At 42.8% G+C, this 144,179-nt stretch overlaps 1 protein-coding gene across 2 annotated transcripts; it reads left to right on the top strand.

The window, feature by feature from the left end:
* Positions 1 to 12,799: 12,799 nt before the first annotated feature.
* Positions 12,800 to 120,727, top strand: mmp24 (matrix metallopeptidase 24). Of its 2 annotated transcripts, none has more exons than XM_014131593.3 (9): positions 12,800 to 13,110; positions 45,870 to 46,018; positions 50,578 to 50,694; positions 82,488 to 82,792; positions 84,817 to 84,978; positions 92,351 to 92,553; positions 105,746 to 105,884; positions 112,117 to 112,383; positions 117,725 to 120,727. In XM_014131593.3, exons 1-9 carry the CDS (start codon positions 12,985 to 12,987, stop codon positions 118,060 to 118,062), a joined length of 1,806 nt encoding a protein of 601 aa, XP_013987068.1. In that variant the 5' UTR covers positions 12,800 to 12,984; the 3' UTR covers positions 118,063 to 120,727. The 2 variants fall into 2 exon arrangements, with proteins under 2 accessions (XP_013987068.1, XP_013987067.1); XM_014131592.3 differs by having other exon boundaries at positions 12,801 to 13,110; positions 92,339 to 92,553.
* The last annotated feature ends 23,452 nt before the right edge of the window (positions 120,728 to 144,179 follow it).

Genomic DNA, 144,179 nt, shown 5'->3' on the forward strand with positions numbered 1-144,179 from the left:
TTCTCAGGTTTTGGCCTGCCATATGAGTTCTGTTATACTCACAGACACCATTCAAACAGTTTTAGAAACTTTAGGGTGTTTTCTATCCAAAGCCAATACTTATATGCATATTCTAGTTACTGGGCAGGAGTAGTAACCAGATTAAATCGGGTACGTTTTTTTATCCGGCCGTGTCAATACTGCCCCTAGCCCTAACAGGTTAAAGCTAGTGAGGGAGATATGTGTCTCCAGCTTCAGTGATTTTTGCAGTTCGTTCCAGTCATTGGCAGCAGAGAACTGGAAGGAAAGGCGACCAAAGGAGGAATTGGCTTTGGGGGTGACCAGTGAGATATACCTGCTGGAGTGCGTGCTATGGGTGGGTGCTGCTATGGTGACCAGTGAGCTGAGATAAGGCGGGGCTTTACCTAGCAAAGACTTGTAGATGACCTGGAGCCAGTGGGTTTGGCAACGAGTATGAAGCGAGGACCAGCCAACGAGAGCGTACAGGTCACAGTGGTGGGTAGTATATGGGGCTTTGGTGACAAAATGGATGGCACTGTGATAGACTGCATCCAATTTGTTGAGTAGAGTGTTGGAGGCTATTTTGTAAATGACATTGCCGAAATCGAGTATCGGTAGGATGGCCAGTTTTACGAGGGTATGTTTGGCAGCATGAGTGAAGGATGCTTTGTTGCGAAATAGGAAGCTGATTCTAGGTTTAATTTTGGATTGGAGATGCTTAATGTGAGTCTGAAAGGAGAGTTTACAGTCTAACCAGACACCCAGTGATTGGTTGAAGAGCAAGCATTTAATTTTACTTGCATTTAAGAGCAGTTGGAGGCCACGGAAGGAGAGTTGTATGGCATTGAAGTTCGTCTGGAGGTTAGTTAACACAGTGTCCAAAGAAAGGCCAGAAGTATACAGAATGGTGTTGTCTGCGTAGAGGTGGATCAGACTATCACCAGCAGCAAGAGCGACATCATTGATGTATACAGAGAAGAGCATCGGCCAGAGAATTGAACCCTGTGGTACCCCCATAGAGACTGCCAGAGGTCCGGACAATAGGCCCTCCAATTTGACACACTGAACTCTATCAGAGAAGTAGTTGGTGAACCAGGCGAGGCAATCATTTGAGAAACCAAGGCTGTTGAGTCTGCCAATAAGAATGTGGTGATTGACAGAGTCGAAAGCCTTGGCCAGGTTAATGAATACGGCTGAACAGTATTGTCTCTTATCGATGGCGGTTATGATATCGTTTAGGACCTTGAGCGTGGCTGAAGGTCAGGTTCCTAAGCCAGGATTCAGACACAGCTAGGACATCTGGGTTGCCAGAGTGTGCTAAAGCAGTGAATAAAACAAACTTAGGGAGGACGCTTCTAATGTTAACATGCATGAAACCAAGGCTTTTATGGTTACAGAAGTCAACAAATGAGAGCACCTGGGGAATAGGAGTGGAGCTAGGTACTGCAGGGCCTGGATTAACCTCTACATCACCAGAGGAACAGAGGAGAAGTAGGATAAGGCTACTGCTAAAGGCTATAAGAACTGGTTGTCTATTACGTCCGGAACAGAGAGTAAAAGGAGCAGGTTTCTGGGCGCGATAGAATAGATTCATGGCATAATGTACAGACAAAGATATGGTAGGATGTGAATACAATGGAGGTAGGCCTAGGCATTGAGTGATGATGAGAGAGATATTGTCTCTACAAACATCATTTAAACCAGGTGATGTCATCACATGTGTGGGAGGTGGAACTGAAGGGTTAGCTACGGCATATTGAGCAGGGCTAGAGGCTCTACAGTGAAATAAGACAATAATCACTAACCAGAACAGCAATATTGACATTAAGGAGAGGCATGCGTAGCCAAGTGATCATAAGGGTCCAGTGAGTAGTGAGGCTGGTTGGAGACACGGCGATTCAGACAGCTAGCGGGCCGGGGCTAGCAAGCTATCAGAAGGGCCTCAGAGGGACGTGGCGACGGGGGAAGTATGTTTATACCCTCCTCATGCAGAGCCTCCTTGTGCGTTTATGTCGGTAGACCAGTCGTGATGGATTAGTAGGGTTCTGTTTGGTAAAGGGGACCAGTCCAATTGGCAGAATAAGTATTTTTTTGTCCGATGGACCTATTCAGCTAACAGCGGATATGCTCTAGGCAGCTAGCGGGCCGCGGCTAGCAGGATAGCAGATGGACATTCAGGGGACGTCTCGACGGAGGGGCCAGTTGAATAACCCCCTCGGGCAGATTACGTCGGTAGTCCAGTTGTGAAGGACTGGCGGGGCTCTGCACCGGCAGTAAAATGGGTCCAGGCCAATTGGCAAAATAGGTATAGTAGCCCAGGAGAGGCCGATGGAACTCTTCAGCTAGCCGGGAGATGGGCCTAGCATGGGCTATCTCCAGGCTAGTTGGTGCTTGCTTCGGGACAGAGACGTTAGCCAGGAGTAGACACTCGGATTGCAGCTAGCTAGCTGCGATGATCCAGGTGAAAAGGTTCAGTGCTTGCGTTGGTAATCCGAGGTGATGGAGAGAAAATAGGTCCGGTATGCTCTGGTTAGAATCGCGTTGTGCAAACTGGCGAGAGTTTTCCGAGCTAAAGGTTAGCTGATGACCGCTAGCAGTGGTTAGCTGACTACTAGCTAGTAGCTAGTCAGCTGGCTAGCTTCTGTTGGGGTTCCGATTCAGGAATAAAGTAAATACTTTAGAAAAAAGCAGATCCACACCACATTGGGTGAGGCGGGTTGCAGGAAAGTATTTTGAAGTTGAAGTTTAGAAAAAATATATAAAAAAATATGCGAAGAAAAAAGATATAAAAGATATATACATGGGACACGACAAAGATGAGGACAAAGACGTCTGACTGCTACACCATCTTGGAATGTGTTCATCAGCTGTCTGGGTGGCTGCGTCTCAGATGATACCGCAGGTGAAGAAGCCGGATGTGGAGGTCCTGGGCTGCCGTGGTTACATGTGGTCTGCGTTTGTGAGCCTGCAAAATTCTCTAAAACAACATTGGAGGCAGCTTATGATATGTAAATGTGACTTACCAGCTGGATTCGGTCTCATGTAGCAAAATTTGAAATTGGGTTTTTTATATTGGATAAAAGTAGAGACTCAAAGCTACCAAATGGTATATCATACACTACATTTGAGGAACAATGGGAAAGTAATTTGGCTTTGAAAGTTGATCAACTTGAGAAAATCGCCTTTGAATGTTTTGGTATTTAATAAAGAGCTCTTATTTGTCTACACTCATTCAGCATCGTTCACACCCTCTTAAGCTCCACCCATCTCGTTTCGCTCTCGGAGCGCAGACTTGATGCTCTGGCTGATGATTTGTTTACCTCTGGATAACATGAAAACAGCCTAACCAGCTCTGCTGGCAACAATTTCATTACACTTTTTTTGCAGACCTTTATTGACAATGGCCTTATTCAACGGGTGTTGTACACATGTCAAGTAATGAGCCAGCCAGCAAACGTTAGCTGGTTAAACAACAATGAACAAAGTGCCAACAATACCACAGTGCTGGGAGCTAACCAACCAGGTTCAATGTTAGCTAGCTAACATTAGGCTCTAACTAAAACAGCAAACAGCTCTGGGAAACGAATAATAACATCAGCTAGGGAGCAGGCCAGCTAACGTCAGCTAGCTAGCTAACAGCACACTTTAGCTTAAGACATATAGCTAGCTAACTAGGTAAACAATGAACCTAGCTAGGTAAACAAAGTGTACGTTAACGCATGTCACTTAATGCTAGCTAACGAGCCAGCCAGCTAACGCTAGCTAGTTAAACAACAATGATCAAAGTGCCAACAATGCCACATGTGCTGGGAACTAACCAAACAGGTTCAATGTTAGCTAGCTAACATTAGGCTCTAACTAGAAAAGCAAACAGGTCTGGGAAACAAATACTAACATCAGCTAGGGAGCCAGCAAGCAAACATTAGCTAGCTAGCTAACAGTACACTTTAGCTAAAGACATATAGCTAGTTAGCTAGCTAGGTAAACAAAGTTTAAGATCACACACGTAACGTAGCATAAGCTAACAAGCCAGCTAGCAAACGTTAGTTCTTTATGTATGTTTACTATTATATCTGGATTCAATCCTAACTTATTATTATTTTTAAGATCACACACGTCACGTAGCATAAGCTAACAAGCCAGCTAGCAAACGTTAGTTCTTTATGTATGTTTGCTATTATATCTGGATTCAATCCTAACTTTTTTATTATTTTATTTTATTTTTTAGCTTGAAATGAAACCACTTTCTGTCAGAATTAGACATGTTTAATATCTGAAAATGTAGCTAGCTAACTCTAGACTATCTTACCTGTATACATCATCATGCATGATGGACGCGTCTCCCTGTCAGGAATGCCATACCACGGTTGCCCTTAGTTGAAGATGTAATCTGGAGCTGTCATACTCTAATTCCACTGATTTCAAAACTTGATCCTCCAGAAACTTGAGAGCAACACTTATGCAGCTCCACTACACAATATTTTTTTTTAAAGCCGCGTTAGACAGAAGTCTTCTATATGGCAGACCAATGCGAACTCCTCTCTCGGCATGTCCAGCCCACTCATTATCTCAGTCAGTCATGGCTATCTTTTTCTGTGGCTTAACCAACAGGGCTCGTAATTTAACAATTGTATTTGCATTTACAGATGGCGTACAAGTTTGTTATTAAGGCACATGAAAGTTCACATGTTTGAGAAGGTATTTCTGACCAAAAAATGCATTTTGCTAAAAAACATTTTTATGTTCAAACAGCGCTCCTGTGAAGTCGTGACTTGCGACATAGGCCTAGCAACAGCTCTGGTGGACATTCCTGCAGTCAGCATGCCAATTGCACACTCCCTCAAAACTTGAGACATCTGTGACATTGTGTTGTGTGACAAAACTGCACATTTTAGAGAGGCCTTTTATTGTCCCCAGCACAAGGTGCACCTGTGTATTGATTATGCTGTTTAATCAGCTCCTTGATATGCCACACCTGTCAGGTGGATGGATTATCTTGGCAAAGATGAAATGCTCGCAAAAAAATGGATGTAAACAAATTTGTGCACAACATTTGAGTGAAATTCGCTTTTTGTGTGTATTGTAAATGTCTGGGATCTTTTATTTCAGCTCACGAAATATGGGGCCAACACTTTACATGTTGCGTGTATATATAATTTGGCTGTTCAGTGTTTATATAATTTGGCTGTATGTATTTTTAGACCAAAGCCTATTGTAAGTGTGCAATATATCTGTCCATTGATCAGCACACCAATTGATAAAACAGGACCATGTTTTAAACACAAGTGGTTCTGAGCTGGCAACGATCACTTGACAGGCAGGCTGCCCTCCAACGAGATGGTGCAGTGCATACAGAACATGCTTTCCATCCGATCCTGCAATCTCTACTACAAGTAGGCCCTATGGTTGTATGATTTAGCTTGCTCTGGACTCCAGGATGTGACGTGATGTATACCTACTTGATGTATACCTCCTTGCTAACATAAATTACTTTCAGCTCCAAATGCAGGTGTAAAACACAGTTTATTTCTGTAGCCTATCTTGCGTTTTGAAAATGCATCACCTTTATGGCTGTAATGATGGCAGCATTTGGAGTTGGGTTGGATATATAATAGTACAGTATTTCTGTACTAGTACAATGTTCTATTTTGACTGGAATTGTGTTTGTTGCAGAATTTATTCCATTTCAAAATAGTTTTGCAAAACACTTTACTCATCAGATTGTAAGATTGTGCTGATTTCCTCTTTAAAAAAAGTATAATTATGCCTCAACAAGCTCCTAACCACTAGGCTAGCTTCCCACCTGAAAAGATTCAGATATAGAGTCACCCCAGATTTGGACCATGGAGGGCATGGCAGCCATTTTCAAAATGCCCACCAACGGTACAATTTGGAGCAGAGGTAGGTTTATGGACCCTGAGAAGATGTAGATATGGAGCCACCCCATATTTGGCCCCTGGGGACCGTGTCAGACATTTTACTAAAAGGCTGCAGACTGTACCACTATTTTACAAACCTTTAATCTACACAAAGTATATTATATTTATTGCCTAAACTTCTGCCCTGGATCTCCTGAAAACCAAAAGGTTTGACAGTAACACAAAGGCTATTACAGTGAGAACAGAGGGAAACACAGCAGTCCTTTAGGGCAAATTTTAGAAAAACATTTCTAGGATAAGTGTAGCAGAGGTGAGTTAAAAAGCTCTAGTGGTGAACTAGCCCTGCCTGTGACTTAATACCACCCTTGGCAAAAATACATATTTTTTGGGTCTAATGGTTAAGATGTTTGTTTCTGGAGTGGGAGACTGGGGGCTCACATTCTACCACTAACATGGGCATGTAAACAAATGGCTGAAGTTACTTTGCAATGCCCAGGTAGCCTAGTGATTAGAGCTTTGGGCCAATAACTGAGGGGTTGCTAGATCAAATCCCTGAGCTGACAAGGTAAACATCTGTTGTTCTGCCCCTGAACAGGGCAGTTATCCCACTGTTCCTAGGCCGTCATTGAAAATAAGAATGTGTTCTTAACTGACTTGCTTAGTTAAAAAAAGGTTAAATAAAATAAAAATATCAGGAGCAAATTCAGACTAAATACACTAGTGTCCTATCCACTTGGAGAATAAAGCTGTCCACTACAGCAGTTAAGCTCCTACAAGTTGTTCCATCATGCTCATGCAAGGCTACTTACTTACACAGTTTAGTATGACTGTTGATCTGTGGCAGTATTGGGTTAAGGTGTACTTCCTGCACTTTAAGGGTCTTCCAACATCATCATTCAAAATAATAATTATTGGTTCAGTATAGCAACAGACAATATACACCCTTTGAGGAAGTGTGTTTTTATCATAAGAAAAAGTACAGCATTAAAAGCCCTGGAACTAACCAGCTAATTTACTAGTGGCTTGGATCTGACCTGACACCCTGTATTCAAGTGTATGGTGTAGATCAACCAATTGCAGGCATGTTAGGAAATGTACATAACATACAGTATATAATCTAGCCTAATTGGGGTCTTTTCGGAGTACATGAATCTACCTCTGTGCCACATTTATTGTGTTTATCTATAAAAAAAAAAAGACAACTGTAACATTATATTACCAACAGTGGCCATTGTGTAAAATGTCATGGCCCTCAGGGGCCTAATCTGTGGTGGCCCCAAATCTAAGTATTGTCAGGGTTCATAAATCTAGCTCTGTGCTGAATTTGGAGCCTTTCTCTTAAAATAGTCCTTCTGTAACAATAATCAGTGGCCATTTTGAAAAATATGAATTTATGTCACGGTTATCGTCGGTGAAGGAGGACCAAAATGCAGCAGGACTGTGTTTGTTCATTTTGAACCTTTATTAACTTCCCGAAATGAACGTACAAAAATAACAAAACAAGCGAACGAACGATATACCGACAGTCTGGCAAGGCACAAGGCTAAACACAGAACATAACCCAAAAACCCGGAAATACTAAATCAAACACCCTTTTTCCAAAACACCACCCCGAACCACATAAAACAAATACCCTCTGCCACGTCCTGACCAAACTACAATACCAATTAACCCTTATACTGGCCAGGACGTGACAGTACCCCCCCCCCCCCCCCCCCCCCCCCTTAAAGGTGCTAACCCCGGAAGCACCTTAACAAAAATAACCCCAAACAACACCAAAAGAAAAATTCCCCCCTACTAAAGGGAGGGAAGGGAGGGTGGCTGCCGTCAACGACGGCACTGTGCTACACCCCCCCCCTCCCCAACCCACCTATCTCTGGAGGTGGCTCCGGTTCTGGCCGTTCCAGGCTGTCGGGGCAGTCTGGGCAGTCTGGCAGCTCGGGGCAGTCTGGCAGCTCGGGACAGTCTGGGCAGTCTGGCAGCTCGGGACAGTCTGGGCAGTCTGGCAGCTCGGGACAGTCTGGGCAGTCTGGCAGCTCGGGACAGTCTGGGCAGTCTGGCAGCTCGGGGCAGTCTGGCAGCTCGGGGCAGTCTGGGCAGTCTGGCAGCTCGGGGCAGTCTGGGCAGTCTGGCCACTCCGGCAGTTCAGGGCGGTCTGGCCACTCCGGCAGTTCAGGGCGGTCTGGCCACTCCGGCAGTTCAGGGCGGTCTGGCCACTCCGGCAGTTCAGGGCGGTCTGGCCACTCCGGCAGTTCAGGGCGGTCTGGCCACTCCGGCAGTTCAGGGCGGTCTGGCCACTCCGGCAGTTCAGGGCGGTCTGGCCACTCCGGCAGTTCAGGGCGGTCTGGCCACCCCGGCAGTTCAGGGCGGTCTGGCCACTCCGGCAGTTCAGGGCAGTCTGGCCACTCCGGCGACTGTTGACTGGTGGGCAGCTCTGACGACTGTTGACTGGCGGGCAGCTCTGGCGACTGTTGACTGGCGGGCAGCTCTGGCGACTGTTGACTGGCGGGCAGCTCTGGCGACAGTTGACTGGCGGGCAGCTCTGGCGACTGTTGACTGGCGGGCAGCTCTGGCGACTGTTGACTGGCGGGCAGCTCTGGCGACTGTTGACTGGCGGGCAGCTCTGGCGACTGTTGACTGGCGGGCAGCTCTGGTGACTGTTGACTGGCGAGGCTGGGTTTACGCACTTGAAGCCTGGTGCGTGGTGCTGGTACTGGGCGTACCAGATTGAGAGAACACGCACCTCCAGGCTAGTGCGGGGAGCGGGAACAGGACGAGTCGGACTGGGTTGACGCACTTCCGGGTCCGCACGAGAGACAGGAGCTGGAAACCCAGGGCTATGGAGGCGCACAGTCGGTCTTGATCTTACCTCCTGCACAACCCGTCTTGGCTGGATGGAACTAGTAGCCCTGTACGAGCGGGGTGCTTGTACAGGGCAGACTGGGCTGTGCAGGGGCCTGATGGTAGCCGTGCGTAGAGCGGGAGTTGGGTAGCCTGGTCCTCGGAGGCGTACCGGCGACCAGATGCGCTGCGCAGGCATCCTCCTACCAGGCTGGATGCCCGCTCTAGCACGGCACCTGCGAGGGGCTGGAATAACGCGCACTGGACTGTGCGTGCGTATGGGTGTGAGAGTGCGCTCCTTAGCGAAACATGGTGCTCTCCACCTCATACGCTCCTCCATATAACCACGGGTAGCTGGCTTCCGGCTCTTCCTATGCCTAGCCAAACTACCCGTGTGCCCCCCCAAAAAAAATGTCTTGGGGGTGCCTCTCGTGCTTCAACGCCAGTCGTGTTCCTCGGAAACGTTCCCGGTCCATACCAGCCTTTCGCCTTTCCTCTCTCTCTCTTACCACCTGTCCCCATGGAAGGCGATCTTTTCCTGCTTGGATTTCCTCCCAAGTGTAGGAGCCTTCTCCCTTCAAGATCTCCTCCCAAGTCCATCTCTCACCATAGTGCAACTCAAAATCCCACTGCTCCTTCCTCTGCTGCTTGGTCCTGGTTTGGTGGGAGATTCTGTCACGGTTATCGTCGGTGAAGGAGGACCAAAATGCAGCAGGACTGTGTTTGTTCATTTTGAACCTTTATTAACTTCCCGAAATGAACGTACAAAAATAACAAAACAAGCGAACGAACGATATACCGACAGTCTGGCAAGGCACAAGGCTAAACACAGAACATAACCCAAAAACCCGGAAATACTTAATCAAACACCCTTTTTCCAAAACACCACCCCGAACCACATAAAACAAATACCCTCTGCCACGTCCTGACCAAACTACAATACCAATTAACCCTTATACTGGCCAGGACGTGACAATTTAAGGTTAATGTTAGGCATAAGGTTAGTGGTGTGGTTAAGGCAACGGTTCATTTTTAAATCACATTTTATGAAAATCATTGTAGAAATAGGCGGGGTTTATGACTGTGGCTGTGGTAACTAGTGATGACCGGAGAGAACGTAGTTAATTCTCCTGCCACCAGCACTTGAAGTGAAGTCCACCAGTGCACAAATGCTGTGTTACACAAGTTAACAAACTCCCATTTCAACAGACATTTTGGAAAATGTGTTTTGTCTGACTGCAAACTTAAGTAACAAATGTTACTAATTATACATGTTATGTAATTCAGGTTATGTCCTATCACAAATACATTTTTCTCAGTCAATGTCTTTTTTTCAGTTATATAGCTAACGTTAACTAGCTATCTAAGTTAGCTAGCTACCTCAAATCAACATCTTGCCTGCTAACGTTAGCTCGAGTGATAGCTAACAAATTATTTTCTTCTGTTGTGGTAGCTAGCTATGTTAGCTAGATAACGTTAGCCTCGCTAGCTTATTGGAGCTTACTGTTAACACTGATATTTTACGTGTCACAGAATATAGCTAGCTAAATGTAAGGTTTTTGTTGACGTCTGGTTAGCAAACGTTAACATCGTTAGCTAGCTAGGTAGCTATGTCAGTGCCTGTAGAAAGCTAGCTAAGTCTGACATTTGACTGGTATCGGACACTTTCACGTTGCTTCCATTCAGCCTCAAGAGCATTAGTGAGGTCGGGCACTGACGTTTGGCGATTAGGCCTGGCTTGCAGTCGGCGTTCCAATTCATCCCAAAGGTGTTTGGTGGGGTTGAGGTCAGGGCTCTGTGCAGGCCAGTGAAGTTCTTCCACACCGATCTCAACAAACCATTCTGTATGGATCTTGCTTTGTGCACAGGAAACAGGTAAGGGCCTTCCCACAAAGTTGGAATCACAGAATTGTATAGAATGTCATTCATTGTATGCTGTAGCATTAAGATTTCCCTTCACTGGAACTAAGGGGCCTAGGCTGAACCATGAAAAACAGCCCCAGACCTCATCCAACGAACTTTAGAGTTGGCACTATACATTCGGGCAGGTAGCGTTCTCCTGGCATCCGCCAAACCCAGATTCTTCTGTCGGACTGCCAGATGGTGAAGTGGGATTCATCACTCCAGAGAACGCATTTCCACTACTCCAGAGTCCAATGGCGGCAAACTTTACACCACACCAGCCGACACTTGGCATTGCACATGGTGGCCTTAGGCTTGTGTGCAGCTGCTTGGCCATGGGAACCCATTTCATGAAGCTCCCGACAAACAGTTATTCTGCTGACATTACTTCCACAGGCAGTTTGGAACTCGGTAGTGAATGTTGCAACCGAGGACAGACAATGTTTACGCGCTATAGGCTTCAGCACTCGTCCCTTTCTCTGAGCTTGTGTGGCCTACCACTTTGTGGCTGAGCCATTGTTGCGCCTAGATGTTTACACTTCACAATAACAGCACTTACAGTTGACTGGGGCAACTCTAGCAGGGCATACATTTGACAAACTGACTTGTTGGAAAGGTGGCATCCTATGACAGTGCCACGTTGAAAGTCACTGAGCTCTTCAGTAAGACAATTCTACTGCCAATGTTTGTTTATGGAGATTGCATGGCTGTGTGATCGACTTTGTACACCTTTTAGCAACGGGTGTAGATGAAATAGCTGAATCCACTCATTTGAAAGGGTGTCCACATACTTTTGTATATATAGTGTACTTTTTGCCCATAAGAGAGTCAGATTTGTCCCCTAAAGGAGACAGCCATCCAGAGGGCAACGTGGATACATGAAAACGGATCCAAGACCATGGAGGAAATCTCAATCACAGTTGCCGGATACTCCAGACATGGTGGGTCATACTTAGCACCTGAGCAACAGGGTTAAAGTCGAATTCGTTTCCATACATGATTTAAAGTAGGGTTTGGGTCAGTTCCGTTTCAGTTCCAGTCAATTCAGAAATGACACCTAATTCTATATTGTCCTCATTGAAAAGCATTAAAGAGAATTTGAATTTTAGTGTGCTCCAACCCTGAAACTCATACTTGTCAGTATGCAGAATTCAGTGCATGATTTCATTATTCTTGTGCCAGTTTCATTGATGTGCAAAATTATATGCATTACATCTTAGATTTCGCCATTGAAAGTGCTACCTTTCAATGTACCCTTCTAATTGAAATGATAAATTAATGAATAGATTTGTTTGTGTCTACCTGTTCTCCAGATTGCTCTAGATTTTGATTTACTCAACTTTGGATGTTCAACAAAGCTGACCGAAAATAGTTTTCACTGAGAAGATACTGCGTCAGGCCCGCAAGGATATTCATGCCGAGAACCTGCTGTCAGAGCTGGAGGCAGACGTGATTACTGCAGGTGCAAAGTGGCAGAGACTCAACACCATACATATTAACATCCTGCACAAAGCGATATACTTATATGAGTGTAAGTATATAGCATGTTCTGAGCAATAGGAAAGGTCTGTAATGGCGTGTACAATGTACTACTACTTTTGGGAAACAATTATTGCGCTTAAGATCATTTTTTAAATTGATATTTTTCAGGGGGTGCTGCAGCACCCCTGCTTCCTGCTGCAATGAGTGAGTCAGTGAAAGTGGAAAGCTTTTCTAGGACTATAATTTCCTCCTCACATTGTACAATATGTGTCTCCACACACGTAAGCCTAGGCTATTGTTGGATTCAAGACGAGGTCGTTTTTATTGATCTCGGATTCTCAGTTTGTCAGTGTCAATGTAGACTGTCATTTCGATCATTTGTGCGGTTTTAAAAAATATTCTGCTAAAGTCTCCAGTCATATAAAATGATGTAGAATTGTTTGAAATGTGTTTATAAAAGGCCAGATTCTTCCTGGACCCAAGTACAATTTTTTTCTCCCATTTGTGCAACTTCTGGAAGCACCTCTACTCCAATGCTCTATGCCACCAAGCAAATGTGATGATATGCATGCACTGCTTTATTAAAAATATATATGATATATATTATTATTACCTCAGAGTGCCTCTCTCGCGCTGACTTTTTGTTCTGGCACCTCCCGGTTTACAGTTTAAGCATTGGAGTGCAGGCTTAAATCCCTTCCGTTTTGTGTGACGCTTTAAGAACAGGGTCTGCGCAATGAGAGCCCGAGAATAGCGGTTGGTATGCGTTGAAATTCAACCAGAGAAATATAGGTAATCATTCTTCCTGGGAATGAAGCACGGACACAGGACATAAGACTGGAACTCAAACGCGGGCTGAGGGGGGAATTTGGGGACAGTCATGGCGGGGCTTGGAGTGAAGAGGAGGAAAGCGGGGCTCCCTGGTTTTTGCTGGAAAACCTGCTACTTTCATATTTTATTCTGGGTTGTCTCGGTCTGTGGTGAAGAGAAGACGTTCATCGTTGAGGTAGGTCAGATGCACGAACCGGGATGCAATTGATTTATTCTATACAGCATCCTTACCGAAACGGACTGGGCAAAATCGCACAGCACTGTATTGCGCTTCTTTATAGCGCAGGTGGAAATAAAATAAAATCGTGCGTTTGAATGTTTTTCTGCGTATCGTTTATGAATACCTTATCCGAACTGTTAGACTACAATAACAGTTCTATAACAATTAAATTATCAAAATAAGTATACCACATAAACAAGATGTCAGGCAGCTCTACCATTTTATTTATTGAGGTTTTAGTGGCATTAGCCTATGTATCACCTCACCTCAAAACATCTATAGATTGACCTAGATCTACATGTTCAACTCATCCACACATATTCACTTGAATGCATGTGAGAAAACATTGAACGCTGTTGTCCGTCGAATTTATTGTTGATGAACACAGCTGCCTTCACGATCATTAAGTTTCATTTCGCAATGAGAATTTTATATCCTTTCCAGTCGCATATTCATCCACTAGTGGTAGCCTAGTATATGGGTTGCAATGACAAATGACAATACAAAGAGACTGTTTGTATGTTTTGCTTGCATTGAAGAGGAGAATCATTGCGCCACAGCACATGTAGCAAATTCCAATTCGGTATCACTGTTTTATTTAATGTCCCCAAGCAAACATATGGTTTCCCATATTTGGAGCTGATTTAAACATGACTATTATTAAAATCAAGGTTACGTGGGTCAATGCTAAACACAACAGTCAAAATGCATATATGATATGCACAATGAGTTGAAGCACAAGCTACAAAAACATTAGACCTTTCATAGTGTTCCCAGTTTTCTAAAACACTGTTATTATCATAAGGTATTTTGTCAATAACAACATATCAACAATTTGCAAATAAAATAGGTCCTTCCACACAGAAAAAAAACCTCCTGTGCTTTGTTTTCATTTGGACAGAACAAAGAATGCAGAATTGTTACATGATTCCAAATATAGCTTCCTCCATAATTTATTGCAATAGCAGGGAGTTGTATGCTAGTAGGGAGGGCACTGGTGGCATATAGAGTTGTATATGAGTTTGTGCTGTGTTTTGAATAAGCTGTTTGCAGTGAAAGCCTTTCCAATTACTTGTAATGTAACGATCTCAGGATGATACGCACACACACAAAGATAGTTATTTTATAAGTGTTTGACAAAGAATGGCTGGTGAGTGTGGACAGTATGATGAGTACAACAAATAAAAAAATGGGAACATGAAAAACAGAGAGTAACTGAACAGATGGGCTTTTGATTATTTATGTCAGTCCCGCTGCCTTTAAATCAATTGAATGAAACGTCATTGACATTCTTTTTATGATGTATGAATGTCCATCATTTAGCATAATCCTCACCCGATCCTTTTCTGTGACATCACATGCGTACCTGAGATTATTGTGTCATGGCTGAACTTTAGCCTGGTGGTTAAATCTGTTTCTCCTTTGTTAGGCATGACAACGACAAAGGAGTTGGCTAAAGTAGAAACACATCTGGCTACCAGGCTAGAATAAGCTGCTGTTATAGCCTAGTGAATTTAGCAGACTGATAATCATGCAGGACCCTTTTAAAACAAACATTAAGCTCCCTTAGAAGGCTATAGAAATGTCACGATTTATTATAGAATTCATGACCATCAGCCAGACTATAGGTAATTAAATAAACAATTTAGAGATATGTTGTCAATCACCATTGATAGCCTACAATGGACTCTCTAGTATGCTTCCTCTCTCTCTCTGACCCCCCCCCCCCCCCCCCCCCCCCCACACACACACACACATCATTATTTCTATTGTATGCTCAGAGTATGCATGTATTCTTAATCATATTTATATATTTCAGTGTTTATCTTGAGGATACTGTACTGCTAACAATAAGCCTATTTGTTCAGCTGTATGCCTAGATGACACCGCCATCTCGTTCCAAGTAAATATAATTGATTGACCAGTGTTTGCTTAATTATCAATTGGCATTGGCTGTTTGATGAGAGATGACTTGACACTGTCAAGATTCAGAGGGGGCTTTTACTGACATTAACCTGAATCCTGCCACCTGGCCAAATCAAATCAAGAGGGAGACAAAACAGCTGAGGGAAAGGATAGGACTTGGATGGTTACTAAGTTCAGCAAGCTAAATTCACATCACTCACATTCACACTGAATTCACGCAATCTTGTACAGCTCCAGACGTGCAGATTTTTTGGTTCTCCCTGGTACTGTACTTGCAGTAATTGATCAGTGAACATCACTGATGCCCTGAGTGCACACATCGAATAAAAGACAAGAATAAAGTCGACCTGGGAGTTATGTAACCTGCATTAAGGGCATAGTGCTTGACTCGATCATTTCAGTCATGTGGTGTAATATCCACTGATGATGACAGAAGCTTTTATGCTTGCAATATCATTTTAACACTTTCTGGTCAGTAGAATTATGTGGTACTGTAGCTTGGTAGCTGCTCTGGATTGGATCTAATACGTTGACTTCTTGAATGCATGTCAGGCAGTTTGGAAATCAGCCAGTTAGGTTATGATATAGCAAGGGTTTCATGGTAGTTTGGTAAGATTAGACCGAAAACTGGGTTGTTGGGAATCCAGTGATACTGCAATGAGTTGTGTAATATTTAAACACTTGGCCTATATAGCCACAGTACAGTAACTGTAAGATGTTTATTTCCCGCTGTCTATTTGAGGATGATGTACCCACCAACCAAACTGGAAATCTCAAGAGCTGAATACTATAAAATACATTTCAGCTAGATATACAGTTTTTCCCCCTATATTAATACAGTCTAAAACTGCAGTATGTTACTAGTCTTTGTCTTCAAAGTAGTCTCTACCTCTGTTTTTTAGAGCGCAATGTTAGTATGTTTGATATTTTGTCTGCTTTGTGTTACACTTTGATCAAATCCTTTGCATGTGCACAAACCATAGGCTGCTGCCAGTTTTGGAAAGATGGCAAATCTTTGGAGAATGTTCCTCCCCAAATAGTATAAAGAAGGTTGTTTCAATATGTCAAATCCATGCGAATTCACTCAGCTAGCTCATTACCATGTATTGCTGTCATCTACAATGCAGTTTTGCACAGTTTATTGGAATCAAGATACCACCACAACCATTTGTCTGTTAATCATTCTCCCATAGTTTGTGCCAAAAGGCAATTTAAAAAATGCCACTGATCTTGCCAACAAATACAAGATTTTACAACTAGCCAAAATGCTGCTCTATCATGAACATCATAGTCAATCGCTACATTCAGTGGTAATAACTGTGTTAACAACATAGTAGTTGTATAGGTTTTACTATGGTAATAGGGTTGTTGCGGTATCAGTTATTACACAATTGGAACAAGGAATGTGTAATTACACATTCACTTGCTGAAATGTATTCCACATGTGTAACTACTGATGTTATTGCACATTTTCTTGTTCCACTATGTAACACATTTTTTATAAAAATATGTTTGGAAGTCACCTGTGAATTACAAATGTAATAACTCGAACCAAAATCGGACATTGTTAGTAACTACATGGTGCCACTACCATCAAATCCAAATGTAATACCAGGATTGATAAATCGGCTGGGATCTGATAACAACAATTGTAACAAGGCCCATCCTGTCATTAACTACAGTTCATTTTTAATTACTATGTTTCTATGTCATGACCTGGATGAAAGGCTATACCAAATCAAGTTTAATGTAAGAACAATGTAGTTAAATACGATATACTTGTAATTATTAACCACCTACCCAGGAGTAAGCAACTTAATGTAAAGTGAAGCCTAGTAGGGTGTAATCTATATAATTACTATTTAGTTACAATGTAACAACCTCTGCAGAGAATCGGCTAAACAGGAGAAATTAGGAGACATGAGAATGTTAGGTATAACCCTTTTAGTTACATTGTAACAATCTTTAACAACCAACTTTGTAATTACAATGTTGTTACAAGGGATATACATGTATGTCACGGCCGTCGTAGTGAGTAGACCAAAATGCAGCGGGTAGCTGACTGCTCATATTAACTTTTATTGAACACTACACAAAAACAAGAAAACGAATGAACGACAGCTAAACAGTTTTGCAGGCTATACACAGCAGTGCAAAAACAACTTCCCACAAAAGACAGGTGGAAAAAGGGCTACCTAAGTATGACTCCCAATCAGCAACAATGATGTATAGCTGTTCCTGATTGAGAGCCATACCAGGCCAACACAAAGAAATACACAACATAGAAAGAACATAGAAATACAAAACAAAGAACAATACCCCAAAACCCCCGACAACACAAAACAAACACACCCTGCCATGCCCTGACCAAACTACAATAACAAATAACCCCTTATACTGGTCAGGACGTGACAATGTATTTAAAATGTCCTTAACCAGGAGCAGGCAACGTATTACAAAATGAAGTGACATTTTAATTAATTACTTTGTAGTTACAATGTACAAACCTTTGCAGACACTAGGCTAATCAGGAGAAATAATGAGACAGGAGAACATTTTTCAGTTTGACTTTTCTTTCATGGATTTGACAATGATTCATATTCGAAATATTCAAATTCAATTCCCCATTTCAGACTCAAAGCAATAACTATTTTAGTTAGTAAAAACAGGATGGTAAAGCCAGTTAGCTAGCTATCATTTCCCCATCATTCACAAATGTAGCTAGCTAGATGCCTAGCTAGCCATTGATAGCCTAATGTCAACATGTTTTCCATGTTAATAAACAAAATCATCATAAAGCATTTAGTTTACAATATTATTTCACTATTTATGAGACTTACATTACACTTTTGCACATAACAAACCTTGAAGGGACAGAGTGAAAGTTACTGAGGGGGAAGAGCCAGTTCAACTCAAGGTGTCTTAAAAAAAATTGCGCCTCCCTCCCCAATGTTACAAATATTTTTGCATGACCCTCCCCTTGTACTGTAAAATAAATTGAACACCCTCCCCCCTCATAGAATTAACTCAAAATAATCTTTATGACCACAAATTAGAATAACTGTAGCGACCCTATGTTTATAAATGTGGATATTGACTTTGCCACTTCAGCATGCTTTTGTGGCACAGTCGATGCCACGCAGGGCTACGGGCCAGAAGGTTCACCGACCAGCACAGACGAGCTCACTCTCCCTGCCTGTTTCATTACACTACGATAAGAGTCAATGATCAGCAAGGGGGAAATCAGATTTTCAACATTTCAATGCCATATTTATAAAGATATAAAATATATGCAATGAATTTTCCACCAACAGATTTCTGTGCCAATGCACAGAACCAATAAACAAAGCATACCGACTTCAGGCATTTCAATATTATGGTTTGCGTTTTCAACACCACAATAATTAGACTATATCAATCTCGACAAACAAAAAAATACATCCTCCCTACCTTTTAGGCTTATCTAGTATACAAGGCTTGGCTTGACATTCTCTGAACTTTTTGGTGTTTTGTAACAGATCTCTCTTTCCATTCATCAATTGGCAGCTGCACAGTTTGAAATGATTGATTGATTTTATTTGTAAGTAAAAAATTACATATATACATAAAGATTTTAAAAAGTGACATAATGCACAGTAAAGTTAGGGACTTATTTCCATTGTGGTCCCTATTTTTTACACAAATACATACATTTGTCACCTCAATGTGAGAGCCCAGCGTTCCTCTGGCTTCTAAATTTATATATTTTCTTTTGAATGTGCAAACGTACAATTTCAATCACTAAATAGTAAACCTAAATGCAAACTAAATGTTTTGTGAGTTTTTTTAATGATTTTTATAAATGAGAGTTCAACAGGAAGAGTTGTCACACTAATCTCTTACACTCTCTGCAGACAAAACTTCAGGAAGCTTTGTTTCCCCATCACTATTATAAAGGTTTGTAATGTGCAAAAGTACAATGTAAATCTCAAAATAGTGAAATAGTATTGTTAACTAAATGTTTCACAAGTTTTATGATGATTTTGTAATGTTGGAAAACATGTTGACATGGTATAGGGCAGGGGTATTCAACTCCTACCCATACGAGGTCCAGAGCCTGCTGGTTTTCTGTTTCACCTGATAATTAATTACACCCACCTGGTATCCCACTGATATAAAGCAGTGGAACTGCTTTATACCTAGTTTAAATTTCAACAGTACTGCCACAGCAGCATACCATTTGATTAAAAGTTGATAACGCTTGATTTGCATCATCATCAATATTCGGTCTGGTTGGCTGATAGCCTACCTGCAAACTCTTTTCAGGCCACTTCGATACAGCTACTACCAGAAGTGATTTTCGTAGCAGGTTAGGAGTGCATTTTCGCTAACCCTTTCCCAACCTTAACCTAATTATCCTAACCTGCTACGTTCATTCTCCTAAACTCCTGCATAAGTTCTCCTAACCTGATACAAAAAGTCACTTCTGGTCGTAGCTGTTAAGAAGTGGCATGAAAAGAGTGTTTCTCTGCATGCAGCAGCACTTCATTTATTTCCTTGTATAACCATAGCCGCAGGAAGGTGCTAGAGTACCCCTGATACATTGAAATAAATGTACCAAAGTTATAGTTACTGCTGCCTGTTCAGAAAGAAATGTAATCATTTAGAATAGCCTACTACACCACGAGTTGGCCTATAATTTAGCCACAGAGGATCAATAGCTTCTTCTTTTTTTAAATAGCTTAGCTGTGGATTGTGCGTAGCCCAATAACAAGGCATAGACTACAGTCGGGAACACACAGCAAATCTGTCACTGAAGAGCATGAAGACAAAACCGGCCTTTCACAATATTGAACTTCCAAATAGGTTGTTTTATAAAGTAAAACAATAGAGAGAGAGGATTTTTATTCCAGAGAAACTGGAACGTTTTTTAAGGACTATAATTTCCTCCTCATTTTGAACCATATGTGTGTTTCCACACACCTAGGCCTAGGCTATTGATGGATTCAAGACAAGGTTGTTTTTATTGATCTCAGTTTGTCAATCAGCCTGTAATGTTGATCATTTGTGCAGTATTAAAAAGATTCAGCCAGTCTCCATTCAATGTAAAATGACAGAATTGTATGAAATATGTTTACAGTATAAAAGGCTACATTTTTACCAGACCCTAGGCTACAAAAAAAATTCCCCTTGTGTGCAACTTCTGTAAACGCCTCTAACGTTACTCTACTGCTTTATACCACTAAGCAAATGCGATGATTTGCATGTAATATTTTTTAATAAAGGTGGATTTTTTTTTCACGCGTTCTGGTACCACAGAGCTCCCCAGGTCACCCCCCTCTCGCATTTTGTTCGGGCACCTCCTGATTTACAAATTAAGCACTGAACACAGGTATAGACTCTAGCTAGCCACCATATACTAAAATATCCACACAAGCCACTAGCCAGCTAGCCATATATCATGAGTTAGAAGATTATGAAAATTAGGCTATATTAAAATAAATCACAATCATTAAAAAAAAATTGAGCTAGCTGATGAGTTGATAGCCTACCCTCTTTTCCCAATGACAATCATGTCTTTAGGAGGCACTTTAAAGCTGCAATATGTACACTGAAAAACTATATAAACACAACATGTAAAGTGTTGGTCCCATGTTTTATGAGCTGAAATAAAAGATCCCAGAAATGTTACATACGCACAAAAATCTTATTTCTCTCCAATTTTGTGCACACATTTGTTGACATCCCTGTTAGTGAGCATTTCTCCTTTGCCAAGATAATCCAGATAATCCAGATGTGGCATATCAAGGAGCTGATTGTCACGTGTGCTCCCTCTCCGGCCTCTAGGTCACCAGGCTGCTCGTTGTGACGCACACCTGTCACCATCATTACGCTCACCTGGACTCTATCACTTCCCTGATTACCTTCCCTATATATGTCACTCCCTTTGGTTCCTTCCCCAGGTGTCATTGTTTCGGTTTCTGTGCCATGTCTGTTTGTGTTTTCTTGTTTTGTATTATGTTACGTTTATTTATTAAAACACTCCCTCCCTGAACTTGCTTCCCAACTCTCAGGGCACATCGTTACACTGATTAAACAGCAAGATCATTACACAGGTGCACCTTGTGCTGGGGACAATAAAAGGCCAATCTAAAATGTGCAGTTTTGTCACACAAAAAAATACCACAGATGTCTCAAGTTTTGAGGGAGTGTGCAATTGGCATGCTGACTGCAAGAATGTCCGCCAGAGCTGTTGCTAGAGAATTTAATGTTAATTTCTCTACAATAAGCCGCCTCAATGTCGTTTTAGAAAATTTGGCAGTACGTCCAACCCAGTGGGGGCTCCTCAGAGGAGGACGGGAGAGAGAGAGAAAGTGAGAAAATATATTTCATTTTTTTTTTTCACTTTTACTTAGCTAGTGAATGCAGCTAGCCAGTTTAGCCTACTTAAACAGAGAGGGATGCTATGTTAGCTTGCTGGCTATGGCTATCCAACACTGGAACTCTTGTAAGTCAAGCTAAGCTTTTGGTTTTATTTGTTTATTGCCACCTGGGCCAGCTGGTGTAACTGCTAAACTGCTTGATGACTGTAATGCAGGATTGTAGCAGGTTTACTAATGCATAAGTTCTACTAGATATGTTGACTAAGTATGATGTTAGCTAATATGGTTACAATGATGTAGAAAGTGAACTGTGTTTGCGTGTGATCAGGAGTATATTCATTTCGCCGATTCTGTTGAAAAGCGTTTCTTAAACGGAAGCAAACAGAACGAAACAGGGATAAACCTACCTGAATTTGTCCAATAGAAACTCTCGTTTGCAACTGTTGGACTAATGATTACACCCTAGATCATCTAGATGCAGGCAAGAGTGTGCAAAGCGGTATTGAATCTGTCACCTTGATTACTCAAAATGTTCCTCTCGTCCTGTGCATGTGAACTTTCATTCATAAGCTAGATTGTAGCAACCTCATGATAGATATTTGAGTATCATGTAGTAGCCTAAACCTATCAATGTTACAGTGAGCTGGATGAATGGAAAATTAATGACAGTCATCCAATATGCTCTAACAGAAATAAGGCCATGCTCATAACAAAAAAAATGTCCTTCCTTATCTTAAACGTCACCGACCGCCACTGGTCCAACCGGCCTCGCAACCGCAGACCATGTAACCGTGTAACCACGTCAGCCCAGGACCTCCAAATCCGGCTTCTTCACCTGCGAGATTGTCTGAGACCAGCCACCCAGACAGCTGATGAAACTCAGTTTGCACAACCAAAGAATTTATGCAAAAACTGCCAAAAACCGTCTCAGGGAAGCTCATGTGCGTGCTTCTTGTCCTCACCAGGGTCTTGACCTGACTGCAGTTCGGCATTGTAACTGACTTCAGAGGGCAAATGCTCAACTCCGATGGCACAGGCACGCTGGAGAAGTGTGCTCTTCACAGATGAATCCCGTTTTCAACTGTACCGGGCAGATGGCAGACAGCGTGTATTGGCGTTGTGTGGGCGAGCGGTTTTCTGATGTCAATGTTGTGAACAGAGTGCCCCATGGTGGCAGTGGGGTTATGTTATGGGCAGGCATAAGCTACGGACAATGAACACAATTGTCATGTCATTAATCTGCTGCCATCACCTCATTTTTAGCATGATAATGCACGGCCCCATGTCGCAAGGATTTGTACAAAATTCCTGGAAGGTGAAAATGCCCCAGTTCTTCCATGGCCTGCATACTCACCAGACTTGTCACCCATTGAGCATGTTTGGGATGCTCTGGATCGACTTGTGCGACAAAGTGTTCCAGTTCCCGCCAATATCCAGCAACTTCGCACAGCCATTGATGTGTCACGCTGCACAAGGCAAAATGGTGGTCACACCAGATACTGACTGGTTTTCTGAAAAACCTGAAAGGTCTGTGCATGGCCCTGGTAGTTACTGTACACATGTGCAGTAACCTTCAGCAAGTGAATGTGTGGTTACACATTTCTTGTTCCAATTGTGTAATACCTGATTCCGCAACAACCCTATTACCATGTAAATGGCATAGTAAAACTTATGTAACTATTATGTTGTTAACACAGTTATTACTGGTGTTAGTTCCATAATAATAAGGGCAACTTAATATAAAGTGTTAACTTACTTCATAATCCCAAATTGAACCTCCACAGCACCACATGGGCTTCATAGATACTACTGTTACTACTTTATTGTATCATCAAATAAATCAAATCAAATGTATTTATATAGCCCTTCCTACATCAGCTGATATATCAAAGTGCTGTACAGAAACCCAGCCTAAAACCCCAAACAGCAAGCAATGCAGGTGTAGAAGCACGTTGCTAGGAAAAACTCCCTAGAAAGGCACAAACCTAGGAAGAAACCTAGAGAGGAACCAGGCTATGAGGAGTGGCCAGTCCTGGCTGTGCCAGGTGGAGATTATAATAGAACATTGCCAAGATGTTCAAATGTTCATAAATGACCAGCATGGTCAAATAATAATAATCACAGTAGTTGTTGAGGGTGCAACAAGTCAGCACCTCAGGAGTAAATGTCAGTTGGCTTTTCATAGCTGATCATTGAGAGTATCTCTACCACTCCTGCTGTCTCTAGAGAGTTGAAAACAGCAGGTCTGTGACAGGTAACACGTCCGGTGAACAGGTCAGGGTTCCATAGCCGCAGGCAGAACAGTTGAAACTGGAGCAGCAGCACGGTCAGGTGGACTGGGGACAGCAAGGAGTCATCATGCCAGGTAGTCCTGAGGCATGGTCCTAGGGCTCAGGTCCTCTGAGAGAGAGAAAGAAAGAAAGAGAGAAAGAGAGAATTAGAGAGAGCATAATTAAGTTCACACAGGACACTGGATAGAACAGGAGAAATACTCCAGATATAACAGACTGACCCTAGCCCCCCGACACATAAACTACTGCAGCATAAATACTGGAGGCTGAGACAGGAGGGGTCAGGAGACACTGTGGCCCCATCCGATGATACCCCCGGACAGGGCCAAACAGGAAGGATATAACCCCACCCACTTTGCCAAAGCACAGCCCCCACACCACTAAAGGGATATTTTCAATCACCAACTTATCCTGTTGGGGGTAGGGGGCAGTATTGACACGGCCGGATAAAAAACGTACCCGATTTAATCTGGTTACTACTCCTGCCCAGTAACTAGAATATGCATATAAGTATTGGCTTTGGATAGAAAATACCCTAAAGTTTCTAAAACTGTTTGAATGGTGTCTGTGAGTATAACAGAACTCATATGGCAGGCAAAAACCTGAGAAGATTCCATGCAGGAAGTGGCCTGTCTGACAAGTTGTTGTTCATCTTGGCTCTTTTTATTGAAGACTGAGGATCTTTGCTATAACGTGACACATCCTACGGCTCCCATAGGCTCTCAGAACCCGGGAAAAAGCTGAATGATATCGAGGCAGCCTCTGGCTGAAACACATTATCGCGTTTGGATAGTGGCTGGTCAGAGTACTCTGAGACTCACGCTCGTGCACGAGGGCACGAGATGTATTTATTTTCTCTCTCTTTGTACGTATACAGGCTTTCCCGGTCGGAATAGTATCGCTTTTTTACGAGAAAAATGGCATAAAAATTGATTTTAAACAGCGGTTGACATGCTTCGAAGTACGGTAATGGAATATTTAGAATTTTTTTGTCACGAAATGCGCCATGCTCGCCACCCTTATTTACCCTTTCGGATAGTGTCTTGAACACACGAACAAAACGCCGCTGTTTGGATATAACAATGGATTATTTGGGACCAAACCAACATTTGTTATTGAAGTAGCAGTCCTGGGAGTGCATTCTGATGAAGAACACCAATAGTAATCAAACTTTTCTAATAGTAAATCGGAGGTTGGTGAAGGCTAAACTTGCTGGGTGTCTAAATAGCTAGCCCTGTGATGCCGGGCTATCTACTGAGAATATTGCAAAATGTGCTTTCACCGAAAAGCTATTTTAAAATCGGACATATCGAGTGCATAGAGGAGTTCTGTATCTATAATTCTTAAAATAATTGTTATGTTTTTTGTGAACGTTTATCGTGAGTAATTTAGTAAATTCACCGGCAGTGTTCGGTGGGAATGCTAGTCACATGCTAGTCACATGCTAATGTAAAAAGCTGGTTTTTGATATAAATATGAACTTGATTGAACAAAACATGCATGTATTGTATAACATAATGTCGTAGGGTTGTCATCTGATGAAGATCATCAAAGGTTAGTGCTGCATTTAGCTGTCTTCTGGGTTTTTGTGACATTATATGCTAGCTTGAAAAATGGGTGTCTGATTATTTCTGGCTGGGTACTCTGCTGACATAATCTAATGTTTTGCTTTCGTTGTAAAGCCTTTTTGAAATCGGACAGTGTGGTTAGATTAACCTCTATGGGCTAGGCGGGACGAATTCGTCCCACCTACGTAACAGCCACTTGAAGCCTGTGGCGCGATTTTCAAAACCTTAAAAATCCTATTACTTCAATTTCTCAAACATATGACTATTTTACAGCTATTTAAAGACAAGACTCTCGTTAATCTAACCACACTGTCCGATTTCAAAAAGGCTTTACAACGAAAGCAAAACATTAGATTATGTCAGCAGAGTACCAAGCCAGAAATAATCAGACACCCATTTTTCAAGCTAGCATATTATGTCACAAAAACCCAGAAGACAGCTAAATGCAACACTAACCTTTGATGATCTTCATCAGATGACAACCCTAGGACATTATGTTATACAATACATGCATGTTTTGTTCAATCAAGTTCATATTTATATCAAAAACCAGCTTTTTACATTAGCATGTGACGTTCAGAACTAGCATAACCCCCGCAAACTTCCGGGGAATTCGCTAACATTTTACTAAATTACTCACGATAAACGTTCACAAAAATAATAAGAATGAAAATTTAAGAATTATAGATACAGACCTCCTCTATGCACTCGATATGTCCGATTTTAAAATAGCTTTTTGGTGAAAGCACATTTTGCAATATTCTAAGTACATAGCCCAGGCATCACGGGCTAGCTATTTAGACACCCGGCAAGTTTAGCACTCACCATAATCATATTTACTATTATAAAAGTTTGATTACCTTTTGTTGTCTTCGTCAGAATGCACTCCCAGGACTGCTACTTCAATAACAAATGTTGGTTTGTTCCAAAATAATCCATTGTTATATCCGAATAGCGGCGTTTTGTTCGTGCGTTCCAGACACTATCCGAAATGGTAAAGAAGGGTCGTGCGCATGGCGCAATTCGTGACAAAAAAATTCTAAATATTCCATTACCGTACTTCGAAGCATGTCAACCGCTGTTTAAAATCAATTTTAATGCCATTTTCCTCGTAGAAAAGCGATAATATTCCGACCGGGAATCTCCTTTTCGGCAAACAGAGGAAAAAAAATCACAAAGACGGGGGCGGTCAGGTCACGCGCCTAAGCCCAGAGTCCCTTGATCGGCCACTTGAGAAAGGCGATAATGTGTTTCAGCCTGGGGCTGGGATGACGACATTCAGGTTTTTCCCGGGCTCTGAGCGCCTATGGACGACGTAGGAAGTGTCACGTTAGAGCAGAGATCCTTAGTAAAAGATAGAGATGGCAAAGAAGTTCCAGAAATGGTCAGACAGGCCACTTCCTGTAAAGGAATCTCTCAGGTTTTGACCTGCCATTTGAGTTCTGTTATACTCACAGACACCATTCAAACAGTTTTAGAAACTTTAGGGTGTTTTCTATCCATATGTAATAAGTATATGCATATTCTAGTTACTGGGTAGGAGTGGTAACCAGATTAAATCGGGTACGTTTTTTATCCAGCCGTGTCAATACTGCCCCCTAGCCCTAACAGGTTAACGAGAGTCTTGTCTTTAAAATGGTGTAAAATAGTCATATGTTTGAGAAATTGAAGTAATAGCATTTCTAAGGTATTTCAATAACGCGCCACAGGATTCCACTGGCTGTTACGTAGGTGGGACGATTTCGTCCCGCCGGCCCTAGAGAAGTTAACATCCTGAGACAAGGCCGAGTATAGCCCACAAAGATCTCCGCCACGGCACAACCCAAGGGGGGGAGCCAACCCAGACAGGAAGACCACGTCAGCGACTCAACCCACTCAAGTGACGCACCCCTCCTAGGGATGGCATGGAACAGCACCAGTAAGCCAGTGACTCAGCCCCTGTAATAGGGTTAGAGGCAGAGAATCCCAGTGGAGAGAGGGGAACCGACCAGGCAGAGACAGCAAGGGCGGTTCATTGCTCCAAAGCCTTTCCGTTCACCTTCACACTCCTGGGCCAGACTACACAGGACCTACTGAAGAGATGAGTCTTCAATAAAGACTTAAAGGTTGAGACAGAGTCTGCATCTTTCACATGGGTAGGCAGACCATTCCATAAAAATGGAGCTCTATAGGAGAAAGCTCTGCCTCCAGCCGTTTGCTTAGAAATTGTAGGGACAATTAGGAGGCCTGCGTCTTGTGACCGTAGCGTACGTGTAGGTATGTACGGCAGGACCAAATCGGAAAGATAGGTAGGAGCAAGCCCATGTGATACATTGTAGGTTAGCAGTAAAACCTTGAAATCAGCCCTTGCCTTAACAGGAAGCCAGTGTAGGGAGTCTAGCACTGGAGTAATATGATCACATTTTTTGGTTCTAGTCAGGATTCTAGCAGCCGTATTTAGCACTACCTGAAGTTTATTTAGAGCTTTATCCGGGTAGCCGGAAAGTAGAGCATTGCAGTAGTCTAACCTAGAAGTGACAAAAGCATGGATTAATTTTTCTGCATCATTTTTGGACAGAAAGTTTCAGATTTTTGCAATGTTACGTAGATGGAAAAAAGCTGTCCTTGAAACAGTCTTGATATGTTCGTCAAAAGAGAGATCAGGGTCCAGAGTAAAGCTGAGGTCCTTCACAGTTTTTCTTGAGACGACTGTACAACCATCAAGATTAATTGTCAGATTCAACAGAAGATCTCTTTGTTTCTTGGGACCTAGAACAAGCATCGCTGTTTTGTCTGAGTTAAAAGTAGAAAGTTTGCAGCCATCCACTTCCTTATGTGTGAAACACAGGCTTCTGGCGAGGGCAATTTTGGGGCTTCACCATGTTTCATTGAAATGTACAGCTGTGTGTCATCCGCATAGCAGTGAAAGTTAACAGTATGTTTCGAATGACATCCCCAAGAGGTAAAATATATAGTGAAAACAATAGTGGTCCTAAAAAGGAACCTTGAGGAAAACCAACATTTACAGATGATTTGTCAGAGGACAAACCATTCACAGAGACAAATTGATATCTTTCCGACAGATAAGATCTAAACCTGGCCAGAACTTGTCCGTGTAGACCATTTTAGGTTTCCAATCTCTCCAAAAGAATGTGGTGATCGATGGTATCAAAAGCAGCACTAAGGTCTAGGAGCACGAGGACAGATGCAGAGCCTCGGTCTGACGCCATTAAAAGGTAATTTACCACCTTCACAAGTGCAGTCTCAGTGCTATAATGGGGTCTAAAACCAGACCGAAGCATTTCACATACATTGTTTGTCTTCAGGAAGGCAGTGAGTTGCTGCGCAACAGCTTTTTATTTTAAATTCTGAGAGGAATGGAAGATTCGATATAGGTTGATAGTTTTTTATATTTTCTGGGTCAAGGTTTGGCTTTTTCAAGAGAGGCTTTATTACTGCCACTTTTAGTGAGTTTGGTACACATCCGGTGGATAGAGAGCCGTTTATTATGTTCAACATAGGAGGGCCAAGCACAGGAAGCAGCTCTTTCAGTAGTTTAGTTGGAATAGGGTCCAGTATGCAGCTTGAAGGTTTAGAGACCATGATTATTTTCATCATTGTGTCAAGAGATATAGCACTAAAACACTTGAGTGTCTCCCTTGATCCTAGGTCCTGGCAGAGTTGTGCAAACTCAGGACAACTGAGCTTTGTAGGAATACGCAGATTTAGAGAGGAGTCCGTAATTTGCTTTCTAATGATCATGATCTTTTCCTCAAAGAAGTTCATGAATTTATTACTGCTGAAGTGAAAGCCATCCTCTCTTGGGGAATGCTGCTTTTTAGGTAGCTTTGCGACAGTATCAAAAATACATTTCGGATTGTTCTTATTTTCCTCAATTAAGTTGGAAAAATAGGATGATCGAGCAGCAGTGAGCGCTCTTCGATACTGCACGGTACTGTCTTTCCAAGCTAGTCGGAAGACTTCCAGTTTGGTGTGGCGCCATTTCTGTTCCAATTTTCTGGAAGCTTCCTTCAGAGCTCGTGTATTTTCTGTATACATTTACATTTTAGTCATTTAGCAGACGCTCTTATCCTCTTACATCTAGACGTTCCGCTAGCGGAACACCTGCTCCAATATCCAATGATGGGCGTGGCGCGAAATACAAACTCCTCTAAAATACAAAAACTTCAATTTTTCAAACATATGACTATTTCACAACATTTTAAAGATAAGACTCTCCTTTATCTAACCACACTGTCCGATTTCAAAAAGGCTTTACAACGAAAGCAAAACATTAGATTATGTCAGCAGAGTACCAAGCCAGAAATAATCAGACACCCATTTTTCAAGCTAGCATATAATGTCACAAAAACCCAGAAGACAGCTAAATGCAGCACTAACCTTTTATGATCTTCATCAGATGACAACCCTAGGACATTATGTTATACAATACATGCATGTTTTGTTCAATCAAGTTCATATTTATATCAAAAACCAGCTTTTTACATTAGCATGTGACGTTCAGAACTAGCATACCCCCCGCAAACTTCCGGGGAATTCGCTAACATTTTACTAAATTACTCACGATAAACGTTCGCAAAAAGCATAACAATTATTTTAAGAATTATAGATACAGACCTCCTCTATGCACTCGATATGTCCGATTTTAAAATAGCTTTTTGGTGAAAGCACATTTTGCAATATTCTAAGTACATAGCCCAGGCATCACGGGCTAGCTATTTAGACACCCGGCAAGTTTAGCACTCACCAATATCAGCTTTACTATTATAAAAGTTTCATTACCTTTTGTTGTCTTCGTCAGAATGCACTCCCAGGACTGCTACTTCAATAACAAATGTTGGTTTGGTCCAAAATAATCCATCGTTATATCCGAATAGCGGCGTTTTGTTCGTGCGTCCCAGACACTATCTGAAATGGTAAATCAGGGTCGTGCGCATAGCGCAATTCGTGACAAAAAAAATCTAAATATTCCATTACCGTACTTCGAAGCATGTCAACCGCTGTTTAAAATCAATTTTTATGCCATTTTTCTCGTAGAAAAGCGATAATATTCCGACCGGGAATCTCCTTTTAGCTAAACTGAGGAAAGTAAACAAAGCTTTCGGTCGACGCGGGCACGCGCCTGAGTCTCACAGTACTGTAACCAGCCACTACCCAAACGCGCTACTTTGTTTCAGCCAGAGCCTGCAAAGCCACGATTCAGCTTTTTACCGCCTTCTGAGACCCTATGGCAGCCGTAGGAAGTGTCACGGGACAGCTAAGATCCTCACTCTTCAATAAACAGAGACAAGAAGAACGACACCTTGTCAGACAGGCCACTTCCTGCCTGAAACCTTGTCAGGTTTTTGCCTGCCAAATGAGTTCTGTTATACTCACAGACATCATTCAAACAGTTTTAGAAACTTTAGGGTGTTTTCTATCCATATGTAATAAGTATATGCATATTCTAGTTACTGGGTAGGAGTGGTAACCAGATTAAATCGGGTATGTTTTTTATCCAGCCGTGAAAATACTGCCCCCTAGCCATAACAGGTTATCCAGAGCGACTTACAGTAGTGAATGCATACATTTCATTTCATCTCATTTCATACATTTAAAAAAAAAAATAATCCGTACTGGCCCCCCGTGGGAATAGAACCCACAACCCTGGCGTTGCAAACACCATGCTCTACCAACTGAGCCACAGGGAAGGCCAGGGAGCTAGTTTCTTATGATAAATGTTTTTAGTTTTTAGGGGTGCAACTGCATCTAGGGTATTGCGCAAGGTTAAATTGAGTTCCTCAGTTAGTTGGTTAACTGATTTTTGTCCTCTGATATCCTTGAGTAGGCAGAGGGAGTCTGGAAGGGCATCAAGGAATCTTTGGGTTGTCTGAGGATTTATAGCACGACTTTTGATGCTCTTGGTTGGGGTCTGAGCAGATTATTTGTTGTGATTGCAAACGTAATAAAATGGTGGTCCGATAGTCCAGGATTATGAGGAAAAACATTAAGATCCACAACATTTGTTCCATGGGACAAGACTAGGTTCAGAGTATGACTGTGGCAGTGAGTAGGTCCAGAGACATGTTGGACAAAACCCACTGAGTCGATGATGGCTCCGAAAGCCTTTTGGAGTGGGTCTGTGGACTTTTCCATGTGAGCATTAAAGTCACCAAAAATTAGAATATTATCTGCTATGACTACAAGATCCGATAGGAATTCAGGGAACTCAGTGAGGAAAGCTGTATATTGCCCAGGAGGCCTGTAAACAGTAGCTATAAAAAGCGATTGAGTAGGCTGCATAGATTTCATGACTAGAAGCTCAAAAGACGAAAACGTCTGGGTTTTTTTTGTAAATTGAAATTTGCTATCGTAAATGTTAGCAACACCTCCGCCTTTGCGGGATGCACAGGGGATATGGTCACTAGTGTAACCAGGAGGTGAGGCCTCATTTAACACAGTAAATTCATCAGGCTTAAGCCATGTTTCAGTCAAGCCAATAACATCAAGATTATGATCAGTGATTAGTTCATTGACTATAACTGCCTTTGAAGTGAGGGATCTAACATTAAGTAGCCCTATTTTGAGATGTGAGGTATCACGATCTCTTTCAATAATGGCAGGAATGGAGGAGGTCTTTATTCCAGTGAGATTGCTAAGGCGAACACCGCCATGTTTAGTTTTGCCCAACCTAGGTCGAGGCACAGACACGGTCTCAATGGGGATACTACACTGACTGTGCTAGTGGCAGACTCCACTAAGCTGGCAGGCTGGCTAACAGCCTGCTGCCTGGCCTGCACCCTATTTCATTGTATCAATTATTATTATTATTTTATCTATGACATAATGATAATGAAGAACAATTGAAGTTACTTTCATCACTTCATATGGTCAGGTCAGGTTTGGATAACGTTTCAGCTTATAATTGTGAGTGAGAGTCGTACCTATTTCTCATCTCTTCTAACCTTCCACCCACTAATGATGAGTTAGTGATGTTGTTATTGTTGCTGCTGTTGAGCATTGGTCTCGCCCCTTAACTGTAGCTGGCTTCCTTTGTTTGCTGTACCATGTGATTTTTCTCCTTCAGCTCTGGCAGACTCCCCTCCCCCATCATCTTCACTCTCCTTCCCTCTCATCTCATCTCTCTCTCACTCTTGCTCTCCCGCTCCCTCTTGGATGGTTTGCTCTTGTTTTCCATACCTCATCACTGCTCTGCTGCTCATGCCATTTTCAGGCTCCCTCCCCCACACACAAGCGTGTGTGTGTGTGTGTGTGTGTGTGTGTGTGTGTGTGTGTGTGTGTGTGTGTGTGTGTGTGTGTGTGTGTGTGTGTGTGTGTGTGTGTGTGTGTGTGTGTGTGTGTGTGTGTGTGTGTGTGTGTGTGTGTGTGCGCGTTAAAACAGGGAATAAAAATCAAATCAGATGTTATTGTTCACATACACGTGATTAGCAGATGTTATTGTGGGTGTAGCTAAATGCTTGTGCTTCCAGCTCCGTCAGTGCAGTAATATCTAACAAGTAATATCTAACAAATTACACAACATATACCCAATACACACAAATCTATGTAGGAATGAATTAAGACTATATGCACATGGACGAGCGATGTCAGAGCGGAACGGACTAAGATACAGTAGAATAGTATAGAATACAGTATATACATATGAGATGAGTAATGCAAGATATGTAAACATTATTAAGTGAATGAGATACCGTTTTCTATACTATACTACTCTACTGTATGTACATATGAGATGAGCAGTGCCAGATATGTAACCATTATTAAAGTGACTAGTGTTCCATTCCTTAAAGTGGCCAGTGTTTTCTAGTCTATGCCTATATGCAGCAGCCTTAAATGTGCTAGTGATGGCTGTTTAACAGTGTAATGGCGTCGAGATAGAAGCTGTTTTTCAGTCTCTCGGTCCCAGCTTTTATGCACCTGTACTGACCTCGCCTTCTGGAAGATAGCAGGGTGAACAGGCAGTGGCTCGGGTGGTTGATGTCCTTGATCTTTTTGGCCTTCCTGTGACATCGGGTGCTGTAGGTGTCCTGGAGGGCAGGTAGTTTTCCCCCGGTGATGCGCTGGGCTGACCACACCACCCTCTGGAGAGCCTTGCGGTTGCAGGCAGTGCAGTTGCCGTACAAGGCGTTGATATAGCCCGACTGAATGCATTCAATAATAAGAAACATTAAGCCAAACCAATACAGCCTGAAGACTGAGGCTACTGAGGGCTAAATAAAGTGGAAGTAATCAAGGTAATGATGAAGTCCACGTGTGGATTACGATGGGGAGCAGGTGTGTGCCCTGAGTCTGCACAACCCTGCCAGGACCTAGGATCAAGGGAGACACTCAAGTTATTTACAAGTCTTGACACATTGATGAAAATAGTCATGGTCTCTAAACCTTCAAGCTGCATACTGGATCCTATTCCAACTAAACTACTGACAGAGCTGCCTCCTGTGCTTGGCCCTCCTATGTTGAACATAATAAACGGCTCCCTATCCACCGTATGTGTATCCAAACATTTTGAAAAAGCTGTTGCACAGCAACTCACTGCCTTCCTGAAGACCAACAATGTATATGAAACTCTTCAGTCTGGTTTTAGATCCCATAATAGCTCTGAGACTGCACTCGTGAAGGTGGTAAATTACCTTTTAAATGCGTCAGTCCGATGCTCTGCATCTGTCCTCGTGATCCTAGACCTTAGTGCTACTTTTGATACCATCGATCACCACATTCTTTTGGAGAGATTAGAAACCCAAATTGGTCTACACGGACAAGTTCTGGCCAGGTTTAGATCTTATCTGTCAGAAATATATCAGTTTATCTCTGTGGAAGGTTTTTCCTCTGACAAATCAACTGCAAATTTTGGTGTTCCTCGAGGTTCCGTTTTAGGACCATATATTTTACCTCTTGGTGATGTCATTCGGAAACATAATGTTAACTTTCACTGCTATGCGGACGGTACACAGCTGTACATTTCGATGAAACATGGTGAAGCCCCAAAATTGCCCTAACTGGAAGCCTGTGTTTCAGACATAAGGAAGTGGATGGTGGAATATTTTTTACTTTTAACCTCTCTGGGATCGTTTGGGACGTGAGCGTCCCACCTCGCCAACAGCCAGTGAAATTGCAGGGCACCAAATTCAAACAACAGAAATCTCATAATTAAAATTCCTCAAACATACAAGTATTACACACCATTTTAAATATAAACTTCTTGTTCATCCAGCCACAGTGTCCGATTTGAAAAATACTTTACGGTGAAAGCACACCATGCAATTATGTTAGGTCAGCGCCTAGCCACAGAAAACCATACAGCCATTTTCCAAAGAAGTAGAGGCGTCACAAAAGTCAGAAATAACGTTAAAATTAATCACTAACCTGTGATGATCTTCACCGGATGGCACTCCCAGGACTCCATGTTAGACAATAAATGTGTGTTTTGTTCGATAAAATTAATCTTTATGTCCAAAAATATCATTTGAAATTGGCGCGTTATGTTTAGAAATGCATTTTCTCAAACAAACATCCGGTGAAATTGCAGAGAGCCACATCAAATTGCAGAAATACTCATCATAAATATTGATGAAAGATACAAGTGTTATACAAAGGATTAAAGATAAACTTCTTGTTAATCCAGCCGCTGTGTCCAATTTCAACAAGGCTTTACGGCAAAAGCACACCATGCGATTATGTTAGGTCAGCGCCTAGCCACAGAAAATCATACAGCCATTTTCCAACCAAGGAGAGGTGTCACAAAAGTCAGAAATAGCGTTAAAATTAATCACTTACCTTTGATGATCTTCATCTGATGGCACTCCCAGGTCTCCATGTTAGACAATAAATATTTGTTTTGTTCGATAAAGTTCATCTTTATGTCCAAATACCTCCTTTTTGTTTGTGCGTTTAGTCCAGTAATCCAAAAGCACAAAGCGGGGCACAAAGTCCAGACGAAAAGTCAAAAAAGTTCCATTAAAGTTCATAGAAACATGTCAAACGATGTATATAATCAATCTTTAGGATGTTTTTATCATAAATCTTCAATAATATTCCAACTGGACAATTCCGTTGTCATTAGAAAGGAAAGAGAATGAGCGTTGCGCTCACGGCCATGCGCGAGACTAAACTAATGTCTTTCAGCTTGACCACTAGTTGAAACAGCTCTTATTCGATCCCCTTTCACAATACAAGCCTGAAACAACTTCTAAAGACTGTTGACATCTACTGGAATCCTTAGGAAGTGCAATCTGACCCCACAGACACAGGATATTGGATAGGCAATCACTTAGAAAAACTACACTGGTTGGATTTTCTCAGGTTTTTGCCTGCCATATGAGTTCTGTTATACTCACAGACATTATTTTAACAGTTTTTGAAACTGTCATGTGTTTTCTATGCAAATCTACCAATTATATGCATATCCTAGCTTCTGGGCCTTCATCCAAAATTCCGAATGCTGCCCCCTATCCTAGTGAAGTTAAACTCGGACAGAACAGAGATGCTAGTTCTAGGTCCCAAGGAACAAAGAGAACTTCTGCTGGATCTGACAATTAATCTTGATGGTTGTACAGTTGTCTCAAATAAAACTGTGAAGGACCTCGGCGTTACTCTATGATCTCTCAATGACTGGAACGAACTACAAAAATCACTGAAACTGGAGACACTTACCTCCCTCACCAGCTTGCTCCCTCTAACTCTCTCTCTCTTTCTTTTTTTCTCCCTTTTCTCTCTTCTCTCGGAGGACCTGAGCCCTAGGACCATGCCTCAGGACAACCTGGCCTGATGATTTCTTGCTGTCCCCAGTCCACCTGGTCATGCTGCTGCTCCAGTTTCAACTGTTCTGCCTGCAGCTATGGAACCCTGACCTGTTCACCGGACGTGTTATCTTGTCCCGGACATGCTGTTTTCGACTCTCTCTTGCTCTTCAGCACCTGCTGTCTCTATCTCTGAATGATCGGCTATGAATAGCCAACTGATATTTACTCCTGAGGTGCTGACCTATTGCATCCTCTACGACCACTCTGATTATTATTATTTGACCCTGCTGGTCATCAATGAACGTTTGAACGTCTTGGCTATGTACTAATCTCAACCCGGCACAGCCAGAAGAGGACTGGCCACCCCTCAGTTTCTTCCTGGGTTCCTGCCTTTCTAGGGAGTTTTTCCTAGCCACCGTGCTTCTACATCTGCATTGCTTGCTGTTTGGGGTTTTAGGCTGTGTTTCTGTATAGCACTTTGTGACATCGGTTGATGTAAAAAGGGCTTTATAAATAAATGTGATTGATTGAGTGTGCGTAATGATGGTTGCCAGGTGTGTGTAATGTGGGTTGTTGCTGGATATTAGCGGGAACTCGAACACGCTGTTGTACACATTGATCCAGAGCATCCAAACATGCTCAATCAGTGACATCTATGGTGAGTATGCAGGCCATGGAAGAACCGGGCCATTTTCAGCTTCCAGGAATGTTGTACAGATCCTTGCGACATGGGGCTGTGCATTATCATGCTGAAACATGAGGTGATGGCGGTTGATGAATTGCACGACAATGGGCCTCAGGATCTCGTCTGTTTATTCAAATTGCCATTGATAAAATGCAATTGTGTTCGTAGCTTATGCCTGCCTGCCCATACCATAACCTCACCAGGATTATGGGGCACATGGGGTACTCTGTTAACAACGTTGACATCAGCAAACCACTCGCCATCTGCCCAGTACCGTTAAAAATGGGATTCATCCGTAAAGAGCACACGTCTCCAGTGAGTGGCTATCGAAGGTGAACATTTTCCCACTGAAGTCAGCCACGATGCTGAACTGCAGTCAGGTCAAGACCCTGCTGAGGACGACAAGCACACAGATGAGCTTCCCTGAGATGGTTTCTGACAGTTTTGCAGAAAATCTTTGGTTGTGCAAACGAATAGTTTCATCAGCTGTCCAGGTGGCTTGTCACAGACGATCCTGCAGTTGAAGAAGTCGGATGTGGAGGTCCTGGGCTGGCGTGGTTACACGTGGTCTGCTGTTGTGAGGCCGGTTGGACGTACTACCAAATTCCCTAAAATGACATTGAAGGTGGCTTATGGAAGAGAAATGAACATTAAATTCTCTGGCAACATCTCTGATGGACATCCCTGTAGTCAGCATGCCAATTGCACGCTCCCTCAACTTGAGGCATCTGTTGTGTGACAGAAATGCACAGTTTAGAGTGGCCTTTATTGGAGGAGGAGAAATGCTCACTAACAGGGTTGGAAATTAATTTGTGCACAACATTTAAGAGAAATAAGCTTTTTTGTGCTCATGGAACATTTCAGGAACTTTTATTTCAGCTCATGAAACATGGGACCAACACTTTTTCTTTCAGTGTGTATATTATTATTATTTTTTGTGGACGAACAGCTGACTGAAGACGGGACGGTCGGGCATTCATGCGGTTGAGTCCATTTCTGTGGTAACATTGACTTTTGCTGACGGTTGCCTTCGTTGCGCCCCCCCTCCCTGCAGCAGCAGCACTTTATTATAGACAGACTTCTCCCCATCTTAGCTACTACTGCATCAATATGCTTTGACCATGACAGTTTACAATCTAGTGTTACTCCAAGCAGTTTAGTCATCTCAATTTGCTCAATTTCCACATCATTTATTACAAGATTTAGTTGAGGTTTAGGGTTTAGTGAGTGTTTTGTTCCAAATACAATGCTTTTAGTTTTAGAAATATTTAGGGCTAACTTACTCCTTGCCACCCACTCTGAAACTAACTGCAGCTCTTTGTTAAGTGTTGCAGTCATCTCAGTCACTGTAGTAGCTGACGTGTATAGTGTTGAGTCATCCGCATACATAGAAACTCTGGCTTTACTCAAAGTCAGTGGCATGTGGCATGTCGCTAGTAAAAATTGAAAAAAGCAAGGGGCCTAAACAGCTACCCTGGGAATTCCTGATTCTAACTGGATTATATTTGATAGGCTTCCGTTAAAGGACACCCTCTGTGTTCTGTTAGACAAGTAACTCTTTATCCACATTATAGCAGGGGGTGTAAAGCCATAACACATACGTTTTTCCAGCAGCAGACTATTATTGATAATATCAAAAGCTGCACTGAAGTCTAAGACAGCCCCCACAATCATTTTATCAGCCAACCATCAGTCATGTGTGTAAGTGCCGTGCTTGTTGAATGTCCTTCCCTAGGAGCATGCTGAAAATCTGTTGTCAATTTATTTACTGTAAAATAGCATAGAAGTTACTTAGGGTTGGTAACAGGCTGATTGGTTGGCGATTTGAGCCATTAAAGAGGGCTTTACTATTCTTGGGTAGCGGAATTACTTTAGCTTCCCTCCAGGCCTGAGGGCACACGCTCTCTAGTAGGCTTAAATTGAGGAGGTGGCAAATAGGTGTCAATATCGTTTGCTATTATCCTCAGTAATTTTCCATCTAGATTGTTGATAGACAACAATAATTTTTTCACCTCTTCCACACTGACTTTATGGAATTCAAAAGTACAATTCTTGTCGTTCATAATTTGGTCCGATATACACTGCTCAAAAAAATAAAGGAAACACTTAAACAACACAATGTAACTCCAAGTCAATCACACTTCTGTGAAATCAAACTGTCCACTTAGGAAGCAACACTGATTGACAATAAATTTCACATGCTGTTGTGCAAATGGAATAGACAACAGGTGGAAATTATAGGCAATTAGCAAGACACCCCCAATAAAGGAGTGGTTCTGCAGGTGGGGACCACAGACCACTTCTCAGTTCCTATGCTTCCTGGCTGATGTTTTGGTCACTTTTGAATGCTGGCAGTGCTTTCACTCTAGTGGTAGCATGAGATGGAGTCTACAACCCACACAAGTGACTCAGGTAGCGCAGCTCATCCAGGATGGCACATCAATGCGAGCTATGGCAAGAAGGTTTTCTGTGTCTGTCAGCGTAGTGTCCAGAGCATGGAGGCGCTACCAGGAGACAGGCCAGTACATCAGGAGACGTGGAGGAGGCCGTAGGAGGGCAACAACCCAGCAGTAGGACCGCTACCTCCACCTTTGTGCAAGGAGGAGCAGGAGAAGCACTGCCAGAGCCCTGCAAAATGACCTCCAGCAGGCCACAAATGTGCATGTGTCTGCTCAGACGGTTAGAAACAGACTCCATGAGGGTGGTATGAGGGCCCGACGTCCACAGGTGGGGGTTGTGCTTACAGCCCAACACCGTGCAGGACGTTTGGCATTTGCCAGAGAACACCAAGATTGGCAAATTCGCCACTGGCGCCCTGTGCTCTTCACAGATGAAAGCAGGTTCACACTGAGCACGTGACAGACGTGACAGAGTCTTGAGACGCCGTGGAGAACGTTCTGCTGCCTGCAACATCCTCCAGCATGACCGGTTTGGCGGTGGGTCAGTCATGGTGTGGGGTGGCATTTCTTTGGGGGGCCGCACAGCCCTCCATGTGCTTGCCAGAAGTAGCCTGACTGCCATTAGGTACCGAGATGAGATCCTCAGACCCCTTGTGAGACCATATGCTGGTGCGGTTGGCCCTGGGTTCCTCCTAATGCAAGACAATGCTAGACCTCATGTGGCTGGAGTGTGTCAGCAGTTTCTGCAAGAGGAAGGCATTGATGCTATGGACTGGCCCGCCCATTCCCCAGACCTGAATCCAATTGAGCACATCTGGGACATCATGTCTCGCTCCATCCACCAACGCCACGTTGCACCACAGACTGTCCAGGAGTTGGCAGATGCTTTAGTCCAGGTCTGGGAGGAGATCCCTCAGGAGACCATCCGCCACCTCATCAGGAGCATGCCCAGGCGTTGTAGGGAGGTCATACAGGCACGTGGAGGCCACCCAGACTATTGAGCCTCATTTTGACTTGTTTTAAGGACATTACATCAAAGTTGGATCATGATTACTGCTTACAATAGCTGTAGGATAAACAGATGTATTCGGTGCAATTAAGGTTACATAAATTAAATTACTTACATTGTGTTTGCCAATGTCACGACTTCCACCGAAGTCGTTTCCTCTCCTTGTTCGGGCGGTGTTCGGCGGTCGGCGTCACCGGTCTTCTAGCCATCGTCGATCCACTTTTCATTTTCCATTTGTTTTGTCTTGTTTTCTTACACACCTGGTTTCCATTTCCATCGTTAATTGTTGTGTATTTAACCCTCTGTTCCCCCATGTCCTTGTGTGGAATTGTTTGTTTGTAAGTGCTTGTACGCTATGTTACTGGTGCGCGTCGGGTTTTGTACCCATTTAGGTTATTTTTGTATTGCCGTGGGTTTTGTAATTAAACTGCTCCGGCTATTACCTATCTCTGCTCTCCTGCGTCTGACTTCACTGCCACCAGTTCCGCAACCCTTACAGCCAATGCCCCTAAGATCATGTACATTTGATGAAGCATTATGCTGACTCATTGTCACAATGGTAGGGATTAACTGAGATTAACTTGGATCATTTTCCAGTCATTGTTTCAACGCAGCCTTGAAATGCATGGACAGAGTCTAGGAGCCAAGATGATTTGGATGGACTCTGTCATTCTTGTAGAGTATCTTTTGTTTCCAGAATTTGTCAAAGTTATCAATAAAAGTGACTCCAGCAGAGCTACAGTAGTCTTTTAGCCAGATGTGTAATGCCAGCAGTGTGCTGAATCTTTCACACCCGCGGCCCAACGATGATACTGGACCTGAAATTATTGGTCGTTTTTTTGTAGTCTTTTAATGCTAAAATCAGTTCTTTAAAATCAATTTTTAAATGTTCCAAGCTAGCCCTCCTGATATCATTTGACCCCACATGGACTACGACAGTGTCAGCTGTCGGCATCTGTGGTAGAACAGTCGTAAGCAGCCTTGTTATGTGCTGTACTCGTGCTCCTGGGTAGCACAGGGTTTTTGCCTTGAGGACCGAGATGTTTCTCACCATAGAACTGCCTATGATGACAGATGGTGATGTTGAATGGGCCGGTCTCTCAGGTGGGAGCTCCGAGGATCTGAACCCGAGGTAGAAGCCACCGTAGAGGGAGACAGAGCCGAGGATGAAGAAGCAGGTACCTCCGGATCCAATCTTGATTGGGAAGCCACCACGGACGAAGGCGCCGGAACCTCTGGTCTGTGTCAGTTCCGGGCTCAACATCTCCATGAAGACCCCCGACACCTTCTTCGACTTCCATGGCAAGTGATGTACCTCCATGGCTGGTTGGTTGGGTCGAGATCAGCTCCGTTCTCCAGGGAAGGGGGAGACCCCTTCAGGGATGGAACCCTGCCTAGCACCGGCCAGTCGGCTGTGGAGAGCCGACACGGCGGCGAAACTTCCACCAGACCAGAGCAGCGTCCGGCTACTGGGGTGGAAGAAAAATAAAAAGTAGGTGGTCGTGGGTTCCCCAATAGCTTATGTAGATTTGCTACTTGCTTGCTAAGAGTAGCTACTTTTCTCCTGTAGTCCTCCGCCAGCAAGCAGTTGCTACTTTGAAAGTCAACGCAGTCCACATTGTCCCAGAACAAAGCAAAGTAAACGCAGCTCCTGCAACATTGGAACTGTTCAATAGTGGCCTCCATTTGAGACCGCCGAGCCAGCTAGGCTAACTTGGCTTTCGTGTCTCTCCCCCTATACGGAATCTGTCATGGCCAATTACCTTCAGCCAAAATTCCATGACCATCACAGCCCTACTTACATCATCCATATCTTGGCACTTAACCTCTCTAGGGTATGTGGGACGAAATCGTCCCACCTACTCAACAGCCAGTGGAATCCCGTGGCGCGATATTCAAATACCTTAGAAATGCTATTACTTCAATTTCTCAAACATATGACTATTTTACACCATTTTAAAGACAAGACTCTCGTTAATCTAACCACACTGTCCGATTTCAAAAAGGCTTTACAACGAAAGCAAAACATTAGATTATGTCAGCAGAGTACCCAGCCAGAAATAATCAGACACCCATTTTTCAAGCTAGCATATAATGTCACATAAACCCAAACCACAGCTAAATGCAGCACTAACCTAGGATATTATGTTATACAATACATGCATGTTTTGTTCAATCAAGTTCATATTTATATCAAAAACAGCTTTTTACATTAGCATGTGATGTTCAGAACTAGCATACCCACCGCAAACTTCCGGTGAATTTACTAAGTTACTCACGATAAATGTTCACAAAAAACATAACAATTATTTTAAGAATTATAGACACAGAACTCCTTTATGCAATCGCTATGTCCGATTTTAAAATAGCTTTTCGGCAAAAGCACATTTTGCAATATTCTGAGTAGATAGCTCGCCATCACGGGCTAGCTATTTTGACACCCACCAAGTTTGGCACTCGCCAAACTCAGATTTACTATAAGAAAAATTGGATTACCTTTGCTGTTCTTCGTCAGAATGCACTCCCAGGACTTCTACTTCAATAACAAATGTTGGTTTGGTTCAAAATAATCCATAATTATGTTCAAATATCCTCTGTTTTGTTCGTGCGTTCAAGACACTATCCGAAGGGTAACGAAGGGTGACGCGCCGGCGCGTATCGTGACAAAACATTTCTAAATATTCCATTACCATACTTCGAAGCATGTCAAACGCTGTTTAAAATCAATTTTTATGCGATTTTTCTCGTAAAAAAGCGATCATATTCCGACCGGGAAACCCTGTTTTCGTTCAAAGACTAAAAATCTAAAATGGACTTTTCTCGTGCACGCGCGCGCCAGTCTCATTGTTCTCTGATCGACCACTTACCAAATGCGCTACTGTTTTTCAGCCATGGCCTGCAAAGTCATCATTCAACATTCTGCCGCCTTCTGAGAGCCTATGGGAGCCGTAGGAAGTGTCACGTTACAGCAGAGATCCTCAGTTTTCAATAAAGAGAGTGTAGAAGGCCAAGAAATGGTCAGAGAGGGCACTTTTTTTATCCAGCCGTGCAAATACTGCCCCCTACCCTAGAGAGGTTAATGATACCCTCTCTGCCCTGCACACGACTGTGCGTGTGCTCTCCCTTTTTGCTGTGAAGTAATAGACAGCAGACATGAAGTCATGGTGCTGTGGTCATCGATCGCCACATCCCTCCTCTCGCATGACATTCCATGCTCAGTGCTCATATCAGACCAATGACCACCCACCCTGAGTATTTGGCCCAATGATCTTCCGACGGCCCTCCCCACGGATGGACAAACGTTAGATACAGCCCGATCCTGCTCAACCAAACATGGAATCAATTGTCGGCATGGGAAATCGTTGACCTGCTTTGTTTTTTGCATCTTAGGCCCAAATTGATGATGTATCAGCAGCTCTATATTCAATCTCCTCTGACTCACTTTCCATTCATTTCATTGACTGCACATGTCAAATGACTGTCGAGAATCAGATTCTTTAGGTCGATTTTTTTCCTCATTATAGTGAAACAGCAGTATGATATGGATGCATCGGAGACGCGTAGGAATGTGCCGTGCTTGCATTCCTGGCATGAAATAGTTGTTGTTGTTGTGGTGCCTGGGTGGGTGATGCTGCTGATCTGTCTGAATGAAGCTGAGTAGAAATGTGGAGGAGAGGATCTGCTGTGAACGTAATTAGATGAGAGGAAGGCAAAGAGTCACAGCCTCTTCTACTGGGTCAGGGACCAGACAGCCCAAAAACGACCACCATGTTGGAGAGAATAGTCTTTACTTTCTTTGTGTTGTTTACTGGCCCTTTTCGAATACCTCAGAAATGCATAATTATTTCCTTGAGATAATTTTTTCAGTGGATCAGTGGTTACCAACATATTACTTTCACCGATCCAACCAATTCAGATCTATTATCACAGGAAGGAAGGAAGGAAGGAAGGAAGGAAGGAAGGAAGGAAGGAAGGAAGGAAGGAAGGAAGGAAGGAAGGAAGGAAGGAAGGAAGGAAGGAAGGAAGGAAGGAAGGAAGGAAGGCTGCATTTCAAACAGGGCCATAGTGTCCCTGGGGAAGTAACTTAGCTGTTGACTTTGGGGAGCAGGAAATGCCCTAAGGTCAACTGGGGTGCAGCAACCCTGGATAAGGATTGTGAGGGTGTTAAATCCTAGTTCATGGCCTATAATTTGATCACATCAGTGGCTGTTTCTTGAGTTATTGTTTATTTTCTCCAGGGCTTTCTTATAATCAATTTGAGAAGGAATTATAGTTATGTTGCAAAGACTTCAATGTCATTACCCTCAATCTAATGTACAAATCTACATTTTCATGAATGGTTGATAAGGGAATTCTTTCAGCAAAGAATGAGCAAATACTGCATACCGGTATGCCAACTCTTTCATTTTCAATACAAATAAAATGACAACCCTCTTGAGAAAATATTCAATAATGTTATTCATTAATCCACTACTGCACCTATTATCCCATATTTTCCTCTATTTTTCACACAACATTGCAGAAATACAGTATGAAGTGGCCTGTCTTACTACTAGCGAGTGAAGCATGTGGCTATTTTTATTTTTACTGTGGAAACGATAAGCCCACTGAAGCCTGTCCAAATGACTTACTGTCTGTTTTGCCTGATATGGGGGATAAGGAACCCATTGTCTTGGTTTGTGGTGGCTTCATGCTACTAACGTTGCCTGTGTGTTGAGCTTTAATGATGCTGTAGTAATTGTTGTATAATAGTACTGGTGAATTATTTAATTTGAGTCATTTCCCCTGAGCTTCAGTTGAAAGTGTTCTACAAGCACATATACACAGGCACGCACGCAGCATGCACACACACAAACACACGCACACACTTACACACACCACACACACACACACACACACACACACACACCTACACACACATACACACAGAGTATTCGGAGGCTTTGAGACTTTATCAGAGGGAGGTTGTAGTACATTTGCTCTGGACTGGCTAAATGAGACCCGAGATAAAAGCAAGGTTTTGTTCCTCAGTGCAATACATACCAATTCAAATGAAATCCTATTAAGGGTTTTCATTGTTGATGATCTTGTGTGTTACCAGACCATACCTTCAGTTTTATAATTTACAGTAAACAGATATGATTGTGTATAAATCACTAATAAAGTGTCTGAAATAAAGAAAAACACCCTCAAAATCTAGACACCCAGCACCTCTCTTCTCACTTGACCGAATATTTACCAAAGATTGATAGCTGTCAAGGGTGCAAAGGTCAAAAGGGGACCCCCATTTAAATGAATGGAGCTGGATGAAAACAAAACAATTTGATAACAAACAAAATTCAGTGTACAAAACAAATGCATTACAAATCATAAGGGTGCTAAGCCTAGTTAATGTTAAGACTCTAAGGCTTGACTCCCTTGTGTTGTCTTCTATACATCAGCTACTTGTAGTGTTATTATTGGTGCTGGATCACCTACAGAAAGCACAGACAGCCTGTGAAAACGCCCTCCATTAAAATAGTCATGACCAAAATGAGCTCAATTCAGGAGGGCCTTTTAAAGGGCCTTTTATACTGTGGCACGCAGTTAAAGGGGACCCTGCTTCCGCATCTGCTCTCCCCAACCGCCATGAAAGAGATTAAAGAGGGAGACCCAAGAGGGTTTTCAGTTTAAGTGCAGTGATTTTATGGAAGGTTATGCAGTCACCTGTCTCTCTTGTTCTTTCTCTTCCACAGACATGGCTGAAGAACTATGGCTACCTGCTCCCCCACGACATCCGAACGTCGGACCTGCGGTCAGAGAAAGCCATGCAATCGGCAGTCGCTGCCATGCAGCGATTCTATGGCATCCCAGTGACTGGAATCCTGGATCAGACCACCATAGAGTGAGTGTCGTTGTCGCATTCTCATTCATTTTAAAGGGGTAATTTAAAGGGGTAATCCTCCTATACAAACGAGACGTGATGTTTTTGTAGTTTTTGTTTGCATTGACTATTCTGCATTTGTCCAACTACACTTTTTGAAATACTTACTGACTTTCCATGCTGTCTGTATTTTGGACCTGTTCAGTACAGGACCATGGCGATAAACCAATTCCAAGGTTTGGATCAATAAAGTGGGGCTGCAGGTAGCCTAGTGGTTAGAGCGTTGGGCCAGAAACCGAAAGGTTGCTGGATTGAATCCCCAAGCTGACAAAGTAAAAATCTGTTGTTCTGAACAAGGCAGTTCCCCGGTAGGCCGTCATTGTAAATAAGAAATTGTTCTTAACTGACTTGCCTAGTTAAATAAAGGTTAATAAATAAAACTGTGTAATGAGATCTAATATAGATGCTGGCTTCATTTTATGACTCAAATATTAGAAAATTCGTACTAAATATGTAGGACCCTTGCATGGCTACCCAGACTCCTCACTGTGACAAACCCTACATCAGCCCACAGATGTTAGTTTCTCATTTTTACATTTTAGTCATTTAGCAGACGCTCTTATCCAGAGCGACTTACAGTAGTGAATGCATACATTTCATACATTATTTTTTTTCTGTACTGGTCCCCCGTGAGAATCAAACCCACAACCCTGGCGTTGCAAACACCATGCTCTACCAACTGAGCCACACGGGACTCTTCTGTAATGAGTCTGGATCTGAGTACCTCCCCGACTTTTCACCGAATGCAAACACATTCAGGGCCGTCTGATTGGTCCAGAAACCGATGGGTTGGGCCAGAGCCAGAACACACATGGGTAAAGCGGCGGTTTGAAAATGTGTCATTGGCATTGATACTCTGATTGGTTAGAGACAATCCAATCGCTGATGACCTTGTTTTGTACAAGCCCCTCGTCACCACAAACGACTTCAGTATGGAAGTCTCAGACTAAAGTATTTTGCGAATGACAGAGCAGCGGAATAATTTCAAATCAAATTTTATTGGTCACATACACATATTTAGCAGATGTTATTGCAGGTGTAGCAAAATGCTTGTGTTCCTAGCTCCAACACTGCAGTTTAGTGCGAGTCATCCAGTTAGTATGATCCCCTAATGTCTTATAATCATCTCATAATGATCCTGATTAAATACCAGCCATTTTGAGTCAGTTGAAATATTGATACATAGAGACACATGACATTATTTTAAGATGTTACAATGCTTATAACAACTTATAAAGCATTACATCTGCAGGCTTTAAATAACGTGTTACCTACAGTGTATTCAGGGGGGCTCCCGAGTGGTGTAGTGGTCCAAGGCACAGCACGTCAGCGCTAGAGGGGTCACCACAGACCCTGGATCGATTCCAGGCGGTATCATAACCGGCCGTGATTAGGAGTCCCATAGGGCGGCGCACAATTGGCCCAGCGTCGTCCGGGTTAGGGTTTGGCCGGGGTATGCCATAATTGTAAATAAGAATTTGTTCTGACTTGCCTAGTTAAATAAAAGGTTATTTTGTTACGTTACAGCCTTATTCTAAAATGTACACAATTTTATTTTTTCCTCATTAATCTACACACAATACCTCATAATGACAAAGAAAAAACAGGTTGTTAGATTTTGGCGAATGTCTTAAAAATAAAAAACGTAATCACATTTACAAGAGTATTCAGACCCTTTACTCAGTACTTTATTGAAGCACCTTTGGCAGCGATTACAGCCTCGAGTCTTCTTGGGTATGACACATACCTGTATTTGGGGAGTTCCTCCCATTCTTCTCTGTAAATCCTCTCAAGCTCTGTCAGGTTGGATGGGGAGTGTCTCTTCAGAGATGTTAGATTGGGTTCAAGTCCGCGCTCTGGCTGGGCCACTCAAGGACATTCAGAGACTTGTCCCAAAGCCACTCCTGCATTGTCTTGGCTGTGTGCTTAGGGTCGTTGTCCTGTTGGAAGATGAAGCTTCACTCCAGTCTAAGGTCCTGAGTACTCTGGAGCAGGATTTCATCAAGGATCTCTCTGTACTTTGCACTGTTCATCGTTGCCTCGATCCTGACTAATCTACCAGTCCCTGCCGCTGAAAAACATCTCCATAGCATGATGCAGCCACCACCACGCTTCACCATAGGGATGGTGCCAGATTTCCTCCAGATGTGATGCTTGGCATTTAGGCCAAAGAGTTCAATCTTGGTTTCATCAGGCCAGAGAATCTTGTTTCTCATGGTCTGAGAGTCCTCTAGGTGCCTTTTGGCAAATTTCAAAGCAGGCTGTCATGAGCCTTTTACTGAGGAGTGGCTTCCGTCTGGCTACTCTACCATAAAGGCCTGATTAGTGGAGTGCTGCAGAGATAGTTGTTCTTCTGGAAGGTTCTCCCATCTCCACAGAGGCACCTAGAGCTCTGTCAGAGTGACCATCGGGTTCTTGGTGACCTGCCTGACCAAGATCCTTCACCCCGATTGCTCAGTTTGGCCTGGCGGCCAGCTCTAGGAAGAGTCTTGGTGGTTTCAAACTTCTTCCATTTAACTTCTATGGGCTACGTGGGACACAGCCAGTGAAATATCAGGGCGGCAAATTCAAAAACAACAAAATGTCATAATTCAACTTTCTCAAACATACAACTATTTTACACCATTTTAAAGATACACTTCTCCTTGATGTAACCACATTGTCCGATTTCAAAAAGGCTTTACAGCGAAAGCAAAACATTAGATTATGTTAGGAGAGTACATAGACAAAAATAATCACACAGCCATTTTCCAAGCAAGGACATGTGTCAAAAAAAACCAAAACACAGCTAAATGAAGCACTAACCTTTGACGATCTTCATCAGATGACACTCCTAGGACATTATGTTACACAATACATGTATGTTTTGTTTGATAAAGTTCATATTTATATCCAAAAACAGCATTTTACATTGGCGCGTGATGTTCAGAAAATGTATTCCCACCAAAACGACCGGTGAATGTGCACATCAATTTACAAAAATACTCATCATAAACGTTGACAAAATATATAACAATTATTTAGAGAATTATAGATAGACTACTCCTGGATGCAACCGCTGTGTCAGATTTTAAAATAGCTTTACGGAGAAAGCACATTTTTCAATATTCTGAGTATATAGCTCAGCCATCACGGCGAGCTATACAGACACCCGCCAAGTTCGGGGCAACCTAAACTCAGAATTAGTATTAGAAATATTCTCTTACCTTTGCTGATCTTCATCAGAATGCACTCCCAGGACTGCTACTTCCACAGGAAATGTTGTTTTTGTTCCAAATAATCCATATTTATGTCCAAATACCTCCGTTTTGTTCGTGCGTTCAGAGCACTATCCAAAGGCATAACGCGCGGTACCAGAGACGAAAAGTCAAAATGTTCCATTACCGTACTTAGAAGCATGTCAAACGCTGTTTAAAATCAATCTTTATGGTATTTTTTATGTAAAATTGCGATAATATTCCAACCGGACAATAGCGTATTCATTCAAGGAGAAAAAGAAGGAACAGCGTGCTTGCGTGACTTCGCATATCCAATCCCTTTGTTGCCAGGCAGTCCACTCAGAAACTGAGCTCCTATTATCTGCCCAGTGACAGGAGAATGCTCAAACTTTCTGAAGGCTTTAGACAGCCAATGGAAGCCTTGGGAAGTGCAACGTAACCCCACGGATACTGTAGTTTCGAAAGGGGCTAGAAAGAAGATCTTAGATCCTCCACTTCCTGGTTGACTTTTTCTCAGGTTTTTGCCTGCCATATGAGTTCTGTTATACTCACAGACACCATTCAAACAGTTTTAGAAACTTCAGAGTGTTTTCTATCCAAATCTACTAATAATACGCATATTCTAGTTTCTGGGCCAGAGTAGTAACCTGTTTAAATTGGGTACGTTTTTCATCCGGCCGTGAAAATACTGCCCCCTAGCCCAGACAGGTTAAGAATGATGGAGGCCACTGTGTTCTTGGGGGAACTTCAATGCTGCAGACATTTTTTGTGACCCTTCCCCAGATCTGTGCCTCGACACAATCCTGTCTCGGTGCTCTACGGACAATTCCTTCGATCTCTTCGGTTGGTTTTTGCTCTGACATGCACTGTCAACTGTGGGACCTTATATAGACAGGTGTGTGCCTTTCCAAATCATGTCCAATCAATTGAATTTACCACAGGTGGACTCCAATCAAGTTGTAGAAACATCTCAAGGGTGATCAATGGAAACAGGATGCACCGGAGCTCAATTTCGAGACTCATAGCAAAGGGTCTGAATACTTATGTAAATAAGGTATTTCTGTTTTTTATTTTTGATACATTTGCCAACATTTTTAAAAACCTGTTTTTGTTTTGTCATTATTGGGTATTGTGTGTAGGTTGCTGAGGGAAAACAAATATTTAATCAATTTAGAATAAGCCTGTACCTTAACAAAATGTGGAAAAGGTCAAGGGGTCTGAAAACTTTCCGAAGGCACGTTATACTCTAGGTGTGGTTCCATCTGTAATTATGTATTTGGGGTTGTGTCCCATTCTCTAAAGGTGGATGAGGAAACCTCGATGTGGCGTTCCTGATCACCCCCACATCAGCCGACGGAGGCGGAATAAACGCTACGCCCTGACGGGACAGAAATGGAGAGACAGAAAGATCTCTTACAGGTACAGTTCATTTTTCCATCTTTGCTTCGGGACATTTCAGTGTGTATGGCTTTGAAAAGGCTTGGGTTGATTGTGTTCAAACCTTTTCCATGGTTCTTCTTTTGTCTGTGTAGTTACTGCTCTGTTGTTTTCGTGACAAGTCAAATTAAGGGTTTAACTCCCCCTGAGAGGTGATTCACTCTAAGAGCAGTTGGTAGAGCATGGTGTTTGCAACGCCAGCATGGTGTGTGCAACGCCAGGGTTGTGGGTTCGATTCCCACGGGGGGGCAGTACAAAAAAAAAAAAAACTCACTACTGTAAGTCGCTCTGGATAAGTGCGTCTGCTAAATGACTAAAATGTAAATAAAAACCTACCAAAGACATACAGTATTACTTTAAAGAGATACTACACATGTGGAGTATCTGTAAATTGCACTTCTGACCTCAACAATGTGCTACTAATATGGAATTATTTTTCTGTGGGGGGGGGGGGTTCTGTTATAGTGAATGAAAATATAAACGCAACAAGCAACAATTTCAATGCTCCTTCAAAACTTGAGACATCTGTGGCATTTTGTTATAAGACAAAACTGAACATTTCAAAGTGGCCTTTTATTGTCCCCAACACAGATGCACCTGTGTAATGATAATGCTGTTTAATCAGCTTCTTTATTTGCCCCACCTGTCAGGTGGATGGATTATCTTGATAAAGGAGAAACGCTCACTAACAGGGATGTAAACAAATTTGTGCACAACATTTTAGAGAAATACGCTTTTTGTGCATATGGAACATTTCAGGTATCTTTTATTTCAGCTCATGAAACATGGAACCAACACTTTTCATATTGCGTTTGTATTTTTGTTCAGTATATATATATACTATCATGACTGCTAACAGCTACACAAAGCCTACATCGTTGTCACCTCATAGTCAACATACACTAAATGACCAAAAGTATGTGGACACCTGCTCGTTGAACATCTCATTCCAAAATCATGGGCGTTAATGTGGAGTTGGTGCACCATTTGCTGCTATAACATCCTCCACTCTTCTCTGCAGGCCAGTCGAGTTGTTCCACACCAATCTCAACAAACCATTTTTTTATGGACATTGCTTTGTGCACAGGGGCATTGTCATGCTGAAGCAGGAACGGACCTTGCCCAAACTGTTGCCATAAGTTGGAAGTGCAGAATCGTCTAGAATGTCATTGTATGCTGTAGCGTTAAGATTTCCATTGACTAGAACTAAGGGGAATAGCCCGAACCATGAAAAACAGCCACAGACCATTATTCCTCCTCCACCAAACTTTACACTTGGCACGATGCATTGGGGCAGGTAGCATTCCTCTGGCATCCGCCAAACCCAGATTCGTCCGTCGGACTTCCAGATGGTGAAGCATGATTCATCACTCCAGAGAACGCTTTTCCGCTGCTCCAGAGTCCAATGGCGGCGAGCTTTACATCACTCCAGCCGATGCTTGTCATTGCGCATGGTGACCTTAGGCTTGTGTGCGGCTGTTCAGCCATGGAAACCCATTTCATGAAGCTCTCGGCTAACAGTTGTTGTGCTGATGTTGCTGATGTTAATGAGTGTTGCAACCGAGGACTGACAATTTTTACGTGCTACGCGCTTCAGAACCTGTTCTGTGAGCTTGTGTGGCCTACCACTTTGAGGCTGAGCCGTTGTTGCTCCTAGACGTTTCCACTTCACTTACAGTTGACCTGGGAACTCTAGCAGGCCAGGAATATGACAAACTGACATCCTATGAGGCATCCCATAACGGTGCCACGTTGAAAGTCACTGAGCTCTTCAGTACTGACAATGTTTGTCTATGGAGATTGCATGGCTGTATGCTCGACACTTGTCAGCAACGGGTGTGGCTAAAATAATATTTCAAAGCTCAGGAGAAGACCCAGATGCAGACAGTTTCGAAGTAAGAAGTTTATTACAGAAACAGGGGGCAGGCAAACGACAGGTCAAGGGCAGGCAGAGGTCAGTAGTCCAGAGCAGAGTCCGAAAGGTACAGAACGGCAGGAAGGCTCAGGTTCAGGGCAGGCAGGATGGTCAAAACCGGGAAAGCTAGAAAACAAGAACTAGAGAAAGACAGGAGCACGGGGAAACCGCTGGTAGGCTTGACAAAACAAAACAAACTGGCAACAGACAAACAGAGAACACAGGCATAAGTACACCTGGAGGGGGGAGGAGACAAGCACAAAGACAGGTGAAACAGATCAGGGTGTGACAGAATCCACTAATTTGAGGTGGTGTCCACATACTTGTGTATATATATATATATACACATATTTATATATATTTACACATATGTATATATATACATATATACATGTATGTAGGGTATGGAGGGGGAAACATGGAACCAACACTTTGCATGTTGCGACAGGTCAAGGGCAGGCAGAGCTCAGTATATACACTGCTCAAAAAAATAAAGGGAACACTTAAACAACACAATGTAACTCCAAGTCAATCGCACTTCTGTGAAATCAAACTGTCCACTTAGGAAGCAACACTGATTGACAATAAATTTCACATGCTGTTGTGCAAATGGAATAGACAACAGGTGGAAATTATAGGCAATTAGCAAGACACCCCCAAATAAAGGAGTGGTTCTGCAGGTGGTGACCACAGACCACTTCTCAGTTCCTATGCTTCCTGGCTGATGTTTTGGTCACTTTTGAATGCTGGCGGTGCTTTCACTCTAGTGGTAGCATGAGACGGAGTCTACAACCCACACAAGTGGCTCAGGTAGTGCAGCTCATCCAGGATGGCACATCAATGCGAGCTGTGGCAAGAAGGTTTGCTGTGTCTGTCAGCGTAGTGTCCAGAGCATGGAGGCGCTACCAGGAGACAGGCCAGTACATCAGGAGACGTGGAGGAGGCCGTAGGAGGGCAACAACCCAGCAGCAGGACCGCTACCTCCGCCTTTGTGTAAGGAGGAGCAGGAGGAGCACTGCCAGAGCCCTGCAAAATGACCTCCAGCAGGCCACAAATGTGCATGTGTCTGCTCAAACGGTCAGAAACAGACTCCATGAGGGTGGTATGAGGGCCCGACGTCCACAGGTGCGGGTTGTGCTTACAGCCCAACAACGTGCAGGACGTTAGGCATTTGCCAGAAAACAGCAAGATTGGCAAATTCGCCACTGGCGCCCTGTGCTCTTCACAGATGAAAGCAGGTTCACTATGAGCACATGTGACAGACGTGACAGAGTCTGGAGACGCCGTGGAGAACATTCTGCTGCCTGCAACATCCTCCAGCATGACCGGTTTGGCGGTGGGTCAGTCATGGTGTGGGGTGGCATTTCTTTGGGGGGCCGCACAGCCCTCCATGTGCTTGCCAGAGGTAGCCTGACTGCCGAGATGAGATCCTCAGACCCCTTGTGAGACCATATGCTGGTGCGGTTGGCCTTAATGTTCCTCCTAATGCAAGACAATGCTAGACCTCATGTGGCTGGAGTGTGTCAGCAGTTCCTGCAAGAGGAAGGCATTGATGCTATGGACTGGCCCGCCCGTTCCACAGACCTGAATCCAATTGAGCACATCTGGGACATCATGTCTCGCTCCATCCACCAACGCCACGTTGCACCACAGACTGTCCAGGAGTTGGCGGATGCTTTAGTCCAGGTCTGGGAGGAGATCCCTCAGGAGACCATCCGCCACCTCATCAGGAGCATGCCCAGGCGTTGTAGGGAGGTCATACAGGCACGTGGAGGCCACACACACTACTGAGCCTCATTTTGACTTGTTTTAAGGACATTACATCAAAGTTGGATCAGCCTGTAGTGTGGTTTTCCACTTTCATTTTGAGTGTGACTCCAAATCCAGACCTCCATGGGTTGATAAATTGGATTTCCATTGATTATTTTTGTGTAATTTTGTTGTCAGCACATTCAACTATGTAAAGAAAAAAGTATTTAATAAGATTGTTTCATTCATTCAGATCTAAGATGTGTTATTTTAGTGTTCCCTTTATTTTTTTGAGCAGTGTATATGCTGTACATAGGGTAAGGGTCATGGTCAGTTTTTGGACCAAAGGTAGCTTTCATGCCAGTGATCCATTTGTTGTCCCTGGGTGATGGGCTCCAAGATGGCTGTGTATGATGGACTGAGATCTGGGTTTGCTGGCCTCCTGTCTTGACAAGTTTATGGTTTGTTTATGAAATACATGTATTTTTTACTATAAGCATATGCTACCTTATTTTGCATCCTTTTGCAGCCGGACTTCCGGCACCGACAGAGATGGCTGCCTCGCTTCGCGTTACATTTTTACATTTACATTTTAGTCATTTAGCAGACGCTCTTATCCAGAGCGACTTACAGTAGTGAATGCATACATTTCATTTATTTATTTATTTTATGTGCTGGCCCCCCGTGGGAAACGAACCCACAACCCTGGCGTTGCAAACACCATGCTCTACCAACTGAGCTACAGGGAACTATGCAGTATTTAGTTTTTTTATGTATTATTTCTTACATTACCCCAGGTAATCTTAGGTTTTATTACATACAGTCGGGAGGAACTATTGGATATAAGAGCAATATCAACTCACCAACATTACGACCAGGAATACGACTTTCCCGAAGCGGATCCTCTGTTTTGCCCACCACACAGGACAATGGATCGGATCCCAGCCGGCGACCCAAAACAACGACGCCGTAGAAGGGGCAGACAGAGCGGTCTTCTGGTCAGGCTCCGTAGACGGGCACATCGCACACCGCTCCCGAGCATACTACTCGCCAATGTTCAGTCTCTTGACAACAAGGTAGACGAAATCCGTGCAAGGGTCGCCTTCCAGGCTACCCTGGCTCACTCGAGACACACTATCGGAGTCGATACAACCAATTGGCTTCTTCATGCATCGCGCCGACAGAAACAAGCATCTTTCTGGTAAGAAGAAGGGCGGGGGTGTATGCCTTATGATTAACGAGACGTGGTGTGATCATAACAACATACAGGAACTCAAGTCCTTCTGTTCACCTGACTTAGAATTCCTCACAATCAAATGCCGACCGCATTATCTACCTAGAGTATTCTCTTCGATTATAATCACAGCCGCGTATATCCCCCCCCCAAGCAGACACATCAATGGCCCTGAATGAACTTCATTTGACTCTATGTAAACTGGAAACCACATATCCTGAGGCTGCATTTATTGTAGCTGGGGATTTTAACAAGGCTAATCTGAAAACAAGGCTCCCTAAATTCTATCAGCATATCGATTGCGCTACCAGGGCTGGCAAAACCTTAGATCATTGTTCTTCTAACTTCCGCGACGCATATAAGGCCCTCCCCCACCCTCCTTTCGGAAAAGCTGACCACAACTCCATTTTGTTGCTTCCAGCCTATAGACAGAAACTAAAACAGGAAGCTCCCGCACTCAGGTCTATTCAACGCTGGACCGACCAATCGGATTCCACGCTTCAAGATTGCTTCGATCACATGGACTGGGATATGTTCCGCATTACGGCAAACAGCAACATTGATGAATACGCTGATTCGGTGAGCGGGTTTATTAGCAAGTGCATCGGCGATGTCGTACCCACGGCGTCATTAAAACAATCCCAAACCAGAAACCATGGATTGATGGCAGCATTCACGCAAAACTGAAAGTGCGAACCACTGCTTTCAATCAGGGCAAGGTGACCGGAAACATGACCGAATACAAACAGTGTAGCTATTCCCTCAGCAAGGCAATCAAACAAGCTAAGCGTCAGTACAGAGACAAAGTAGAGTCGCAATTCAACGGCTCAGACACGAGAGGTATGTGGCAGGCTCTACAGTCAATCACGGACTATAAAAGGAAAACCAGCCCCGTCGCGGACCAGGATGTCTTGCTCCCAGACAGACTAAACAACTTCTTTGCTCGCTTTGAGGACAATACAGTGCCACTGACACGGCCCGCTACCAAAACCTGCGGGCTGTCCTTCACTGCAGCCGACGTGAGCAAAACATTTAATCGTGTCAACCCTCGCAAGGCTGCAGGCCCAGACGGTATCCCCAGCCGCATCCTCAGAGCATGCGCAGACCAGCTGGCTGGAGTGTTTACAGACATATTCAATCAATCCTTATCCCAGTCTGCTGTCCCCACATGCTTCAAGAGGGCCACCATTGTTCCTGTTCCCAAGAAAGCTAAGGTAACTGAGCTAAATGACTACCGCCCCGTAGCACTCACTTCCGTCATCATGAAGTGCTTTGAGAGACTAGTCAAGGACCATATCACCTCCACCCTACCTGACACCCTAGACCCACTCCAATTTGCTTACCGCCCCAATAGGTCCACAGACAACGCAATCGCAATCACACTGCACACTGCCCAAACCCATCTGGACAAGAGGAATACCTATGTGAGAATGCTGTTCATCGACTACAGCTCAGCATTTAACACCATTGTACCCTCCAAACTCGTCATCAAGCTTGAGAGCCTGGGTCTCGACCCCACCCTGTGCAACTGGGTCCTGGACTTCCTGACAGGCCGCCCCCAGGTGGTGAGGGTAGATAACAACAACTCCACCCCGCTGATCCTCAACACTGGAGCCCCACAAGGGTGTGTTTTCAGCCCTCTCCTGTACTCCCTGTTCACCCACAACTGCGTGGCCATGCATGCCTCCAACTCAATCATCAAGTTTGCAGACGACACTACAGTCGTAGGCTTGATTACCAACAAAGACGAGACGGCCTACAGGGAGGAGGTAAGGGCCCTCGGAGTGTGGTGTCAAGAAAATAACCTCACACCCAACTTCAACAAATCAAAGGAGATGATCGTGGACTTCAGGAAACAGCAGAGGGAGCAACCTCCAATCCACATCGACGGGACAGTAGTGGAGAGGGTAGAAAGTTTTAAGTTCCTTGGTGTACACATCACGGACAAACTGAAATGGTCCAACCACACAGACAGCGTGGTGAAGAAGGCGCAGCAGCGCCTCTTCAACCTCAGGAGGCTGAAGAAATTCGGCTTGTCACCAAAAACACTCACAAACTTTTACAGATGCACAATCGAGAGTATCCTGTCGGGCTGTATCACCGCCTGGTACGGCAACTGCGCCGCCCATAACCGTAAGGCTCTCCAGAGGGTAGTGAGGTCTGCACAACGCATCACCGGGGGCAAACTACCTGCCCTCCAAGACACCTATACCACCCGATGTCACAGGAAGGCCAAAAAGATCATCAAGGACAACAACCACCCAAGCCACTGCCTGTTCACCCCGCTATCATCCAGAAGGCGAGGTCTGTACAGGTGCATCAAAGCAGGGACCGAGAGACTGAAAAACAGCTTCTATCTCAAGGCCATCAGACTGTTAAACAGCCATCACTAACATTGAGTGGCTGCTGCCAACATACTGACTCAACTCCAGCCACTTTAATAATGGAAAAATGTATTTAATGAATGTATCACTAGCCACTTTAACCTGTTGAGGACAGACGTTCCGCTAGCGGAACCCCGTTCCGCCTGCGGAACCCCTAGCCAACAGCCAATGGCATCGCACGGCGCGAAATACAAAACCAACGAAAATACCACAGTTCAATTTTCTCAAACAATCAACTATTTTACACCATTTTAAAGATAAGACTCTCGTTAATCTAAACACATTGTCCGATTTCAAAAAGGCTTTACAGCGAAAGCAAAACATTAGATTGTGTTAGGAGAGTACATAGACACAAATAATCACACAGCCATTTTCCAAGCAAGCATATATGTCACATAAACCCAAACCACAGCTAAATGCAGTACTAACCTTTGATGATCTTCATCAGATGACACTCCTAGGACATTATGTTATACAATACATGCATGTTTTGTTCAATCAAGTTCATATTTATATCAAAAACCAGCTTTTTACATTAGCATGTGATTTTCAGAACTAGCATACCCACCGAAAACTTCCGGTGAATTGACTAAATTACTCATGATAAACGTTCACAAAATACATAACAATTATTTTAAGAATAATAGATACAGAACTCCTTTATGCAATCGCGGTGTCAGATTTTAAAATAGCTTTTTGGCGAAAGCACATTTTGCAATATTCTAAGTACATAGCTCGGCCATCACGGCTAGCTATTTTGACACCCACCAAGTTTGGGACAACCTAAACTCAGAATTACTATTAGAAAAATTGGATTACCTTTGCTGTTCTTCGTCAGAATGCACTCCCAGGACTTCGACTTCAACAACAATGTTGTTTTGGTTCCAAATAATCCATAGTTATATTCAAATAGCTCCGTTTTGTTTGTGCGTTCAGGTCATTATCCGAAGGGTGACGCACGAGCGCATTTCGTGACAAAAAATGTCCAAATATTCCATTACCGTACTTAGAAGCATGTCAAACGCTGTTTAAAATCAATTTTTATGCTATTTTATCTTGTAAAATAGCGATAATATTCCAACCGGGCAACGTTGTATTCATTCAAAGGCTGAAAGAAAAAAATGGAGTAGTCTTGTGACCGCGCATCTCCAGTGTCACTGTCCCCAGGCTGACCACTTACAAATTCTCCTGCTGTTCTTCGCCCAGAGACAGCAGACACCCCATTCCACTTTCTGGCGGCTTTAGAGAGCCAATGGAAGCCTTAGAAAATTTCACGTTACAGCACAGATGCTGTATTTTCGATAGAGATGCAACAGAAGGACAACAAATTGTCAGACAGGGCACTTCCTGTATGGAATCTTCTCAGGTTTTGGCCTGCCATATGGGTTCTGTTATACTCACAGACACCATTCAAACAGTTTTAGAAACTTTAGAGTGTTTTCTATCCAAATCTACTAATTATATGCATATTCTAGTTTCTGGGCAGGAGTAGTAACCAGATTAAATCGGGTACGTTTTTTATCCGGCCGTGAAAATACTGCCACCTATCCCAAAGAAGTTAAACAATGCCACTTCATATAATGTTTACATACCCTACATTACTCATCTCATATGTATATACTGTACTCTATACCATCTACCTCATCTTGCCATCTTGATGTAATGTATCACTAGCCACTTTAAACAATGCCACTTTTATATGTTTACATATCCTACATTACTCATCTCATATGTAAACGGATGCAGCCGTTTATGTACTCTATACCATCCACTGCATCTTGCCTATGCCGTTCTATACCATCACTCATTCATATATTTTTTTATGTACATATTCTTATTCATTCCTTTACACTTGTGTGTATAAGGTAATTGTTGTGAAATTGTTAGGTTAGATTACTCGTTGGATATTACTGCATTGTCGGAACTAGAAGCACAAGCATTTCGCAACACTCGCAATTAACATCTGCTAACCATGTGTATGTGACAAATAACATTTGATTTGATTTGATTAAATCTGTCAAGAATATTAAACATATGTGCTCCATAAGGAAGATGCTGCCGCTGAGACACCCAGACATCCCATTTAGCGGACCCACCATTTACTGTACATTTCAACTCATCTATTTATTCATCTATCTTCTGTTGTTTTTCCATATCAACATTCCAGCCTACACATGTTTTTTGCTATATTTCCAATGCAACTTATGCAATCCAGCAACACTTGCTGAAATTCTTCCTCAAGGCAGGGATATAAACAAATATTGTCTTGTGGAGTAGAACAGGAAAGAGGGGAAAGACATTTTTACTGCACCTTTAAATGTGTTTTCTTGACTGGCTGCGCTCTATATTTAGTCTGTCTGGGCGAGTGAATCTGATTTGATCTTTGAGGACTGTCACCCAGCATTAGAGTGAGGGATAGTAAGAAGGCCAGGCTCACTGCCATTCTTCCAGCGTCTCCACTGTTATTTCACTGTTATTAGAAGAAACTGAGGACAACAATATACTTTGTTTTCTGCTTTTTCTTTTGTTGTTACATGTACATTCTACACACATTTTATATACATGGCACTTAATTTTAAAATTAATTAATTAATGCATTTGTAATGTTAAAATATGTCATAAGAAACCTTAGGAAACCAAATGTAAATTGTAATGAGTCAGACAATCTATTGATTGATCCAGATGCACATATACTGTAAATACTAAAATAAGACAATACTGTATTTTCTGACTGTATGACAAAATTTGATTTAAAATTCATGTTATTTTGTTATGTTGTTTTAAAGCTTTAAAAATACATCTTCAGCACCATCTTTGACCAGGTCTCCGCGTCTCATGCTTTCTCAGGTATGACGCGCCATTCAACATGTACTTGCTCTTCACATCTGCAGCCAGCCAAAACTTTATACCAAACTTTTCTGGTTTGTTCACCATGTACTGAGTAAAGCGACAGCGTGCTTTTGTGGGGAACAGTTGCTCATCCACAGTGATGGCAGTACTGTGCTTGTAGCACGCGATGCTGTTCTGAACAAATTTCACCCACACCTTGGAAACCAGGGCAAATTTGTCTTCTTGGAGACATCTGCCTCGAGTTTCTCTCTTGTCAAAATGCAGGAATCTCATGATCTCCCTGAATCGATTCCGGGACATGGTCCTTTGAAGAATGTATAGCCATAGTCAGCTGACCAGAAGCTCTCCAATGCCAAACTCTTTGCGCCTTGTGCACCACAGATATACAAAATCGAAATGAAGGCTTTTAGTTCGACAACAGACATGTCCCACGAACTGTCCTCCTTTAGTCTGTGTGCCTCAGCCACGGTGCAGTCCCTGATGTGGTTCAGCATCCCTGTCACACCCTGATCTGTTTCACCAGTCTATGTACTTGTCTCCACCCACCACCAGGTGTCTCTCATCTCCCCTCATTATCCCCTGTGTATTTATACCTGTGTTCTCCGTTTGTCTGTTGCCAGATCGTTTTGTTCGTCAAGCCTACCAGCGTTTTTCCCCTTGCTCCATCGTTTTGTTTGTCAAACCTACCAGCATTATTCCCCTTGCTCCTGTCTTGTCTATAGTTCCTGTTTTCTAGTTTTCCCGGTTTTGACTATTCTGCCTGCTCTGACCCTGAACCTGCCTGCCGTCCTGTACCTTGCCTCACCACACTGTATTATTGACCTCTGCCTGCCCTGCCCTGTCGTTTTGCCTGCCCCCTTTTCTAGGAATAAACTTTTGTTACTTCGACACTGACTGCATCTGGGTCTTCCCTAAAATGTGATAGTATGAACTGGTCATGACCAACCCAGCAGACTCAGACCAGCTCCACAATGCTGTCTCCCCGCAAGGAGCCACCATTGGACAACACGAGAAGTTACTGCAATGTCTTGTGGAGGGGCTCCATACCCTGGCAGAACTCCATGACCAGGCATTCGAGACTTTGCTGGAAGCGAGTCACACCCGTAATCTCCCAGCCTACCCCAGTGTCCCGAGCACCCCGCTTACCTCCTCCGGAGCGCTACGCTGGAGATTCCGGAAACTGCCGGGCTTTTCTCTCCCAGTGCTCAAGGATAGAGTACATCATAACGCTGATGTCCGGGAGGCACTCGCCTGGTCTACGGCGGTTTGGGTGCAACAGTCCGCCATCTGCCTCAGTCTAGAGGAGTTTGTGGCAGAAGTTCGGAAGATATTTGATTCTCTGTTGTTCGGGAGAGAGGCTACTCCAGCTACATCAAGACTTCTGTTGTGTGGCAGACTATGCAGTGGATTTTTGCATGTTGGCAGCTGAGAGTGCCTGGAACCCGGAAGCATTGTTCGACATATTCCTTCACGGATTATCGGAGGTGGTGAAAGATGAGCTTGCAGCCCAGGAGCTAAACATTGACCTTGAATCCCTCATAGCTTTCCGGATCGATGGGCGGCATCGAGAATGTAGGAGGGAGAGGGAATCTGTTTCCTGTTGCCCTCGTTCGCCCTCGATTCCCACCTTGCCTCCGAAGAATCCCAGAGACCCCCGAAGTCTACATGTTCGAGTGAATGAAGTCTACATGTTCGAGTCGGCAGCACTCTGTGATTCCCGAGTTCTCTCGGGAATCACAGAGGGCTGCCGACTCGTCTCCTTCGGAGTCCATGCACCTGGGAAGGGCTAGATTGAGTCCGGCTGGGCGCTTACGCCGACTCCACACCCAGAGCTGTCTATATTGTGGAGCTACGGGACATTTCATAGCTACCTGCCCATTAAAAAACCAGGTTCATCAAGAAGGGGCGAGTACTATGGTGGGCCTTATGGAGAACTTTTCCTCTCCCCTTACTCACACCCCTTTCTATGCCATCCTGCTGTGGGGGAACCAGTCAAAATCTCTCTGGGGACTCACCGACTCTGCGGCCGATGAGAGTTTTTTTTTACGCTACCCTGGTGTCCAAGCTGGGCATCCCCACTCAGCCCCTCACCATTCCAATGGATGTTAGAGCGCTGGACGGGCGCTCTATAGGCCGAGTCAATCACAATACCACTCCCATCAACCTACGAGAGTCAGGGAACCACAGCAAGGCTATCCAATTCATGCTAATTAAGTCTTCTCAGGTTCCCATGGTATTGGGATTCTCTTGGCTCCAGTGACACAACTCCATCATAGACTGGACTGCTGGTGCCATTATGGGCTGGAGCCCATTCTGCCACACCCATTGTCTGAAGTCAGCGCAGCCTGCCCCGGGACAACTTCCTGCGGGCTTGGAAGTTGCCCTGGACCTCTCCGTGAAGAACTGCTACCCACTACCACTCATCTCCTCAGCCTTCGAGCCACTCCAGGGGGCCACCGTGTTCTCCAAGTTGGACCTACGGAACGCCTACCACCCGATGCGAATACGGGAAGGGGACGAGTGGAAGACTGCCAGCGGTCACTACGAGTATCTGGTCAGGCTATTTGGCCTTACCAACGCCCCAGCTGTGTTCCAGGCTCTGGTTGATGATGTTCTCCGCGACATGTTGAACCGGTTCGTCTTCGTCTACCTCGACGACATACTCGTCTTCTCCCACAAACTTTCCCCCCTGGTTTATCGGCCCTTTCCCCATCTCCAAGGTCATTAGCCCCTCTGCTGTTCATCTTCTGTTGCCCCGTACATCCCACTTTTCATGTGTCTAAAATCAAACCCATGTCTCACAGCCCTTTGTCTTCTGTTTCCTGCAGCTTAAGTCATGTCATTCTGTCCTTGTCACCTTCCTACATTTTTGCCCGGCTGTACAAGCTTCCAGACTGTTCTGTCATTTCCCAATTCCTGTTCTCAGGTGGCGGTGGATTTGGCCTTGACAGGATCTATACAAATATATATAATTTAAGCTTAGTTAGCCTATTTGTAGAAAAATTCTAATAAAACATTTTATCAGATGACCAATTATTCTCTAATGTTGAATAATAATAAAAGACATAACACTAAAATACAAAGACAACAACCCACAATATTGGCCTACAAAGTGTGTCCTTTCTGGAGAGAATTGCCTACCTGGTAGTCCTACTGGTGGTGGCAGTCTGGGCACTCTTTGGTGGCATGTCTTGTGGGGTATGCATGGGTGTCCGAGCTGTGTGCTAGTAGTTTAAAACAGACACCTCGGTGCATTCAGCATGTCAACACTTCTTACAAAAACAAGTAGTGATTAAGTCAATGTCTCCTCCACTTTGAGCCATGAGAGATTTACATGCATATTATTAAATGTTAGCTCTCCGTGTAGATTTAAGGGCCAGCTGTGCTGCCCTGTTCTGAGCCAATTGTAATTTTCCAAGGTCCCTCTTTGTGGCACCTGACCACACGACTGAAGTGTAGTCCAGGTGCGACTAAACTAAAGCCTATAGGACCTGCCTTGTTCGACCTGCCTTGTTCATGGTGTTATTGAAAGGGCAGAGCAGCTCTTTATTACAGATAGACCTCTCCCCATCTTAGCTACTGTTGTATAAATATGTTTTCACCATGACAGTTTACAATCAAGGGACACTCCAAGCAGTTGAGTCACCTCAACTTGCTCAATTTCCACATGATTTATTAGAAGATTTAGTTGAGGCAGAGCAGCGCTTTATTATGGACAGAATTATCCCCATCTTATCTAATGTTGTATCAACATGGTTTGACCATGACAGTTTACAATCCAGGGTTGTTCCAAGCTGTTGAGTCACCTCAACTTGTTCAATTTTCACACTATTTAATAGTGTGAAAATTAGTGAATGACTTGTCCCAAATACAATGCTTTTAGTTTTGGAAATATTTAGGACTAACTGATTCCTTGCTACCCATTCTGAAACTAACTGCAGCTCTTTGTTAAGTGTTGCAGTAATTTCACTCGCTGTAGTAGCTGACGTGTATAGTGTTGAGTCATCCGCATACATAGACACACTGGCTTTACTCAAGGCCAGTGGCATGTCATTAGTAGAGATTGAAAAAAGCAAGGGGCCTAGACAGCTGCCCTGGGGAATTCCTGATTCTAACTGGATTATGTTGGAGAGGCTTCCATTAACCTCTTACACCTGCTCCAATATCCAATGATAGGCGTGGCGCGAATTACAAATTCCTCAAAAATCCAAAAACTTCAATTTTTCAAACATATGACTATTTTACACCATTTTAAAGACAAGACTCTCCTTTATCTAACCACACTGTCCGATTTCAAAAAGGCTTTACAGCGAAAGAAAAACATTAGATTATGTCAGCAGAGTACCCAGCCAGAAATAATCAGACACCCATTTTTCAAGCTAGCATATAATGTCACAAAAAACAAAACCACAGCTAAATGCAGCACTAACCTTTGATGGTCTTCATCAGATGACACGCCTAGGACATTATGTTATACAATACATGCATGTTTTGTTCAATCAAGTTCATATTTATATCAAAAACCAGCTTTTTACATTAGCATGTGACGTTCAGAACTAGCATTCCCACCGAACACTTCCGGTGAATTTACTAAATTACTCACGATAAACGTTCACAAAAAACACAACAATTATTTTAAGAATTATAGATACAGAACTCCTTTATGCAATCGAGGTGTCCGATTTTAAAATAGTTTTTCGGTGAAAGCACATTTTGTAATATTCTGAGTAGATAGCTCGCCATCACAGGCTAGCTATTTTGACACCCACCAAGTTTGACCCTCACTAAACTCAGATTTACTATAAGAAAAATGTTATTACCTTTGCTGTTCTTCGTCAGAATGCACTCCCAGGACTTCTACTTCAATAACAAATGTTGGTTTGGTTCAAAATAATCCATAGTTATATCCAAATAGCGGCGTTTTGTTCGTGCGTTCAAGACACTATCCAAGGTTGACGAAGGCTTACGCGCCCGATGCGTTTCGTGACAAAAAAATTCTAAATATTCCATTACCGTACTTCGAGGCATGTCAACCGCTGTTTAAAATCAATTTTTATGCTATTTTTCTCGTAAAAAAAGTGATTATATTCCGACCGGGAGTCGTTGTTTTCGTTCAAAGACGAAAGAATAAAAACATGGTGTCGCCTCGTGCATGCGCCTCCAGTCTCTGTTCTCTGATCGACCAGTATCTAAATGCGCTAGTGTTTTTCAGCCAGGGCCTGCAAAGACATCATTCAGCTTTTTGCCGCCTTCTGAGAGCCTATGGGAGCCGTAGGAAGTGTCACGTTACAGCAGAGATCCCCTGTTTTGGATAGAGATGATCAAGAAGGCCAAGAAATGGTCAGAGAGGGCGCTTCCTGTTTGGAATCTTCTCAGGTTTTGGCCTGCCAAATGAGTTATGTTATACTCACAGACACCATTCAAACAGTTTTAGAAACTTTGGAGTGTTTTCTATCCAAAGCTAATAATTATATGCATATTCTAGTTTCTGGGCAGGAGTAATAATCAGATTAAATCGGGTACGGTTTTTATCCGGCCGTGAAAATACTGCCCCCTATCCAAAACAGGTTAAAGAGCACCCTCTGTGTTATGTTAGACAGGTAACTCTTTATCCACAATATAGCAGGGGGTGTGAAGCCATAACTCATACGTTTTTCCATCAGCAGCCTATGATCGATAATGTCAAAAGCCGCACTGAAGTCTAACAAGACAGCTCCCAATTTCTTTGTCATCAGTTTCTCTCAGCCAATCATCAGTCATTTGTGTAAGTGCTGTGCTTGTTGAATGTCCTTCCATATAAGCGTGCTGAATGTCTGTTGTCAATTTGTTTACAGTAAATAGCATTGTATCTGGTCAAACCATTAAAAATAAAGTTTACTTAGGGTTGGTAACAGGCTGATTGGTCAGCTATTTGAGCCAGTAAAGTGGGCTTTACTATTGTTGGGTAGCGGAATTACTTTAGCTTCCCTCCATGCCTGAAGCTACACACTTTCAAGTAAGCTTAGATTGAAGATATGACGAATAGGAGTGGCAATATCGTCCTCAGTAATTTTCCATCCAAGTTGTCAGACCCCGGTGGCTTGTCATTGTTGATAGACAACAATACTTTTTTCACTTATTCCACACTTACTTTACGGAATTCTAATTTACCATGCTTGTCTTTCATAATTTTACATCTGCTAATGATAATAATTTGCTAATAATAGAAACAAAAGGCCTACAACAACCATTGTAAGCCGATAATAGCCTAATGCCAATAAAAGGCTAATTATAGATAGCAATAGCAGTGATTGGCCAACAATGACGATAAGGGCACACACTTTCTAGGCTTAAATTGAAGATGTGGCAAATAGGAGTGCCAATATTGTCCACAATTATCCTCAGTAATTTTCCATTCATATTGTCAGAACCCGATGGCTTGTCATTGTTGACAGACAACAATAATTTTTCACTTCTTCCACACTGACTTTACGGAATTCAAAAATTCTTGTCTTTCATAATTTGGTCAGATATACTTGGATGTGTAGTGTCAGCGTTTAATGCTAGCAGGTCATCCCTACGTTTTTGTTTTTTTACCCTCTTTTTCTCCACAATTTTGTGTTATCCAATCAGTAGTCACAGTCTTGTCTCATCGCTGCAACTCCCGTACGGACTCAGGAGAAGCGACGGTCGAGAGCCGTGCGTCCTCCGAAACACAACCCAACCAAGCCGCACTGCTTCTTGACATAATGTCCACTTAACCCGGTAGGCAGACGCACCAATGTGTCGGAGGAAACGCCGCACACCTGGCGACCGTGTCAGAGTGCACTGCGCCCGGCCCGCCACAGGAGTCGCTAGTGCGCAATGGGACAAGGACATCCCTGCCAGCCAAATACTCCCCTAACCCGGACGACGCTGGGCCAACTGTGCGCCACACCATGGGTCTCCCGGTCGGCTGCAACAGAGCCTGGAATCTAGTGGAATCTCACCAGAATCTCTAGTGGCACAGCTACTTAGACCACTGCACCACTCGGGATGCCCAAAGTTTGTTTATCTTGCCAATGAAAAAGTAATTATCTCTATAGGAGAAAGCCCTGCCTCCAGCTGTTTGCTTAGAAATTCTAGGTTAGCAGTAAAACCTTGAAATCAGTCCTAGCCTATGATCATGATGCTTAATCAGTTTCTTGATATGACACGCCTGTCAGGTGGATAGATTATCTTGGCAAAGGAGAAATACTCACTAACTGGGATGTAAACAAATATGTGCTCAACATTTGAGAGTAATAAGCATTTTGTGCGTATGGAACATTTCTGGGATCTTTTATTTCAGCTCATGAAAATGGTACCAACACTTTACATGTTGTGTTTATATTTCTGTTCAGTATAATTCCTTCTCGGAACTATCTACGCGCTCTCCTCCTGTCACCTTTTCCCTTCACTTGTGGACTTAAGTGCACAACACATCACCTGTCTGTGACCAGGCAAAAACAACTTTCCAAGCCAAACCTTCATATCATGACTGCTAACCGCTACACACAGCCTTAATCGTTGTCACCTTATAGTTAACATACACCACATGACCAATAGTATGTGGCAGTGGAGGCTGGTGATTTGAAAAATTGAGGAGAATGTGAGACCCACGTTATTGGCACTGAACGCACAGAGATGTCAAAGTGTTTCAAAAATCGTCAAAGAGTAATTATTTTAACCTAAAGCATTTAATAAAGACATGTATAGTACAATATTATGGGGAATGGGAATGAGAGGGCTAATTACACTGTGTTTGGAAGGGATCACAGCAGTGATTGAATGAGTGTATGAGGCATGAGTTGAAGTGTTCAGAGGCTTGATTTCAGTGCAGGATAGGATTTGACTGGGAAGACAAAAAAACAATAACACAACGCACAACACAGTTAGACAAAAGAGCTAAGAATGAGTTAGTCCAAGCAAGGAGTAAAATCATTGATGTGTAATAATGTAATTGTGTTTGTGTATGTGATTGACTCTACATAGAGTAATGAGAGAAAATTGATAGGGTTACTCACAGTGCTTGGAGAGGAAACATTCAATGTGCCAGTGGATGAGCGGACAGGGGTGAAAACCCTGTCAAACTGCAGCAACCTTATACTTGTTCATATTAATTAGATTTAGACTAGATTAGGGAGGGGATTTCCTCTACCCAGACACAGAGACAACAACCGATAGACAATACAACTCACATGGCTGAGCTTGCTTTATACAGGTTTGCATCATGCAGTTCTATGCAACTGTAGGCCTTATAAGAAATTCACTCACATCTGCCATCACTATTATGTTAATAATTTTGGATTGAAAACGTGAAGGCAGCCTAGCCAGCCCAATGTTGAATATAAACCAAATTTGATCACATTATCTCCTGACACACAAATGGACTATAAATACATAACGTTGCCAATTAGTTTACCCTGACCAGATAGACAGGGAGCATAGGCTGTATGCAGCTGTTCTTATTAGTAACCTACAGTTGATCAAACTGAAAAATCATCTCGTTTTCATCCTATATAGTATGTCAGATCTCTAATGTTTAGGTGTTGGCTAGGCTGCTGTAACATTTACAGTTGAAGTCGGAAGTTTACATACACTTAGGTTGGAGTCATTAAAACGTGTTTTCAATCACTCCACAAATTTCTTCTTAACAAACTATAGTTTTGGCAAGTCGATTAGAACATCTACTTTGTGCATGACACAAGTAATTTTTCCAACAATTGTTCACAGACAGATAATTTCACTGTGCCTTTAAACAGCTTGGAAAATTCCAGAAAATGATGTCATGGCTTTAGAAGCTTCTGATGAGCTAATTGACAACATTTGAGTCAATTGGAGGTGTACCTGTGGATGTATTTCAAGGCCTACCTTCAAACTCAGTGCCTCTTTGCTTGACATCATAGGAAAATCAAAAGAAATCAGCCAAGACCTAGATCAGTAGCTCAGTAGACCTCTACAAGTCTGGTTCATCCTTGGGAGCAATTTCCAAATGCCTGGGGGTACCATGTTCATCTGTACAAACAATAGTGCATAAGTATAAACATCATGGGACCACACAGCCGTCATACCGCTCAGGAAGGAGACACGTTCTGTCTCCTAGAGATGAACGTACTTTGGTGTGAAAAGTGCAAATCAATCTCAGAACAACAGCAAAGGACCTTGTGAAAATGCTGAAGGAAACAGGTACAAAAGTATCTATATCCACAGTAAAACGAGTCCTATATCGACATAACCTGAAAGGCTGCTCAGCAAGGAAGAAGCCACTGCTCCAAATCTGCCACAAAAAAAGCCAGACTATGGTTTGCAACTGCACATGGGGACAAAGATTGTACTTTTTGGAGAAATGTCCTCTGGTCTGATGAAACAAAAATAGAACTGTTTGGCCATAATGACCATCGTTGTGTTTGGAGGAAAAAGGGGGAGGCTTGCAATTTGAAGAACACCATCCCAACCGTGAAGCACTGGGGTGGCAGCATCATGTTGTGGGGGTGCTTTGCTGAAGGAGGGACTGGTGCACTTCACAAAATAGATAGCGTCATAAAAAAGGAAAATGATGTTGATATATTGAAGCAATGTCTCAAGACATCAGTCAGGAAGTTAAAGCTTGGTCGCAAATGGGTCTTCCAAATGGACAATGACCCCAAGCATACTTCCAAAGTTGTGGCAAATTGGCTTAAGGACAACAAAGTCAAGGTATTGGAGTGGCCATCACAAAACCCTGACCTCAATCCTATAGAAAATTTGTGAGCAGAACTGAAAATGCATGTGCAAGCAAGGAGGCCTTCATACCTGACTCAGTTATACCAGCTCTGTCAGGAGGAATGGGCCAAAATTCACCCAACTTATTGCGGGAAGCTTGTGGAAGGCTACCCAAAACGTTTGACCCAAGTTAAACAATTTAAAGGCAATGCTACCAAATACTAATTGAGTGTATGTGTCACGTCCTGACCAGTAAAAGAGGTTGTTTGTTATTGTAGTTTGGTCAGGGCGTGGCAGGGGGGTGTTTGTTTAGAGTGTTTCGGGGTTTGTTGGGCTATGTTCTTTGTTAGTCTATTTCTATGTTAGTTCAAGTATGTCTATTTCAATGTGGTGTTTATTGGGTTGACCTTCAATTGGAAGCAGCTGCTCCTCGTTGCTTCTAATTGAAGGTCCTATTTAAGAGGGGTGTTTTTCTATGGGATTTGTGGGTAGTTGTTTCCTGTTTTGTGTTCGTGCACCTGACGGGACTGTTTAGTGTCGTTTGTTGTTTTTGCATACGTGTTTCTTTTGTTTTCCTTCTTTAATAAAATAAGAAGTTGAGTTTACACGTTCCCGCTGCGTTTTGGTCCAATCCCTACGGCGCCCGTGACAGTATGTAAACTTCTGACCCACTGGGAATGTGATGAAAAAAATAAAAGCTGAAATAAATCCTTCTCTACTATTATTCTGACATTCCACATTCTTAAAATAAAGTGGGGATCGAAAGTGACCTAAAACAGGGAATTTTTAGTAGGATTAAATGTCAGGAATTGTGAAAAACTGAGTTTCAATGTATTTGGCTAAGATGTATGTAAACTTCCGACTTCAACTGTATATCATGATTTTTTGCTTGTGTTTGTCCGGAGTGATTATGTGTTTTCATCTTTGCTAAATAAATACCGAAGAAAAGTGGAAAGCCTACTTGAGCACACGCAAAAAAATGTGCTGCGTCAAGCTCTCTCTTTAATCTAATGGATGATGCGATGGAAGATATCAAATCATTCAGAATTGATTTCGACATCCAAGAAAAGACAGTCGAAAGTTCTATATGTTCAGCAAGTAAAGCATTGTTAATTTAATTACCTATGCAAGCTCATTGTACTTTCCCTTGTCGGCGGAACTTTCCCTCTCGTCGTGTCCTCTAAAAGCCAATTTGTGCGCCCCAGAGAATGAAAGGGGTTCTTCAACAAAAAGTCCACAACATTTTTGGCAGCGTTGGCCCTACTACCATTCTGGCAGAGAAAACTGCACACTTGCGCTGGTAGCTAGCTAGCTACTGAAGTTAGCAAGGCAAATTTAAATAAATTGCGCTAACTGAACACAAAATAAAGTTCTAAAACCAAGAAAACAATTTAAATTATACTTCCCTCTCCTGTAAATTGAAAAAACTAATTTGAATTGAATAATATCAAACAAATGCTCAACTATCACTTTTCACTCTTAATCTCTGTCCAACAATGTCACCAAGCTTCTCAACACGTAGAACCCCCATAATGCTCTGTGGCACAATCCCAATACAATTCAGTAGTTTCATTCTATGATCCTAATTCTATGATTGGATGGACAACATGTCAGTTCACACTGCAAAAGTTTTGATTAGTTGGAGGATGTCTTCCGGAAGTGGTCATAATTACCATGTATGTCTATGGAAGGGGTGAGGCCTACAAGCATCCTAGGTTTTGTATTGAAGTCATTGTAGCCAGTGGAGGACAGAAGCGAGCTGTCGTCTGGCTACACCATGGTGCTACCCCAGACTGTGCTGTTTTTTTAAAACTTTTTATTTATTTCACATTTATTTAACCAGGTAGGCTAGTTGAGAACAAGTTCTCATTTGCAACTGCGACCTGCCCAATAGAAAGCATAGCAATTCGACACATACAACAACACAGAGTTACACATGGAATAAACAAAACATACAGTCAATAATACAGTAGAAAAAAGAAAACAAAAGAGTCTATATACAGTGAGTGCAAATAAGGTAAGATAAGGGAGTTAAGGCAATAAATAGGCCATGGTGGCAAAGTAATTACAATATAGCAATTAAACACTATAATGGTAGATGTGCAGAAGATGAATGTGCAGGTAGAGATACTGGGGTGCAAAGGAGCAAGATAAATAAATAAATACAGTATGGGGATGAGGTAGATAGATGGGCTGTTTACAGATGGGCTATGTACAGGTGCAATGATCTGTTCTGACAGCTGGTGCTTAAAGCTAGTGAGGGAGATATGAGTCTCCAGCTTCAGTGATTTTTGCAGTTCGTTCCAGTCATTGGCAGCAGAGAACTGGAAGGACAGGCGACCAAAGGAAGATTTGGCTTTGGTGGTGACCAGTGAGATATACCTGCTGGAGCGCCTGCTACGAGTGAGTGCTGCTATGGTGACCAGTGAGCTGAGATAAGGTGGGGCTTTACCTAGCAGAGACTTGTAGATAACCTGTAGCCAGTGGGTTTGGCGACGAGTATGAAGTGAGGGCCAACCAACGAGAGCGTACAGGTCACAGTGGTGGGTAGTGTATGGGGCTTTGGTGACAAAACGGAGGGCATTGTGATAGACTGCATCCAATTTGTTGAGTAGAGTGTTGGAGGCTATTTTATAGATGACATCGCCGAAGTCGAGGATCGGTAGGAGGGTCAGTTTTATGAGGGTATGTTTGGCAGCATAATTGAAGGATGCTTTGTTGCAATATAGGAAGCTGATTCTAGATTCAATTTTGGATTGGAGATGCTTAATGTGAGTCTGGAAAGAGAGTTTACAGTCTCACCAGACACCTAGGTATTTGTAGTTGTCCACATATTCTAAGTCAGAGCCGTCCAGAGTAGTGATGCTGGACGGGCGGGCAGGTGCGGGCAGTGATCGATTGAATAGCATGCATTTAGTTTTACTTGCATTTAAGAGCAGTTCGAGGCCATGGAAGGAGATTTGTATGGCATTGAAGCTCGTCTGGAGGTTAGTTATCACAGTGTCCAAAGAGGGGCCAGAAGTATACAGAATGGTATCGTCTGCGTAGAGGTGGATCAGAGAATCACCAGCAGCAAGAGCGAGATCATTGATGTATACAGAGAAGAGAGTTGGCCCGAGAATTGAACCCTGTGGCACCCCCATAGAGACTGACAGAGGTCCGAACAACAGGCCCTCCGATTTGACATGCTGAACTCTATCAGAGAAGTAGTTGGTGAACCAGGCGAGGCAATCATTTGAGAAACCAAGGCTGTCGAGTCTGCCAATAAGAATGTGGTGATTGACAGAGTCGAAAGCCTTGGCCAGGTCGATGAATACGGCTGCACAGTAATGTCTCTTATTGATGGCGGTTATGATGTCATTTAGGACCTTGAGCATGGCTGAGGTGCACCCATGACCAGCTCTGAAACCAGAATGCATAGCGGAAAAAGGTACGGTGGGATTCGAAATGGTCGGTAATCTGTTTGTTAACTTGGCTTTCGAAGACCTTAGAAAGACAGGGTAGGATAGATATAGGTCTGTAGCAGTTTGGGTCTAGAGTGTCACCCCCTTTGAAGAGGGGGATGACCGGGGCAGCTTTCCAATCTTTGGAAATCTCAGTCGATACGAATGAGAGGTTGAACAGGCTAGTAATAGGGGTTGCAATAATTTCGGCAGATCATTTTAGAAAGAGAGGGTCCAGATTGTCTAGCCCGGCTGATTTGTAAGGGTCCAGATTTTGCAGCTCTTTCAGAACATCAGCTATCTGGATTTGGGTGAAGGAGAAATGGTGGGGGCTTTGGCGGGTTGCTGTGGAGGGTGCCGGGCAGTTGACCGGGGTAGGGGTAGCCAGGTGGAAAGCATGGCCAGCCGTAGAGAAATGCTTATTGAAATTCTCAATTATAGTGGATTTATCGGTGATAACAGTGTTTCCTTGCCTCAGAGCAGTGGGCAGCTGGGAGGAGGTACTCTTATTCTCCATGGACTTTACAGTGTCCCAGAACTTTTTTGAGTTAGTACTACAGCATGCAAATTTCTGTTTGAAAAAGCTAGCCTTAGCTTTCCTAACTGACTGTGTATATTTGTTCCTAACTTCCCTGAACAGTTGCATATCACGGGGGCTATTCGATGCTAATGCAGAACGCCACAGGATGTTTTTGTGCTGGTCAAGGGCAGACAGGTCTGGAGTGAACAAAGGACTATATCTATTCCTAGTTCTACATTTTTTAATTGGGCATGCTTATTTAAGATGGTGAGGAAGGCACTTTTAAACAATAACCAGGCATCCTCTACTGACGGGATGAGGTCAATGTCATTCTAGGATACCCCGGCCAGGTCAGTTAGAAAGGCCTGCTCGCAGAAGTGTTTTAGGGAGCGTTTGACAATGATGAGGGGTGGTCGTTTGGTCGCAGACCCATTACGGATGCAAGCAATGAGGCAGTGATCGCTGAGATCTTGATTGAAAACAGCAGAGGTGTAGTTGGAGGGCGAGTTAGTTAGGATGATATCTATGAGGGTGCCCGTATTTACGGATTTGGGGTTGTACCTGGTAGGTTCATTGATAATTTGTGTGAGATTGAGGGCATCAAGCTTAGATTGTAGGATGGCCGGGGTGTTAAGCATGTCCCAGTTTAGGTCACCTAGTAGCATGAGCTCAGAAGATTGATGAGGGCAATCAATTCACATATGGTGTCGAGGGCACAGCTGGGGGCAGAGGGTGGTCTATAGCAAGCGGCAACAGTGAGAGACTTGTTTCTGGAAAGGTGAATTTTTAGAAGTAGAAGCTTGAATTGTTTAGGTACAGACCTGGATAGTAAGACAGAACTCTGTAGGCTATCTTTGCAGTAGATTGCAACACCGCCCCCTTTGGCAGTTCTATCTTGGCGGAAAATGTTATAGTTAGGGATGGAGATTTCAAAGATACTGTAGACCTTCATTGCAAAACAGTACATTTTAATCAATTATTTGGTGACATATGAATATATTTAATACAGTTTTATCTAAAAAGGATAACTTGTTTAATGTTTCACTATTTTATTTTCATGAAATTTCGCTGAGGAGAATGGTCCTCTCCTTCCTCCTCTGATGAGCCTCCACTGGTATGTAGACACCTGCTCATTGAACATCTCATTCCACAATAATTTATGTTTAATAGGGATTTGGTCCCCCCATTTGCTGCTATAACAGCCTCCACTCTTCTGGGAAGGCTTTCTACTAGATATTGGAACATTGCTGCTGGGACTTGCTTCCATTCAGCCACAAGAGCATTAGTGAGGTCGGGGACTGATGTTGGGTGATTAGGCCTGTGTCCCAGTCGGTGTTCCAATTCATCCCAAAGTGTTTAATGGGGTTGAGGTCAGCGCTCTGTCCAGGCCAGTCAAGTTGTTCCACACCGATATTGACAAACCATTTGTGTATGGACCTCGCTTTCTACTCCTGAAACAGGAAAGGGCCTTCCACAAACTGTTGCCACAAAGTTGGAAGCACAGAATTGTCTACAATGTCATTGTATGCTGTAGCATTAAGATTTCCCTTCATTGGAACTAAGGGTCAAGCCCGAACCATGAAAAACAGCCCCAGACCAAACTTTACAGTTGACACTATGCATTGGGGCAGGTAGCATTCTCCTGGCATCCGCCAAACCTAGAATCGTCCGTCGGACGTGATAAATCACTCCAGAGAATGGGATTGCACTACTCCAGAGTGCAATGGTGGCGAGCTTTAAGCCACTCCAGCAGACGCTTGGCATTGCGCATGGTGATCTTAGGCTTGTGTGTGGCTGCTCGGCTATGGAAACCCATTTCATGAAAGTCCCGACGAACAGTTATTGTGCTGACGTTGCTTCCAGAAACTTGGTACTGAGTTTTGCAACCGAGGACAGATGATTTTTATGTGCACTCCCGTTCTGTGAGCTTGTGTGGCCTACAACTTCACGGCTGAGCCGTTGTAGCTCCTAGACGTTTCCACTTCACAATAACAGCACTTAAAGTTGACCGGGGAAGCTCTAGCAGGGCAGAAATTTGACAAACTGACTTGTTGGAAAGGAGGCATCGTATGATGGTTGAAAGTCACTGAGCTCTACAGTAAGGCCATTCTACTGTCAATGTTTGTCTATGGAGATTGCATGTCTGTGTGCTCGATTTTATACACCTGTCAGCAATGGGTGTAGCTGAGATAGTCAAATCCACTAATTTGAAGGTGTGTCCACATACTTTTGTATTTATAGTGTATTTAGAAGAAGTCAGGGACAGGTGGGTTCAAGGTTTTTATTTGAATGAAATTATTAAAATTACAAAATGTAAAACTGTCAGATTGACCATCTTGGCAGTTCTAGTGTTAATGAGTTTTTGGTCATATCCTCCCATTGCTCTCATGAATACAGATTACAGACTAGAATCACTCACATCATCCAATGTTGCATAGTTTGAAGCGGATATTCTCTTGCTTGCTAACCACAATGTATTACAAAAGGGCCCATCTGCTTACCATTGTCATAGCTAAATTGGCTGCGTCTGTATTCTTCACATATTTCAGATCATTTATGAAGTTAATCTTACATCTAGATGTTCCGCTAGCGGAACGCCTCGCCAATATCCAATGATAGAGCGTGGCGCGAATTACAAACACCTCAAAAATCCCAAAACTTCAATTTTTCAAACATATGACTATTTTACACCATTTTTAAGACAAGACTCTCCTTTATCTAACCACATTGTCCGATTTCAAAAAGGCTTTACAATGAAAGCAAAACATTAGAGTATGTCAGGAGAGTACCCAGCCAGAAATAATCACACACCCATTTTTCAAGCTAGCATATGTCACAAAAACCAAAACCACAGCTATACAGCTATATGTTTGAGAAATGGAAGTAATAGGATTTTTAAGGTATTTGAAAATCGCGCCACTGGATTACACTGGCTGTTGCGTAGGTGGGACGATTACGTCCCGCCTAGCCCATAGAGGTTAAAATAAATTTTTATGCGATTATTCTCGTAAAATAGCGATAATATTCCAACCGGGAGACCTTGTTTTCGTTCAAACACTGAAAATAGAAAATGGAGTCTTCACATGCACGCGCGCACCAGTGTCATTGTTCTCAGAACGACCACTTTCCAAAAGCCCTACTGTTTTTCGCCCAGGGACTGCAGAGTTATCATTCCCCATTCTGGCGCCTTCTGAGAGCCTATGGGAGCCTTAGAAAATGTCACGTTACAGCAGAGATCCTCTATTTTCGATAAAGAGGCTACAGAAGGCCAAGAAATGGTCAGACAGGGCACTTCCCATATAGAATCTTCTCAGGTTTTGGCCTGCCATATGAGTTCTGTTATACTCACAGACACCATTCAAACAGTTTTAGAAACTTTAGGGTGTTTTCTATCCAAATCAAATAAGTATGTGCATATTCTAGTTTCTGGGCAGGAGTAATAACCAGATTAAATCGGGTACGTTTTTTATCCGGCCGTGAAAATACTGCCCCCTATCCTAAACAGGATAAACTATTACACAGCAGATGAGGCATCATGTGTTCATATAATGTGCATATTTTTTATGCATTGTATGTGTTTTGTATGCAAAAATAAGGCGTTTGGTCACTGCATTTGTCTTAACCCCTGTGCAGCGAAAAATCATATCGCCATTAGCATAACAAAATTTAATAATTATTTTTTTTCAATTTTTTGGGCTAGCCATCTAGGAACAATCGCATATCACATCTAGTCTTGTATACTATTGTCAATAATCCCTTACCTTTGATTATCTTCATCCTTAGGCACTTCCAGGAATCCCAGGTCTACAACAAATGTATTTTTGTTCGAAAAAGTTAATCATTTACGTCCCAATAGCTTGTTCTTGTTAGCGCGTTCTGAAGGCTTCACCAAAAGTCCCGACGTGCGCGGGGCTACTCTTTCAACAAAATGCATTTTTTTCTTATTTAGGTTCGTTCAAACATGTCAAACGTTGTATAACATAAATCTGTAGGGCCTTTTTCAACGAGAGCTCCAATAAGATTCGAGGGGGACGATTGCATTGTGTTTCAAAACGTTTCGAAAGGGGAGGGTAACCAGGGGCGCCGGCGTCATAATGGTGATGGCCCTCTCCGTGTGACCACGTTCCACAGCGTGTCATTCTGTCAGTTTTCACAGTAGGAGACTCAAATCACTTTGTAAAGACTGGGGACATCTAGTGGAAGCAATAGGAAGTGCTCAATGAACCATAGCTCACGGTGTGATTAATAGGCAACGTGATGAAGTTGAGTTCGCAATTCAGAATTCCACTTCCTGTTTCGATCTGTCTCGGAGTTTTGACTGCCATATGAGTTCTGTTATACTCACAGACACCATTCAAACAGTTTTAGAAACTTTAGGGTGTTTTCTATCCACAAGTATTAATTATATGCATATCCTAGCTTCTGAGTTTGAGTAGTAGGCCGTTTAAAATGGGCACACATTTTTTTCAAAATGCGCTGTGGCGCGCCCTATCCTAGGCGACCGTCAAGAGGTTAATAGCATCAGTAAAATAAACTTCCATTAGGTTTTAGATCCAGCAATCTGCTCTCAATCACCTTAAACTTGATTATACTTTATAAAATGAAACAGATTGTTGTCACTCTTAACTAGTTCATTACAGAGCACACAATCAGCTGTGTTACAGTTGTTGGAATAGGCTTGTTATTTGTGTTTGTTTTGCTAACTTGATGCTCATTTAAATTCTCTGTAGTATCCTTCTTTAAAATATTCATATTGTGATATTCATTCACTCCTGAACCCCAAATTAGGTTATTTGGTAACCCAGTGCTGGGTAAGTATTGGACAGAACATATGCTGGGTAATTTTGACCCAGCCAGTTGATTTGCCTGAATAACGCAACATGTTGGTTGTTTGGAGGACCCAAAAATGGGTTAATTTAATCATCAGTTGTTGTTTTTTTGGTTGGCCCAGCAGCTAGGTATTTTTTAAGTAATCCCAACATTGGGATATGCATTGGCTTTTGAGGAACTAATGCACTTGTGTAGACCTCATTAAAGCTTAAAAAGTGTCTGTTTTCAAACTTAACATTTACAAGAAAGCAGATGAACCAGAATTACATTTACTCTCACGGGAGGCCAAAAATAACTATCTGAAAACCACGCCCCTACTAAGCCACGCCTCTAGTCTTCATATCTGAATAACCAAGAATCAGTAACCCCGCAGTTTTTAAAGAAAACAACCCAAATAAGTGACCCAACGGCAGCAACCCAGCCGTTGGGTCAACCAAACAATCCAGCATTCTTGTGTATGGCAGCCATACCATACTCAAATTTTTTTGGGGTTGTTTGGATGACCCAAATGCTGGGTTGCAGGCATTGGGCCACTTAGTTGGGTTGCTTACTAAAAAAGGCAAGGTTGGGTTGTTGATGCTTGATCATTGAGATATGACCCAGTGGGTCAGATCAGATGACTGGAGGTGTGGCTTAGCAGATGTGTGGCTTTCATATAGTTATTTTTGGCTACCCGTGAGAGTAAATATCATTCCAATTGATTTGTTCTATTGTATTGTTATCACATGGTATGGTTGAACACTGGCTATTGTGTAGCTTTAATGAGGCTTGCACAAGTGTTCTTTAAAAGCCTGTACTAATCCAATGTTGGCATAGTTACCACTTTGTTACAATATGTAAATATAATGAATTTTTTTTTTGCATTTTTCAAACTTAACATGATGAACAGGGATGACATTTACTCTCACGGTTGGCCAAAAACAAATATCTGAAAGCTATGGCCCTAATAAGACGCACCTCAAAATAACCTAAGGATTACATTAAAAAAGACGCAGCTGCTGGAATATGGTGTAATTGCAGACTGAAATTTGGGGCTATTCTTGATGTGGGTGTTCCCTGATATCAGGAAACGCCAAATTTGTATTAATTTGTTTACATTTATTTTAACAGGGAAGACATAGAGACCTAGGTCTCTTTTACAAATGTGCCCTTTATATACAACATAAATAAACACACATCTATCTATCTATCCATCTATCCATCTATCTATACACAAAATACACATTAAAATACAAAAACACAGTCATGGGAAGTACAAATAAAACATTACAAATCACCCAGAAATACAGTTGCATTCCTCCACAAATAAGTCCCCAATCAATACTTTAAAATCCCTGAACACATTGATACCTGCCATTGGTCAGTTCCGGTGTTATGGTTTCTCGACACAGATGATTTGTTTACATAGTTAGTATAACAGGTTAGTATAACTAATGTGGCAGGTTAGGATCATTAACATGGCAGGTTAGGTGAATTAGCATTTCAGGTTAGGAAAAGGGTTAGGGTTAGCTACAATTGTCACTGGGAGCTCCCGAGGGGCGCAGGGTCTCAGTGCTACAGGCGTCACTACAGACCCTGGTTAAATTCCAGGCTGTATCACAACCGGCCGTGATTGGGAGTCCCATAGGGCGGCACACAATTTGCCCAGCGTCGTCCGGGTTAGGGTTTGGCCATCATTGTAAATAAGAATTTGTTCTTAATTGACTTGCCGAACAATGACAAACATCAATATATGTAACTTGATATTAAGAAATGCTCGATATCAGAAAACACCCTTAAAAAACCTCTCTTGGGTAGGGGGCAGTATTTTGAAGTTTGGATGACAAACGTGCCCAACGTAAACTGCCTGTTACTCAGGCCCAGAAGCTAGGATATGCATATGCATGGTAGTATTGGATATAAAACACTCTAAAGTTTCCAAAACTGTTAAAATAATGTCTGTGAGTATAACAGAATTGATATGGCAGGTGAAAACCTGAGGAAAATGCATCCAGGAAGTGGGATATTTTTGATGTGGGTACTTTTCTATTGAATGCCTATACAGTATGTATTTGGATAGGACCCAAATTGCAGTTCCTATGGCTTCCACTAGATGTCAACAGTCTTTAGACATTGTTTCAGGCTTGTATTCTGAAAAACGAGGAAGAATGAGAACATTCTTTCAGTGGACTCTAAATGAACCAAAGCTGTTTTGAGCGCGTGACCGATTTTTCGCCGTTCGTTGTTTTTCCTTTCTATTGAATACGCTATTATCCGGTTGAAATATTATCAATTATTTAGACAATAGACAACCTGAGGATTAATTATAAACATCGTTTGACATGTTTCAATGAACTTTACAGGTACTATTAGGATGTTTTCGTCTGCATGTCATGACCGCCTTTGAGCCAGTGGATTACTGAACAAAAAGAACCAACAAAACAGAGTTTTTGGGACATAAAGAGGGACTTTATCGAACAAAATGAACATTTATTGTGTAACATGGACTCTTGTGACTGCAAACATATGAAGATCATCAAAGGTAAGTGATTAATTTTATCGCAATTTCTGACTTTTGTAATTCCTTTTCTTGGTTGTGAAATGTTTGTATGCTTTTGTAAGCGGGGCGCTGTCCTCAGATAATCGCATGGTATGCTTTCACTGTAAAGCCTTTTTGAAATCTGACACAGCGGCTGGATTAACAAGAAGTTCATCTTTAAGCCGATGTATAGCACTTGTATATTTTATGAATGTTTATTATGAGTATTTCTGTATTTTGAATTTGGCGCTCTGCAATTTCACTGGATTTGGCCAGGTGGGACGTTACCGTCCCACCTGCACATAAGAATTAACTGCGTTCTGCAATTACAGCCTTCTCAGCTGTTGGGTCAATCCAGCATGAAAGTGAATAAAAACCCAACTGATGGTTAAATTAACCCACGTTTGAGTAAACCCAACAAGTTGGATTATTCACACAACCCAGCTAGTGTTCTGTCCAATTTTTACCCAGCGCTGTCTTACCAAATAACCCAATTTGAGTTGTTTTTAACCCATAATGTTTTTGAGTGTACTTAGTCTTCTTTCTCTTTTTCTTTCTTTCTTACTGCATACAGTATTCTGTACTCCTGTATTACCATACTTCCCCTTTTCCCATTCTTCCTTACTGTAGCATACACAACTTTACCCCTAAAGTGGGGGAGAAAGACACGCAGAGAGCCATACGGCAGGCCTTTGACGTGTGGCAGACGGTGACCCCACTGACTTTCCAGGAGGTGGCCTACTCCGAGATCAAGAACGAGGGGAAGGAGGCCGACATCATGATCTTTTTCGCCTCTGGTTTCCATGGTGATAGCTCTCCCTTTGACGGGGAGGGGGGGTTCCTGGCCCACGCCTACTTCCCAGGCCCTGGGATCGGAGGGGACACTCACTTTGATTCAGACGAGCCCTGGACACTAGGCAACGCTAATCATGATGGTAAGTAATACTGATTACTTTGGCTTGTTCAGATGTAGTGTTGAACCCTTGTATTTGAATGGATTATTAAATGTAGAATGGGTTTTACAAACTGGTTCATGCCACCGTAACTCTTTTTTCAAAGTGCTCCTGATTCTATATACACTGAACGAAAATATAAATGCAACATGTAAAGTGTTGGTCCCGTGTTTCATGAGCTAAAATAAAAGATGCCAGAAATGTTCCATACGCTCAAAAAGCTTATTTCTCTCAAATGTTAAATCCCTGTTAGTGAGCATTTCTCCTTAGCAAGATTATCCATCCACCTTACAGATGTGGCATATCAAGAAGCTGATTAAACAGCATGATGATTACACAGGTGCACCTTGTGCTGGGGACACTTAAAGTCCACTCTAAAATGTACAGTTTTGTCACACAACACAATGCTATAGATGTCTCATGTTTTGAGAGAGTTTGCAATTGGCATGCTGACTGCAGGAATGTCCACCAGAGCTGTTGCCAGAGAATTTAATGTTAATTTCTCTACCATAAGCTGCCTCCATCATCGTTTTAGAGAACTTGGCAGTACGTCCAATGGTGGTCACAACAGATAATGACTGGTTTTCTGATTCACCCCCCTACCTTTTTTTGTAAGGTATCTGTGACCAACAGATGCATATCTGTGTTCCCAGTCATGTGAAATCCATAGATTAGGGTCTACTGCGTTTATTTCAATTGACTGATTTCCATATATGAACTGTAACTCAGTGAAATTGTTGCATGTTGCGTTTATATTTTTGTTCAGGTTGTTGGTTAACAAGTGTTGGCCTACTCAAAAGCTACCAAAGAATAGTGCATACCAGGATGAAGAAACCTCTTTCATTGGCTGATGGTCATTGCTGAATGATTCAGTGATCAATGATCAATAGTTGAATACCAGTGAGCTCTTGATAAGTGTGTGTGTGTGCCATCTGAGTGACATAGCACTGGACAATAATATGAACAAGTAAGGGGGATACTCCAGGCTCATTATTCAAAATAGCAGTGTCCAAAATGTATCAGTGAAACAATGCTGCAAAAATACATAGGAAGTACGAATTGGCCCCCAATGATTGAATGAACAAGTAGGCCTACATAAAGTATTAAGGCATGGGAATGGAAGGATGACACACACTGAGACATAACATTAACAGCAAAAGCAGACACAGCATAGGAATTCCAGGAATTAAGGAATTCCACCAACAGACAGAATCCAGTGCATGAAGATGAAAATGAAAACACATTCAGCAACTCTTGGTAGCCCAATCCACGTTTGCTTGAAAAAGCTGTATTTTATTCTTAAAACCAATGCATCCTTTATTTCAAGCAAATGTCCGTTGTGCAACCAAGAGATGCTGAATAACTTTTCATCTTCATTTTCTCCACTGTTTAAGTGCCTTGGTTTGAAAGGGAGGTAGAGATAGGAGTTTTTTATTTTACTCTGCACTCTACCTGAAGCTCAAAAGATAGCGCGGGTATGAACAGAGGTATTACACTGTCCAGAACTTCAATCTCAACAGGACTGCCCAATGAAATAAAGGACAATTATGTCAAATAAACAGGTTCAAATAGTCAAATCAATTATCACGGCGAGGAAAAATATTAATACCAGCTCCCACTCAGAAGTTGAGATATTATTAAGTGTTTTAAATTATCATTCGGATCTATTTACAAGGGGAGATGTCTAACGAACAAATTACCACGGTATTTCTGTGAAGCTGACATTTTCTTACACACTTTTTAGACTCTCACAGATACATTTAAAAAAAAACACATTTAGTCTAATTCATGTGGTAAAACTTTTGCAGCATGGTTTCACTGATTCAGAGGGGTTGGGTTAAATGCGGAAGACACATTTCAGTTGAAGGCATTCAGTTGTACAACTGACTAGGCATCCCCCTTTCCCTTTCCCTTCACTGATACATTTACCACTGTTATTTTGAATGGCGGGCCTACAGTATCCCCCTAACTTGTTCATATGGTCCAATGCAATGTTTTTTCTCCAGGTAATGACCTTTTCTTGGTGGCCGTACATGAGCTTGGGCACGCCTTGGGGCTGGAGCATTCGAATGACCCCAGTGCCATAATGGCTCCCTTCTACCAATACATGGAGACACACAACTTCAAACTGCCCCTTGATGACCTCCAGGGTATCCAGAAAATATACGGTACTTTGTCACTTATATATTTTTTACACTACTTAGCCAAGCTAAGCTGAGCTGTACTGTGCTGGCCTGGTTACTCATCCACGATAGTCGCTGGAACATTGTTGTCGCTGGAAGTAGGGGTGCTGTGGATGCTGCAGCACCCCCTGAAAAATATGAATAAAAAAAATATATACAGTATAGTTGAAGTCGAAAGTTTACATTCACTTTAGCCAAATACATTTAAACTAATTTAAAAGTTTTCACAATTCCTGACATTTAATCAGAGTAACAATTCCCTGTCTTAGGTCAGTTAGAATCACCACTTAATTTTAAGAATGTGAAATGTTAGAATAATAGTAGAGAGAATGATTTATTTCAGCTTTTATTTCTTTCATCACATTCCCAGTGGGTTAGAAGTTTACATGCACTCAATTAGTATTTGGTAGCATTGCCTTTAAATTGTTTAACTTGGGTCAAACGTTTCGGGTCGCCTTCTACAAGCTTCCCACAATAAGTTGGGTGAATTTTGGCCCATTCCTCCTGATAGAGCTGGTGAAACTGAGTCAAGTTTGTAGGCCTCCTTGCTCGCACACGCTTTTTCAGTTCTGCCCCAAATTTTCTATAGGACTGAGGTCAGGGCTTTGTCATGGCCACTCCAATACCTTGGCTTTGTTGTCCTTAAGCCATTTTGCCACAACTTTGGAAGTATGCTTAGGGACATTGTCCATTTGGAAGACCCATTTACGACCAAGCTTTAACTTCCTGACTGTTGTCTTGAGATGTCACTTCAATATATCCACCAAATTTTCCTCCTCATGATGCCATCTATTTTGTGAAGTGCACCAGTCCCTCCTTCAGCAAAGCACCAAAAAGTACGATCTTTGTAGTCTGGCTTTTTTATGGCGGTTTGGGAGCAGTGGCTTCTTCCTTGCTGAGCGGCCTTTCAGGTTATTTCGATATAGGACTCGTTTTACTGTGGATATAGGTACTTTTGTACCTGTTTCCTCCAGCAGCTTCACAAGGGCCTTTGCTGTTGTTCTGGGATTGATTTGCACTTTTCGCACCAAAGTACGTTCATTTCTAGGAGACAGAACATGTCTCCTTCCTGAGCGGTATGACGGCTGTGTGGTCCCATGGTGTTTATAATTGCGTACTATTGTTTGGACAGATGAACGTGGTACCTTCAGGCATTTGGAAATTGCTCCCAAGGATGAACCAGACTGGAGGTCTGCAATTATTTTTCTGAGGTCTTGGCTGGTTTCTTTTGATTTTCCCATGATGTCAAGCAAAGAGGCACAGAGTTTGAAGGTAGGCCTTGAAATAAATCCACAGGTACACCTCCAATTGACTCAAATTATGTCAATTCGCCTATCAGAAGCTTCTAAAGCCATGACATCATTTTCTGGAATTTTCCAAGCTGTTTAAAGGCACAGTTAACTTAGTGTATGTAAACCTCTGACCCACTGGAATTGTGATACTGTGAATTATAAGTTAAATAATCTGTCTGAAAAGCAATTGTTGGAAAAATTACTTGTGTCATGCACAAAGTAGATGTCCTAACCGACTTGCCAAAACTATAGTTTGTTAACAACAATTTGTGGAGTGGTTGAAAAACAGAGTTTTAATGACTCCAACCTAAGTGTATGTAAACTTCTGACTTCAACTGTATCTAAAAAGATTGGGGGGAAGAAATTTTAAAAAAATCACAAAAGTAGTGCACTGGGCCTTTACCAATCCTGTATTAGCGGTTCGATATAGCCATCTGTAGCGTTTCCTTAAAATAAAATCCAGCGCCACGCGGGAATTGGGAATTAGGAGGTGGGGAACCCTTTTTTTTGGTGACCATTCGAAACTTAAAGTGGTTTTATTGCTATTAAAATATAGGTTGTGATAGCTGTAAGGCTAATTGTTATTTTCATTTATTCACCCAGTAGGCTAGTTTAATTTTGGTTTCATATAGACCTATTGGTATGAAAATAGACAACTGAACAACTTGCTATTTAGAGCATTTCCCCAAAATACATGTCTTGTTTTTGTCTTCAAAGACAATAACAATTGTAGGCTATAACAAATGTGCATTGTCATGCAGTGACAGAATGATAATTGAGATAATGCAAATAATTAATGATTACCTAGTTGGGCTAACTTTTTTTAAACTTTTTGCTGTAGGCCTACATCATCATCCTCTGCCTGCATCCCTACCTGTAGTATAATGTATTTCCACCTCTCACTCTATCAGTCTTGCTTGTCCATCTTCTTGAATTAAAATGAGATATTCTAACAGATCAATCTAGCTGGCAAAACATCATTAAATATTACTAAGTTGGCCTCAGAGTGGCGCAGCGGTCTAAGGCACTGCATCGCAGTGCTAGAGCCGTCACTACAGACCCGGGTTCGATCCCGGGCTGAATCACAACCGGCCGTGATCGGGAGTCCCATAGGGCGGCGCACAATTTGCCCAGCTTCATCCAGGTTAGGGGGGTGTTTGGCCAGGGAGGCTTTACTTGGCTCATTGCACTCAAGCGACTCCTTGTGGCGGGCCGGGCGTTTGCAGGCTGACTGCGGTCGTCAGTTGAATGATGTTTCCTCCAACGCATTGGTGCGGCTGGCTTTCGGGTTATGAGGGTGGGTGTTAAGAAGCGCGGTTTGGCGGGTCATGTTTTGGAGGACGCATGACTCAACCTTCACCTCCTGAGCCCGTTGGGGAGTTCCAGAGATGAGACAAGATCGAAATTGGGGGTAAAATAATATATATATATATATATTGCTATTTAGTTATTTATTTAGCTATAGGGTAGATGTAGGGCTGTTTTTTAAATATATAATGAGCACCCAGATGCTGCGTAGGCAACAGAATAATATCAGACAGAGACAAGCTGGCCCGGTGAAAAATTTGCCAGCGTTGGCTACTAGATTGCAGTATTAAGATGTGACCGACCGGCTCAATTCAGTCTTATGTAGCAAAATTTGAAATTGTGTGTTTTACATTGGATAAAAGTAGCAACTCAGAGCTAGAAAATTGTATATCATACAATACAGCTGAGGAACAATGGGAAAGTAATTCTGCTTTGAAAGTTAAACTTTATGGTAGAAAGTTAAACTTGTAACCCCACTTTTTAGAAAATTACATTTACTTTTACGCCATTTATCAGACGCTCTTATCCAGAGCGACTTACAAATTGGTGGATTCACCTTATGATATCCAGTGGAACAACCACTTTACCATAGTACATCTATATCTTTTTTTTGGGGGGGGGGGGGGGGGTTAGAAGGGGGGGGGGGGTTAGAAGGACTTTATCCTATCCCAGGTATTCCTTAAAGAGGTGGGGTTTCAGGTGTCTACGGAAGGTGGTGATTGACTCTGCTGTCCTGGCGTCGTGAGGGAGCTTGTTCCACCATTGGGGTGCCAGAGCAGCGAACAGTTTTGACTGGGCTGAGCGGGAACTGTGCTTCCGCAGAGGTAGGGGGGCCAGCAGGCCAGAGGTGGATGAACGCAGTGCCCTTGTTTGGGTGTAGGGCCTGATCAGAGCCTGAAGGTACGGAGGTGCTGTTCCCCTCACAGCTCCGTAGGCAAGCACCATGGTCTTGTAGCAGATGCGAGCTTCAACTGGAAGCCAGTGGAGTGTGCGGAGGAGCGGGGTGACGTGAGAGAACTTGGGAAGGTTGAACACCAGACGGGCTGCGGCGTTCTGGATGAGTTGTAGGGGTTTAATGGCACAGGCAGGGAGCCCCGCCAACAGTGAGTTGCAGTGATCCAGACGGGAGATGACAAGTGCCTGGATTAGGACCTGCGCCGCTTCCTGTGTAAGGCAGGGTCATACTCTGCGAATGTTGTATAGCATGAACCTACAGGATCGGGTCACCGACTTAATGTTAGCGGAGAACGACAGGGTGTTGTCCAGGGTCATGCCGAGGCTCTTAGCACTGGGAGGAGGACACAATGGAGTTGTCCACCGTGATGGCGAGATCATGGAAAGGGCAGTCCTTCCCCGGGAGGAAGAGCAGCTCCGTCTTGCCGAGGTTCAGCTTGAGGTGGTGATCCGTCATCCACAATGATATGTCTGCCAGACATGCAGAGATGCGATTCGCCACCTGGTTATCAGAAGGGGGAACGGAGAAGATTAATTGTGTGTCGTCTGCGTAGCAATGATAGGAGAGACCATGAGAGGATATGACAGAGCCAAGTGACTTGGTGTATAGCGAGAATAGGAGAGGGCCTAGAACTGAGCCCTGGGGGACACCAGTGGTGAGAGCACGTGGTGCGGAGACGGATTCTCGCCACGCCACCTGGTAGGAGCGACCTGTCAGGTAGGACGCAATCCAAGAGTGAGCCACGCCGGAGATACCCAACTCGGAGAGGGTGGAGAGGAGGATCTGATGGTTCACAGTATCAAAGGCAGCAGATAGGTCTAGAAGGATGAGAGCAGAGGAGAGAGAGTTAGCTTTAGCAGTGCGGAGAGCCTCCGTGACACAGAGAAGAGCAGTCTCAGTTGAATGACCAGCCTTGAAACCTGACTGATTTGGATCAAGAAGGTCATTCTGAGAGAGATAGCAGGAGAGCTGGCCAAGGACGGCACGTTCAAGAGTTTTGGAGAGAAAAGAAAGAAGGGATACTGGTCTGTAGTTGTTGACATCGGAGGGATCGAGTGTAGGTTTTTTGAGAAGGGGTGCAACTCTCGCTCTCTTGAAGACGGAAGGGACGTAGCCAGCGGTCAAGGATGAGTTGATGAGCGAGGTGAGGTAAGGGAGAAGGTATCCGGAAATGGTCTGGAGAAGAGAGGAGGGGATAGGGTCAAGCGGGCAGGTTGTTGGGCGGCCGGCCGTCACAAGACGCAAGATTTCATCTGGAGAGAGAGGGGAGAAAGAGGTCAAAGCATAGGGTAGGGCAATGTGAGCAGGACCAGCGGTGTCGTTTGACTTAACAAACGAGGATCGGATGTCGTCGACCTTCTTTTCAAAATGGTTGACGAAGTCATCTGCAGAGAGGGAGGAGGGGGGAGGGGGAGGGAGGAGGATTCAGGAGGGAGGAGAAGGTGGCAAAGAGCTTCCTAGGGTTAGAGGCAGATGCTTGGAAATTAGAGTGGTAGAAAGTGGCTTTAGCAGCAGAAACAGAGGAGGAAAATGTCGAGAGGAGGGAGTGAAAAGATGCCAGGTCCGCAGGGAGGCTAGTTTTCCTCTATTTCCGCTCGGCTGCCCGGAGACCTGTTCTGTGAGTTCGCAATGAGTCGTCAAGCCACGGAGCAGGAGGGGAGGACCGAGCCGGTCGGGAGGATAGGGGACATAGAGAGTCAAAGGATGCAGAAAGGGAGGAGAGGAGGGTTGAGGAGAATCAGGAGATTGGTTGGAGAAGGATTGAGCAGAGGGAAGAGATGATAGGATGGAAGAGGAGAGAGTAGCAGGAGAGAGAGAGCGAAGTTTGCGACGGCGCAATACCATCTGAGTATGGGCAGAGTGAGTAGTGTTGGAGGAGAGCGAGAGGGAAAAGGATACAAGGTAGTGATCGGAGACTTGGAGGGGAGTTGCAGTGAGATTAGTAGAAGAACAGCATCTAGTGAAGATGAGGTCAAGCGTATTGCCTGCCTTGTGAGTAGGGGGGACGGTGAGATGGTGAGGTCAAAAGAGGAGAGGAGTGGAAAGGAGGAGGCAGAGAGAAATGAGTCAAAGTTAGACGTAGGGAGGTTAAAGTCACCCGGAACTGTGAGGGGTGAGCCATCCTCAGGAAAGGAACTTATCAAGGCGTCAAGCTCATTGATGAACTCTCCAAGGGAACCTGGAGGGCGATAAATGGTAAGGATGTTAAGCTTGAATGGGCTAGTGATTGTGATAGCATGGAATTCAAAGGAGGAGATAGACAGATGGGTCAGGGGAGAAAGAGAGAATGTCCACTTGGGAGAGATGAGGATTCCAGTGCCACCACCCCACTGACCAGATGCTCTCGGGGTGTGCGAGAACACGTGGTCAGACGAGGAGGGAGCAGTAGGAGTAGCAGTGTTTTCTGTGGTAATTCATGTTTCCGTCAGCGCCAAGAAGTCGAGGGACTGGAGGGTAGCATAGGCTGAGATGAACTCGACCCTCTTGCCTTGTTGGCCGCAGACCGGCAGTTCCAGAGGCTGCCGGAGACCTGGAACTCCACGTGGGTCGTGCGCGCTGGGACCACCAGGTTAGAGTGGCAGCAGCCACGCGATGTGAAGCGTTTGTATGGCCTGTGCAGAGAGGAGAGAACAGGGATAGACCGACACATAGTTGATAGGCTACAGGAGAGGCTACGCTAATGCAAAGGAGATTGGCATGAAAATTAACTAAACAACTGGGGATGCGCGAGAGCAGGGCCTCCCTCACTAACAATTCACTGAAACACTGAAACGCTAAGATATAACTTTTCTAGCTACCACTAGAAATTAAAATTGATGTAAACTACAGTGGTTCAATGTTTCCAGGAATAGGCTCAAACTTAGTTTATTCCGCTAGATAACTTGGTACAGTATTCTTCCGTGAAAACCCACCTAGTGCACCGTGTCCTATGATGCCGTAGCTAACTAGCTAACTAGCATGCTAGCATCCTATAACACACGGTTAGCACCAATACTTGGTAACAACAAGCTACCAATGGATCATTCGTGTCCGTGTCTAGTTCATAACGCAGAAGTAATTAAACGTTGGCTAGCTAAAACAAAGTCAGCCCTGCTAGCTACACAAGTGGACTACACATCTCGAATGTTCAGAAAGTTAAGCTAACGTTGCAAAAATCTTATTGACTAAAAATGATACAGCTAGCTGGTAGGGTTAGCTAGCTAGCAGTGGGCGCGTTGTTGACTATGTTAGAGAATGTAGCTGGCTATGGTTTGGCACAACTACTGGAGAGCTCTTCTTCGTCCACACCCTCTTAAGCTTTAGCCCCACCCATCTCTTTAAGGATTCACGTGAGGCCATGTGCTATACAGAGTGAATACGGTAGTGTAGTAAAAACAACCAAAGATTTCAAAGGCTGGTTTATACTACCTCTATCGTCATGTCTGTGCCTCCCTTGGGCCAATTATTGACAAAAATTCTAGCTGAAACGGGACAGGAGATATGCTTTTTCAAAGTCTGGATTTTCAGTTGATTACTATAGCGACCCCCCTTGGGTCAATCAGTGTAATTTTGTACATGCCGGCTTTCTATGGCAAGAGAGCCGGCATGAAATATCGTGTGTGACTAACGTACGTACAAACAGACTGAGACAGATCCATAGTCCCCCCTCTGATTTCATTGTGGAGGATACAAATTGGTGTTAATATATTGTTATTACAGCAGGAACTAGACTAAATTAGAGGATAGAGAGATCTAGGAATGACGAGAGCTTTTTGAAAGCCTGTTCTTATGAGTGTGCCTCTGTGTGCAGGTGTCCCTACAGCCATGCTGGAGCCTACACGGCCACTGCCCACCTTGCCCGCTCGCCGAACCCACCCCACCTCAGAGAGGAAACACGACCGTCAGTCCCGCCCACCACGTCCGCCCTCCGGTGACAGGCCCTATTTCCCCAATGGCAAACCCAACATCTGTGATGGCAACTTCAACACCGTGGCCTTCTTCAGACGCGAGATGTTTGTCTTCAAGGTGAGACCAACGATGTATATAAACCCTGGATTGCTGATGCCATGTATTGGCCAATGAGAGACTTTGAATCCACCGGTCGGCCATATTGGCACTCCTCAGAAAAGCAGTCATCCATAGAAATGAATGGAATTCCACAGTATTTCACTGAAATATTTCAAGGACAAAAATTTGTATACATTTTTTCATTTTTCATTTTGATGTTTAGCTCACATAATATCATTTAAACGTATGCATTACGGTGTCTGTAGTAAAATAAACGTGGCAAAAACAAATGTAGACATTTTTAACTGCATTTCTATAGCTTTCAAAATATTTTTTACACTGCTGGGGGAGTGCTAAGATGGAGGCGCGGTGACTTCAAAACAGCGCCCCCTGTCATGTAGTGTATATATAAATCATTGGGTGAGACTGCTTTTATAAAGCGAACACTTTACAAAGTGTAACATTAAGTCTGTGTTGTGTAGGACAATCCTTTTATAATTTGGGGCAGCAGGTAGCCTAGCAGTTAGAGTGTTGGGATAGTAAGCAAAGGTTGATTGTTTGAGCCGGCAAAGTAGCAATATCAGCCGTTCTTCCCTTGAGCAAGGCAGTTAACCCCAACAACAACTGCTCCCTGGGCACCGATGATGTCGATTAAGGCATCTCTGATTCAGAGCGGTTGGATTAAATGCAGAAGACACATTTAATTTGAATGCATTCCGTTGTGAAACTGACTACGTTTTCCCTTTCCCAAAATAAACACTTTTGGAGCATTGAATTTAACACAATAGGAGTTGCTTTAATTTTGCCTTGTTCCCAACTCAAAAATGTGTCAGTGCCATTTTCCTCCAAGAGTGGTTAAATATCTCCTGCACATTCAATTTGTTCTTCAGTTCACGTGCCTTGGTTGGTAGTGGTAGTATAGTGTTTTCTTTTACCGGACTCACATAAGATGACAACAACACCCTATTGAATCAAAACCATATTGAACCTTTTGTTTGACTTAAGGGTTTCAGCAATGCTGAAGAGCTTCTCACACTGTAGGGAGCTCTTAGATTTTGCAAGGGTACCAACAACGTTCCAAAGTATTGGTTCTCTGGTTATTACATATACAGTAGTATGAGTTTGTATTCTAGTATTTCTCTCATGATCGGATGTAGAACCTCCCTCTTCAGATCACTTTTTACAGTAATAAGCTAATCTGTAGCTGGTGTCGCACTCAATTGGCCTTTTCCCCATCACCAAGTTAGTCACCAGATAATGTGCTTTAATTTAACGAAGGTAAACTTGCATTGGTACTTGTCTTTTTTTATTTCATACTGAGCAGTGCGTAGAGTAGACAAACCCTGTTTGATGTATTTGATCTTTGCCTAAATGTCTTAAAAGGTCACTCCTCCGCTATCTGATGAATGTTAACACACATCAATAAAACCTGGCCTTTATTGATACAAACTGTATATTCCTGTTTAGGAGCTCTTTTTTGGAGGCATGTTTAAGGCGTATGAATGCACACACAGTAAGTTTACTTACTACAGCATAGGTTGTTACATGTTCAGTGTTCATAAACAAATCAATAGGAAATGTACCCATGTACATAAATTGAATACTTATTAGTAACCCCTGCCCCTTGCAATTTGTTCACAATGGAATATTTAGTCACATTTTGATGATAGTTGACTTATACCAGAGTAACCATAATGGTAAAATCCCTTAGTAAGTATAGTACTATGTAGTAATGACATTACTATTGACTAACACAGTTAACACTGATTAAACTATGGGAGTCCTGGACTAAATAGCATGCTCAATAGAGAATCTGTAAGTACTTTGCAGTCTGGGCCTAGGCTTAATCTGTGTCCTGGAAAAAGACCCTTTGAATTTAAAACACATGCCAACTCAATATTGCCTAAATCTGCACTTCTCAATATTGCCTAAACACTCCTTACTTTGAATGTATATCTGTATTCGCAATAACTATTATACAGTGTAATATGTTTCTGTAATTTCAACAGTAAAACACTGTAGAATGCACATTAAAATACCGTAAATGTGTTTTATAGCACAGTAAGACTTTTCTGTAACTTCAACAGTAAAACATGGTAGAATGCACAGCAAAATACCTTAAATGTGTTTTAAGGAATTAATGATGGTGCATTGTGGGAAAATGTTGTGGGCGGGGAAGGAGTCTCTGGCTCATTAACATATTTTAAGGCGTGCCTTGTAAGATGCTATATTTGTTGCACCTGTGAGTGAGAATGCTGTACCCTCACAGAATACAGTAATATACTGTATTTTAGGAATTCTATAAACCTTGTCGTAAAAATGTACAACAACTTACTGGCCGATTGCTGCCAGTAATGTACTGTAATTCAAAATACAAATGACACCACCATTTTTGGAGCACTAAAAACTTTTTGAACACTAGTGGGTGCATGACATTGTTGTTTCTGATTAACGTACACCACATAGCCAAAAGGATGTTGACACCCCTTCAAATTAGTGGATTCGGCTATTTCACCCACACCCATTGCAGAAAGGTGTATAAAATCCAGCACACGGCCATGCAATTTCCATAGACATACATTGGCTGTAGAATGGCACGTATTAAAGAGCTCAGTGACCTTCAACGTGGCACCGCCATAGTGGCACCGTCAATACCACCTTCCCAACAGCTACAACGGCTCAGCCACGAAGTGGTAGGCTACACAAGCTCACAGAACGGGACTGCCGAGTGCTGAAGCACGTAAAAATCATCTGTCCGTGGCTGCAACACTCACTACCAAGTTCCAAAGTTCTTCTGGAAGCAACGTCAGCACAAGAACTGTTCGCCGGGACCTTCATGAAATGGGTTTCCATGGCCGAGCAGCCGCACACAAGCCTAAGATCACCATGCGCAATGCCAAGTGGCGGCTGGAGTGGTGTAAAGCTCACCACCACAGGACTCTGGAGCAGTGGATACGTGTTCTCTGGAGTGATGAATCACACTTCAGCATCTGGCAGTCCGAAGAACTAATTTGAGTTTGGCAGATGCTAGGAAAACACTACCTGCCCGAATGCATAGTGCCAACTGTAAAGTTTGGTGGATGAGAAATAATGATTTGGGGCTGTTTTTCATGGTTCAGGCTAGGCCCCTTAGTTCCAGTGAAGGGAAATGTTAATGCTACAGTATACAGTGACATTTAGACGATTCTGTGCTTTTCAAATAAAATTTATTTATAAAGCCCTTCTTACATTAGCTGATATATCAAAGTGCTGTACAGAAACCCAGCCTAAAACCCAAACAGCAAGCAATGCAGGTGAAGCACGGTGACTAGGAAAAACTGCCTAGAAAGGCCAGAACCTAGGAAGAAACCTAGAGAGGAACCAGGCTATGAGGGGTGGCCAGTCCTCTTCTGGCTGTGCCGGGTGGAGATTATAACAGAACATGGCCAAGATGTTCAAATGTTCATAAATGACCAGCATGGTTAAATAATAGTAATCACAGTGAACAGGTCAGGGTTCCATAGCCGCAGGAAAACAGTTGAAACTGGAGCTGCAACACGGCCAGGTGGACTGGGGACAGCAAGGAGTCATCATGCCAGGTAGTCCTGAGGCATGGTCCTAGGGCTCAGGTCCTCAGAGAGAACAAGAAAGAAAGAGAGAATTAGAGAGAGCATACTTAAATTCACACGACACCAGATAAGGCAGGAGAAATACTCCAGATATAACAGACTGACCCTAGCCCCCAGCATAAATACTGGAGGCTGAGACAGGAGGGGTCAGGAGACACTGTGGCTCCATCCGATGACACCCCCGGACAGGGCTAAACAGGCCCTGTTGTGGCAACAGTTTGGGGAAGGACCTTTCCTGTTACAGCATGACAATGCCCCTGTGCACAAAGCGAGGTCCATACAACCCGGAAGCCAGCCGCACCAATGTGTCGGAGGAAACACCATACACCTGGCAACCGTGTCAGCGTGCACTGCACCAGTCCCACCACAGGAGTCGCTAGTGAGCCATGGGACAAGGACATCCCTGCCGGCCAAACCCTCCAGTAACCCAGACGACGCTGGGCCAATTGTGCGCCGCCCCATGGGTCTCCCGGTCGCAGCTAGCTGTGACAGAGCCTGGACTCACACCCAGAATCTCTAGTGGCACAGCTAGCACTGCGATGCAGTGTTTTAGATAACTGTGCCCCTCGGGAGGCATCTAGAAGGCCAGCCTCCCGGAGTCACCTCTTCACTGTTGACATTGAGACTGGTGTTTTGCGGGTACTATTTAATGAAGCTGCCAGTTGAGGACTTGTGAGGCATCTGTTTCTCAAACTAGACACTTATGTACTTGTCCTCTTGGTCAGTTGTGCACCAGGGCCTCCCACTCCTCTTTCTATTCTGGTTAGAGCCAGTTTGCGCTGTTCTGTGAAGGGAGTAGTACACAGCGTTGTATGAGATCTTCAGTTTCTTGGCAATTTCTCGCATGGAATAGCATTCATTTCTCAGAACAAGAATAGACTGACAAGTTTCAGAAGTAAGGTCTTTGTTTCTGGCCATTTTGAGCCTGTAATCGAACCCACAAATGCTGATGCTCCAGATACTCAACTAGTCTAAAGAAGGCCAGTTTTATTGCTTCTTTAAATCAGAACAACAGTTTTCAGCTGTGTTAACATAATTGCAAAAGGGTTTTCTATTGATCAATTAGCCTTTTAAAATGATAAACTTGGATTAGCTAACACAACGTGCCATTGGAACACAGAAGTGATGGTTGCTGATAATGGGCCTCTGTACGCCTATGTAGATATTCCAGCTACAATAGTCATTTACAAGATTAACAATGTCTACACTTTAGTTCAGATCAATTTGATGTTATTTTAATGGACAAAAAAATTGCTTTTCTTTCAAAAACAAGGACATTTCTAAGTGACCCCAAACATTTGAATGGTAGTGTACCTATTCAAAAACTATATACAGTGGGGAGAACAAGTATTTGATACACGGCCGATTTTACAGGTTTTCCTACTTACAAAGCATGTAGAGGTCTGTAATTGTTATCATAGTTCCACTTCAATTGTGAGAGACGGAATCTAAAACAAAAATCCAGAAAATCACATTGTATGATTTTTAAGTAATTCATTTGCATTTTATTGCATGACATAAGTATTTGATCACCTACCAACCAGTAAGAATTCCGGCTCTCACAGACCTGTTAGTTTTTCTTTAAGAAGCCCTCCTGTTCTCCACTCATTACCTGTATTAACTGCACCTGTTTGAACTCGTTACCTGTATAAAAGACACCTGTCCACACACACAATCAAACAGACTCCAACCTCTCCACAATGGCCAAGACCAGAGAGCTGTGTAAGGACATCAGGGATAAAATTGTAGACCTGCACAAGGCTGGGATGGGCTACAGGACAATAGGCAAGCAGCTTGGTGAGAAGGCAACAACTGTTGGTGCAATTATTAGAAAATGGAATAAGTTCAAGATGATGGTCAATCACCCTCAGTCTGGGGCTCCATGCAAGATCTCACCTCGTGGGGCATCAATGATCATGAGGAAGGTGAGGGATCAGCCCAGAACTACACGGCAGGACCTGGTCAATGACCTGAAGAGAGCTGGGACCACAGTCTCAAAGAAAACCATTAGTAACACACTACGCTGTCATGGATTAAAATCCTGCAGCGCACGCAAGTTCCCCCTGCTCAAGTCTGCGCATGTCCAGGCCCGTCTGAAGTTTGCCAATGACCATCTGGATGATCCAGAGGAGGAATGGGAGAAGGTCATGTGGACTGATGAGACAAAAATAGAGCTTTTTGGTCTAAACTCCACTCGCCGTGTTTGGAGGAAGAAGGATGAGTACAACCCCAACAACACCATCCCAACCGTGAAGCATGGAGGTGGAAACATCATTCTTTGGGGATGCTTTTCTGCAAAGGGGACAGGACGACTATACCGTATTGAGGGGAGGATGGATGGGCCATGTATCGCAAGATCTTGGCCAACAACCTCCTTCCCTCAGTAAGAGCATTGAAGATGGGTCGTGGCTGGGTCTTCCAGCATGACAACGACCCGAAACACACAGCCAGGGCAACTAAGGAGTGGCTCCGTAAGAAGCATCTCAAGGTCCTGGAGTGGCCTAGCCAGTCTCCAGACCTGAATCCAATAGAAAATCTTTGGAGGGAGCTGAAAGTCCGTATTGCCCAGCGACAGCCCCGAAACCTGAAGGATCTGGAGAAGGTCTGTATGGAGGAGTGGGCCAAAATCCCTGCTGCAGTGTATGCAAACCTGGTCAAGAACTACAGGAAACGTTTGATCTCTGTAATTGTAAACAAAGGTTTCTGTACCAAATATTAAGTTCTGCTTTTCTGATGTATCAAATACTTATGTCATGCAATAAAATGCATATTAATTACTTAAAAATCATACAATGTGATTTTCTGGATTTTTGTTTTAGATTCCGTCTCTCACAGTGTACCTGTGATAAAAATTACAGACCTCTACATGCTTTGTAAGTAGGAAAACCTGCAAAATCGGTAGTGTATCAAATACTTGTTCTCCCCACTGTATGTATGTATGTATGTATGTATACACACACACATATACTATATATACACACACTGCTCAAAAAAATAAAGGGAACACTTAAACAACACATCCGAGATCTGAATGAAAGAAATAATCTTATTAAATACTTTTTTCTTTACATAGTTGAATGTGCTGACAACAAAATCACACAAAAATAATCAATGGAAATCCAATTTATCAACCCATGGAGGTCTGGATTTGGAGTCACACTCAAAATTAAAGTGGAAAACCACACTACAGGCTGATCAAACTTTGATGTAATGTCCTTAAAACAAGTCAAAATGAGGCTCAGTAGTGTGTGTGGCCTCCACATGCCTGTATGACCTCCCTACAACGCCTGGGCATGCTCCTGATGAGGTGGCGGATGGTCTCCTGAGGGATCTCCTCCCAGACCTGGACTAAAGCATCCGCCAACTCCTGGACAGTCTGTGGTGCAACGTGGCGTTGGTGGATGGAGCGAGACATGATGTCCCAGATGTGCTCAATTGGATTCAGGTCTGGGGAACGGGCGGGCCAGTCCATAGCATCAATGCCTTCCTCTTGCAGGAACTGCTGACACACTCCAGCCACATGAGGTCTAGCATTGTCTTGCATTAGGAGGAAGCCAGGGCCAACCGCACCAGCATATGGTCTCACAAGGGGTCTGGGGATCTCATCTCGGTACCTAATGGCAGTCAGACTACCTCTGGCGAGCACATGGAGGGCTGTGCAGCCCCCCAAATAAATGCCACCCCACACCATGACTGACCCACCGCCAAACCGGTCATGCTGGAGGATGTTGCAGGCAGCAGAACGTTCTCCACGGCGTCTCCAGACTCTGTCACGTCTGTCACGTGCTCAGTGTGAACCTGCTTTCATCTGTGAAGAGCACAGGGCGCCAGTGGCGAATTTGCCAATCTTGGTGTTCTCTGGCAAATGCCAAACGTCCTGCACGGTGTTGGGCTGTAAGCACAACCCCCACCTGTGGACGTCAGGCCCTCATACCACCCTCATGGAGTCTGTTTCTGACCGTTTGAGCAGACACATGCACATTTGTGGCCTGCTGGAGGTCATTTTGCAGGGCTCTGGCAGTGCTCCTCCTGCTCCTCCTTGCACAAAGGCGGAGGTAGCGGTCCTGCTGCTGGGTTGTTGCCCTCCTACGGCCTCCTCCACGTATCCTGATGTACTGGCCTGTCTCCTGGTAGCACCTCCATGCTCTGGACACTACGCTGACAGACACAGCAAACCTTCTTGCCACAGCTCGCATTGATGTGCCATCCTGGATGAGCTGCACTACCTGAGCCACTTGTGTGGGTTGTAGACTCCGTCTCATGCTACCACTAGAGTGAAAGCACCGCCAGCATTCAAAAGTGACCAAAACATCCGCCAGGAAGCATAGGAACTGAGAAGTGGTCTGTGATCACCACCTGCTGAACCACTCCTTTATTGGGGGTGTCTTGCTTATTGCCTATAATTTTCACCTGTTGTCTATTCCATTTGCACAACAGCATGTGAAATGTATTGTCAATCAGTGTTGCTTCCTAAGTGGACAGTTTGATTTCACACAAGTGTGATTGACTTGGAGTTACATTGTGTTGTTTAAGTGTTCCCTTTATTTTTTTTAGCAGTATATATACATATATATATATATATATATATATATATATATACACACAGTGAGGGAAAAAAGTATTTGATCCCCTGCCGATTTTGTACGTTTGCCCACTGACAAAGAAATGATCAGTCTATAATTTTAATGGTAGGTTTGTTTGAACAGTGAGAGACAGAATAACAAAAGAAATCTAGAAAAACGCATGTCAAAAATGTTATAAATTGATTTGCATTTTAATGAGGGAAATAAGTATTTGACCCCCTCTCAATCAGAAAGGTTTCTGGCTCCCAGGTGTCTTTTATACAGGTAACGAGCTGAGATTAGGAGCACACTCTTAAAGGGAGTGCTCCTAATCTCACCTTGTTACCTGTATAAAAGACACTTGTCCACAGAAGCAATCAATCAATCAGATTCCAAACTCTCAACCATGGCCAAGACCAAAGAGCTCTCCAAGGATGTCAGGGACAAGATTGTAGACCTACACAAGGCTGGAATGGGCTACAAGACCATCGCCAGGCAACTTGGTGAGAAGGTGACAACAGTTGGTGCGATTATTTGCAAATGGAAGAAACACAAAAGAACTGTAAATCTCCCTCGGACTGGGGCTCCATGCAAGATCTCACCTCGTGGAGTTGCAATGATCATGAGAACGGGGAGGAATCAGCCCAGAACTACACGGGAGGATCTTGTCAATGATTTCAAGGCAGCTGGGACCATAGTCACCAAGAAAACAATTGGTAACACACTACGCCATGAAGGACTGAAATCCTGCAGCGCCCGCAAGGTCCCCCTGCTCAAGAAAGCACATATACATGCCCGTCTGAAGTTTGCCATTGAACATCTGAATGACTCAGAGGACAACTGGGTGAAGGTGTTGTGGTCAGATGAGATCAAAATGGAGCTCTTTGGCATCAACTCAACTCGCTGTGTTTGGAGGAGGAAGAATGCTGCCTATGACCCCAAGAACATCATCCCCACCGTCAAACATGGAGGTGGAAACATTATGCTTTGGGGGTGTTTTTCTGCTAAGGGGACAGGACAACTTCACCACATCAAAGGGACAATGGACGGGGCCATGTACCGTCAAATCTTGGGTGAGAACTTCCTTCCCTCAGCCAGGGCATTGAAAATGGGTCGTGGATGGGTATTCCAGCATGACAATGACCCAAAACACACGGCCAAGGCAACAAAGGAGTGGCTCAAGAAGAAGCACATTAAGGTCCTAGAGTAGCCTAGCCAGTCGCCAGACCTTAATCCCATAGAAAATCTGTGGAGGGAGCTGAAGGTTCGAGTTGCCAAATGTCAGCCTCGAAACCTTAATGACTTGGAGAAGATCTGCAAAGAGGAGTGGGACAAAATCCCTCCTGAGATGTGTGCAAACCTGGTGACCAACTACAAGAAACGTCTGACCTCTGTGATTACCAACAAGGGTTTTGCCACCAAGTACTAAGTCATGTTTTGCAGAGGGGTCAAATACTTATTTCCCTCATTAAAATACACAAGATTTTATGAAATGATTTGCATCTTAAATTTCCATCATTAATAATAATGTTGACAGTTCATGCAAAGGATTGTGACCTATAACCAGGATTGCCATTGCATTACATTTTTGTTAAGTAATTATTATTTTTGCAAACAATTGTGATTCATTCTATATTGTCCCTAACATCCTTACCCCCTAGCAACAGATGTGGGACACACACACACACACACTCAACAGTTGTTACATCCGAGAGCCAACTCAAGAAAGGACTTGATTTACGAATGCATATAAAGTTACAGCCGTTTGAGAAAGCATGCAAAATTGGCAAAAAGGAGGAGATTTGATTAACCAATGTCAAGTCATAGGTGATGGAGATCAGATACGCCTCCTTCCCCTGAAACACACACATCGAATCCAGGCTGCATCACATCTGGCCGTGATTGGGAGTCCCATAGGGTGGCACACAATTCGCCCAGCATCGTCCGGGTTTGGCCGTCATTGTAAGTAAGAATTTGTCCTTAACTGACTTGCCTAGTTAAATAAAGGTTAAATACATTTTTTTAAAACACTGGTCCCCCGTTGTGACCATTACCCAAGCATCTCTGTGCAGTCAGACCTTAGATTATTTTGTTCCACCAGGGTCACAATAATATATCCCTCTGATTGTCCGAGTGTGACCCCCTCCCTATGGGTTACTGCAGCTAGTGTTGCCAGCACTGCCACTACCTGGTTGTGGGTACCCCACCGGAATCCCCACCGGCTAGGTACGAGGTCATCAAGGTTGTCATTAGCAGCTTTGAGAATTTCCCTTTTGGGGGGGGCTTTGTAGTACCAACCCTGCCAGGCAGGCTCAGAATCTTGAGGGGCTGTGCTGCTCTAGAAGGTCTCTGTCCACATTCCTCTTTCTGTTTTGGCTGCATATAGACAATTTACAGTAAGCCCATAAAACAGATAAGGACTCTAGTGTATTAGTCGCTCAGGTGGGTGTCTAGGGTTTAAGGTTGGGGGACCGTTCCATCGTGATAGGACAATACATAAATATATGAGATGTATAATTTATTTTAAAATGTATATCCCTCATCTGCACAAAATTGAAAGCGCTCTCTCGCAACCCCTGCTCACAAACACACATTGGTTCTGGGATATGCAACAGTTTCCTTTCTCACTCACTTAATGCCAGACAAAAATGCACATCACACCTTCCATTACAATACATCCACACATACTGTGCCTTCTATGTCTTCTGTTTACTATATTTCTATCTCCACCATGTTGATTGAGCACTTTTGTGTTCCAATTCGTTATATTTGAAGATGTATTATTTTGCTAGTTATCCTTTTTTCGAATGCCGTCTTATCCATTTATAAAATATGATAAATAGAAAAGTAAATAATTATTTTACAACAGTCCCTATCTTGAATGGTATAGTGTAGTTGTATTTTATTTAAAAATTGTTTAATTGTATTGCTTTTCTATCTATTTTTTTTAATTATTATTACAATCCCTAACATGGCTAGTATTGGGTGTTCCGTTATTTGACCCCTCTATGAGAACTTTGTAATTTTTAGAGTAGCCATGGAGTAGTCTTCAGGGCACACACTTAATATGTTGTGAAATCTGATATGAATGTCTTGTAATGCTTTAAAATCTATAACTGCCTTAATTTTGCTGGACCTCAGGAAGAGTAGTGGGGATCCATAATAAATATAAATAAAAATACAGTAAGGTGAGTTTTAAAAGCATGATACTGTTTTGACGATAAATGTTTGATGTGATTGCATTTGCATTGACATCAAAGTGGTTAGAGGGACAATAAAGCCCTGAGTACCAGGCCATTAGCAACCTGATGGAGGGACAATAGATACCTTGAATACCAGGCCATTGGGACCTGATGGAGGGACAATAGAGTTCTTGAATACCAGACCATTAGGACCTGATGGAGGGACAATAGAGCCCTGAGTACCAGGCCATTAGGACCTGCTGTTTGTTAGCAAGTTGGGTACTACCAACACAAGTCCAGAGTGCATAAAAGGAGATTACTGTGACTCAACGGTCATGTAGAATTTTACTGCAGTCATGACTTATGACGGCCAGGGTGGAGGTAATACGGTCACCGCAGTAGCCCTACGCCTGGCACCTACTACCATACCCCATTCAAAGCCACTTCAATCTTTTGTCTTGCCCACTCACCCTCTGAATAGCACACACGCAATCCATGTCTCAATTGTCTCAAGGCTTAAAAATGCTTCTTTAACCTGTCTCCTCCCATTCATCTACACTGATTGATGTGGATTTAACATGTGACATCAATAAGGGATTATAGCTTTCACCTGGATTCACCTGGTCAGTCTATGTCATGGAAAGAGCAGGTGTCCTTCATGTTTTGTATACTCAGTGTATATTGACAAAATAAACATGTACAAATATAAAGGATTATATTCTATGCTGAAACCCTTATGTTAAATAGCAACTATATTCACTAAATTGATACAGTGCCTTCAGAAAGTATTCACGGCCCTTGATTTTGTTGTGTTACAAAGTGGGATTAAACATCCCCCCCCCCCAAAAAAATGAAAGAATATATATATATATATATATATATATATATATATATATATATATATATATATATATATATAAGTATTCAACCCCCTGAGTCAATACATGTCAGAATCACCTTTGGCAGCGATTACAGCTGAGTCGGTCTTAGTAAGTCACTAAGACTCTGGATTGTGCAACATTTAATTTGCCCATTTTTATTTCCAACTCTGTCAAATTGGTTGTTGATCTTTGCTAGAGAACCATTTTCATGTCTTGCCATAGGAAAAGTCTTGCTGGTTCCAAACTTCTTCCATTTAAGAATGATGGAGGCCGCTATGTTCTTGGGGATCTTCAATGGTGCAGAAATGTTTTGGTACCCTTCCCCAGATCTGTGCCTCGACACAATCATGTCTCTGAGCTCTATGGACAATTCCTTCAACCTCATGGCTTGGTTTTTGCTCTGACATGCACTGTCAACTGTGGGACCTTATATAGACAGGTGAATGCCTTTCCAAATCATGTCCAATCAATTTAATTTACCACAGGTAAACTCCAATCAAGTTGTAGAAACATCTCAAGGATGATCAATGGAAACAGGATGCACCTGACCTCAGCTTCGAGTCTCATAGCAAAAAGGTCTAAATACTTATGCAAATAAGGCATTTCTGTAAATAAATTTGCCAAAATGTAAAAAAATAAATAAATACGTTTTTTCCACTTTGTCATTATGGGGTATTGTGTGTAGATTGCTGAGGATTTTTTTTTTTTTTTAATCCATTTTAGAATAAGGCTGTAACGTAACAAAATGTAGAAAGAGTCAAGGGGTCTGAATACTTTCCGAAAGCACTGTAGTTACCCTGCAATAAGGCCTCTGCTATGCGAATCATTTGTGGCTGTTTGAGGGGTAAGTGTGGGTATTTGCATGTGGGTAGCAGTCAGTGGGGAGTTTGCTCAGCCGTGCCCTAGATTTACTGGAGCCAAATGATAATGAGCTGTGATTGATGTGAGCTCTCTCCTCTCTTTTTTCTTCTCTTTAGGACCGATGGTTCTGGCGACTGCGGAACAACGAGGTGCAGGAGGGCTACCCGATGCAGATTGAGCAGTTCTGGAAAGGTCTACCGCCACGTATCGACGCCGCCTACGAGAGATCGGACGGCAAATTTGTATTCTTTAAGGGTATTTTAACTCCCTTCTCCTTTTCAAATGTGATATAGCCCTTTTTGCACTGCTTAGTGTTATTGTTAGCTAAGTCATGTTCGCTTTAGGTGAATAAACCTGGATTACAGAGACATACAGTACCAACTATAAAACCCCAATCTTTAACACTGTCCTTATTGGTGCGAAAGGGCTTGGTTTGATGAATAAACAAGTTGTGGGTGTGTCTAGGTTTAGCCCCCGACTGGCCAATCAGAACGTGCTCCATGGCTAAATATGTGGTTGCTTCAAGTTCTGTATTTACAGTGTTTTATGTATTGCCTTGGAATCAACTCCAATACCAATGATAGTTTGTTTAACTTCTCTAGGCTCGGCGGGACGAAATCGTCCCACCTACTCAACAGCCAGTTGAATCCCGTGGCGCTTTATTCAAATACCTTAGAAATGCTATTACTTCAATTTCTCAAACATATGACTATTTTACAGCATTTTAAAGACAAGACTCTCGTTAATCTAACCACACTGTCCGATTTCAAAAAGGCTTTACAACGAAAGCAAAACATTAGATTATGTCAGCAGAGTACCCAGCCAGAAATAATCAGACACCCATTTTTCAAGCTAGCATATAATGTCACATAAACCCAAACCACAGCTAAATGCAGCACTAACCTTTGATGATCTTCATCAGATGACAACCCTAGGACATTATGTTATACAATACATGCATGTTTTGTTCAATCAAGTTCATATTTATATAAAAACCAGCTTTTTACATTAGCATGTGACGTTCAGAACTAGCATACTTCCAGTGAATTTACTAAATTACTCACGATAAACGTTCACAAAAAAACATAACAATTATTTTAAGAATTATAGATACAGAACTCCTCTATGCACTCGCTATGTCCGATTTTAAAATAGCTTTTCGGTGAAAGCACATTTTGCAATATTCTGAGTAGATAGCCCGGCATCACAGGGCTAGCTATTTAGACACCCACCAAGTTTAGCCCTGACCAAAGTCAGATTTACTATAAGAAAAATGTTATTACCTTTGCTGTTCTTCGTCAGAATGCACTCCCAGGACTTCTACTTCAATAACAAATGTTGGTTTGGTTCAAAATAATCCATAGTTATGTTCAAATATCCTCTGTTTTGTTCATGCATTCAAGACACTATCCAAATGGTAAAGAAGGGTGACGCGCACGACGCATTTCGTGACAAAAAAATTCTAAATATTCCATTACCGTACTTCGAAGCATGTCAACCGCTGTTTAAAATCAATTTTTATGCCATTTTTCTCGTAAAAAAGCGATAATATTCCAACCGGGAAAGCGTGTTTAGGTTCAAAGATGAAAGAAAATAAAACATGGGATCCCCTCGTGCACGAGCCTCAGTCTGATGGTACTCTGACCGGCCTGACCGGCCACTATCCAAACGCGCTAATGTTTTTCAGCCAGAGGCTGGAATTACATCATTCAGCTTTTTCCCGGGTTCTGAGAGCCTATGGGAGCCGTAGGAAGTGTCACGTTACAGCAAAGATCCTTAGTTTTCAATAAACAGAGCCAAGAAGAACAAGAACTTGTCAGACAGGCCACTTCCTGTAAGGAATCTTCTCAGGTTTTTGCCTGCCATATGAGTTCTGTTATACTCACAGACACCATTCAAACAGTTTTAGAAACGTTAGGGTGTTTTCTATCCAAAGCCAATAATTATATGCATATTCTAGTTACTGGGCAGGAGTAGTAACCAGATTAAATCGGGTACGTTTTTTATCCGGCCGTGCAAATACTGCCCCCTATCCCCAACAGGTTAACAGCTTTCAGAAACAAAATGTTGATCTCTCTTTGCTAAATATGTTAACCTCAACCTGTTTGCAGTCCAAATTGCTCTAAGTAATTGCATGGTTTCAATGTGGAAATATATACATAGCGTTCACACTGATACTGTCAATAAGCAAGATTACATTTATTATTGATAAGGCCTAAAAAGAGTGAATAATTCTAATCAAATTCTAAACAAAATGAAACAACAACTTGCTTTAAATACACTGCGTGCACAATTATTAGGCAAGTGAGTATTCTGATCTTATCATTATTTCTATTCACATTTTCGAACTCCAAACTATATAAACTTGAATGCTTATTGGATTTAATCATTTTCAGGTGATATGTATTTGTGTAATGAGGGAGGGTGTGGCGAAAGTGAATAACACCTTATATCAAGGTGTGCATAATTATTAGGCAGCCTCATTACCTCAGGTAAAATGGGCCAAAAAAGAGATTTAACTGACACTGAAAAGCCAAAAATGTAAAATGCCTTTCAGACGGATGCAACACTCTTTAAATAGCTAAACTATTGAGGCGTGACCACCGGACAATCAAACATTTTGTTGCGAATAGTCAACTGGGGCGCAAAAAACGCATGGGGAAGAAAAGGCGCAAATTAACTGCAAAAGACTTGAGAAGAATTAAATGTCAAACTACCAGGAACCCATTATCCTCCAGTGCCACCGTATTCCAGAACTGCAACCTACCTGGAGTGTTCAAAAGTACAAGGTGTCAAGTGCTCAGAGACATGGCCAAGGTCAAGAAGACTGAAACAAGACCACCACTGAATAAGATTCACAAGTTGAAGCGTCAATATTGGGCAAAGAAATACCTGAAGACAGATTTTTCAAAGGTTTTATGGACAGATGAAATGAAAGTGACTCTTGATGGACCAAATGGATGGGCCCGTGGCTGGATCAGTAATGGACACAGGGCACCACTTTGAGTCAGGTGACAGCAAGGTGAAGGAGGGGTACTGGTATGGGCTGCTATCATTGAGGATGAGGTAGTTGGACCTTTTCGGGTTGAAGATGGACTGAAACTCAACTCCCAAACCTACTGCCAGTTTCTGGAAGATTCTTTTGTCAAACAGTGGTACAGGAAGAAGTCCTCAGCATTCTAGAAGGCCATGATCTTTATGCAGGACAATGCTCCATCACATGCATCCAAGTACTCCACTGCTTGGCTGGCCAGTAAGGGCCTCAAAGATGCCTGAATAACGACCTGGCCCCCTTCCTCACCTGACTTAAATCCTATTGAGAACTTGTGGGCCCTTCTCAAACGTGAGATTTACAGTGAGGGAAGACAATACACCTCTTTGAACAGCATTTGGGAGGCTGTGGTTGCTGCTTCAGCAAAAATTTATCGTGAACAGATCAAGAAACTGACAGACTCCATGGATGGAAGGCTCATGGCAGTTCTTGAAAATAAGGGTGGCTATATTGGTCACTGAATATTTTTGAAAGGCCAAAAATGTTATATAATTGTCATTTTGTGTTACTTATCTGTTACACTTAGTTGTAATTTAGTTGCCTAATAATTCTGCACACTAATAGTTGCCTAATAATTGTGCACACTTATATATTTCCCTGAGAAAGACAAAACTCACTTTTCCTTTGTTATACATTCAGGTTTGAGGTTCAATAACGTTTTGGATTGACTGAGAGCATTGTGTTTGTTCAACAATAAAATTACTCCCGCGGAATACAATTTGCCTAACAATTGTGCACGCAGTGTAGGCTATATGTAAATACACTTACAGACAACATAATTGCTTCCTGTGGGCATACAATATTAAAAGAATGCAGACTACAGAGGGTTTTACGTACATCCAAACGTTTCACCGTAGCTGGACAAGATCCAATATAAAGAGAAAGGGAGAATGTCCACTCACCGTTATACTGATGTTTTACATACAATACCAGTCAAAAGTTTGGACACAGCTACTCATTCAAGTGTTTTTCTTTATTTTTACTATTTTCTACATTGATTGTCTTCACTATTATTCTACAAACTATGAAATAACACATACAGAATGATATAGTAACCAAAAAAGTATTAAACAAATCAAAAAATATTTTATATTTGAGATTCTTCAAAGTAGCCACCCTTTGCCTTGATGACAGCTTTGCACACTATTGGCATTTTCTCAACCAGCTTCACCTGGAATGCTTTTCCAACAGTCTTGAAGGACTTCCCACATATGCTGAGCACTTTTTGGCTGCTTTTCCTTCACTCTGCGGTCCGACTCATGCAAACCATCTCAATTGGGTTGAGGTCGGGTGATTGTGGAGGCCAGGTCATCTGATGCAGCACTCCACCACTCTCCTTATTGGTCAAATAGCCCTTACACAGCCTGGAGGTATATTGGGTCATTGTCCTGTTGAAAAACAAATGATAGTCCCACTAAGTCCAAACCAGATGGATGGTGTATCGCTGCAGAATGCTGTGGTAGCCATGCTCGTTAAGTGTGCCTTAAATTCTAAATAAATCACAAACAGTGTCACCAGCAAAGCACCCCCACACATCACACCTCCTCCTCCATGCTTCACGGTGGGAACCACACATGCAGAGATCATCCGTTCACCAACTCAGCGTCTCACAAAGACACGGCGGTTGGAACCAACATTTTTAAAAAGGACAGATTTCCACCGTTCTAATGTCCATTGCTCGTGTTTCTTGGCCCAAGCAAGTCTCTTCTTATTATTGGTGTCTTTTGGTAGTGGTTTCTTTGCAGCAATTCGACCATGAAGGCCTGATTTACACAGTCTCCTCTGAACAGTTGATGTTGAGATGTGTCTGTTACTTGAACTCTGTGAAGATTATTTGGGCAGCAATCTGAGGTGCAGTTAACTCTAATTAACTTATCCTCTGGGTCTTCCTTTCCTGTGGCAGTCCTCATGAGAGCCAGTTTCATCATAGCGCTTGATGGTTTTTGCGACTGCACTTGAAGAAACTTTAAAATTTCTTGAAATTATTCATATTGACTGACCTTCATGTCTTAAAGTAATCATGGACTGTCATTTCTCTTTGCATTTCTCTTTGAGCTGTTCTTGCCATAATATGGACTTGGTATTTTACCAAATAGGGCTATCTTCTGTATACCACCCCTACATTGATTGGCTGATTGGCTCAAACGCATTAAGAACGAAAGAAATTCCACAAATTAACTTTTAACAAGGCACACCTGTTAACTGAAATGCATTCCAGGTGACTACCTCATGAAGCTGGTTGAGAGAATGCCAAGAGTGTGCAAAGCTGTCATCAAGGCAAAGGGTGGCTATTAGAAGAATCTCAAATGTAAAATATGTTTTGATTTATTTAATACTTTTTTTGGTTACTACATGTGTTATTTCGTAGTGTTGATGTCTCACTATTATTATACAATGTAGAAAATAGTAAAAATAACTTGTCCAAACTTTTGACTAGTACTGTACGAATTGAAAACTTCTTACAGATTGCATTCACACTTCTCCAGAAGTTGCATTACATGCGTGCCACGGACATTCCCACCATAAAACCAAAACAGTGACTCATTCGAATAAGTTTGGGTTGAATAAAATTCAATGAAAAACAAGTAATCTGTTCGTTTTTTCAACTACAATAAATACAGTACATGTAAAATGTAATGATATCATAAAATCGCCATCATAAACAAAACACTATTGACTAGCCTACTTGACTACATTGGGCAGGACAAAAAGAAAACAGACTTAATTGAGAGGGGGGGGGGGGGGGCGCTATGCTTTGTTTTTAATCAAATAAAATGGGGAAAAAACATTTGTTTTATGTTTCTAAATATGAAGTATACAGGCACCAAATCACATCTTGTTCCATCCGCATATGGGCAGTGCGCGTCACGGCTGGATAGGCTGCGTTTCCGCTGTCACAACTGTCATAACCAACTGCGTTACCGCTAAAACCAGATTTGGTTGGTCTTAAATATCCCTACCAGCGCTGCCTGTAATTAGCACTTTGGATCATTAAGGACGTGCCGCAAATATTTCCACCCCTTCCATCGGAGCACAAGCATGCTGATGTTAGACAGGTAAATTGCTAAACCTGGCATTAGGGCAGGAACATGCCAGTGCGCCAGTTTTTACATGCCGAAATTGCAAACTAACATGTGTGACACTTGTGCCGACTTAACGCCAGGCAGAAATAGAGCCCTATATCTGACATGGTACAGGTGTCTTCTTATTTTTAAGCCCATAACCATGTGTGTGAGGTGTATACTTTTGTTTCAAAGTAGATTTGTTTAAAACTACCAAGACACACTGTAACCCTGATCTAGCTCACTTCAGTAAAAGGTTAAAAAAGGTTTTACAGTGGAAAATGAAAATAGTTTGAGATAATCTCCCCGTTTTAGTCGGTTTTACTCTGTTTAGTGCCTAATGAACATGACCCTGTTGTTGTTTACCCCACAGGTGACAAGTACTGGGTATTCAAAGAGGTGACTGCTGAACCCGGGTACCCCCAGAGTCTGGTGGAACTGGGTAACTGTCTCCCTAAGGACGGCATTGACACAGCACTGCGCTGGGAGCCCGTGGGCAAAACCTACTTCTTCAAAGGGGACCAGTACTGGCGCTACAACGAGGAGAAACGCATGGCCGACCCGGGCTACCCCAAACCCATCACTGTGTGGAAGGGCATCCCCGAGGCGCCGCAGGGAGCCTTCGTCAGCAGGGAGGGCTGTGAGTATAATTATCCACAGACCATGTGGCTACCGCCTTGAAGCATGCAGAGGGACGGGGGTTTGGGTTAATTCCATCTCAATAACGTCAATTCGGGAAGTCATTTGAAATTCCAATTATTTTCATTGGGGAATTGGAATTTCTGTTTACTTTATGAATTAACTACATTTGGTACTGTAATTGCTATTACAGTAACAAAGCACTTGGACTGTTATCATAGTAATGTACATACGCTGTAATTGCACATTGAAACAATAACTGTACTCTTACAATACCAACATTGCACTTTTATTTTAGTCTTATCAGAAGGCCCCATTTACAACTTGCGCTAACATGTGGGTTTTGTGATCAAGGCTTGCCGTGTTTACACATGGTATTAAAATATCTGCCCACATTGTTTTCCTGGTGACCAGATATCCTGGTGCCTCCCTTTATGCATATTATTTAACAGATGTGTTTTCAAAATAATAGGAATGTATTTATTTTAAGACAATTATTGATGCTTGTCAATGATTTTAGAGGCTGGTATAATGATGATTTTAATGGTTTGACAATCGAGATCTGGGTCCCTGACTACCTCTGGAGTAAAGTACCAATGTATAGTCGGCCTACTAAATATGTATACAGAATATTCATCAAGCACGAGGTAAATATTATACGAGATTGAGCTCAAAATGTGTTGACAACACATTCGTAACACAGCAGAAAATAGCCGAAGTTCCTCATGTACACACTAAAACATTAGGGTTCCTCAAGGGCTCTTTGGGAAGGGTGATGGTTCTATGTGGAACCTTACTGAAACAAAGGAATCTTTCCTCTTTTAGTGATAATTCAAATGTAGGGGCGGCAGCTCATTAGAATATTTTGGAGCATGGTTTGTTCACAGCTCTTTTTGTGCAACCGTGAGTGTCATTACAGTTGATTTAATCTGTTGTGTTTTGCAAGTACATGTTATAACTATGGCCAGTGACGGTGTCTTGTGAAAGTCTCATGTATGTCCTTGTGTCAATTGAGAACTGTTGACTCAGTAGTTTTCAATTCTCTCCTCAGGGATCCCAAGCCGTTCCAGAGCTAGCACACCTGATTCAACTTGTTAATAAGCCCAATAATAAAAGCGATGGTATTTTAACAATATAATTTGGCTATTAAACCAAAATAAAAACATGTTTGGTTCTACAAAGAACCTTTCTCCATAAAGGTTTAATAAGGAACCATCAAAAGGGTTCTATATAGCCCCAAAAAGGGTTGTAACCATAGCGGAACCCTTTTTGGTGCTATATAGAACCTTTTTTTAAATGGTGCTTTATAGAAGTTAATGAAAGGGTTCTTTTATAGCACCATACATGTTCCATTTAGAACCTTATGAGCATGGTTCTTTATAGAACTTTCAAAAAAAGGCTCCATATAGCACCAAAAAGGCTTCCCCTATGGTTTCAAGCCAAAGCACCCTTATTTGGAACTTTATAGAGCCATTTGTTTTTAGTGTGTATTTATGAAGTCTCAGCAGCTTGTGTGAGTCAGAATTGCTCACCGTTCTCTGAGATGCTGTCGGCTAATATTAACCCATCAGTGAGAGCCATGTCAGCCATGTCAACATCAGATAAGTGGCCCTTCTGGCCAGAGGGCTGTCACTGAACTGTTGGCCGTCTGTGTCCGAGGACTGTTTGTGCCATAAGTGTAGTGGAATTGGCGGTGTCAGGGTCAGAGGGTTAATCCAGCCAGGGGCCTCAGCCCCGCCACTCATTTGTGCTGCTCTAGTGAAAAACCGCTGCACTGCCTCGGCACCTCCCGGGAGACTTCCTCTGGAATGAACTATCATCACTTTTTGCGAGTCATGTCACAACCTCCTGAAACACATTCCACAGAGGACTTGAGAACATGAGAGGTGGAAATCAGAGGGGGTGGCATGGTCCATTTGGCTAGTCCGTCCGCTAGTCTGTAGCTCAGTCATTTTCTTAAGGGATCTGGAGGTGCTGTTTTGGACGGCAGCAGAAGGGAGTACTTCATCAATCAGTAGCCTCCAGGGTTTCTGTCGTCCTCTGATTGCCACACATTCTCAAATCAGTGTGCCTTTTCTCCCAGGCATTGCGTAGTACAGAGAACTACCCCTCCAAAAGAAACAGGGCATTTAGAGAGTTATGGTTTGGAGACTGCATTTTCGGTTGTAGAGCTTTGATAGCATACCGTTATGATATGACAAATGGTAGATAATCAGGTACAGTGTTTATTTGGACAGGGGAACGTTTGAGTAGCCTGATTACCAATTCACATTGCTCCTGGCCAAACGCCATGCCCACTAGCGTTTCTTCTCCACAATGGAATGTTTGGAGAATGCTGCTGTCACAGTTGTCTCTGGTAAAGGAGGAACAAAATGCAGCAGGACTGTGTTTGTTCATCTTGAACATTTATTAAACTCAAAATGAACACCAAAACAACAAAACAAACTCACGATCACCGAACAGTCTTCTCAGGCTCATACACGCTAGACAAGAAACAATCTCCCACAAAACCCTACACCAAACAATTACCCATATATAGGACTCTCAATCAGAGGCAACGAGGAAGCACCTGCCTCCAATTGAGAGTCCCAAACCCCAATCAACCTAACATAGAAATACATTAACCTCTATGGGCAAGGCGGGACGAATTCGTCCCACCTACGTAACAGCCACCTGAATTCAGTGGTGCGATTTTTGAATCGTTTGAAATACTATTACTTCAATTTCTCAAACATATGACTATTTTACAGCTATTTAAAGACAAGACTCTCCTTAATCTAACCACACTGTCCGATTTCAAAAAGGCTTTACAACGAAAGCAAAACATTAGATTATGTCAGGAGAGTGCCCAGCCAGAAATAATCAGACACCCATTTTTCAAGCTAGCATATAATGTCACAAAAACCCAAACCACAGCTAAATGCAGCACTAACCTTTTATGATCTTCATCAGATGACACACCTAGGACATTATGTTATACAATACATGCATGTCTGTTCAATCAAGTTCATATTTATATCAAAAAACAGCTTTTTACATTAGCATGTGACGTTCAGAAAAAGCATACCCCCCGCAAACTTCCGGGGAATTTACTAACAGTTTGCTAAATTACTCACGATAAACGTTCACAAAAAGCATAACAATTATTTTAAGAATTATAGATACATTACTCCTCTATGCACTCGATATGTCCGATTTTAAAATAGCTTTTCGGATGAAGCACATTTTGCAATATTCTAAGTACATAGCCCAGCCATCACGGCTAGCTATTTAGACACCCGGCAAGATTAGCCTTCACCAAAATCCTATTTCCTATAAGAAAAATGTTCTTACCTTTCCTGTTCTTCGTCAGAATGCACTCCCAGGACTTCTACTTCAATAACAAATGTAGGTTTGGTCCCAAATAATCCATCGTTATATCCAAATATCCTCTGTTTTGTTCGTGCGTTCTAGACACTATACGAATGGTAAATAACGGTCGTGCGCATGGCGTGACAAAGAATGTCTAAATATTCCATTACCGTACTTCGAAGCATGTCAACCGCTGTTTAAAACTAATTTTTATGCCATTTATCTCGTAGAAAAGCGATAATATTCCGACCGGGAATCTGCAATAAGCTAAACAGCCGAATGAAATTTCTCCACGGGGGCGAATCGTGCACGCGCCTCATTCAATGGTCCTCTGATCGGCCACTTGGATAAGGCGATAATCTGTTTCAGCCAGAGGCTGCCTCGTCATCGTTCAGGTTTTTCCCGGGTTCTGAGAGCCTATTGGAGCCCTGGGAATTGTCACGTTACAGCTAAGATCCTTACTCTTCAATAAACAGATGCAAGACGCACGACTCCTTGTCAGACAGGCCACTTCCTGCATGAAACCTTGCCAGGTTTTTGCCTGCCATAGGAGTTCTGTTATACTCACAGACACCATTCAAACAGTTTTAGAAACTTTAGGGTGTTTTCTATCCAAACCTGAACAATAATATGCATATTCTAGCTTCTGAGTTGGTGTAGGAGGCAGTTAAAAATGGGCACATATTTTTTCCAAAATTCTCAATACTGCCCCCTAGCCCAAACAGGTTAACCAGACTACACATAGAAATACATAAACATAGACCATAAACCAAAAACCCGGAAATAATAACTCAAACGCCCTTCTACCAAAACACCACCCCGAACCACATAAAACAAATACCCTCTGCCACGTCCTGACCAAACTACAATAACAATTAACCCTTATACTGGCCAGGACGTGACAGTACCCCCCCCCCCCCCCCCCCCCCCTAAAGGTGCTAACCCCGGAAGCACCTCAACAATAACAAAAACCCCAAACAACAACAAAGAAATCCCCCTAAACTAAAGGGAGGGTGGCTGCCGTCACCAACGGCACTTGTGCTACACCCCCCCCCCTCCCCAACCCACCTATGCAGGTGGTGGTTCAGGCTCCGGCCTATTGTCCTCCAGAGTGCCGACCAACCCGATCAGCCTCGGACCGTAGGCAGACTCCCCCTGCTCTGGATCATGGGCAGACCTCCTCCTCTCCACCCTGTATGCAGACTCATCAATTAAACCGTTAATTACTTTAAGTTCTGAAATGTCAGGCTTACTCAGTTTAGGGTTGCTGCTAGACTCCCTTGATTTTTGGTCATCAGCAGACTTTGGGAGATGGGCCACTCTGGCTGATCCTGGCCGACGGGCCGCTCTGGCTGATCCTGGCCGACGGGCCGCTCTGGCTGATCCTGGCCGACGGGCCCCTCTGGCATCTCCGGGCAGTCGGGCCGCTCTGGCATCTCCGGGCAGTCGGGCCGCTCTGGCATCTCCGGGCAGTCGGGCCGCTCTGGCATCTCCGGGCAGTCGGGCCGCTCTGGCATCTCCGGGCAGTCGGGCCGCTCTGGCATCTCCGGGCATTCGGGCCGCTCTGGCGACTCCTGACTGACGGGCGGCTCTGGCGACTCCTGACTGACGGGCGGCTCTGGCGACTCCTGACTGACGGGCGGCTCTGGCGACTCCTGACTGACGGGCGGCTCTGGCGACTCCTGACTGACGGGCGGCTCTGGCGACTCCTGACTGAGCCGACGCACTGGAACGCCCTTCTACTTCTACCAAAACACCACCCCGAACCACATAAAACAAATACCCTCTGCCACGTCCTGACCAAACTACAATAACAATTAACCCTTATACTGGCCAGGACGTGACAGCTGCTCTGTCACTCACGCCATACAGAGTTAAATTCAGGATGAGTTGTCAGGCAAAATGTTTGAGGTGTTAGATTTGCAAGCTGTATAAGTCAATCTGTTAGATACAAATGAAATTGTCCTTTTGCTCTCTTTTCCCCTCTTTAGTTTATACCTATTTCTACAAAGGGAAGGACTACTGGAAGTTTGACAACCAGAAGCTGACCGTTGAGCCCGGCTACCCCAAGTCTATTGTCAATGACTGGATGGGCTGCCACCAATCAGACATGGAGAAGAACAAGGACCGGCAGCTTCCCCACGATGACGTAGACATCATGGTGACCATCAATGACGTGCACAGCACTGTCAACGCCATCGCTGTGGTGATTCCCTGCATCCTGTCGCTGTGCATCCTGGTCCTGGTCTACACCATCTTCCAGTTCAAAAACAAAGGGGTGCAACAGAACGTCACCTACTACAAACATCCTGTCCAGGAGTGGGTATGACAGGCTTAGGCAGCGCGCCGCCACTTACGATACGAAACTGCGCTGAGAGGGCTACAAAAACTCTGAGCACCATGTGACCAGTGCCTGTCTTGCACAAACCCTTTGCGAGAAGGGAAGGAGGGGGATTAAGTTACTCCCTTTCATCCCCTGGCAAGGACCCATAGATGAACATCGCCAAAATTGTTGAATATTAGCATGAGGCGATGCATAGGACGCTGGGAGGCTTTGAGGGTAAGGACAGAGTACAGCAAATCCGATTGCTCTGCCTTTTGCGTCTCATCTATCTGTTGTCCATTCTTATCTGGCTGTTTCAGTGGGGGTTGTCATACATACTTTACCTCGATGGGACTCCAATACACTTTTTCTCAGGGGGAGAGAGAGGGGGAGCCTACCCTCACATAGCCAGGTACCAGTAATCTGTCCAGTGTCAACTTGTACATGAACTTCAAGTATTATCAAGTCAAACAAGATATTTAAAGAAAAAATGTAAACTTGAACAAAAAATAGAAAGGCCATAGAAAAGAATACCAAGGATTTCTGTGGATCATTTAATCTTTTCAGTTAGAGAGCTTTGAGTTATCAAGAGGAGAAACGTTGTACATCGCAAATGATACATGTCTTCATACCCAGACCTCTGCCTCTAGTGATTGACTCACCTAAGCTAGAGGACTGAGACTATAAGTATGTCTGCTGAAGGACCACCGCTATACCAACATCCCCCAGCACAGACTCCCTGCTTCTCTGTCTGGACCAAGGGGCATAGGGGAGAGCGAGTTTGCATTTAAAGACATTGGTCACAGTTATGTTTCTTAGAATTGTACTTAGTTTTTTTTTTTTATTTACATGCCAAGGCGTAGAGGAGTACCTATGGCCGTTTCAATAGGCTAAGCACGTCAGACCAACATTGACTAGGCACAATGAACTGCTGTTGAGGCAGCCTGAATTCCACTCCATACCCCTCTTCATTCCTCCTTATTTCTCTCACTTTTTTCTCTCACTTTTTTCTCAGCATTTTTTCTTCTTTTGTCTCCTCTATACTCCAAAAGTTTGGATTTGAAATCAAACAATGACTGAGGTTAAAGTGCAGACTGACCACTTGAATTTGAGGGTATTTACATCCATATCGGGTGAATGGTTAAGAACTTAGAGCACTTTTTGTACGTATTCCCCACATTTTAGGGCACCAAAAGTATTGGGACAAATTCATGTGTATTAAAGTAGTAAAAAGTTAAGTATTTGGTCCCATAACACGCAATGGCTACATCAAGCTTGTGACTCTACACATTTGTTGGATGCATTTGCTGTTTCTTTTGGTTGTGTTTCAGATTATTTTGTGCCCAATAGAAATAAATGGTAAATACTGTATTGTGTCATTTTGGAGTCCGTTTTATTGTAAATAAGAATAGAATATGTTTCTAGAAAGTTACAATGCACAAATATCATTCCCTCCCTAAAACAAATGCTAACCTCCCCTGTTATTGTTAGCATGTCTTGGGGGGTATGATATTTGTGCATCTGTAACTTTCTCACTTTTCATTATTCACGATTCATACCCTCAAATTAAAGATGACAGTCTGCACTTTAACCTCATAGTCATTGTTTGATTTCAAATCCAAACTTTTGGAGTACAGAGAGACATTTTTTTTTAAATGCTTCACTGTCCCAATCATTACGGAGGGCACTGTATCTAACACCCTACATTTCATTGAAATGCTGTCCTCATGATCTAATTTAGAGTTTTGTTTTTAACCTCGCTTTCAATAGGAAAGATGTTCAATGGGAAAGTGATGTTTAAAAGAAAGATCCAGGTAGAGTCTTTCTGCACTGGGGTGCATTGGTACACTGGGGTAATTACCATACTTTGTCCATCTCTGTAGGGCAGGTCAGGATTTCCTGAGTTCAGCTGTTTCTTACCCTGATAAAAACAAATACACAGATGACCCATGATAAAAGCAAAGTTATTTAATATGTTCCATTCATTTCCCTGTATTTCTATTCACTACTTTTGCTACAGTAGAGAATTATCATGTATTCATCTCACCCAGATAATAATGTCAATGCAGTTGCCAAGACTGAAACCAGATACAGCTGTAGGATCTTAATCTGATCTTTTGTTGCAGAGAATTTTCCTGTACAGTAGGAAATGCAAACTTACAGTTTGAGGTTTTAAAAAGGCCTCTAAAGTTTGTAATTTCCAGAAACATCTACAAAAATGTCCATTAATTATAATCCACATAATTCACATTTCCCATTGTTGCAGGATTATTTTCCTGCTGTAGCAAACTGGTTCAAATTAAGATCCAACATCTGTATAGTCCTTGATACTGTATTTTCTGACTTAACTCTGACCCCAATGGGGTTTGGTACCATCCAGAACTCACACAAACATGTAGTCTTTAGATTTTTTTATTGACTTTTAAAACTTGTTTTATTTGTACTTTTATTTGCTGTTGAAATAATGTATTATTATTAGCGAATATCCCGCTCTGGTTGTATGTGTCCTATCGAGCTAGCCTATTCTAAAAATTAATATACGTTTTTTGCAATCACAAATATGAGGAATCTGTTGAAAGGAGACTTGATTTTGCCATTTTGTCATTGCATTGACAATCTGTCAAATGGTTCGTTGTTAAAAAGTTTTGCTTCTTTAAATGATGAAACATGACGTGACTAGTCTCATTTATACTGAACAAAAAGATAAACACAACATGGAACAGTTTCAAAGATTTTACTGAGTTACAGTTCATATAAGGAAATCAGTCAATTGAAATAAATAAATTAGGCCCTAATCTATGGATGTCACATGACTGGGAATACACTAGGTAGGGGTGTGGATCAGAAAACCAGTAAGCATTTGGTGTGACCACCATTTGCCTCAAGCATCGCGACACATCTCCTTCGCATAGAGTTGATCAGGCTGTTGATTGTGGCCTGTGGAATGTTGTCCCACTCCTCTTCAATAGCTGTGCAAAGTTATTGGCAGGCCATGGAAGAACTGGGACATTTTCAGCTTCCAGTAATTGTGTACAGATCCTTGCGACATGGGGCCGTGCATTATCATGCTGAAACATGAGGTGATGGCGGCGGATGAATGACACCACAATGGGCCTCAGGATCTCATCATGGTACAGTGGGGGAAAAAAGTATTTGATCCCCTGCTGATTTTGTACGTTTGCCCACTTACAAAGAAATGATCAGTCAATACATTTTAATAGTAGGTTTATTTGAACAGTGAGAGACAGAATAACAACAAAAAAATCCAGAAAAACGCATGTCAAAAATGTTATAAAATGATTTGCATTTTAATGAGGGAAATAAGTATTAGACCCCTCTGCAAAACATGACTTAATACTTGGTGGCAAAACCCTTGTTGGCAATCACAGAGGTCAGACGTTTCTTGTAGTTGGCCACAAGGTTTGCACACATCTCAGGAGGGATTTCGTCCCACTCCTCTTTGCAGATCTTCTCCAAGTCATTAAGGTTTCGAGGCTGACGTTTGGCAACTCGAACCTTCAGCTCCCTCCACAGATTTTCTATGGGATTAAGGTCTGGCGACTGGCTAGGCCACTCCAGGACCTTAATGTGCTTCTTCTTGAGCCACTCCATTGTTGCCTTGGCCGTGTGTTTTGGGTCATTGTCATGCTGGAATACCCATCCACGACCCATTTTCAATGCCCTGGCTGAGGGAAGGAGGTTCTCACCCAAGATTTGACGGTACATGGCCCCGTCCATCATCCCTTTGATGCGGTGAAGTTGTCCTGTCCCCTTAGCAGAAAAACACCCCCAAAGCATAATGTTTCCACCTCCATGTTTGACAGTGGAGATGGTGTTCTTGGGGGTCATAGGCAGCATTCCTCCTCCTCCAAACACGGCGAGTTGAGTTGATGTCAAAGAGCTCCATTTTGGTCTCATCCGACCACAACACTTTCACCAGTTGTCCTCTGAGTCATTCAGATGTTCATTGGCAAACTTCAGACGGGCATGTATATGTATTCTTGAGCAGGGGGACCTAGCGGGCGCTGCAGGACTTCAGTCTTTCACGGCATTGTGTGTTACCAATTGTTTTCTTGGTGACTATGGTCCCAGCTGCATTGAGATCATTGACAAGATCCTCCTGTGTAGTTCTGGGCTGATTCCTCACCGTTCTCATGATCATTGCAACTCCACGAGGTGAGATCTTGCATGGAGCCCCAGTCCGAGGGACATTGACAGTTCTTTTGTGTTTCTTCCATTTGCAAATAATCGCACCAAATGTTGTCACCTCACCAAGCTGCTTGGCGATGGTCTTGTAGCCCATTCCAGCCTTGTGTAGGTCTACAATCTTGTCCCTGACATGCTTGGAGAGCTCTTTGGTCTTGGCCATGGTGGAGAGTTTGGAATCTGATTGATTGATTGCTTCTGTGGACAGGTGTCTTTTATACAGGTAACAAGCTGTGGTTAGGAGCACTCCCTTTAAGAGTGTGCTCCTAATCTCAGCTCGTTACCTGTATAAAAGACACCTGGGAGCCAGAAATCTTTCTGATTGAGAGGGGGTCAAATACTTATTTCCCTCATTAAAATGCAAATCAATTTATAACATTTCTGACATGCGTTTTTCTGGATATTTTTGTTGTTATTCTGTCTCTCACTGTTCAAATAAACCTACCATTAAAATTATAGACTGATCCTTTCTTTGTCAGTGGGCAAATGTACAAAATCAGCAGGGGGATCAAATACTTTTTTGTCCCACTGTATCTCTGTGCGTTAAAATTGCCATAGATTTTTTTTTTTTTACTGTGTTTGTTGTCCGTAACTTATGCCTGCCCATACTGTGACAATCCTCTTCAAGGTTAGGAGTGTTTGTACACAAATTAAGCGTGAGACCGACACAAAATCAATGATTGTTTCTCCGGCCTGGACCGACCAGGCTGCAGGCATGATCGAGGATAGCAGGGTTCGGTACACAAATTGGCTTCTCAGTAGATCAGGGTCCAAACAGCCAACAGGTAAGTCCAAACAGTCCAGGTCACACACTAAATCCAGCAGATGTATTATCACTTTCTCTTTTCAATGGTTCACAGCTCCTTCCCCTCTTCCTGGTGTGGCTTGACCCCGTATATGTTGGTTGGCCCAACCTTGCGAGCCTTCCCCTTGCTTCTGCGGTCGTCCATTTTGTGCTTTGTAGTTCACCATTTGGCCAGCCCTTAGTGAGAGGGCAGAGCCCGTTTATTAGTTCTACCCTCAAATATCTGCCATTTATCACTCGGCCCCCTTCTTTGCCACAATACCATAGCCCCACCATTCTGTTCACTACATTGATATCAGCAAACCGCTCGCCCACACAACGCCGTACACGTGGTCTGCTGTTGTGAGGCTGGTTGGACACACTGCCAAATTCTCTAAAACATTTCTCTATAGGCTTATAATAGAGAAGCACATTCAATTCTCTGACAACAGCTCTGGTGGACATTCCTGCAGTCAGCATGCCAATTGCACACTCCCTCAAAACTTGAGACATATGTGGCATTGTGTTGTGTGACAATTGCATTTTAGAGTGGCCATTTGTCACCAGCACAAGGTGCACCTGTGTAATCATCATGCATTAATCAGCTTCTTGATATGCCACACCTGTCAGGTGGATGGATTATCTTGGCAAAGAAGAAATGCTCACTAATATGGATGTAAACAAATTTGAGAAATAAGCCATTTGTGAGTATGGAAAATGTCTGTGCTCTTTTATTTCAGCTCATGAAACAAGGGACCAACACTTTACATGTTGCATTTTTGTTCAGTGTAATTGATAACGTATGGCAATGACAAAATGACCAAATCTAGACTTTCCTTTTAACATACAGTATTCCTTATATTTGCAAATGCAAAAAAACATATGGGCTGTAGAATGGGATACCTTGACAGGCTACAAGATTAAGATACCTTATTAAGAGATTAAGATCACTTTATTGGTCAATTGCACACAATGTCCAACCAGAATTTGACTTACCCCAACCCATCCGAAAGACACACAAAGGTTTTGGAGAGGTGCAGTGGGGCTGCCACACTGGGGGCCCAGGGAGCTGTTGTTGTGAGGGATTAAGTGCCTTGCATAAGGACATGACGTAAACCAATGGCATCTAGGATTTGATACCAGCAACCCTCCGGTTCCCTGCACACTTCACAACAGTTTTTTTCCCATCGGACCCAAGATTCCAAATGGCAACCCTGCGGTTGCTGGCTCGCCTCTCTAACTGCTAGGCTACCTGCAACCAGAGTGGGACTTCCACTTCTAATGGGTCTTAATAGTGTGATAAATCACTGGCAAAGTCTTGTTACAATCTTAAGTACAGTATATTTAAACTGTTAATGTTCTTTTTCTAATAATTTGACATGCTTTTTTTAAATCATGCCTATGAAGTACTTTTCTTAGTGTATCTGCGATGTTGCTACGTCATGGTAACTCCTGCGAGATTCTTCTCAGTTTTGTGTCCCTCTCACCGTCTCTCTCACACACACACACACACACACACACACACACACACTCAAACGCCATGTAAACATTTGGATATTACACAATTATTGTTGATAATTGAATAGTTAAATGGCCTGATGTTTCGTATATAAAGCTATGTTTAGTGGACTTATTATGGTGAGAATTTGAAATTCTGACAGTTTTCTGGAAGATAACTTTCTCTGTTGTTTTTACATGTTTGCCTTAAGGATTCCTTTAGTTGCGAAAACCCATATCAGAATTCTGATAACATGTACTATGAAATTACATTTGAAAATAACTGCATAGATTTTACAAATATTTTCTCATTATCCACATTTCTTAATCTCAGATGTGCACACTGATGTTACTTCTATAACACTGCTCCCTCCTTGTCATAATGTAGTACTACTAACAAAGCAATTACATCTATGGTTTTATCCGTAACTAAGTCGGGGAGAGCTTATATACTGCAGATATGGCTGCATTGACAAAGTGCCAAATCACTTTCTCTCCCATCATCCATTTCAAAGCATATCCCATTCCAAATCATTCATCAGCAAAGCTGAACAAAACAATCAATTATGTGGCTTTTGTGTAACATCCCCAAGGTCTCTGAGAATGGGTCTATACTATCTATTCAGCTCTGCCACCATTGACCTCTCTGTATCCTTTATGCTCCTAGTCAAGAGCTCTCTAGTTCTGTGTTGCACTGAATGTGTGAGCAATATGTACTAAGACGCACAACAGCCCTCCCAGTCTGGTCTTTGGCTCCGTCTTGGAGGACTTAAAATCTCCAGTAGGCAAAGATACTTTTGTTTTGTGAGATCTGCAACTTGAAAATATGTCATTTACTGTAGGCTACCCTACTTTATTTCTACATCCCTAATCTGCTCAAGTCTTCCAAAATAATCTCCACCATGAGATCTTTACTGAAATAGTGTATATGTCTGACCGTGTCAGTGTCTGCCTTAATAGCCTCTGCTGGTACTTCTGGAAGTTGTGCCTTGTCAAACTTTGCAGTGGCTTGCTCAATGTGCTTTTTTAGTTGACGAACATATACCTCTAAAAGGTTTCTTTCAAGGATAACATCAGACTTAACATTTGTATGTTTGTTGTGTAACTTGTTTTCAAATGTGTATTTTCCTCCAATCTTTCTCACACTACGAAAATGCACTCAGTTCAAGGATTTTCCTCGCTCTATTATCTTTTCTTATTCTGTCATTTTCTGTTTTCATTTTGAGCAGTTTTAGCGAGGGGCAGAGACATGGCACTGAATCAGAGCAGACTTGTTTTTGCCCATATTTTAATAACTCCATTTCACGATCTCTAGACAAATCATTGGGCAGACTTTTGTGAATTTCTTTGAGTGGCTTTATGCATCTATTTTCAGGCTACAGAGAGCCACAAAAGGAATAGTGATGTTCAATTTCTCCCTCACCATCAGAACATAACTTCTTACTTAAGCCCTGTATGTCTTTATAGGCAAACATTGTATTGAGTGAAGTATCCAACAAAACAAGGTTTATTAGCTGGTGTTATGGGCAGGATCTGAAACCAACATCTTAACTGATAGCTACTGGATCAATTGACGATTGAGTATTTGATGCAGATTACAAAAAATCTGATTGAAAAAATAACCCATTAAAACAACCACTCAATGTATGTGGAACATGCTCATATGAGTAGGAAGCCTATGAGTACAATCATGCTTATAAGACCATGTTCTTGGTATTACTCAACTCACATCTCAGCTAAAGATGATGGCAGATGAATGGGAAAGATACAGGGTATTAGCCACACATTGTTCATTAGATGAACATTTTCCAGGCAAAGCCATTTTCAATCTGCATGGTTATCATGTTGTTAAATCCTATTGTGGAAGGGGGAGCTAAATAAATCTCATTCAGCATATGCTTCATGCTACAAAAAGGACGTATCATATTGGAGGTTACATGCAATTGTTCCAAAGTCAATTTAATTTGTTCATTGATTTCATCACAATGATTGAGTGTACCTACAGAGTAGTCAAGGCAAAACTGTGTAATTTACTGAAACGTAAAATCCGATCTGACATGTCCAAAAGAGTACTAATAAACCACAACATATGTATCGAGCATGGTTGTGTTTGAGAAGATGTAGGGCTACTTGAGATTCATTATAATGACCTTCACTTTCAATTGTTTATTGAACACATGAAGACAACTTTTATTCTAAGGTGCCCCATGCCTTTCCACTTCTCTCTTATTCATTGTAACGGTTTCTACTCTTCTAGGGGGGCGACGAGTCCTCTTCAGTTTGCCTCTGTTAAGGATATGCTGGTGGCTTTAGACAACAGTGAGTTGCCTTTCACTTGCCTGTTGTTGCCTTTTGTTTCTAATGTTCTTTTTCATAAAATAATGAGGTTAAATCAAAAGGTCCAGATGTTTAAAATTATGTCATTGAAATTCTTTGGATACTACTGATCAAGGGAGATTTTATCAGATACAGCTTTATTAAGAGAAAATTAATTCAGTGGTTTTTCTTAAAATGTTCTGTACATACGCTTTGATTAGTTTGTCGATTAATTAATTTGTTAAAACAACTTGGTAAATTGCGATATTTTGTGGTGGAATCTTATGTAATTTACAATCAAATACACACAAGTATGTGGACACCCCTTCAAATTAGTGGATTCGGCTATTTCAGCCATACCCGTTGGTGACGGGTATAAAAATCGAGCACACCGCCATGCCATATCCATAGACAAACACTGGCAGTAGAATGGCCTTACTGAAGAGCTCAGTGACTTTCAACGTGGCACCGTCATAGGAAGACACACAAGCTCAGAAAGGGGCCGCCGAGTGCTGAAAAATCGTTTGTCCTCAGTTGAAACACTCACTACCGAGTTCCATACAGAAATGGTTTGTCGAGATTGGTGTGGAAGAACTTGACTGGCCTGCACAGAGCCTATCCTCAACCCCATAAAACACCTTTGGGATGAACGCTGACTGTGAGCCAGGCCTAATCCCAACATCAGTACCCGACCTCACTAATGCTCGTGGCTGAATGGAAGCAAGTCCCCGCAGCTATGTTCCAACATCTAGTGGAAAGCCTTCACAGAAGAGTGGAGGCTGTTATAGCAGCAAAAGGGGGACCAACTCCATTTTAACGCCCATGATTTTGGAATGAGATGTTTGATGAGCAGGTGTCCACATACTTTTGGTCATGTAGTGTATCAGTTCATGTAAATATACTAACAGCTCTAAGCTTTTTAAGATTTTGTATGTCTTTCTCAAAGCTTAGAATTTGCACAAAATCGATTACCATTTTCAATAAGATGCTTAAATGAAATAGGTTTAGTTAGTTAATGTCTAAAGATATTGAAGCTTTATTTAAAAAAAATCATTTTAATTTAACAGATTAGATCAAATCTTTTATTTAACAATATCACCATGCTCTATTAACACAGACATGTCAATAAAAGAAAGTGAAAACAAGCCTTCTTGTGTGCAATTGTCTTCCGTCATTACCAGTTGGTGAAAGAGATCATGACGCGCATGTCATCCACTCCCCTGCTGCCATCTGACACTGGGGAAGCTCAGGTCGGGGGACTGTACCTATTGTTCTGGAGGAGGGCTTGGTGGGTGACTCCTTAGGTTGGCTCGAAGTGATCTCACGGTCTTCATGCTATGTGGTCTTCTAATAGCTCTGCCCTCCCCAAATGACTTGATGTCAGACCACTACAGTGTCAGATCCTGTGCATACCTGGTAAAATAATATTTAAAATCCAATCACTAATTATCCACATGTACTCCAATAGCGGTCAGTGCGTCCACACCTGGGTATCAAAATGTGTCCTGTGACAAATTTTGGGGGATGTTTCCTTAAAATGCATCCACATTGTGGATTTTTATATTTGCATTCAACAAGTTTATTTGGACTGCACAACAGACACAATTTGTTTTCAATTATGACTAGTGCAGTCTTATCTGGTCATAATCAAAGCCACATTTCATGACCAATGTCACTGGCTGGAACCACAATGTAATCATGGGACACATTATTGCCAAGTTTAAAGAAGGGCTAAAATCCCTCTATGCCTGGTGCTAACTTGCTTCCTTTGTCCTGATCTTGTTCACATTCTAATTGTGCCCACATTTTCAGACAATTAAAAGATGCATCCTGCCCTCCTTCGGAGGTAGTTAGGCATGCATTGAGTCTGGATATCTTCCGAGCGTAGACCGATCTGGACAGTAAAACATTTAAATCATGATATTCCCTCTGAAGCCGATACCACAACGGCCCTCAAGGACCTACACTGGACTTTGTGCAAACTGGATGCCACATATCCTGAGGCCGCATTTATTGTCGCTGGGGACTTTATCAAAGCAAATGAGGAAAACACTACCGAAGTTCTAACACATTGCCAGTAGTACTCGCGCTTCAAAAACTCAACCATTATAACTCTCCCTTCTGGGATGGCTACAAGGCCCTCCCCCGGCAAATCAGATAACGACACCATTCTGCTCCTCCCTTCCTATAGGCAGAAACTCAAACGGGAAGCACCTGTGCTAAGGTCTATGCAACGCTGGTCTGACCAAATCGGAATACATGCTTCAAGATTGTTTTGATCACGTGGACTGGGATATGTTCTGGGTTGTCTCTGAGAATAACATTAATGTATACACTGTCACGCTGACTGAGTTCATCAGGAAGTGTATAGGGGATGTTGTTCCCACTGTGACTATTAAAACCTACCCAAACCAAAAACCGTGGATAGATGGCAGCATTCACACAAAATTGAAAGTGCGAACCACGGCATTTAACCACAGCAAGGTGACTGAGAAAATGGTTGAATACAATCAGTGCAGTTATGCCTTCCGTAAGGCAATCAAACAGGCAAATTGTGACAAAGTGGAGTCGCAATTCAACGGCCCAGACACAAGACGCATGTGGCAGGGACTCCAGACAATCACGGATTACAAAGGGAAAACCAGCCAATGTCTTGCTCCCGGACAAGCGAAACACATTCTTTGCCCGCTTTGATGATAACAGTGCCACCGACGCGGCCCGCTCCCGAGGACTGTGGGCTCTCGTTCTCCGTAGCTGATGTGAGTAAGACATTTACGAGTCGCAAGGCTGATGGCATTACTAGCCACATCCTCAGAGCAAGCACAGACCAGCTGGCTGGAGTGTTTACAGACATTTTCAATCTCTCCATATCCCAGTCTGCTGTCCCCACTTGCTACAAGATGTCCACCATTGTTCCTGTATTTAAGAAAGCAAAGGTAACTGAACTAAATGACTATCGCACAGTAGCACTCACTTCTGTCATCATGAAGTGCTTTGAGAGGCTAGTTAAGGATCATAATCACCTCCACCTTAATGGACACCCTAAACCTACTTCAATTTGCATACCGCCCCAATAGATCTACAGAGCATACCATCGCAATGCACACTGCCCTATCCCATGTGGACAAGAGGAATACCTATGTAAGAATGCTGTTCATTGACTACAGCTCAGCATTCAACACCATAGTATCCTCCAACCTCATTAAGCTCAGGCCCTGGGTCTGAACACTGCCCTGTGCAACTGTGTCCTGGACTTCACATTGCCAGCCTCCAGGACACCTACAGCACCCAATGTCACAGGAAGGCCAAAAAGATTGTCAAGTACAATAATCACCCGAGCCACAGCCTGTTCACCCCGCTATTGTCCAGAAGGAGAGGTATTTACATGTGCATCAAAGCTGGGACTAAGAGGCCAGACGACTGTTAAATAGCCATCACTAGCTGGCCTCCACCCAGTGCCCTACCCTGAACTTAGTCACTGTCACTAGCCGGTTACCACCCGTTTACTCAACCCTGCACCTTAGAAGCTGCTGCCCTATGTACATAGACATGGAACACTAGTCATTTTAATGTTTACATACTGTTTTATTAATTTCATATGTATATACTTTATTCTAGTCAATGCCACTCCGACATTGTCATCCTAATATTTATATAGTTCATTATTTGACTTGTGTGTATTGTTAGATACTACCGCACTGTTGGAGCTAAGAACAAGCATTTCACTACACCCGTCATAACATCTGCTAAATATATGTGTTTGCGACCAATAAAATTTGATCAAGATTAATTATCAGATCAAACAGCGGATCTCTGTTTCTTGGGATCGATCATCTCTGTTTTGTCCGAGTGTAAAACATGTGCCGTCATTCACTACCTTATGTCTAACACAGGCTTCCAGGGTAGGCAATTTTAGGGCTTCACCATGTTTCATCGAAATGTACATCTGTGTCATTTGAATAGCAGTGAAAGTTGACATTGTGTTTCCGAATGACAGAGGTAGAATATATAGTGAAAACAATAGTGGTCCTAAAAAATAACCTTGAGGAACAGTGTGGTGGCTAATTTCTGCATTACCATACTCTGGACCTAGTTTTGTCCCATGGAATAAATGTTGTGGATCTAAATGTTTTTCCTCATAATCCTGGACTATCGGACCACCATTTTATTACGTTTGCAATTGCAACAAATAATCTGCTCAGACCCCAACCAAGGAGCATTAAAAGTCGTGCTATAAATTCTCAGACAACCCAAAGATTCCTTGATGCCCTTCCAGACTGCCTCTGCCTACCCAAGGACGTCAGAGGACAAAAATCAGTTAACCACCTAACCGAGGAACTCAATTTAACCTTGCGCAATACCCTAGATGCAGTTGCACCCCTAAAAACTAAAAACATCTGTCATAAGAAACTAGCTCCCTGGTATACAGAAAATACACGAGCTCTGAAGCAAGCTTCCAGAAAATTGGAACGGAAATGGCGCCACACCAAACTGGAAGTCTTCCGACTAGCTTGGAAAGACAGTACCGTGCAGTATCGAAGAGCCCTTACTGCTGCTCGATCATCCTATTTTTCCAACTTAATTGAGGAAAATAAGAACAATCCGAAATTTCTTTTTGATACTGTCGCAAAGCTAACTAAAAAGCAGCCTTCGCAAATGGAGGATGGCTTTCACTTCAGCAGTAATACATTTATGAACTTCTTTGAGGAAAAGATCATGATCATTAGAAAGCAAATTACAGACTCCTCTTTAAATCTGGGTATTCCTCCAAAGCTCCATTGTCCTGAGTCTGCACAACTCTGCCAGGACCTAGGATCAAGGGAGATACTAAAGTGTTTTAGTACTATATCTCTTGACGCAATGATGAAAATAATCATGGCCTCCAAACCCTCAAGCTGCATACTGGACCCTATTCCAACTAAACTACTGAAAGAGCTGCTTCCTGTGCTTGGCCCTCCTATGTTGAACATAATAAACGGCTCTCTATCCACCGGATGTGTACCAAGCTCACTAAAAGTGGCAGTAATAAAGCCTCTCTTGAAAAAGCCGAATCTTGATCCAGAAATTATAAAAAACTAATCGGCCTATATCGAATCTTCCATTCCTCTCAAAAATTTTAGAAAAAGCTGTTGCACAGCAACTCACTGCCTTCCTGAAGACAAACAATGTATACGAAACGCTTCAGTCTGGTTTTAGACCCCATCATAGCACTGAGACTGCACTTGTGAAGGTGGTAAATGACCTTTTAATGACGTCAGACCGAGGCTCTGCATCTGTCCTCGTGCTCCTAGATCTTAGTGCCGCTTTTGATACCATCGATCACCACAATCTTTTGGAGAGATTGGAAACCCAAATTGGTCTACATGGACAAGTTCTGGCCTGGTTTAGATCTTATCTGTCGGAAAGATATCAGTTTGTCTCTGTGAATGGTTTGTCCTCTGACAAATCAATTGTAAATTTCGGTGTTCCTCAAGGTTCCGTTTTAGGACCACTATTGTTTTCACTATATATTTTACCTCTTGGGGATGTCATTCGAAAACATAATGTTAAATTTCACTGCTATGCGGACGACACACAGCTGTACATTTCAATAAAACATGGTGAAGCCCCAAAATTGCCCTCGCTAGAAGCCTGTGTTTCAGACATAAAGAAGTGGATGGCTGCAAACTTTCTACTTTTAAACTCTAGGTCCCAAGAAACAAAGAGATCTTCTGTTGAATCTGACAATTAATCTGGATGGTTGTACAGTCGTCTCAAATAAAACTGTGAAGGACCTCGGCGTTACTCTGGACCCTGATCTCTCTTTTGAAGAACATATCAAGACTGTTTCAAGGACAGCTTTTTTCCATCTACGTAACATTGCAAAAATCAGAAATTTTCTGTCCAAAAATGACGCAGAAAAATTAATCCATGCTTTTGTTACTTCTAGGCTGGACTACTGCAATGCTCTACTTTCCGGCTACCCGGATAAAGCACTAAATAAACTTCAGTTAGTGCTAAATACGGCTGCTAGAATCCTGACTAGAACCAAAAAATTTGATCATATTACTCCAGTGCTAGCCTCCCTACACTGGCATCCTGTTAAGGCAAGGGCTGATTTCAAGGTTTTACTGCTAACCTACAAAGCATTACATGGGCTTGCTCCTACCCATCTTTCCGATTTGGTCCTGCCGTACATACCTACACGTACGCTACGGTCACAAGACGCAGGCCTCCTAATTGTCCCTAGAATTTCTAAGCAAACGGCTGGAGGTAGGGCTTTCTCCTATAGAGCTCCATTCTTATGGAATGGTCTGCCTACCAATGTGAGAGACGCAGACTCAGTCTCAACCTTTAAGTCTTTACTGAAGACTTATCTCTTCAGTAGGTCCTATGATTAAGTATAGTCTGGCCCAGGAGTGTGAAGGTGAACGGAAAGGCTGGAGCAACGAACCGCCCTTGCTGTCTCTGCCTTGCCGGTTCCCCTCTTTCCACTGGGATTCTCTGCCTCTAACCCTTTTACAGGGGCTGAGTCACTGGCCTACTGGTGTTCTTCCATGCCGTCCATGGGAGGGGTGCGTCACTTGAGTGGGTTGAGTCACTGACGTGGTCTTCCTGTCTGGGTTGGCGCCCCCCCCTTGGGTTGTGCCATGGCGGAGATCGTTGTGGGCTATACTCGGCCTTGTCTTAGGACGGTAAGTTGGTGGCTGGAGACATCCCTCTAGTGGTGTGGGGGCTGTGCTTTGGCAAAGTGGGTGGGGTTATATCCTGCCTGTTTGGCCCTGTCCGGGGGTATCATCGGATGGGGCCACAGTGTCTTCTGATCCCTCCTGTCTCAGCCTCCAGTATTTATGCTGCAGTAGTTTATGTGTCGGGGGGCTAGGCTCAGTCTGTTACATCTGGAGTATTTCTCTTGTCTTATCCGGTGTCCTGTGTGTATTTAAATATGCTCTCTCTAATTCTCTCTTTCTCTCTTTCTGTCTTTCTCTCGGAGGACCTGAGCCCTAGAACCATGCCTCAGGACTACCTGGTATGATGACTCCTTGCTGTCCCCAGTCCACCTGGCCGTGCTGCTGCTCCAGTTTCAACTGTTCTGCCTGCGGCTATGGAACCCTGACCTGTTCACCGGACGTGCTTGTTGCACCCTCGACAACTACTATGATTATTATTATTTGACCATGCTGGTCATTTATGAACATTTTAACATTTTAACATTTTGACCATGTTCTGTTATAATATCCACCCTGCACAGCCAGAAGAGGACTGGCCACCCCTCATAGCCTGGTTCCTCTCTAGGTTTCTTCCTAGGTTTTTGGCCTTTCTAGGGAGTTTTTCCTAGGGAGTTTTTCCTAGCCACCGTGCTTCTTTCACATGCTTTGCTTGCTGTTTGGGGTTTTAGGCTGGGTTTCTGTACAGCACTTTGAGAATATCAGCTGATGTACGAAGGGCTATATAAATAAATTTGATTTGAGAGTTACCAACACACCAGTCTGAGTTAAACTACATCTTTAATACTTAACATACTTTTGCAAAAGCACTTGACCTTCAATTATGCCATTAAAAAAGGTGACTACACCTTCAACACAAAGAGCTTTTATACCCACGGTCCACCCCTCTCAACGTACATGACGAACCACAGATACATAGAATGGGTCACAAGTTTAAGTTTTGTATGAAAAGATATCGATCAAACACAGCAGACAGCAACTGCTATCTCAACAGTGTTCATTATATAGACCAGTGTCTGGTCTCCCTAGAACCGTCCCTCCCTGGTACGGTATTGAACAGAACTATTAGCTCATGTCCTCTGGAATGCTTTTTAGGCGTTCTTATCAAAATACACCATAAATCTCCTCTATCAGTGCCATCTCATAGAGGCCCATCCTCAGTAAGACACCTCTTGTTCCCACTCCTGGACAAGCTCACTGAGGGGAGTGACCTGCACACAGACATTGTGGAGACAAATAATTGGTTCCCCATTAATCACGCCATCCCTTCACATGGTTTAAGAATAGGTAAAGACACATTCACATATGAAGACAATATTTCATTCTGTCCTCCTCTCTTGCTGATATTCTGCATAGCAACAGAGACATGTAAAAAACAAGTCTGACCTCTCCCCTGTCTGGGCCCCAAGGAAACGTGCAACTGAAACATACCAGAGTCCAAAGGACACTTTCTAATGACAAGTATCTCACATAAGCATATTATACTAATAAAACATCTTAATTATCTATGTTACCCAACTAATTCTGATTCATCCACCACAACAGCGAAACGTACCATTGACGTCATAGGACAAACCATCCAGAGACAAACTGATATCTTTGTCAGATAAGATCTAAACCAGGCAAGAGCATGCCTGTGTTGACCAATTAGGGTTTCCAATCTCTCCAAAAGTATGTGGTGATCGGAGGTGTCAAAATGGGCACTAAGGTCTAGGAGCACGAAGACAGCCTTGGTCTGACGCCATTAAAAGGTAATTTACCACCTTCACAAGTGCAGTCTCAGTACTATGGGGTCTAAAACCAGACTGGTGCGTTTTGATAAGAGCGGAACTACAGCCTGAAGACAGCCATGGTTCAGTGAGAAACATGTAAAATCAACTTTGCGCTCAGCAATGAGGTCATTCGAGAAAGGTTTTACTTCAATAAAAGTGCCATATTCAATAAGTGTGGGCCACTCTGCCTCAAGGCAACTAATGGAATAAGAACCAAATTATTAACGTTACAACCACATTTTCTGACATACCATTCTGATAGATTGGAGACTGAGATGAGTTCGTATAAACGCAATAGAAGGCAGAGTTAAAAGGAACATAGGTTACACACAACCATAGTGCCATTTCTATTGGAGTTGATATGTTTACCAGGTCCTCTGTTGCTTATTCTGACCGGGAACTGCAGCACTACCAGACCCTCGGTCAGTCTAAAACAGTTTGTGATGTTGCTGGAAATATTCCTGGAACCACTGCGGTTAGGGTGAATCCTGTCTCTTAGAAAAAGGAAATCAAAGTTGTCACAAAAAGAGAGACATTCCTGTCGTTGGAAAGTTCACGTACTCGCTTAGGGCAAAGAGTTGGCTGAAACGTTTTGAACCCCTTCGGTAGCATGGGAGGGGGCCAGAGAATTATTCTCTTCCCTGAGCTAGCAAGGGTCTTTAAAAATAAAGAAAAAATCTTCCCTCAATTCCTCAGATCGCCTAAAACAAGTGACGGTGTCAATATTGGAGTAGTTGGCCAGAACCTTGACCAGGAGAGAGTCATGGACAAGGGCTCCTGGGTGACAGTGGACCTTGGTCGGTCCACAGACCGTAGGCAGGCCAAAATCTCTCACCATCGAGCTGCCCACAATGGTTGTCATGATGGAATCCGATGGGGAAGCGACCTGCTGAATTGTGGTGGCCGTGGGGGAGGGTGCCACTGGGCAGCCACCGGATGTTGCTATACACCCAGGATCCGTGCTGACTTCCAGGGCTGGTAGGGCCGTCTCAAGTGGGGAAAAGATGTTTGAAAGCTGGATCAGATCTTCTCAGATAGATGAGGGGCCAGACTGCCTCCCCGATCGCCTAAGCCTTGCGAGTGTCCAGTCTCCCATGGGGCAAGAGTTGAGCTTAACATCTGTCCCAACTCATATAGGCCTACTCTATTATTACATTGTGAATCTTTGAGCATTCTCCAGCTATTAATAAAGTGCAGAAGATGTCCAAACTGATGCGTAGAGGCACAGCTTTGAGCGTGGCCAATGTCCAATATAATGTAGGCTTCAATATAAAAAAGGTCTTTAGGTTACTTTTAGATTTACACTTTATAATAAAGCCATAGGATTTGCTTTACATGGGGGATCCTTGTATTTTTCTTATTGATTGTCGCTTTTATCCATGCATTGTCATAATTTGACCGTCTTGCTTTATAGCTTATCATATTACAGGTTCCGTTAGTGAATTTTATTCAACGTGTGGTTTGGAATTCATATTTTTAGAGTCTATCCTGTCCATGATATACTAGACAACATACACATGTCCACATTCCTAAAAAGGGCCATTGTTTACATCGTTACCTAGCAAATCACTACTACTTTTACAGATCCACTGTCATCTACCCAGTAATGCAACTTATAAACTTGATCTCCACTGCAAAAAGCATCACACGTTATCTCCGACATTTGCAACATTGAAATTCACCGTGTGCCATAATCTTGAACGTGTGTGGGGTGTCGGGATGAGACAGGCAGCTTTTCTCAGCCACCCGAAATCAGCATAATTTCATATGAAAAAATGTAAAATAGAAAAACTGGTAAAATGAAATGCAGCTATTTTGCCGTCGTTCCAGCTTCAGTCTGAAGTGATTGTGTTAGTTGTGTAGTTGGCTAGCTAGCAAAGGGAAGGCACCTCCGTATAAACTTTTTTTGCCATAGTTCCAGAACTTTGCAGGTTGCTATCAACCAATGCTTGGGTTGTTTTGGCAGTCCATACAAACAGAATGACCAGAAAACACCTAAAATTGCACTTGACAACCAGTTTTAGTGAATGTAGCGTCACATTTTGTTTATAAATTGGTTTGGGAAAGAATCTTGCTTTTTCAAGCTGGTCACCTGTGTTATGACATTTTCATCATGGCTGTCTTGGTCTACGCTACTCGGCTTCGCCTATGGTTATGACCACATCACAGCCATGATATAAATATAACACATGGCCTCATGTACACAACATGACCAAAAGTATGTGGACAACTGCTTGTCGAACCATGCTTATTTTCTTTAAGCATTTTCTTGAAAATGGTAATCGATATTGTGCAAATTATAAGTGTCAAGAGAGCAACAAATACAAAATGTTCAAAAGCTTAGAGCTGTGTGCAGGCCAGTCAAGTTCTTCCACACCGATCTCGACAAACCATTTTTGTACGGACCTCGCTTTTGTGCACAGGGGAATTGTCATGCTGAAACAGGAAAGGGCATTCCCCAAGCTGTTGCCACAAAGTTTCAAGTACAGAATCATCTAGAATGTCATTGTATGCTGTAGTGTTAAGAGTTCCCGTCACTGGAACGAATGGGTTTAACCCAAACATGAAAAACAGCCCTACACTATTATTCCTCCACAAAAACTTTTACAGTTGGCACCATGCACTTGGGCAGGTAGAGTTCTCCTGGCATCCAGAAAACCCAGATTCGTCCGTTGGACTGCCAGATGGTGAAGTGTGATTCATCACTCCAGAGAACGCATTTCCACTGCTCCAGAGTCCAATGGCAGCAAGCTTTACACCACTCCAGCTGACGCTTGGCATTGCCCATGATGATCCTAGGCTTGTGTGTGGCTGCTTGGCCATGGAAACCCATTTCATGAAGCTCCCGAAGAACAGTTAGTGCTGACGATGCTTCCACAGGCAGTTTGGAACTCAGTAGTGAGTGTTGCAACTGAGGACTTTAACACATTACTCGCGTAGGCACTTGGCGATCCTGTTCTGTGAGTTTGTGTGGCCTACCACTTTGCGGCTGATCCGTTATTTCTCCTAGTCGTTTCCACTTCACAATAACAGCACTTACAGTTGACCGGGGAAGCTCTAGCAGGGCAGAAATGTGACAAACTGACTTGTTGGAAAGGTGGCATCCTATGACGGTGCCACGTTGAAAGTCAGAGCTCATCAGTAAGGCCATTCCACTGCCAATGTGTGTCTATGGAGATTGTATATAAAATTGAGCACACGGCCATACAATACCAGTCTGTTTGGACACCTACTCATTCAAGGGTTCTTCTTTATTTTTTACATTGTATAATAATAGTGAAGACATCAAAACTAGGAAATAACACATATGGAATCATGTAGTAACCAAAAAAAGTATTAGATCTAAATATATTTTAGATCCTTCAAAAGTAGCCACCCTTTTCCCTGACAACTTTGCACACTGTTCGCATTCTCTCAGCCAGCTTCACCTGGAATGCTTTTCCAACAGTCTTGAAGGACTTCACACATATGCTGAGCACTTGTTGGCTGCTTTTCATTCACTCTGTGGTCCAACTCGTCCCAAACCATCTCGGGTTGAGCTAGGGTGATTGTGGAGGCCAGGTCATCTGATGCAGCACTCCATCACTCTCCTCCTTGGTCAAATAGCCCTTACACAGCCTGGAGGTATGTTGGTTCACTGTCCTGTTGAAAGACAACAGATGGTCCCACTAAGCACAAACCAGATGGGATGGCGTATCGCTGCAGAATGCTGTGGTAGGCATGCTGGTTAAGTGTGCCTTGAATTCTAAATAAATCACTGACAGTGTCACCAGAAAAGCCCCCCGCCCCCCCCCCCCCCCCGCACCTCCTCCATGCTTCACGGTGGGAACTACACGTGGAGATCCATTCACCTACTCTGCGTCACAAAGACACGGCGGTTGGAACCCCCCCCAACATTTTTTTTTACTAAAATTACAAAAATTGCAGATTGACAGATTTCCGCCAGTCTAATGTCCATTGCTTGTTTTTCTTGGCCCAAGCAAGTCTATTCTTATTGGTGTCCTTTAGTAGTGGTTTCTTTGCAGCAATTCGATCATGAAGGCCTGATTCAAGCAGTCTCCTCTGAACAGTTGATGTTGAGCTGTGTCTGTTACTTGAACTCTGAAGCATTTATTTGGGCTGGTAACTAATGAACTTATCCTCTGCAGCAGAGGTAACTCTGGGTCTTCATTTCCTGTGGCGGTCTTCATGATAGCCAGTTTCATCATAGCGCTTGATTCTTGCGACTGTACAAAGTTCTTGAAGGTCAATCAATCTGGAAAATGTCATGTCTTAAAGTAACGGACTGGTCATTTCTCTTCGCTTATTTGAGCAGTTCTTGGTATTTTTTGGTATTTTACAAAATAGGGCCATCTTCTGTATACCACCTCTACCTTGTCACAACAACTGATTGGCTCAAATGCATTAACCTGTTGGGGCTAGGGGGCAGTATTTGCACGGCCGGGAAAAAAACGTACCCGATTTAAACTGGTTACTACTCTTGCCCATAAACGAGAATATGCATATAATTAGTAGATTTGGATAGAAAACACTCCAAAGTTTCTAAAACTGTTTGAATGGTGTCTGTGTATAACAGAACTCATATGGCAGGCCAAAACCTGACAAGATTCCATACAGGAAGTGCCGTCTGACAATTTGTTCTCCTTCCGCGGCATCTCTATCGAAAATACAGCCTCTCTGCTGTAACGTGACATTTTCTAAGGCTTCCATTGGCACTCAGAAGGCGCCAGAAAGTGGAATGACGTCTCTCCAGTCTCTGGGCGAAAAACAGCAGGAGATTTTGTGAGTGGTCAGGCTGAGAGCAGTGACACTGGAGATGCGCATTCATGTGAATTCTCCCTGTTTTTCTTTCGCTCTTTGAATGAATACAACGTCACCCGGTTGGAATGTTATCGGTATTTTATGAGAAAAATCGCATAAAAATTGATTTTAACCTGTTGAGGGTAGGGGGCAGTATTTGCACGGCCGGATAAAAAACGAACCCGATTTAATCTGGTTATTACTACTGCCCAGAAACTAGAATATGCATATAATTATTGGCTTTGGATAGAACACACCCTAAAGTTTATAAAACTGTTTGAAAGGTGTCTGTGAGTATAACAGAACTCATATGGCAGGCAAAAACCTGAGAAGATTCTGTACAGGAAGTGCCCTCTCTTACCATTCCTTGGGCTTCTTGACTCTTTTTATTGAAAACTTAGGATCTTTGCTGTAACGTGACACTTCCTACGGCTCCCATAGGCTCTCAGAACCCGGGAAAAAGCTGAATGACGTCTTTGCAGCCCCTGGCTGAAAAACATTAGCGCCTTTGGTAAGTGGTCTATCAGAGGACAATGGGACTGAGGCGCGTGCAGGAGGCGACCCCATGTTTTTATTTTCTCTCTTTGCACTAAAACACGGTTTCCCGGTCGGAATATTATCGCTTTTTTACGAGAAAAATGGCATAAAAATTGATTTTAAACAGCGGTTGACATGCTTCGAAGTACGGTAATGGAATATTTAGAATTTTTTTGTCACGAAACGCGTCGGGCGCGTCACCCTTCTTTACCCTTTCGGATAGTGTCTTGAACGCACGAACAAAACGCCGCTATTTGGATATAACTATGGATTATTTTGAACCAACCAACATTTGTTATTGAAGTAGAAGTCCTGGGAGTGCATTCTGATGAAGAACAGCAAAGGTAATAACATTTTTCTTATAGTAAATCTGACTTTGGTGAGGGCTAAACTTGGTGGGTGTCTAAATAGCTAGCCCTGTGATGCCGGGCTATCTACTTAGAATATTGCAAAATGTGCTTTCACCGAAAAGCTATTTTAAAATCGGACATAGCGAGTGCATAGAGGAGTTCTGTATCTATAATTCTTAAAATAATTGTTATGTTTTTTGTGAACATTTATCGTGAGTAATTTAGTAAATTCACCGGAAGTTGGCGGGGGGGGGGGGGGTATGCTAGTTCTGAACATCACATGCTAATGTAAAAAGCTACTTTTTTATATAAATATGAACTTGATTGAACAAAACATGCATGTATTGTATAACATAATGTCCTAAGATTGTCATCTGATGAAGATCAAAGGTTAGTGCTGCATTTAGCTGTGGTTTGGGTTTATGTGACATTATATGCTAGCTTGAAAAATGGGTGTCTGATTATTTCTGGCTGGGTACTCTGCTGACATAATCTAATGTTTTGCTTTCGTTATAAAGCCTTTTTTATTTTATTTTTATTTTTTATTTTTTTAAATCGGACAGTGTGGTTAGATTAACCTCTTACATCTAGACGTTCCGCTAGCGGAACACCTGCTCCAATATCCAATGATAGGTGTGACGCGAATTACAAATTCCTCAAAAATACAAAAACTTCAATTTTTCAAACATATGACTATTTCACAGCATTTTAAAGACAAGACTCTCCTTTATCTAACCACACTGTCCGATTTCAAAAAGGCTTTACAGCGAAAGCAAAACATTAGATTATGTCAGCAGAGTACCAAGCCAGAAATAATCAGACACCCATTTTTCAAGCTAGCATATAATGTCACAAAAACCCAGAAGACAGCTAAATGCAGCACTAACCTTTGATGATCTTCATCAGATGACACACCTAGGACATTATGTTATACAATACATGCATGTTTTGTTCAATCAAGTTCATATTTATATCAAAAAACAGCTTTTTACATTAGCATGTGACGTTCAGAACTAGCATACCCCCCGCAAACTTCCGGGGAATTTGCTAACAATTTACTAAATTACTCACGATAAACGTTCACAAAAAGCATAACAATTATTTTAAGAATTATAGATACAGAACTCCTCTATGCACTCGATATGTCCGATTTTAAGATAGCTTTTTGGTGAAAGCACATTTTGCAATATTCTAAGTACATAGCCCAGCCATCACGGGCTAGCTATTTAGACACCCGGCAAGTTTAGCACTCACCAATATCAGATTTACTATTATAAAAGTTTGATTACCTTTGTTGTCTTCGTCAGAATGCACTCCCAGGACTGCTACTTCAATAACAAATGTTGGTTTGGTCCAAAATAATCCATCGTTATATCCGAATAGCGGCGTTTTGTTCGTGCGTCCCAGACACTATCCGAAATGGTAAATCAGGGTCGCGCGCATGGCGCAATTCGTGACAAAACATTTCTAAATATTCCATTACCGTACTTCGAAGCATGTCAACCGCTGTTTAAAATCTATTTTTATGCAATTTATCTCATAAAAAAGCGATAATATTCCGACCGGGAATCTCCTTTTCGGCAAACAGAGGGAAAAAAAATCACAATGACGGGGGCGGCCAGGGCACGCGCCTAAGCCCACAGTCCCTTGATCGGCCACTTGAGAAAGGCGATAATGTGTTTCAGCCTGGGGCTGGGATGACGACATTCAGGTTTTTCCCCGGGCTCTGAGCGCCTATGGAAGACGTAGGAAGTGTCACGTTAGAGCAGAGATCCTTTGTAAAAGATAGAGATGGCAAAGAAGTTCAAGAAATGGTCAGACAGGCCACTTCCTGTAAAGGAATCTCTCAGGTTTTGACCTGCCATTTGAGTTCTGTTATACTCACAGACACCATTCAAACAGTTTTAGAAACTTTGGAGTGTTTTCTATCCAAAGCCAATAATTATATGCATATTCTAGTTACTGGGCAGGAGTAGTAACCAGATTAAATCGGGTACGTTTTTTATCCAGCCGTGAAAATACTGTCCCCTAGCCATAACAGGTTAAACAGCGTTTGACATGCTTCGAAGTATGGTAATGGAATATTTGGACATTTTTTGTCACGAAATGCGCTCGCGCGTCACCCTTCGGATACTGACGTGAACGCACGAACAAAACTGAGGTATTTGACGCAAGCGTCCCACCTTGCCCAGGGAGGTTAACACTTTTTTGGTTACTACATGATTCCATATGTGCAATTTCGTAGTTTACCCGGAGCGTGAGGTGGTTGGAGTTGTCATCAATGCAGCATGAAAGAAATATGATGCCAAGTTTTTGAACAACCGATAGATTTGTACATTTGAACAACAGCATAAATACAACCATTTCACTTTAGCATGCCAAAACCGAATGGCCACTGCTGCACATGCTGCCACTGTTTTGAACAGATTATACTCTTTAGAAGAGCAGCCAGCTCGCGTATGAACGAGTGCACCAGGGAGAACGCAACAAGCATGCAGATGCGATAAGTAAACACATTAACTGGGAATAGCTAGCTAACAATGTCAAAAGCATGATGCGCTAGCCAGTCATTCTGAAATAATTTAATATTTGAGTTACCGGTAGTCAGATATTTGTTTTGAAAGACTTGAAATTGGCATGGGAACTAACTAGCAAGCAATCTGCTTAAGGTCGATAACTGGTTAATTTGACCAACAAATTATTTTACACAAAAGTACCTAATTATTTCAATGTTTCTCAATTACTGTAACTGGGTAAATCATTTGATCATGCTTTGTTATACTCCTGGTTTAATGCGGTTTTAGTATACACAACATGTCACCCTGTCACCTACAGTAGAACCTGATTAACAACATGGTGGGGAAACAATAAACCAACGTCATGGTTCTCTCCTACCAGATTCACAATGAGAAGGTTCTAGCTAGTGTATCCCTCTGTCCTTCAACTACTGTTGGATGAAGATGTCCGGTTTATCAGGTCCCATGACTGTTATTATTTATTTACAAGTTAATTACAATTAGCACCATCTGTACCTGATAGAGCAGATCTAATCTCAAGAAAGTAAGCAAGCAGTCTGGCACTAGATACATATTGGGAGGGAGACTAGAGCAGACCCAGAAGTTCTGACTGAACGTACATTTGAGCATCCCAGGAT

This window comes from Salmo salar, chromosome 12 (assembly GCF_965601325.2).
Source record: "Salmo salar chromosome 12, fSalSal1, whole genome shotgun sequence".
NCBI classification, from domain to species: Eukaryota; Metazoa; Chordata; class Actinopteri; order Salmoniformes; family Salmonidae; genus Salmo; species Salmo salar.

Bases quoted from the DNA above. Each gene is read 5' to 3' on its own strand.
- mmp24 (XM_014131592.3), top strand. From the start codon at position 12,985: ATGGCGGGGCTTGGAGTGAAGAGGAGGAAAGCGGGGCTCCCTGGTTTT. The intron at 50,695-82,487 runs GTACAGTTCATT...TCCTTACTGTAG, and splicing joins GACAGAAAGATCTCTTACAG to CATACACAACTTTACCCCTA. The intron at 112,384-117,724 runs GTGAGTATAATT...TCCCCTCTTTAG, and splicing joins CTTCGTCAGCAGGGAGGGCT to TTTATACCTATTTCTACAAA.